General features: G+C 43.0%; 1 protein-coding gene and 2 long non-coding RNA genes across 32 annotated transcripts; 1 reads left to right on the top strand and 2 right to left on the bottom strand.

Annotated features, from left to right (window-relative positions):
* The first annotated feature begins 837 nt into the window (after nt 1-837).
* LOC120738154 lies at nt 838-43,054 on the top strand. Of its 2 annotated transcripts, XR_005696908.1 has the most exons (4): nt 838-1,024; nt 1,514-1,592; nt 2,481-2,592; nt 41,688-43,054. It is a non-coding gene; the product is annotated as an uncharacterized LOC120738154 (long non-coding RNA). The 2 variants fall into 2 exon arrangements; XR_005696907.1 differs by lacking the exon at nt 41,688-43,054 and having other exon boundaries at nt 2,481-15,324.
* Nucleotides 13,504-20,111, bottom strand: LOC120738155. Its single transcript, XR_005696909.1, has 3 exons — nt 19,983-20,111; nt 18,255-18,262; nt 13,504-13,514 (listed from the first exon to the last, which is right to left on the bottom strand). It is a non-coding gene; the product is annotated as an uncharacterized LOC120738155 (long non-coding RNA).
* tcf7l2 (transcription factor 7 like 2) lies at nt 33,924-121,498 on the bottom strand. 29 transcript variants are annotated; one of them, XM_040039256.1, is made up of 16 exons: nt 120,795-121,497; nt 120,528-120,594; nt 120,203-120,327; nt 91,463-91,564; nt 84,939-84,998; nt 51,627-51,759; nt 49,067-49,169; nt 48,037-48,123; nt 43,620-43,760; nt 43,371-43,533; nt 43,049-43,156; nt 41,347-41,410; nt 40,525-40,575; nt 39,239-39,311; nt 38,049-38,109; nt 36,117-36,230 (listed from the first exon to the last, which is right to left on the bottom strand). In XM_040039256.1, exons 1-15 carry the CDS (start codon nt 120,981-120,983, stop codon nt 38,067-38,069), a joined length of 1,509 nt encoding a protein of 502 aa, XP_039895190.1. In that variant the 5' UTR covers nt 120,984-121,497; the 3' UTR covers nt 36,117-36,230; nt 38,049-38,066. The 29 variants fall into 29 exon arrangements, with proteins under 29 accessions (XP_039895174.1, XP_039895178.1, XP_039895173.1 ...); XM_040039260.1 differs by having other exon boundaries at nt 38,049-38,073; nt 120,795-121,496; XM_040039240.1 differs by lacking the exon at nt 38,049-38,109 and having other exon boundaries at nt 33,924-36,230; nt 120,795-121,498.
* Nucleotides 121,499-121,896: the final 398 nt, after the last annotated feature.

Here is a 121,896-nt window from a genome sequence, read left to right on the forward strand (position 1 = left end):
TGATTGCTAGAACTGCATCTATTATTTTCCAGTGAATACATGTCCAGGGCTTTCTTGGATATGTGCTTCTCGGTGTGTAACATTGTAGGCACGGTGTTTTCCAGTTACAGTTACTTACTTTTAGAGTAAGTTAACTCAACCTGACAGTAAATACTGACATTATATCGAGTGAATCATGTGGTAAATGGAACTTCTACTCATTCACCGATTCAAAGAGTATAGGGTCATATAAAGTCTGCGTAAACTTTAACCCGTTTTCTTCTTATTCTTGAATTTAATGACAGTTTGGAAACAACATTATAGTGCCACCAACTGAAATGGAAGGTAGATCAGGCCTCTACCTATAAATATGCTATTTTAATAATAATGAAAAAAGAGCAACTCAGCTGTTTTGGAATTTTGTTTAGTTTTTTGTTTGTTTGTTTTCATTTTTAAATGGCTGAACCGAGGTAGTATGTACGTTATCATTACCTTGTCTTCAACAGCTCCAAATTATAGTTATGTTAAATTTTTCAGATGAATCAAGGAGAAATTCAGCAATGAACGGGAGAAATTGTTGTTCAGTGGTGGCAGTACCTGCATCTACCTGCAGAGATCATCTATTGATGGATGCAGTGTACAAAAATGCGGTACACCTGGTCTGTGTGCTAGATGAAGATGAGCTGAAGTGAAGCGAAGTGTTAAAAACAAAGTTTCAGCATCATCCATGTCAAGCACCGTGCGTTTGAAAACCTGGATATATATATATATATATATATATATATATATATATATATATATATATATATATATATATATATATATGAAATAATTTTAATTTTACTGTTACCTTGACAATTACTTTGACTGTGCTGCTGTAGAAGTGTGCACCCAGAATTCAAAGAGTAGAAATGGCTAATACAGGGTTTTACCTGGTTTGATTGTCCTTTGACCCATTGGTAATGCCTTAGGGCTCCAGTAGGAGGAATCTCCGCTCAGTGGTAATCTCTTCACTTATCTCCTCTCTGGTTTTCCCCTGTTGAAGGTAATTATCACACAAAAAGCACGATACGCTTAGCAGCATGTTGTGGTTAATTGTTACTTCTTTATGTTCATTCATTTATGCGAGAAGGTGGTGAATTTTGGACTTTTTTGCCGAGCACTTTCAGAGAAACTCGCTGTGGAAGCTAGCTTTTGGTATTGTCTCACTATATTGTATGACAGTTATTCTGCCATTGTTTGCATTTAATTTAGCTACTGAAAGCGGTACAGTACTTAAAAAAATTGCCATTTACTGTGAAAAGTCCGTTAATATGTTAGCTAAAATACACAAGTTAAAAAATGTGTTTACTTCACGTTACAGTTCATGTGCGCTAGCTAACAAGGTAGAAGAGAAAAGAAGGATAACTGTTTGAAAACTGTGATCCTGAGACTAAGTGTATAGATACAGAGAAAACTTGGATTTAGTTGAAGTATTTGTGACTGAAACCTGAGAGGTGTGCAGCTCTTCATTCATCTCTCTTCACTGTTTAAGGCAGGGGTGTCAAACATAAGGCCCAGGGGGCTAGAATCGGCCAGGCAAAGACTAATTCAACTTGACGGCTTTGGAAAAAGTGAGTGCATAAATTTTGGACTTTTTACTGTTCTTTTCTTCTTATAAAGACCTTTCCCATTGCCAATCATACTATGACAACGTAATTAAGTAACAGTTAAACAATTACAGTAAAACCTCTTTTTTTTAAAATTATAAACTATAGAAATTTATGACTGTAGTAAAAATAAAAACAAAGATTTTTCTGTGAATTAACAAAGTATTTGTGTTTTATAATTACAGGAGAACTTTTTCTGTAATTTTACACAGTTATTTCTTACAATTTAAGCCCAAACCGGTAAATTCACTAGTCCAGTGTTCTGACAAAACGTTCTACTTTGGCAAAACGTCCTACCGTAAGTAGTTTATGTACATTTCTGCTGTCACAGAGTAATTCCAGCACAAATGTAAGTAGGTATGATGGTTTGCCACTTAACCTTGCCCATCAGAGTATGCTTGTAGCTCACATTCATAAAGCCAGGATGGTTTGCCACTTCATTTTACCCGTTAAAGTATGCTTGTAGGTCACATTCACAAAGGTAGCATGGTTTGGCACGTAATTTTACCCGTCAGAGTATGTTTCTAGCTCTTATTAACAAAGGTAAGATGAATCATCTTACCTAGCTGTAAAATTATGCTTCTAGCGCATATTCACAAAGGTAGGATGGTTCGCCACTTAATTTTAGCTGTTAAAGTATGCTTGTACGTCACCTTTACAAAGGTAGGACGGTTTGGCACTTAATTTCACCCGTCAGAGTATGTTTGTAGCTTATATTCACAAAGGTAGGACAGTTTGCCACTGAATTTCTTGTTGTGCGCATGCGTAGAAACAACGGGTAGGATGGTTTGTCAGGTGGGATGGATTCCTGCATGTGGCCCACAAATTTTACACTGTGGCTTTGGTTGTTAGGTTCATGAACTTTCCCTGACCTGTAAGAGAAGCCTTCATGTCAATCATCCCCACGGATTATCCAGACATCAGAAAGGAGCACAACAAACAGCTGAGGTGTTGCTAGACTGACGTAAGTGTTCTGAAGTTAGCAAAGTGACCACTAGGGGGCAGTAAAAGCCAGTTAAGTTCGATAAAACGTCATTGCACCGCTTATGCTAACTCTTCCGCTAACGCTAAATTTAAATTACCACCGAATCTGCTGACTGTAGACAGCTGGTAAACTCTGCCATGCACTTTAAATCTCAGGTCTAGGAAAAGAATATGTTACTAATAAAACACGTGGTCAGTTAGTCTCACATGTAGTAAAGCACCTTGAACAGGGAAGCGTTGGCTACCCTAGAAGATGAAGGTATGTCAGTCCTTCTTGATGTTCAGGATATCAGAAGCAAGGTACAAATGGATAAAAAGTTCCTGGATCAAACTGGGCAGGAACAGCACCCAGAGGGAGGTAGAGGCATTAAGGTTGGTACTGCAAGAAAAAAAGAGAATGCAATGCATGACCTGATGAGGAATAACCTTCGTGCCTGTTACTCCAACACTACCAAACAGATATAAGGCCAAATAAGGACGTCCAGACAAAAAGATAGGCTCACATCTGGCCAGTCAAATTAAAAATTGGCCCATTAAAGGCTATCCAGGGTCAGAGATACTGTAATTCATGCCAGACTCGCTTGTAGTTTTGATAGAATACACAAAAAAGTTGTTTTGAAAGCTTGATGTTTACTGCCCTAAAAATTTACGATGTTATTCCACCGTCCTTGCTGTAATTGTCATTTTCTAACGTCTCCCTGCTCAGTGGAATTTATACCTCATTTCTGAGTAACGGCTTAGCGGACGTTCTGATGTCTTTCATAACTGACCTTAAAATTCTTTCCTTTGGCTGCAGGTATTGTGACAGAGCTAGAAAAGGTGTGATAAGTTGTTTTCACATCGCCGCTAAATAACAAATCCAATGCTTCTCATGAGATCCGTTTCTTTCGTTTATAGCGCACTTTTTTATCTGTATTTTCTGATGTGTGCGATCAACATTCCTCACTTCCCCTCTTAGCCCCTTTCGTCTGTTAGATACACTCAAGACCAAAGGTAGAAATTAACTAGTTATTTCATCTCTTATTTTCCTTGAAAAGCTATATTGAGTGTAACACAACCTTTTTTTTTTCTGCCTACTTCTCCGTGATTCATTTAAAAGCACTTTTCTATCATCTCATTCAGCTCTGACTGAAGCCAGCCTTGCAACACTATTCAAAAGGGCCACTTCCTGAAGTTGCAGTGATTGTACTTGAGTAAAATATTGCTGCACTCTCTCCACCTCTGTTCAGCAGTTTGATATGTGGTGGTAGCGAGAGGCCAAGATCCTCTATGACAAGCAGGAGGCACATTTCGAGAAGCAGAAAGGAGGGCTGCAGGGTGAAGAGGCTACAGCTGTCATAGCTCATCTTAATGGCATACTGGAGTGTGCGCACACATATGCACGTCGCCACGCGCAAAACCTACACACACAGACACACACCTACAAATACGGGGTAAATGAGGAAGCTTTGGATGTATGGGTCGGCCTCGCGCGCATAGAAACTGCAGTCTCTCGTTCTCACACGTATACAAAAATATGCAGGAAATGAGGAGGGGAGGCTTTGGAGGTACATGCACAAGTACCCATGCGTGTGAATGCATACTCCTGCAGACATTCAGATGGAATCACGTAAACACACGTTTGCTGGATACGTACACAGATGTACACGCTCTCGCGCGACATGAATATGTATTCCGTTCGCATTAAGGAGCAAATACACAGCCATACGCATGGAAGACACATACTGTATAGCGCACAGACACACCTTCACACAGCCAGCATTGCCTGTGACAGATGTTGGCAGGAATATTGCCAGCAAGAAAGCTCTTTCATTTCTTTTTATTCTCTCTGTATTTTGGCATGCCTATCTCTGTACACACAGTGTGGCCATGTCACTGAAGCTGTTTCTTTTTCTCTTCCAGTTCCTCTGTGCACATTTCTTTTCTCTTCTTTTTCCCCTCTCTCGCTCTCTCCTCCATGTTATCATCATGAATTTGAAGTCACTTGTGCCAAGAGAGATTAGAAGAGAAACGGACAAAGCGAGGGGGACATTAGCAAAGATATTTTTGTCAGTAATGAGCTAACTCTTTGTTATGTGCTGGGCTAAGGAGGTCTAATGATGACGTTTGTACCAAGAGGAAGAAACTGAGTCTCCAGAGTCCACACACACACCCACACACACACACACACACGCGCGCCTGAAATCATGGGCTTTGGTGAAACTCTTAACTCTATTCAATTATGCAGATGAGCCCATTGGGCGAGTGTTGGTCGTCACTTTAATGATGACGTGGGTAAACAGACAGCTTCCTTTTCTGTCTTTAAGAGTCCCAGCCCACCCCCACTGCAAGCCCCTTATTGCTTATTTTGCACCCGCAAGAAAGTTAATTGTCTTAGTCTTTAAAGGGGTATCAGCTGTCATGCCACTGACAAAGACATAAAGAGAAGGGAAGACAGAAGAATGTGAAGAAAAGAGAGTTAAGAGAGTTTTATTTTTTGCCTTCCAGGCTGATGGCTAAGAATCTCCTAAGATACAATCATGAGATTTTGATGCAGGATGAGACATGATCAACCTCTGCAGGCAAAACCTCTTTGGAGATTTTTCTCTGTTCTCCCCAGTGGCCACCGGGTGGCAGAAGAGCACAAGGAACGCAGAGCTCTTTGAAACTGCTCGTGTTCTCATACCACAGAGGAGTAGAAGAAGCTTTTCCCCCTATGAGCAAACCAACTGCAAAAATAAAAAAATAAACTACCCCAGCAGCCCAAAATTATTGTTAAAGTTACAGATATGGTTCATGATCACATGGCTGCAGCTGTACACATGCAAGTGCATTAAAAGGCAAACCCTTTATTCTTCTTAAAAGGACTCTTTGTGAAAAACGAGTTGGTGAATTGCTCTAATGAACTAAAGTAAAGGCAGAGTCAAGTAAAAGTGTTGGAGGACCGAGATGATGAAAGGCATAATTTAAAGAATTTGCAATATTCAATAACAATTCATTGCATTAAGGCGAAAACAAGAAATAGACTGGCTTGCTCATAGCAGGTGAGGATAAAAGTTATCTAAACTAGCTCACATTTCCATTAATTTTTTAACTACCAAGTGTTTTTTTTTTTTAAACAAACACATTGCACATGGTGTTTTATTTGACTCTGTGCAGTTATGTGCACGATTTGCATCTGAGATCTAGTTAAATGTCTTTAGATTCAGCCATATTTGTCTTCCACATTTATCTAAAAAGAAACTGACTGAATATTAACGCTTAGAAACATAACAGTTAAAGGCACAATTTGATGACACTGACAACATGTAGCTTGTTCCCTTTCAGATAGTGTAGACATAGTGTAACATTTTGGATGCATCCGCGTGAGTATTTGTGTGAATTACGTGTGTGTGTGTGTGTGTGTGTGTGTGTGTGTGTGTGTGTGTGTGTGTGTGTGTGTGTGTTTCCAGGAACAAACGCAAAGGAGAGACATTAAAGAATGGCTACATATTGCATAATAATTGTGTCTGACTGATGCATTGTCTTGATTTCTTAAATTTTCATCCTCGCCTTTAGGTAGGCACTGATCAGCCAGCATATCAAAGTGAGAACATTATTTGGAAAACATCTTTTTCTATAGTGATTCTTTGTCTTTCTACTGATTGCACACTAGATGCCCTGAGCGCTTGTGACTGAAGACAAATTAACTTGGGAATGATTGTCACATCAAAGTCTCTCTCCATGCTATTCATTTAAGACTCTGGGCATCGAGACCAAAGTTGTGTCCTCAAAGTGAGGAGGGAAAGAAAAAATAACTGGCGTTGGCAGTGGCTTCATATTTTAATTTTTATCTTTTTGCTTGTTCCAATTGTTTGCCCACTTGTATTTTTCCAGTCTGCCCACAGGAACTATGGCCACTGAATACCAACGGTCACCACAATTCACCCCTTTTAGACGTTAAGTAGTCAAAGATGAAGGCCGTGCATTTTTCCTCTACAAAGGCGCGCTGTATGACGGTGTTGTTACTCTTTGTGCTCGCCAGTACAGAGGATTCTGGGTAGAATAAACTCCTTGAAAACTGTCCTCACGTTGTACTTTGGTGTAGTGTCAGATCAGGTACAAGCAGGGATTATTTTGCAGCTGAAAAATACCTCCTTTCTCTCTGGTCTTTTGCATCTGTGACTTTGGACATTAAATTTTACACTACGCTTAGGTGGTAGATGTGAAGCCATACACAGCACCCAGATTTGCATCACACACATACTTACCCCCCCCCCCCCCCCCCCACACACACACACACACACACACATTGAAAACAAGCCTCTAGGGAACAAATACTAAGTGAAAACATGTAGGTAAGCTAGACAAACTGCGGGAGAGTTGTGGCCATTGTGAGCCTTTATTGGACGCCATCTTCTTGTGATGTGACAGGGGGTCCATGCCTCATCTCTACACCGTGCATCTCAGCACACTCAGCGGGGGGCTCGCGCTCCCCTTCTCCCCGGTGCCACTGCCAGCCGTCTCTGCCGAGGTGGTGTGCTAATCATTTAAACAGCCCAATCAAAGGCAATGCGATGTTTCACACAAGGGAGAAAAAAGGAAGGGAGGAAAGTGATTATTAGTGTTTGGGAGAGGCAGCCAGAGTGATTGAGCTGAAGGGGGACTTTGATTTTAGGGCCTCTTGTTGTTTTTTCCGAATGGCATTGGGTTTAGCCACCAGGCTTCAGGAATCTGGTGAGCTGTCAGCGAATGATGGTTAACTTTTGTTTTAATTTTTATTTAATTATTTTTTTAATATACCAAAAGCCATACACAAAAGAGATTCGGTCTTAACAATTTATTGTACTAAGCAAGTCACAGAGTCCGTTCTTTTGAAGGGAAGAAATTAGGTTTGGTCTTTTTGGGATTTTTGTGTTTAAATTTTTTTTTCATTGTTTTTGTTTTTATCCGGCACCGGTTTAGAAGAAAAGTCCAAATTTTGGAGGGTAGAATTTGAAAAGAAAAAAGAAAGTGACTTTGAAAATCACTTCTAACGAGTTGTTAAAATAGTTAATGTTGGGATTTCGGTTTGTTGTTAGGCTACATTCAAATCAGTATCTGGGATGAGAACATCCGCACGTGCACGTGTGCACACACAGAGACACACACACACAGAGGCAGCACAGTAGAGATGAATCACCTTGGCTTGTCAAGAGGTTGGTTAATAGACACATTTGATGTCACTCAAAGCCCACTGGTGTTGAAAGGGTTTTGTTAGTGTGTTGATATCACCTCCTGTGCATAAAGCTCCACTTAAAACAATAAATAGCAATGAGTGCATCCAAAGCCCCTGCAGTTTAGACTATATTCCTTTGATACTGGATACCTATTACTGTTGGCTTTATCTAATGGATTGGATTCCCACACCTCATCCCTCCAGTGTTTCAAAGCACTGAAACCTTCAAATGTAATGTGTTATCAGCACATTAGCTGCTCTAAAACCACTATCAGTGGCTAATGTTTCTGCAGGGGACAGTGTAACACAGTTTGAAAAACAGCAGCGACCTATCAACTCTGCTTACTGCCCTCACTGATTTCATACCATGCACTTTTTTCCCCCCCTAGCTTTATTTTATTTTTGGACACTCAGATTAATTAAAGAGTGCATCTCTTTTTCTGCCAGAAAATATTAATCCATCTTAAATTTGTTATGTGTGTTTGGTGTTGGACAATCTTTGCAAATATTTTTTTTCTACCTTTTTCTAAGAAAGCTGCAGGATCCTCATCTCACGAAAGGCATGTTCTGATCGGAGAAACCAAATGAAGTCCCTAAACAGCAGTTTGACACACATAACAGATTCCTCACATAGTTTGAATTTCACGTTTTTTTTTTTCTTTTTTTGCTGGCCTTGCTCTTTAGTTTATTACCTGCCTGTCTCTCGGAAAAGAAATACAATCCAGCAGTATTAAGATAGTCATACCAGCTTCTCAGTTTGACAGTTCATCAATTAGTAGCTGGGTAGTTGTAACAAAAAACAAATAAATAAAAGAGAAAACACATTTTGGAAGCCGGCAGCTTTAAGAATTCACATCTGCAGTGTCCATTCCCCAGGACAGTTTCCAAAAACTTTCACCGGAAAGCATCTGGATTAACTGGAGGAGCAGCAGTAACTGTTTTTATGGTCGGTCCTGTCTCCTCTCCTCCCATATCTTTGATTGATCAGATGGTCATACATTGGCTTAAGTGCTAGCTATAATTACTGCTTGGTTTGACAATCGGTTGCTCAACTCCAATTTCCAGGAATTTAAATTCGCTTTAGTGTTTCTTCTGTTTGTGGCCTTCAGTGAATCTGATTATTTGTTTAAAAAGTGGTTTAATTGGAATATTTTTTAATTGAAAGGTGACATATCAGATAAAAACAATAGCAGCTTTGGCAATAATCAAATTTGAGTGAAAAGCCTGTTAGCATTTTAGCATAAAAATGCTCCACACGGGTTCTTTTTCCACTAAAATATAAGTACTTTCTGTATGTCTAAATATGGCACAGGTCTTACCAAATTCAAAAATATGAAGTTATTCTCTGAGAAAATCCCAAAAAACAATCCAAAGATAGACGTCGGAGCAGATTTGTAGTTGTCTTTTAAAATAACGTTGAACAAACAAGGCTGTCAGTTTGTGCAAACTGCTATACACAAAGTGTTCTCTTTTCATCCGACGTGTCACACCAGATCATAGTTTAACATCACATTAGTCGGAAGCATGCTCAATTTTAGTTTCTGCTCCGGATTCCAGCTGTTTAAACGCTGGGCCCGTTTAAACTGTGTCAGCTGTTAATGACCGTCTAACGCCGTGTCATCCGCTGGTCTCAAACACATTTAAGTACACAGCACGCACATTAAATTGTTCACCACCTGTAATTTTCCCCGAAGGGAGGCAAATGTTTCACATGTTGTCTGATTTTGTCGCGGTTTACCACAAATATGTTTCACTGAGACGCCGGAGCAGGTCTCAGTTTGGCTCTCGACTGTATGCATCTATACGTCCCTCCTCTTTATGTCTAAAAGAGGAGAGGTGGAAAACAGCTCTGCGCCCTCCAAGTTTAGCACCACTCTGTACTTTTGGTTAGGCCTGAGTGGGCCCTCTGATTTACTTTGAAATGCTCCAATTAAAATAAAGGCTAATTGTTAGTTTGTGCCTTCTTTTTTCCTCAGACAGGAAAATCCTCTCTCTCCTCTCTATAGGGCGTCACATCCCAAATTATGCATTGTGTACGTCTGAATGTGTGCATTATATACATATATATATTTATCCCTGTGCTAGAATTGCCATTAGGCGGTATGGAGTACATGTCAGTTCTTGCATGATAGCAGGGTTAGTTGTGCTGTGTGTATGTGTCTAGTGAACTGCATATAGAAAATGCCTGTGATTGTGCTGCAGCAAAGCAGGCGTGCATCTCCGGCAGCAGCCACCAAACAGCTCCTGAAGGGGCAGTCAGGCTGCAGCTGTTTGTTTATTTAGCTCTAACTTGTAATTACGTCTCTGACAGACGGCACCACGTAGAAAAGACATATTTGGCCCCACTCAGCAGCCAGTCGTCAAAGGGCGGTCGCTGTCCCGTTTGATTACAGTTGTGCATTGTAGCCGTGCCATCCCGATGGCTTTGGGAGAGAAGAACCACAATATCACTTAAGAGGCAATTATAAGTGACTCCACTGTTCTGAATGTGTTAATATGAGGTATTATTTCACATGACAGAACAACACTTTCATTTTAAATGGGTATCTGTTAAGTTTCAACTAAAGCGCACAGCAGAAGCGCACCAGAGTCAATGTGGTTGCAGGCTAGGTTGACGTATTATTCTGTGTTTTCAAAATGCCAGCACAGGTCCAGCAATTTGAAAATGCTTTGTCCGGGTCAAGGATGATTTCTGCTTATCATACAAACTATATGGAAATGTCCCCCTGGTAGCACGGATGCTTGCTGCGCTTCTTCATTTGGCATTCATAAGCAGTTGTGACGACCTCATCAGTTAGATGGAGCTGACTCCAAGACGGAGACAACAAAACCGCAGACCTCAAAATGAGAGGAGCAGGAAGACAGAGACTCCACTTCACAGGAAGCGTGCAAACTGAACCGAATTCTCCCTCTCTCTCTTTCCCTCTCTGTCTCTCCTCCTTTCTTCCCTCCCTTTTTCTTCACTCGCTAGTTTAAAGTTGTCCTGGCTTTTATTTTGAGAAATATTAATTTGGTAGAAGAGTGGTGTCGTATCTGAAACACAACACAGAGAAAGAAAAAAGAGAGAGGGAGAGTGAGAAAAAAGGGGGGAAAGAGGGGAGGGGAGGGGGGAAAAAAGAGGCGCAATGCGTGCACATTTCTCTCGCTTGACGTTTTGCTGAAGTTTGTACGCCACTTGAGCCCGCCGTTTCCCTCGCTAATGATACCAGCGGAGCCTCTCTGGGGAATGGCGTCCGTCGTGCGCCTGGCTTTCACATTTCCAGCACCAGGTATTTTGGGATACGAAAGCGGGGACTATGAGGCACATCATTCCAAGAGCTCATCTGGTTCTTTCTCTCTGTCTCCCTCTCTCTCTCTCCTGCTTCCTCTCTCCTCTCCAATCGGCTTCACTCCTCTCCTCTTTCTTGTTGTTGTTGTACTTCTGCATACGCAGACATTCTCTGTCTCACTGTAGTTCTCTGTCTTTCTTTCTTCCTCCCTCCCTTTCTCTTTCCCTCTTACTTTTTGATTTGGTAAGGATGATTTCAAGTGTGGAGGGGAGGAAAAAATGCATGCACAGGAGAGGGAAGAAATCTTTTTATTAACTTATTCATTGTATGTGAAATCAAGAGGATTTTCCCTTTCTCCCCTCCGCTCCCTCTCCCCCTTCCTCTTGGTTAAGGCAAATGAATGTTTAAAGAGGTAATTTACTGGGCCCTGGCAGGATCTACATTGTGTATTACACAAACAGGCAGCAACAAAAGGAAATTCTAATCTAGACAGTAACACGACTGCACAGAGGATCCTCGGCGGGGGGTCTAGATGAATTATACAACAATCTGTGTTCTCCCTCGTTTAATTTAAAGGTCTGTTTTCAAGGCTATCACCAGCTCCCACTTCAGAGGAGAGACTTGGCCCACTGAGGTCAAGCCTATATTGACAAATATCAAGAGGCAAGAAAGGAGTGCCCAAAACGCAGATATGAATAAGTAAAGGCAAACAGATAAGCAAATGTAAATCTATAAGGCAGAGGGGAGGCAAACAGACAGGCATGCACACGACGTCTGCCTCCCAGACGAGGCATGTGAAAGCACTCGTTTATAAATGGGGGGGATTGTTTGTTTGATGGCGCTGCTTGGCTGTCAGGGTCTCTTAGTTTTCATGTGGATTTACTGTAAGGAAGGTGTCATCGCTGATGGTCTGCAGCGCATGGAGGCCGATCGCCTCCCCTGCCTGCCTCCGTGCATTAATTTGTTGGGATGCTGCTTCCAGAGATGGATTGAGGCAATATCGTGAATTTTGGTTACATAATAGCCATGTGATCATGCCAGGTACCTCATGGTTCTTTTATTTTTAACCTCCACTGATGTAGTTTCAAGTAACTCTGAATGATGTCCGCCTAAATCTTTGAACTAAAATATCCTTAGAAGAACAGCCCCCCTGCTGGACATATTTTCCTCTCTCTTTCTCCTCCTCAACCGTCTCTTTTTCCTTTCTCGCGTTTCAAAAAGAGCGCCAGGTGGTGACAAAATTGCCCAACCACCCAGTGTCACCTCGTGTCGCCACTGATTTTCCTCATAGGTCAGCGGGAGCCACGTACGGCAACCTCCCCCTGCCCTCTCCCAGTCCATCATACCTTGGACAATCAACAGGTCACAACCCCCAACCCTTCCCTGTGGCTCACCACCAGCCTCCTTCTGACAGGATGAGTTTGACCTTTGATCCCTCGAGCAGACAGCTCAATCTGCTTTTTATGGCACCAGTCATAGCAAAGAAAAGAGACCACAGCCACATCAGATGGTCCCAGGGAAATAAACACTGGCAGCTTCCTTCTTTTTCATTGTAACCCTTTCTCAGTCACATGCACTCAGTGTTAGGCTTTGAATTAACAGCATGACATTGCAAAGCACTTTGGGCATTTACACGTTGTCCTTACATATTATTCGCTTCCTTTATTTTCCCAGCTCATCATCAGTGTTCTTTAATAGTCGGAAGCTTGTGGAGCTTTTATTTTTGCGTGCTCGTACCTCGAAAGTCATAACCCAGTGCTGAAGAATGTGATCTGATTGAGGAGGCATTTAAAAAAAGAAGAACTCTGATGCAAATTTGGCCCCTAGTTCACAGTAGAGCTGCCAGTGATGTTTGCTCCCTTACGTCCTCTGTGCTCCACCGCTGATTTAACCTCCAGGGATGAGCAGCCAGTGATCACAACGCTCAGAGGAAGTTAGCGGCCTCCACTCTCCAGAGGCCAGCACTTCCTCTTGATTTCGCCTGTTCTGTCGAGAAAGAAAAGGAAGGTAAAGATAAAAAAAACACCCCTGCTAAGCCGTGTGTGTGGGCTTCACACAACTCTAAAACTGCGTCATCAGCACAAAAGATGAAACTCAGAGTATGTGTGTGTCTTTGCGCGAGTGCATGTGTGTGCATGTGTGTATTTTAGGCAAGGTGCCTGCCCTGGAGCTAGATAATGTGAACAGAAGCAGATGGGGAAACTTAAACGCACACCCACTAGGGTATAGCAGAGCTGGCACAAAGTGAGAAGAGGTCTTAGAACATCTCCCAGCCCGAGTGGATGCCAACACTCTCGCTATCACTGAGACTGGATGACAAAGAGAGTGAAAAAGAGAGTGAGAAAGAGAGTAAGTGAGAAATAGAGGATTTGTGGGGTGTGTGTGTCTGTGTGTGTTTTCTACAGTACCTCTACTTTTTGTTCTTTTTGCATATTTGTTCTTTTTGCATATTTATTCCTTTTACGAAACTATTGGCCCTCTGTCCTTCTGTTTTGCGTCTCATCTGCTGCACACCAACACTAGGTGTGTCGCACTTTGAGGATGCCTTTCTGCATTCCACATATTTTGCGTATCGTTTTATAACATTTAAAATGAAATGAATTTAGACGCCACAATCGTTTGCAGGAAGGAAACAAAAAAAGGCAAAAGGAAAGACGCATAAAGGGTGTCCCATGTTTGTTTACAGTGCCACGAAATTCTGGATCAAAGGAACTTACGTTTTATAATAGCTGATACTCGGGCGCTTGGTTGATTAACCCCACATGAGAGAAGTAATAAGATTTCAAACAGTCCATCGTTGCAAACATAAGTGCACCAAGCACTTGGGCCTTGCAGGAATTCACCATCTGCCTTGTAGATATTAGCAATTAATATGCAATAAAAACCCTCCCATGCAAACCCGATGAGGAATAAATGTGTCAGTGAAGAAATGCATTCAAAAAGAAACATGCAGGCTTAGTTATATTTAAGGTTATGGACTTGATAGATCAACATCCATTAAGTTTTCATCATTCCAGCATCCACAAGGGTTTACAGACACTCAGAAAACACTACCAAGTGTTTAATATTAGTAAATACAAGTTTGCTATTTCTCTGAAGATTCTGAGTGTCTTTACGTAGGATTTTTAAAAAATCACAGCTGGTACTGCGATAGATAAAGATAAAGATTGCAACATAACAGTGCTGACTTTTTTCCTCTTTTTTTCTGCACAATTTTTTAAAAATCATGACATCCAGACTCTAAAAAGGGAGACCTCCTAAATCACTCTGACTCCGCCTGTTTGACAATCACGCAAGAAGCACTTGTGCCAAACCTTAGTCATGCGTCACATTTCGCAAACCATCTAACTCACTTGGGACCAATCTGCTTAGGCTCATAAATCAGCTCTGGATCTCCGCATAAGCCAGTCGGGGAAGGCCAGGGTGAAAAACGGGGCCAATGATTCCTCTCCGCCGCAATGAGATGCACATGTTGCTGCCTGGTGGGTGGGAGCTGGAAAGGTCAGAGGGGGTGTGTAGGTTAATAATGAGGTGAACTTGATCTTCTCCAGTCCCAGAGAAGACCAGTCACTCTTTCCCCCCAGAGGGGAAGAAGACCATTATCTCAGCAATGTAAGAAGAGGAAAGTGATGAGGGAGAGAGTGGTAGTGGCTCTAAACTGCTGGGTCAGATCATGGTGGTGAGATTACAGATAAATGGTTTATTAGTATTGATAGCAAAGGTAGTAAAAATCCTAGTTGTACTGGCAATATTAAGAGGAAGACGTTAAGGTGGACTATACATATGCTGATCAGTGCTAAAAGTGGCCATTGTTTCAAATAATGAGGTCAGCACACGGAAATCTACAAGTGAAGACTATTTTGGACTACATTGACTCATGGAAAGTTGCTCATTCAACAGTATGTACACATTATGGTGCCAGAACTTGCCTTTTCTTTCCAACACGTCATTACAAACCCTTTTTAATACTTGACACGCTTAAGAAGCATTACACTGGACTCAAATGTTGCACAACCAGCAGCTGTATAAGGGCTGTCTGCACACACTTGCTGTAAATAAAAATGTTGTATGTATATCTTTAAAACTTATAACTATATCAAGCTCATACTGGATTTTTACTGAATTTATTGTCAGGGATAAAGATTGTACCTGACAATTTTATGTTTAAACCATCTTAATCAAGACATTACGTGCTCCTTAATTATTTCGTGCTTGCTGTTGATTTTTCTGCCATGCATGGTAAAATCAGAAGCCAGCTGAGCATAGTGCTAAGCAGTGGCGGCTGGCCCATAGGGGGCGCTCGGGCTCCGCCCCCCCAAATGTGGAGGAGTAAAAATATATATTTTTAAAAAATTCATCAATGATAGTTTTACTATGTGTGTGCCCATATACAGCCAGGCGTATTTTAACATTTTCACCAGCTGACTCATTAAAGTTCAACCAACAAACGGTGTTTTTCTTCTTCTGGGGCGCTCGTCAAAGCGCCCTTGATATGCAGCGAAATAGCCTATCATTAAATGGTTGCCAGGGGAAAATAATAAATATTTGACCTATCAGCGTCGCTGAATTAAATGGTTTGGGGGCGCTTAAAATTGCGCCCCTGCAGAAAACGCGCGAAGATTTGCTGTTCTAGAATTTTACCTCAGTCAGTAGCCTAAGTGAGCTATAAGGTCAGAGAGAGACGATGGCAGCGGTATTGTTAACGGTTGAGGCACAGCCTCCCCCAAATTCGGTTAGATCGCTTCTAACCTACCCTTTTGCCAGAAGGACAATGGCAGAAAAACTGCAAGTTAAAGAGTTGGGACCTGACAAGCCCGAAATTCAACTAACCCAGGCAACGAAGGAGAAGTCAAAAGCATACAACAGGACTTTTTGTCGGAGTTGGTTCCAGCGCAAGTCGTGGCTGACAGGCTGTGCATATTGATTTATATGATGCAGCCGGCTTTATATTGTTGCTTGATTACACCACACAACATTGGATTGATGTAGCCTAAGTAATGAGTAAGTGGACACATTCATTTTTGCTTAAAGGCTACTGGATGTTAATTTCTTTCGCTTTCTACCTGTAACTTATGTAGCTAGAGGAAAGCTTTCTGTTGTGTGTTGCCATCTAGTGGGCATGAGGTATCACTGTATGAGTTAATCACCTAGCAACAAATTAAAATTGTGTTGTTTGATGTACTCATTAAATGGGTCATTTTAGTCGATATCATAAAAATTGCCCCCCCTGAGATTTTTTTCAGGAGCCGCCACTGGTGCTAAGTAGGATTTAGGAAACTAGATCCTGATCCCCTTGGGCACACTGTTCCAAAGCTTAATGGTCCCGACAGAAAAGACTTTTAACACTCTTGACCTCAAGTCTAGACTTTGGAATGACCAAAAAGGTCTCAGAGTTCCTCTTGCACGTGTCAGTCATTAAAACATTAAACGGGAGCAACTCAGGTGCAGCTATTCTTATCCTCTTCATTAGATAAAACTAAAAAATATGTGAATATGCATAACTGAGCCACAGTATTAAAATGATCTTGATGTCTTGGATCATTTAATCGCAATGCATTGTAGCACCTTTGGTCATTAATGTGGACTTTGACACCTACCACTTGTCTAAAAAGCATGAAGCTGTTCCACCAGTAGGACAGTGTACCCTGTATTTTCTCAAGAACCGCTCAAAGAAGGCTGGAGGAATAAGACAAAGAGACCAAGTGGTTGTACCAGCCTCCAGCTCTCCAGATCCCAATCAGATCAATAAGCCACAGTATGCACCTAAACAAGTCGGACATACCCGATCCCCACCAACCAAGCAACCCACAAAACCCAAAGGGTCCCAGTGCTATACAATGACAGGTCCGGTGTCTACCTCCTACAGCTCAGAGCTGTTACACTTCAGTCACAATAGAGTAAAAATAGGACAAAACCTCCCTGTAACTAAGAAAAATGGGTGGTTGCTCGATATTTACACAGAATTTTTTTTTGCAGTCAGAGAGTGAATGCAAGTAGTTGCAGTAGCTAAGTGGTCGCCCAAAGGTTGAGCATGCAACACCCTCAACTTCTGGGCAACCACTTTTAGTTGTAAGGTGATTTCACAGGTCGCCTGGTAGGAGGCAACCTGTGCAAAAAGCTGAGGTCCAACTTACACTAGCAGATTTATAAATGCAGACAGATTGCTAACACGTTCCAATCAGCCTGTGTCAGCCCGCGTTGATGAGCGCAACTTAATACAATCATTTGGAAACTGGTTGCCAACTGGTTGCATTCTGGTTATATTTTTATATAAAACCAAGGTTACCAGGCTCCTGTGTCATTTTGTAGTTAACTTTTTAACTAATTATGTTAATGTGAAAGTTCTGTTTGATGTGGATTTCTTTGTATGTAGATGTCGACAGATTTAGAATTTACAATGACAGATTTTCTGAGAGATTTTCACCAATAGATCAGCTAATCACTGTATTATTACAAATCTCCAAATTACCAACTTGACCCCATTCAGTCTCCATCTTATTGTAACTTTATTGCTGTCTTGATGCACCAAAGTTGCTTTGAAGACTGCAGCTGATTGTGTGGTTGCAGACTTGGTCCTTATCTTCAAAGCAAACATTTCAGAGGCAACAAGATAGCAACTTGATTACACACGGTCACACCAATTTTGATCGTGCTAAACTCTCCAGCCTGTGACTTTAGCATTAGGGAGAATTACAGAATATTTAGTATGTGAGGATAAACCATGATCCAGGTGGTAGCTTTGATGGAGTGTATAAGAGTTTCATGACAACTTGTGTAACATTTTGTGGGAATATTTTAAGATTGAATTTTGGCTTGTTCAGACGTAAGCTGCATTAATGAGGTTGTTCCAGCTGAATGCTTAAAAAAAGTTTAGGGAATTGTGCCACTGGGTAAAAAGCTGTTTATAGTAGATAACGAAAAGTTAGCACTAAACACTTAAGGGGCTCTTTGGGAAATTTAGCAAGGATAACATCTGCTGGTAAGTTAGAGAATCTTATTTGAGAATATTTTTAAGAGCTAGAGCAGCACTGAGGTCAAAACTGCCCAACAGCTGTGAAGTTACAGATAGCAGGTCAACAAGCGAACGAAAGAGCATGCACACTATAGGCTATTTGGGGGAAAAAAATCAGTCTTCTGTATTCTGTTAACAAGGTTTGACTGCTGAGGAAATAAAGGCATGCTTTATAAGAATTTCACTTTAACACCTCGGAAATTTGCTGGAGTAAATTATGTTGTATTTCATGAATTGTGTCTAATTTAAATTAAACAGACAGGAAGTCTTTCTTAATGTAGATAAGACACCATAAGAGCTTTTCTGTATTCTGTTAATGCCATTTGATGCCCTTCACGATAGGTCTGTTTTTCCTCTTTCTTGAGAAGACACACATTGCATGCACGCGCACACACACACACACACACACACACACACACACACACACACACACACACACACACACACACACACGCACATTCCACCCCCTTGTACCAATGTCCACGTTTGATTGATGAGGAAATAGATGGCAAATTGCAGTGTCCATCCTGATGGATGACATCATTTGGCCCGATGTGCTGATCACGTATGCCAAACCAGGGGCTCGCGCACCCCTCCACCCCTCCTCCACTCCCCTTTGCTTACAATTGATCAGTGGGAGTTTTGTTCACCAGCTTCCTTTGAATTTAATGCATGAGGAGGGAGAGAAGTTGACGTGGCTCTTTACTGCCTGTCCCGGTCCCTCGGCTCCCCTCCCTCCTTTTCCACTCCTCCATCCATCTTTATCTAGAGGGGTCCAAGACATGACAGATCCAGTGGCACTCTGTTTGTTTACCCTCATATGCAGACAATCAGTCTGTGTTAAATGGGCCTTCTGCTTTTAGATGGATTATTGTTTACACAAGTTCAATTATAGGGGGGTGTCTAAATGGAGACTTATTGAAGGGGACATGAAGAAAGATGGGCAGCGATTTTCAGCCCTTGACTTCTTCTGTCAATGTTTGTTCTCGTCATCAAACCAGTGCTGACATTGTCGAGTGTTTCAGTTCTTGTCAGTGTGTTTGCCAAAGAATTTTGTAAATGCCTGTTCAAACAATGATGGTCAGCGTTAGAGGTAAATATTCAAATTGATCTGTAAAGCCTTGACTTTTACAGGATGATGTGATGCACGTTATAATGTGTAAAATAAGTCTGGAAAAGACCTGTGACTGGGGTGAGAGTGGTTGTCAAATCTCAGGAGAGCCATGCATATTCCTCAATCAAAATTCCTACACGTGTAAACAGCCTTGCCGAGCCTTGTTCTCCCAGAAGCTTATTTTCTGGAAGCCATCCAAGCGCCACCTCATATTCAAATGGGCTGACAGGTGAAAAAGAGTCAGTGGAGGGGGCGGGGGTGGAGATGTCTTGATTGATGGGCCAATGGCGCGCAGTGGCGTCTGAATTTATGAGCCAGAGCAAATCTGAATATTGAGAACACGGCCATCGTGTCATACTGGACATATTAAGAATTATTTGACAATGCATTATGTTGGAGATCTGTCACGCAAAAAAGATGAGCATGCCCTCCCTGTGCGGCTGAAATTACAACCTGCGGTGCAGTGAGGAGTGGCTCCTACTTTGTCAATTCTCTATGGACCACTGTAGGACCCACTGACCGCAGCCTTCCTCACTTATTCACAGTTAGTAACTGCCAAAATAAATAATAAAGAACATCAGTATGCATGGATTCTGCTGTCGTTTTGTGTCTCCGATTTATATTGTTGACCAGCACCTTAACTTTGCATGTTTTCCCCTATAAACACAACTTTTGAACCTTAGTTATGGCACTGTACAGTCTTGAGTCACCCCACATTTCTTTAAAGAAATCTATTGAAAGATTTGCATGGAAATACAGGGTATAAGTCAAAAAGTTTTTCAATCTAATTTGAAAGCACAGCCTAAACGCTCTTAGGCAAGCTTTCTTATAATTTCTTTAATTAGACTTCAGGAATAGCTCTCCGGGCCTCTTCAAGGACATTCAAAGCTCTTCTTTGGATGTCTCTTGTTCTGTTTTCTGTCAACGCGATCCCAAACTGGATTCATCACTCCACAACACCTGTTGCCGCTGATTTTCGGTCCAGTTCTTGTGTGGTATTTGGCATACGTCTGTATTTTCCCTTTGTTTCCCTTGTTTAAGAATGACTCATTGTCAGACAGCCTTCCATTGAGACCATTTCTGATGAGGATCCAATAAACACTAGATGGATCAACTAATGGGCCAGATGTGTCTCTCAGGTCCTGTGTCAGGTCTTTGCTGGATCTTTCCCTCAATTTCTTAAACACATGACCTTCAGATACCGTTCATCTCCTAGTTCATTTCCTATAGATAGTCTTTTTATGCTCGAATGGCTCATAGATCAAAACACATTCTTCTGACAATGGGTAGGTACAAGGACTGGACAGAAAACGAGTGAAAAAACAATCAATTGTTAAAGAAAAAATTTGAACGACTTTCAGAGAACTATTCACCAACACACTTTAAAGAATAACAAGAAAGTTTGTCTCCTTAGAAGCAAAATATGAAGAAATGAGGGGTAGCACAAGGCTTTTGCACAGTATTATAGCAGAGTTCCTATAGGCCTGCACATAGAGGCAAAAAATGTGTACGTCTTGAGTTACTCCCAATAGGCCACATGCAAACATTTGGTCAGAAACCCATTGTCATTGCATTTTACTCATTCGTACGTTGTTTTTTTTCTGGTGTGCAGGGTACAAACAAGAACAAAAAGCACTAAAAGTCTGAATTAGGAGTGAGTTGGGATGGCAGATGGCACATGTTGAGGGACTCCTATTGAATCCTATCAGACAAACCTACAAGGTACAATGACACCCACTTTAAAATACAAAGCCTGCGAGCTCTGGCCACTGTCAGTACACTAGAGCTAGATTGAGTTGATTACAGCAGAAACTGTTATGTGATCAAAATCTAAGAAAAACCTTTCATATTATGATGACTTGTTTACTCCAGTCGATGTTCTCATGAATTCACAGCCCTTGAATGTCTGTGGTTTACTGTTACATGGAAATTATTTAGCCTGTAAGTACTCCATTCAAAGGGTGTTTCCCTCTGGGATACAACATAGTGCTAACAAATGTCTTCCACCTTGGATCAGGATTGTCCTTCCTGGCTCTGTACTGCAGCTAATCTTAGCTCTCTAAACCACACATGACCATTTTCTTTTTACCATAAAGGAATCTTCATCTGGTTATACAAGACGCGGCTGCAGTGGTGCAATGCGATCGTGTTCGTGCGCGCGCACAGCGTGTAGACGTGTTTGGTTTTCTCATTACAAGGTGTCAAATTGTTTTTTATTTGGTCGTTTAATGAGAGAAATGAACCCCGAGGCTGTGTGTGTCCACTACAGGGGAAAAAATAAAACCTCCTGAGCCGCATCTCACATCGGTTTGTTTTCCCAGCGTTTGTCTCGCTGCTTTGCTCGGACTGAACATGACAAGAGTCCGCTGTAATAACTTCAAGGTTTTAATCGGATATTAATTTAGATGTGAGCCATGTTCCTCCAAATGGTGGAGGAAACAAATCATTGGCCCTTTAATAATAATCAATGCCTATCCCCCCCGCCCAGCACCACCCCTCCATTTTCCCTGTGCATCATCTGGTGAGCTGTTTGTGTGTGTGTATGTGTATATGGTATGGTGTGTGGTGTTTCTAGGTGTACTCTGTGAGCCGTGTTTTTTTCCTGTGGGGGTCTCTTTGGCTGACCCCGCAACCTCTCTTTCTCTGAGGACAGCCAGCTAAGAACCAAGCAACATATCAAAGAGTGGGGGGGCACAGCCAGGCCACTGGGTTTCTGGCAAAATCATCTCAATAAATAAATATCACAAGACACCGCTGGAGGGAAAAGCTTTGATGTGGGGGGGTTGAGCCCCACTCTCTCTTTTCTCTCTCACTCTTTTGCAACCTCAATACAGGCGCTTCTCCTCTGGTGTCTTCTCTCACCGCCAAACCTTCACCACTTGCTCTGACAAAATGGCTCATGTGTGCTCCTCTATACTCATCTCAGCAGCACCAAACGTTCAGGGGCTTGTAGTTTCTCTCTCTGAGGAGGTGAGAGTTGGAGAACAACAGTTTTCTTATCAATAGATGCAGGGCGCTGGACTGGTTATGAGTAGCTGGCACCAAAAAGTGTTCGAGAAAAGCCTTTATTTTCCTCCACGATGTTGAGCCACGCAGGTGAAGTTTGCGCTTTGAAAAGAGGTTTCGGTTCTGTTTTAATCGTTTCCACAAGGCACAATAAGAAAGGAACCGCGCTGTGAATCATCCTTTTGATTTTTTATGTTGCTACCTGAACAATAAAGCACGCCGTGCCCAATTCTCAGTAAATAAGAAGTGATATACAGCTGCATTGTGATTCCATGAGAGAATAACCCTTTTCTTCCTTAATATGCACCAAAGCTTTATGTGTTATTTCCCTAAAATAAGAGTTCTCAATGGGCCTCTGAAATGTTTTATTAGGCCCACTTTTTAAACCGCTTATCCAGTTGAGGCTTGCACTCCCTGGTAGTCCCTGTACAGGTTAGCCATCAGGGGGGATAACTCAGAGAGACAGCCATTCATACGCACATTCACACCTACAGCTAATTAACCTAAAATGCCTGTTTTTGTATCCCTTCACTGAACCTGGTTCTGTCAGAGGTTTCTTCCTGTTAAAAGGGAGTTTTTCCTTCCCACTGTTGCCAAGTGTTTGCTCGTTTTCTCTGTTGCCTTGAGCTGACTAATATTGTGATTTGGTGCTATATAAATGAAACTGAATTTAATTTTGGGGATGTGAGAGGACGCTGGAGTACCTGAAGTACCTTTGTTTCTGTGAGGGGACAGCGCTAACCACTGTTCCGCCCTGGATCTCGCGATGTGGAGTGATGCATCAGCTGAGAATGAGACGGAGGAAGCTCGGTTAGCGTTAATTTGTTCTTCCATCCATCATAGCAGACTAAACCTTCCAATTTTTGAAAATATAACTGGTGTCGCGAAATATAACAGCCAGCACGAACAGGACTGAATTGCCGTTCTCTAAATGGACAGATTACAAATGGCAAATAAAAGTTTCAATTTGACGCATCTTTCCGAACTCAGTCATCAGAATCGAGACTAGAGCAGGGCGATATGACCAAAAATATCTATCACGATATACATTTGAAAATTTGCGATAACGATATAACTGACGATATAATTGACACTAGACAAAATACTTTACAACTCCTCAACTTTATTAGTGCAAAAAAAAAAATAAATAAATGTATTTTGCACTTAAACAAGCAGCTTTTATGTGCATTAAAATTATATAAAAAATTTGCAGTGCAAATGCAAATTCCTTGCTGACAGTTTAACCAAAAGGCATTTCCAGTGGAAATTGGCCGACATATCCTCAGCATAACCATGTATAATATCCACAAAACTTAAAAAGAGGTTATACACACACAGTACGGTAATATTATGTTGAAGCACAGTACGTATCACTCCACGAGGCGCCTGCCTACGGTAGCCGTAATGCTCCGACAATCCATCAAGCGGTGCGGCTTCGTAGCTTAGCAAAGTCGTACTGAAACATTTGACAGATTTTCGAGCACCGTGTACCACATAAAATTGTTTCGAGGTCAGTAAACACAACCAGAATTCATACATAAGGCACACGGGATTATAAGGGGCACTGTGGATTTTCAGAAAAATCAAAGGATTGATTTCAAGTGTGCCATATTTTCCAAACAACACGGTAATAACGACGGCCCGCTAGCATACGCTACCAAAAATAGTGCTTTTTTGTGTATCTGACGGACGAAAGCCAAACCAGTTCCACATCACTGAAGTTGCAGCATTTTTACAAACCAATTCTGGTTCATCCGTTTCATTCAACGATCCACTTTCGCTCTTCTCATTCTGCATCGCAGCCATGTGCGTATGTAAACAAAGGCACTGCGCATGCGCGTTTTACCCATATTCTATCGCGATATTTCATTTTCTTATCATTGCCCAACATTACACTGGTATTACCGTGAACGGTATGATATAGCCCAGCCCTAATCGAGACTCCTGCTCTTACTTCTTAATCCATACAAATGAACTGTATTCTGTTCTTATGTTTAAGAAGTCACACAACACTTTTGTCACTGTGTTCACTTCTGAAAAACATAATAGCTGAATAAAACGTCCTGATGTAAGTGTCCTAAATTTCTTCAAGGCAGTTGCAACTCTTTTGCTGGCTGTTGCCTCAGTCTGTCACTAGACACAGAATGTGTTTTTTATGGGGTCACCCTTAGGGATGAATCACAATGTCTGTTTTATGGGGGAGTAAATACACACTGGGCAGTATAAACTATTATGTTTCTTCTTTGCAGGATTGCCTCATGCCTGCGTCTCTGCACACACACACACACACACACGCCGAACTTGAGTGCTGAGCATTGAAAATAGCTGACTGCTCTAACACAAATGCGGTGCACTCTTCAGCAAAAGATGTGAAAAAGTCTGTAATGTCAAACATGGTCTGCAGTGAGTGGTTGAACACAAAGCTGACAGCAGCAGTGTCAGGTATTTTGTGTGATCTAAAATGAAAATACAGCAGTAAAACAAGTGGTCTTGTCGGGTTCTGGTCAGTTTTTTTGTTTGTTTTTTTCCTTTCTCTTTTTCCTCACGTTGTATTTCTGCGAAGGAACATTCGTCTTCAACAACACCGACATTATTTAATTCTCAAACTCGGTAGTGCTCATCTTTAATCCACTTCAGATGATGTATATCACTCTGAATCAGTCTAAAAAATACCAAGCAAAGTTGGAGTTATAACATGATAGTATGACTTTTTTTTTGCGTGTTTGTATTTGTGTGTAATTAGTAGCTCATGTTTCATGCATTTATATAATCTATCACAGTGAAGTGCACTAAGAGAAAAGTAGAATTAAGAAAATGTCTATTTAGAGTTACAGATGAATTATTGTCATTTGACATATAACAGCTTATTTAAAAATGATCAGGTTGCTGTCTTGGCGCGGTCCTTATCGGTCTCGTGTTCCTGCTATTTTCTCATCCGGTGGTGCAATGAATAAAAGACCACATGATAAGAGGATAACATAACAACGAGGTAAAAGTGGGTGGAGGAGGTGCGAGCGGATCGCCCGGAGGGGGGAAATGTAGGTACATTAAGCTCAGCAATTGGTCAATAATCCCTTCCTCTCACTATTGAGAGGAATGCGGATTTGAGTGTTTGTGTGTGCGCGCTAATACATCGAGCACTATAGGGGTTAAACTGCATGTCTCTGGGGAGCGTGTTATTGACTGTTGACCAGCCCAAATTAATTTTCAACAAGCCTCTTCAGGGGAACAATGGAGATGGATTACTATTGCAGAGGGAGGGCCTTGTGTGCTTTGGCTTCACTAAGTGGATGTCTGGCCTCTTAATGCGCCTCCACCTCGGCCAAACTTACAATCAGCTGCTTCTGTTGCGAGTCGTCGTGATTGCATCCCGTGTGCGTCCTCTTTAGAGTTGAACATAAAGGTGTGTTGACAGAAGAGCTTCTTTTTCGCCCCAAATTATTTTTTCCGGTGACGCTGAGTGCAGTCATTATTTCCAAAGTCTGATTTAAACGTGCCTGTGTAGTCGATGTGCCTCGGCTGAGGAAGTCAAGCAGCCGAGTTAAACAAGAGGCCTCATTGTTAATTTGAGCATCCTGGCTTATTAATTTGGTTTTGATCTATCGGAGGCGGCTGGGTGTCATCCCATCGCTTGTTTTCCCTCTCCCACTTTGAATGGTACAAGTGACAAAAGGCCTCCCACACACAGTAGCTGGCGCAGTGTGATCACTGCATGCTGAGACACAGGGAGGTGTCAGCACTAATCTCCTTTAAAATGGCTCTCTTGTCTTACATCCGATGCTCACAGCATATCCTCGGCACTGTAATTGTGTCTACTCGATGAGACTTGCCGTCCCACTTTTACGCCACTTTTGTTTCATACAGGGAGCGCGCGCCACTGAAGTTGTGATACATTGCACTTGACTGAGGAGTCGAAATTCAGTGGAATGTTTTTACCTGCTATTCTCAGCCATGTCTTGTGCTTTCTAATCTTCCATCGCTAAAAGAGGTAATAAGAAGTAATATGCAGTACAAAAACACAATCTACTCCCATTGTCAGCCTTGGGATAAAACCAACTTCTTAAGTATATACTCTGGAAAGCTATTGAGACTGTTGAATTTCGCAAGGGTGTAGGAGTGCCTCTTCTCCCGGGCTCATATTCAGGACCTTGCAGGGAGATCCGGAGCGGGATTTGAGGTTTTATTTTAAGGAGCACTCACATTTTTTCCTTGCAACTAAAAAAAGCAGAGAGACTAGTGCCACTTTTAACTGATTAGGGTGATGTTTTACATCCAGTGCATGCAGTACATCACTCTCATTGTCATTGTTAAACCGGGGCTCTTATCTCTTCTTTTTTTTCTTCCTTTTTTTGTGCATGGTCATTCATAGACTACTTTGTTTTCTGCGCACAGTACAATCAGATTTGAATTGCAGTTAATTTATTGACAAGCCATTGTGAAATCGTGATGCACCTCCATTAGCTCAGTGTGTTTTGTTTCGATAGAACAAAAAGTTTCCCGTTTTAATAGCCGTGCACGGCATCCTCGCCTTAAAGGTCGGCCTCTTTGTTATTAAGCAGGTTACGTCGGGGTTAGCTGAACGGCACTGCCTCTCACGGAGACAGGATAAACTGTGGAGGACAGGTAGACGCAAACCACTCTATTAATTCAAAAGTAATCAAGGGAAATGTAACCTGGAATTTCCCCTGGAATTTTCTATTCCCTTATCCCAAAGCGACAGTGTTACTGCTATATTCTCCGAGTATGACAAAAGGCCGACGGCTGAGGCAGTTTTCCCAAGGTCGCTGCCTGTGATGATGAGGAGCGTAGCTGACTTGATACATCTGGACTTCATTACAAGAGACTGGAACATGCACCACTATCATTCCCGCTATATCTGCTAAGGGAGACGGAGCAGACGCAGATTCCAACTTAGCAGGGGTTGTCTTCCATCTTTCCTCATGTTTTAAGGCTTCGCCTTCCGTCTTCCTCTCATTTTCCCTTTTGTTATTCGAATAACTTCATCTTTATCTCTTCGAGCGCCTCTGAAGTGCTGTGTGTTTATGCAAAATCCATGTTTGGCATACTTGTCGAGACTGAAGTGAAGATTGAAGTGCACGTCAGTACTTTAACTTGAAGCCTGCCTTACTTGGATGATTCTCCCCCTTGTTTCCCCTTTCACTTTGCTGAGAAAGTTTCTTCTTCCTCTCCCATGCCTCGTTGTTGCCCCGGAAAAGTCAGAGCTAAGTCAGAGCTCTCCCTGTCTCGCCCCCAGGACAGAGAGCACCTAGCCACATGCCTTGTAGGCTCGCCAGGAGCTCAGCGCCTCTGAACTGACTGATTGCCACTCGGAAAAAAAAAACTCCCACATTGTTGCCGTGCTGCCATTTGCTGCCACACGCACAAACACGAAGCACATCAAAGGAGCATATTCACTTACCCCCACTCTACATCCTCATCAAGCCATATACCCCATTCCCCGAATGCACCCCTGCACTCCTCCTCCTCTTTCCTTCCCTCCCTCCCTCCTTACTCTGCCTCTCTCTTTACCCATGGTAAATTTTGCAAATTACTTCAAACAGACTAATTTTCATTGCGTATCAGAAGCAGCGCACTGGACCATGTGGCTAAGAGGAAAAATCAATGCGGCCCTAAGTGGGAGATCAAACTCAATATGTAGGTTTGGACTGAGCCATAGTGTCTTTATTACACCAAATAAATCTATCTCGTGTGTGTGTGTGTGTGTGTGTGTGTGTGTGAAAAGCCCACATGGGCACAAAGCTGAGGAGGCTTTGTTTGTTTCCTTCGCTTGAGATGTGCATAGAATGAAATGTCCTCTCTGCAAGTAAGCAAATTTTCATTTATCCCGAGCTGCCTTAGTTCTTCGCTCACCTCGTCCAAAAAAGGTGAAGGCTGAGGTACTTGTGCTGTTTTATGCCATGCCTAACGTGGAATCTAAGTTCGGCTTTTCATGTCTAAATATACAACGCACAATGCCACGTGTGACAGCAAACCTCCTCACCTTGGCCATTATCCGTCTCATAAGCTGACAGCTTGCCTTTATGATTTAGTAATTAAAGTTCATGCAAAGAAGTCTAAAGCTGCGTGTGTGTGTCTGCTGTTCCCGTCCTTATCACATCCTGTCCTCGTAGGTATTTATTGAAATAGAAAAAGCTGCTCCTTCCATGCGAATGACACAAGTAACCACATTTCTGTCTTCATTTGATATGTCATTGCTGGACCTTGTACCATATCAAGAAACAACAGGGATCCATTATTGATATCTAGCAGCTAAAGTTGCATCACCTTGAGAGTTCCAAAGGTGAAAAACAGCATAGCACAACTGGGGTGTTGTTGTTTTTTTTATTATTTTTATTATTATTATTATTTCTTTATTTATTTCTGTTTCCCTCTAGTGAGATGTCACTTCAAAAACAACCCGACCAAGGAATGTTATTATGCCGAGAGAATGTCAGCCAGTTACAATAGGCTGCTTAATGAGGTAGTGTGGCAAACTTTCAGGCAGGCCATAATATGAATTATTTGTCATTGGCTCTGTGTGTGTATGTGTGTGTCTTTGGAAAGGGCCCAGTGTAAAGTGGGATGAAGGCAAGCCTTGATGGAGAGATGTGGCACTAGCCTGGGGGCTCGCTCCACTGTGAGGGTAGTTAGCTTACTGCACACCGCCATCATTAGGGACTAGGGCACTTGTGCTTGGGAAGGTGAAACACAAGCCTGCACTCAGACAGCAGCGAGTACACGTAACACCTGTAAATATGCCGCGCTTCTTCTCGGCAACTCCGCTTGTCTCACACTCGGTCTCGAGGTGTTTCTACTTGAGTCCTCCCCCTTGTAGGAAGCTCTTTGTAACAAACACTCGGGAGAGATCGAGCTGTAAGTAAACTTTAAAAGTCGATTAGGAAATGTAAAGGCAACGTAATGAATAAGCACGGTATATCTGTGCTGAGAATCAATCAGGGTTCCTGGTCAATACAAAGTGACCTAATGCTGACTTTTAAGTACAGCTTGATTTTTGAGATGCTCTCAGCAGACAAATAATAAGCTGTTCTGAGCCACTATTTTGATCAGCTGAGTTGAGCAGAATCAAGCACAACTTGATCCTGTCAGAGTTGAAATGACTTTTAATCAAATAGTTTCCCCTCTGCTACAGACACATCCTGACGTTTAGTAAGCCATAATGTGCAAAAGTTTTGTGTTTTCAGTCAGTCAAATGCAGATCTGAGAAACTGGACTCGTTGTGTTGTCACTCGTAGATGTGAGGATGCTGTAAAACAACAGAAAGCATAAGATGCATCCAAATCGATTCCTCTGTTGCTGCTCGATTCTGTGACCTTTGGTTTTATCGTTCGATGTCGCAGAATTTATTTTTTTAAAGGAGGATCACAAGATTACGAGAAAGAATTTATTTTTCTCTCCTGGAACTCCCCCGTTTTGTTTTGTTTTTCCCCGTTACAATCTATTCGTTGTGCGATACACACGTTAACACCTTTATGCATCCAGAGTCTTTGTGATTCAGCTTGGCCTTGCTGCCGGCACACTGTGGGATAGTCCTTTAGGAAAAGCACCAAATCATACCAAATCTTCCCTCATTTGTTGGCCCCTGTTTATTTATTTGATGAAAGAGATTCTTTCATATTGTGAGAAAGAGGAAAAAAATCTCTTGAAATGCTCACCTTTCATGTGCATCATTTTATTCTTCAAGGTTATCGGACAGTTGTCAGCGAATAAAGAGTGGGCTGATTCTTGCTAAACAGTGTGAGGATGGAAGATGATGTTGAGTCTATGCATGACTCAGTGTGTGTTAGGATTTTATGAAAACGAGGTGGTCTCAGCATCAAAAGCTAAAGACATAGACAAAGGATTACTAACTTTTCTCTTTTTTATCAAGTTGCTTGTACAAAAAAAGAAGAAAAAAAGAATCAACAATGCAGAAAGAGACAGTCAGAATCCGCTTTATTGGCCAAGTATGTGTACACATACACTACGAGGAATTGGGTTCTTTCTCTCAAACAGCATGTCTAATATAAACAAAAAATATATATTAGTTTTTTTTTTCAGTAATTAAACACCTTTTACATCTACCTGTTTTTCTTCAGCCCAGTGTTTAAGAATACCAAAAACACTGATAACACACAGACTGCACTGCAGCACTTCACCTACACTATAGAGTGCAAACTTGTAATAAGTATTGACCTGACCTCAGGATCCTTTACTTGTTTTTCTTTCGACAGTCCTGCAAAATCAATAGATTTCAGTTCATCCTCGTGACTTAAATCTAAACTCCATGAGATACGGTCAAGAACGGTACGCGGGGCCAGTGGCTCGGTATTCCTATTCCCAAACAATTCCTCAAGTGCTTTTTGAACCTATGAAATTTGATGTCTTTCTTCAGGGAGCAGTATACTCAAGTGCATGAAGAATGAATGAAGGTTTGTTCCTATCCGATGAAGGTCACAACAAGGGCCACAATGCACTGGAATTGGTTTCAATATATTCTTTTGAACTAACTATGCAATTCAGGCTTTTTAATTTTGTATGCCTCTAGAGTGTTATGAGAACTCCTTTCAGAGATGGCAGTGGCTCCAAACTAAAGAGCATCTTTGAAATGTACGTCTGCACAGGGAAATTGAACACTGACCCCCCCAGCCCCCTTTTAACTTTGTATTGAACCCAACTGAGATTAAAAAGAGATTATGATCATGAAGTACGACATCCATCCGCTAATATGAAGCTAAATGAAAACATGTGCCATTTTAATCTTAATAAAAGAGACTAGTTGTTTATGCTATGCTGCAGCCATATCTGCAACCTTTCAGTTTTGTCTTGTTGCCACGATGAGGGTCAGGGGAATACATCCAAAACAATATGTCTTTGTATGTTGTTTGTTGTAACATAGGGGACATATTTAATGTTTTGCAGTGTTTTCTGATTTGTATGCTTGCCTGCGGCGATGGCCTTCAACATTGTTCCTCCATGCCACACTCACATCAAAACACTTAATTTCTCTACTCAGGTACACAAAGCCTCTCCTCCTTCTCAAAGTGCAATAGAACCATCACAGACACGTCCATGTTATACGTAGCTCGCCGGTTCAGGGTTCAAGGGTATATACTGCACAAATGCATTAAATGTGCAAACATTCAAAGGGAACGAAGAAAAATTCCTGCATTTCCTTGATCGCAAGTGAACCCTTTCTTTTCCAGCTCTTCTTCGCCTGGCTTTCAGTCTGCATTACAGCTTTAGTACTTTTGTGTTGTTTGCTCGGTTATTTTGTATATTCATGGAAACTTGGAATGAATAAGAAATCAGTGGTAAGCTCCTCAGTGTAAGGAGTGGGGAAAAAAACACAATCACGTACAGAGAAACTCTTCCTTGTGAAGTGGTTGTTGATAACTTGAGAATGCCTCGTAAATGAAGACCAACCCTGCCCAAAAAACACTGCATGTACTACAGAAACTTTGTACACAGCTTTCCTCACACAGGAACACAACTTCACTGGAACAGATGAAATCCTGCAGTGGTGATGTTTAATGGATGGTATGGCAAGAAAATGTCTAAAAGCCAATGCGATAAATGACTGCTATGATCAAACCTCTGTAAACCTCTGTATTGAAACTGTGTTGAAATGCTGAATGTGTTCAGGGACCACCCTATGTTAATCTGCGTTAATGTCCCAATACTTCATTGTGGAGCACACATCCAATCCCAGTATAACGTACTTTTGTCACCAAGAAAAAGTCTTTTTTTTAATGTTCTTCTACATGTCAGTGATTCTGCAGCTCCAGAGGTCCCACCGCCCTCAGCTCATCCTGAACTCTGGCCTCCATGTTAGACAGAGGCTAGGGAATGGAAAATTTCCCTATGGGAATAAGAGAAGTTTCACCTTATCATTAATTTAGCACAAGAGGTCCATTTGCATGAGACACGAATGACTGAATGTGTTCAGGCAATGTGGGAAAAGGAGATTCTTCTTATGAAGTGTTAAGATTGGAGCACAGTAGTTCTTGCCTTTCTTACCAAACTACTTCTGCAGTCCTCTCACACATTTGTGCTGTCCTGTACTTTTTAAACGTATGCACAAAGTACTCTACTTTCAACTCTGTTCGATACTTGAAATAAAAAAGCATAGTTGGTAACGCAGGCAGGAATACAGAGAAGCTTGGAGTTAAATGATAATAGAACGTGAACCTAGATCAGTGTCAGCTGCTCAAATCTGTAGTGTCCATATACTGAGCAATAATAACTGATTAACTTAGCCTGGGATTAATGAAAGGTCCTGAACACTAGAAGAATATCCTCTTATCTGTTTGAATGCATGACCTTGTACAGATGTGTCATTTCTTTCCCCTTAAGCAGCAGCTGTTGTGTCTGGGTTGCAGTCTGGTCAGTATTAAATCTTGGATACGAGGGAGAGCTACCCTGACCTCTCTGTGCAAAGAGTTCAAGGCAAAATCAGATTTTCTTTTAAAATTATTCTGAAAAATGGGAACAAATATTATTAGAAATATGCACTGGTAAACACATTGCAGGTAAGGGAGACACGACAGAGTGCATAATTATTATTATTACCTTTAGCAGCCTTACAAACATCTAGAAAATGCTAAACATACAACATAAAATACAAAATATATAGCATAATACAGAATTTACACACACATGTAATGCAAATCTTTAGCACTGTCTAACACAGGGTTGTCCAACATAAGGCCCGGGGTCCTAAAATTGGCCAGGCAAAGACTACAGTCCGGCCCACTAAATGGCTGTGAGGATGTAGATTTTGAACTTTAAACGTTTAAAACTTTGAACATTTGTGCTAAAAATTGTTTAAAAAAAAAAAAGAAAGGAAAAAAACCCCCCAAAACATTACATTTAAAACTACAGGAAACTTTCCTGTCATTTTACTCATTGTTCATGTAGAACAAAGACTTTTTTTTTTCTTACCTCTGGGATGAAATGTTTAGTTAAACATCTTCACACTGACAGAAACGTGAGTTTCACTGGTCCGGTCCACGTAAGATTAAAGTGGGCTGTATGTGGCCCTCATTGTAAAGAGTTTGATATCTGTGCTCTAAAACATCCACCGGTATCCTTCATTATATTCTTTCCTATGCTTTTAAATCCACCAGTAGATGCAGGTATCTGTCAGGACTGTAAGCACATCGAAAAGCGATCACATAGCGGAGCATTACTGTTAGTAGTGGGACAGAGAAGGGCTCAAAGGTTAGTTGGAAGTTGACCTTTGTAGAGAAAAATAAACCAGTGCTGTTTTTTGTGATTGGTCACTGATGAGCCCATCAAATCATAATATCCAGCTCTAAACATGTTTTATCTTGTTTTCTGATTGCGCACGATGTACTGCCCTGCAAACAACGAGTATAAAGATGGCTTATAATTTAAAAGAAAAAAAAAAAGACTTGTTATAGGAGGAGCAGTTCAAATTATCTAAGTGATGTTACTCCTTCTCACTATGAAAAGTTTTGCAGAAGTTAATCACAACTGTTTTAGTAGAATACGAAACACCTCTGTTATTTTGTATAGCAAATAATAATAATAATAAAAACAAGTAGCCCCCCAAAAACACGCTTGGATGTATATTTCCATTTTATAATTACGACATGATGATTCTCGAGATTTTATTTGAATAAAATGCTACATTTTTTGGCAGATTTCCTTATAAGACCCCCATCCTGAGACGCTGGGTTCGGGGATTTTCAGAATAAAAGCGAAACACAGATGCGCACATACTAAGTTGCTTTTATTAATACAGAACTGCATGCTACAGAGACTGTACAGCATAAACATTTATTCATTACAAAAAACATGGTTTTAGAACCATTTAAAATAACAGGAAAAAACAAACAAAAAAATATAAGAGCATAAAATAGAACAGGAACATCACAGCCGTTAAGGAAACATTCAAACTATTTATCATTAGCATCTTAATAAACCAGAGAAGAAATCGACAGATTACAGTCGCGTCATGTCAACTACAATGGCACCGAGTGGATGATTCTCTTGTAGCTTTTTTTACAGCCTCTTGCAACATCAACATGCCTATTTTTTCTATCTACCTATATGTAGTAGTGTACTTAAAAGTGGCAGTTTGTGTATTTTTTTGTATTTAATAGTTTTTTTATGAACTTCCTAATATACATAATTTGGCCCTGGTGGGTTTATACAGTATGATGTCCGTCTTTTTATTAAGTTTAAATTTTAATATTTGACAATTTGCTACCAAACACATTTGTTATAGCAACATTTATACTACATACATAGCAATCTATGTAACGTCACAGCAAAAAATGGTATCGAAATGAAAAAAACAAAACAAACAAACAACAACAAAACAAAACAAAACAAAAAGAGATCCCTACAGCATGGTTGGGGTGGGGGGTGGGGGCAGAGGAAAAATTATCACAAAATTTTGGCACGGAAAATCTGTACACGAATCTACAGTCCGAGAGATGTGACTGTGCAATAAAAAAGAAGGGCATCTGACACTTTTCCAACTACTGAACACACGGTACCCACTGTCTCGTGTTTCAAGTTTTCTTTTCTTCTTTTTTTTCCTGTAAAATGGCTTATAGACGCATTTCTTGAAATGAAGTTGTGCATACATCTGTTCATGAGATCTACACAGTACACTGAGCGGAATCCAGGTTTTTCGGAGAGGAAAGATAACAAAAAGATTTGCCTTTTTAAAACCTCCTTGTAAAAATGGATCGTTCGTATAGTTGCTTACCTTAAGAAAAAATATTTGTACAATGTATTCAGAAAGAAAAAAAAAAAGAGACACATACAAGATACAACAAGCAATCTCTAAAGCAATAAATACTACTGGTCCTAGCGTTGTGACATTTTGAATTTAATAACCCACAACCCTCCCACCCGACCTCCCCTCAAGCCCACCCAAACTTGCCTGACTCCACCCCAAAGGTAAACAACAAAGAAAAAAAAGACAACGCAGTGGAAGAATGCATATTTAACACAGTAATCCCCTCCCGCCCCGTTATTCTGTACATTTAAACAAGAACAAGTAACATCACAATTAAAGTTGTTCCTCAGAGAGGTGTCACCGCTAGCCTCATGCCCTCCAAGAGTTTTGAACAGATGTCGAATGATTGGTTCGCAAGCTCGTATTTAATACAAATAAAGAAGGAGAACCAACTCTTTCAAGAAAAGGGCTCGTTGAATAATCTAGCCTACCTTTTTTATATCCGTCTTTTTAAACATTTGGATGCTGAACTAGATAATTTCTGTTTTGCGCTGTTTTAAAACTACAAAAAAGACAAAAACAAAATTCATAAAAATTTTGGCAGATTCACAAAGCTATACTACAGCTCATTGTATCATTTCTTTATAATAATTAGATTTGTCTGATAATGACGGGTCAAATATTGACCAATGAACTTTAATAAAAACATAACCTAAAATTCCAAAGCCTTATGGCACAGAAACAGAAAGAGAAAAGAACCGAGGGCGAGTGAAACGGAGCAGAGAGAGGGCCTAGAAAGATGTTTGTGTGAGTGTGTGTGTGTGTGCAGAGCTAAAAAAACAAACGGAGGAGGAGAATAGGATAGACTATTCTATAGACTTGGTCACTAGCGACAGAGGCTGTGGGGCTGTGGAGGGGAGGAGCGAGTGGGAATGACACAGCGATGCCGAGGGCCGGGCCATCGAGGACGCCACAGAGGAGCCCGGCTGCCGCGAGGACGAGACGTCACGGTGCTCCAGAGCTCCGTTGTGGGAGGAGGCGGCGGGCGTTTTGCTAGCTGCTGCGGCAGAGTTTTCCAGCTGAACCAAAGATGGCGGTGGAGGCCCAGCCAGGAGGTGCGGGTGGTGGAGTGGCTGGTGGGCCGGTTTCATAGTCAGTGAGAGAGGTTGCATTTGTTCAGTCTGAGATTTGGACTCTTTTGAGGAGGGGGAAGGAACCACTGAGGAGGGGGAGGATGGGGGGGAGTCTAGTAAGCTTCCGTCCGTAGAGGGAGGACTGGCACAGCTGCCTTCACCTTGGATGTAGCGAATGCACTTTTTTTTTCTCCTAAAGGACAAGGTGAGAGAAAGAGAGCGTCTCTCAGTGTCACAGCTTCACACTGAATATCATCTTAGCACTGTTGCTGACTTAAATGCACCTTTCCCTTCAGAAATTTGTGGGGAGAGGGTTTATTAAAAACAAACAATACTCGATGGATAACGTTTGGAGGTGCATTTAAGCAACTTTGTAAAGGAGGAAGGTGGTAGAAATGATAGTCAGTTTCTAAGTCATTAGGCAGGACAGACACTGAAGAAACATCGCCTGGACAGGAAGCAGAAAGGGAATGAGAAGCACGCACACAGAGATGAGGACGATGAAGAATGAAAGAGATGAGCTGTGGTCGCGTTTGCTCTCTGGATGTAACGCTCTCCTGTTCTTACAGGAAGAACTGCAGCCTGTTGTCTCTAACACAACTGTTACTGGACCCAGCTCACTGCTCTACTTCTATCAGACTCTCTCTCTCTTCTCCTGAGGGAACAGAGTTTGGATATGAGGCGAAAAAGTCAACAGGATCCAAACTGCCCTGCATCTGCCCCACAGACACAAGTGTGTGTGTGTGTGTGTGTGTGTGTGTGTGTGCGTAAGGGGGGTCAAAGCACCATGTTTGCATTCCTGCCTGGGGTTGGGACCCTCCCCCTGCCTGCCGCGTCCCGAGGCCAGGCCCGTTGCGCTCGCAGAACCCGGTGAACGAAACACAGGAGGGGGGGGGGGTGATCAGGAGAGCAGGGGATTGTTGCATTTTTCTGTGGTGACTCTGCTCTGAAGGCTGTGCTTCAGATTTGGTTAAGGGGGAATCTCTGCCCACCTCATCTTTACCCTGACCCTGACAGTGACCCCTCTCTCTCTCAGCTCTCTATTTTATCACAAGAATGCCCGAAGGCCGCGGAGTACCAGTATTTAAGACTTACAGGGATGTCGAGTAAGAAAAAATAAATAAAAATAGACCAAAAACTGAGCCTTTTGGAACATGTAACGCTGACTTACTGTTTAATTAAACCTTTATTTCTGTTAACTCTGATCTACATAAACGCAAACGGAGAGCAGATCACTGAGGATGAAAGGAAGGAGGGACATCGACAGATTACATATAAAAGCCCACAATCGCATGCTGGGTGGGGGGGAAAAAAGGCATGCATTTCTGATGAAGTCAACACAGTGCAAGCACACAACACCAGGACAGCAGAAAAGAGTGAGGATGAGGCTGTTAAGTACATCCTGTGCCGATACTGTAGCTTTTTTGGACGGCGCGGCGCATCGATCGGGCGTAAAAAGGTATCGTTTTGCTACTACATGCGCGCCCCGCTCTCGATAACTGTCTGTCAAACTGCAACAAATGAGCTAATATCCATTTTTTAACAGACATATTGATTTATGGTATGTGCCCGTGTATGATATTGATTTCTCTGTCTCGGGGGAAATTATAGCAGATGCATCTTTTAGGAAATGGAGCCCAGAGAGAACTTTTAACCTCTCTGCTCTTAAAATGAAGGCTGATTTACTGCACTTTTCAGTCTCCTGATCTCATGATGTGCTATTATTAGAAATAAAGCCATGTTTCTGATAATGTGTGTGTCAGCTGTAAAGGAAGGGGCCAGCTGGAAGCTAACGGTTACAGAAAAAACAGAAAAATGACCTTTTGGTGTTCATCTTGCTACAAAATTTTGGCTTTTTTTTTTTTTAAGCTCATCTGTGTTTTAGAAACAGTGAAAATGAAACATTAAACAGACAATGTGCTGCGATGAAATGTGTAGAGAAAGAGTGGGGCAAGATGTGGTGCAAGCCAGACACAAAGAAGGGTATTACTTAGCAGAAACAAATACCTACCATGAAAATATTCCCAATTCAAAGACTGCTTGTGTCAGAACAGAAAGACAACAGGTAGGGACTAAGTAAGGGTTATCGAAGAGGAGTTTGGAGGAAGAAGAGGTGGAGAAGGAGGAGGAAGAGGGCACAGAAAAGAGTGTCACTGAGCAGGCCCTCAGAGAAAGCAGGGCTAAATTTGTAAGCATCACAGTGTTATTCAAAAAGAGTGCCAATTAGGACATACATGACATTTAGGATGGGAGGGAATTATCCACTGCCTGGAGAGAAAATGGATTTCAATCGTAGCAGCTTAGACGGTCAGAAATGTTCTGCTAAATCACATTAGGAGCCATGATCTTTCAACATGTGTTTGGATAAAATATTTGGAAGTCTTATTTAGAAATCCATTTTCTGACACTTGGCTTGAACTGACTTTAGAGGAGTAGGAAACTTCTCAGTTAGGAAAAGGGGAGCTGAGAAGTTTTCCATCTGTTACCACAGTGATGGAAACGTGTTTTTAGCAAGACATCTGAGCCAGTAATCAAGGAGAAGATGCTCATTGTGGATGTCTTTCCTCCCATTGCTACTACAGGAGTTATACCTGCATGGTTTGCACCATAAACTCAGCTGGTCAAGCCCGAACAAGGCACGACACTTCTTTGGGGTATTTGCATCTGTTAGCCAAAGAGGTAGACACAAACACACACACAGAGACAAAAAGAAAAAAAAAAGAAAGAAAAAAGAAAATGGACACGTCATTGCACAGACAAAAACATGTAGCCAGGGCTTAGATTTAGGCTGGCAACACTGGGATGTCCTCCATATTGACCAAGCCATCAGGCTCCAGAACCTCCAAGCCCCGACCTGCCAGTTTAGGACTTCTGATTAATCTCAGTAAGGCTCATTGTAACTGTGCATCCTGCAACTTTGCAACTTGAACACATACACACAGACACCACTCATACAAGCACTCGTACGCAAAACCTTTTTCCCCAAACAGGAGGTAAAAAATCAAATAGGGTGAACCCAAAGATAGACCGGCAGGGTGTGGCTGGAGGAAGCTGAGAGGTCATAATAGCCTGGCGGGACAGACGGGGGAGGGAAGCGAAGAGAAAGGAAAAGCAGCAGCATAAAAGAGAGGAGGAAGTCCCAGCGTAGAGTGACCCAGCCTTCACCTGGCCCTGGCCAGTGCAAGCACACACCATACACACCTGCACGGGCCACACCAGTTATTCTGTTGGTCGAGCCCAAAGCGCGCTCGACACTTCTTAGGAGCGCTCAGGTCTGATGCCGCAACAAGGAAGGGAAGCCAGCAGAGAGGAGCAATAGAACCAAAACCAATAAAAAAAATAAGGAACAGAAATTAAAAAGAGGAGAGAAATAAGGAGAAAAAACAGTGAATCTATGAAGCTTGGCAGTGGCTCATTTTGCAAGAAATCAAAACCCCGCACCCAAAAGAAAAAAAATAATTCCCCTTAAAGCCATTATCAAGTGTGCCTTTAAAGATAGGGCTGAACTCGATTAGTAAGTTTCAAACACAAGTAAAAATCAAAATGCATGCAAATTATCCAATCAGGATGTTAACAGTGGAAACTTTTCAGTAGCATAATCTAAATTCTGGCTGGAGTTAAAGCTGAAGATAAAGACCGATTTGGCTGAGAGGGGTATAAATGGAGCAAATGCAGGTTGGATTAATTTACGGTTAGATGCTATCAGCGCACTACGGTTTCAAAGAGACGAGGTCAAGGTGGCAGAACTAGGAAGAAGTAGCAGATTGCTGGAGCAGCACAGTCGTGAGTTAGCCCTAGCCAGGGGAAGGATTAAAAAGGCTGGAATCTGGAGAGGGAATCTACTCTTTAGACCTGGCATCAAACAGTTGATTATTTTCCATCAGCATTGGCGGTCTGTTGCGGAACAGCTGCCAGTCACTTGCTAGCTCTACCCAGTAATCAAGTCATTATCAGAAATAGAGCTGAGTGACAGCAAAACGCTGTGGTGGAAGCGTTTGAGTCCAGGCTTTGTCTGAGCAGAGACTTATTCGACAGAGGCTGGGCCAAACTCATGCTGGCCTATAGGAAAGGCAAAAGTGCAGCTACTGAAGCATATAGATTAAGGAGGTTTACCCTGACATTACAGCCTTCAGGTCATACTTCATAATGATAATCTAGCTTTATATATAAATATATATATATATATATATCACCAGGTCCTCAAGCATACTGCATAGTAATTTGAGCTAAATAGCAACAGTAAATGAGTGTAAAATGAATTAAATATAAGCTACCCTGAAGTCAAATAAACAATGGCAACATTTTTGAAGAAAAGAAAGCAGCAAACAAAGCAAAAAGAGCATATTTCAAAATATAGGATTTAAGCTTAAACCTGCCTCACTGCACATTTATGAATGGATAGATATAGATATATAAATGTATACATAAATTTAAAAGGAAGGAAAATAAAACAGTTAGTGATTTAATACTCAAAATGACATTAGCACCTGTAATCGGAGGGAGTGAAAGGCAAGGGTTTGGAAAATATTCTCTGCGTTCTGGAAAAAAAAAAGAACAGATAGAGAGGCCTTCAAGAAGAAATCCGTCACCAAAACGAGCGCAAAATACATAAGAACAAGTCGTCATTGCTCCTTACATCATCAGAATTAAAACGAATAATGAATGAATGAATGAAAATCACAGGTTTAGCAAACCTCCTTAATTTTTAAGATATAGGTGATTTGTTTTGTTTTGTTTTTTCCTCAAGTTGGTATAAAAGCATGCAAGGAAGCAGGCGATGGGAAGGGGAGGTAGGCCCAACAAGCACACGCATGCACAGTCACGCAAACACGCACGCGGTACAGTCGTGCAGTCCGTCTGCAGGGCACAGGCAAGTAAATATAAAACACGCACACAACACTGTCAAAGTTAATGGCTCTCACGATGCTTAAACCTCACATTCTCGTAACCTATCACAATACCAGAAGGCTAAGGGCTAGGGGAGGGGAGGGGGGTGAGAAGGACTGTGGGGGGTCATGCATATTCAGTTGCTATTAGCTAGGGAGAGCAAGGGAAACTGGAAAAAGGAGGGAGGGGTGGGGTTTACAAGCAATTCTACTATTTAAATATTGCATTGGGTAGCAACTATACCAAAAAAAATAAAGAGAGAAAAAGCCAGGCAATATAACTCACATACACACACAATAAATTTTTTTTAAAAAAAAACATAACACAAAAAAACTAGCTACACTTTTATCTTGCAAGATGTCACATCTGCCTGACACATGATGGGGCTCTTCTAATATGAGAGATAATTGCAGCTCACTTACCATTGCTCTCTGCTTGCTGCTTTTCCCTTTTTCTCTTCTTCCTTTTCCCCTGTTGGTTAGCCGCCAAAAAATAGAAAGAAAAAAATAGACACAGACAGGAACCTTAGTTATTATATTGCAGAATGCCCAAAACATGAAACAGAGAATAGCACTCATCTTCGTGTTTACTTATTTATTCATTCATTCTTTCTCTGCCTTTTTTCTGTCTTTGCCCTCCGGTTTGCAGCAGCCACTGCAGGCCAAGACCAGAATTCTCCCTCCTCTCTCTCCCTATTTTTTGGCTCTTTTCTTCTTGTTCTCTAATCTTTTGTTTCATTTTCCTCTGTTTTGTGAATGCCTAGGCATCTCGACGCACTTCTTATTTGGAAGACGGATTTCTCAAGGCTGCTCTTGGGCGACTGCAGCGGTCAGACTGATCCCAAGATGAGAATCAGGTATGCGTGGGTCAGAGCGAACTATCCAGGCTACAAAACATTTCACACTTTAAAATCTCAGCTTTAATTTGAGTAGTTTTACAATGACATAGCAAGAGCTATGTGGGATATACTGCACTTCTTGGGCAGCTATGTGTTGCTCACGTGGCTCAAAGCTCACTGAGCATTACCGAGCATTGTAGTTCAAGGTGGTTTGAGGTATCCATGTAAAGTGGCATTTAAGGTACTTGTCTTTCCAAAATCACATGTGTATATTTTGAAAACCCATGTGCACAGAGGTAAAACTCGCCAACAACCAACTACAACTCTTTCAGATTGGAGGACTAATTTATAGCCCCTATTAGACAAGCAGGTGTGAATGAGCACCCTGGTCACGTTTTTATGAGGTAAGATTTACTTGCTCACGAACTTTAAATGTCAGCAAGTAATGTTTGAATGCCGAGGATGCTTTCCAGGATGTACCCGCCAGCAATCATGATGTTGAACCCCTCGGTAATCCACAAAAACACATGCAACAAGAAACAGGTTGAGTTGTGCAACCAAGTTCTGTGGAATAATGACAAAATATCAACCTGGCCAGTGGCATTTACTGATGATTTCACTGCAGATAGAAGCAACTCGAAGTATACAAAAGCATTTAGTGTGGTAGGATTCTCCGAAATGCCTCTAAACCCGTTCAGAATGGCAAACCTAAACATTTACCCAAAGCAACCCCAGAGCAATTCAGGGGGAAGAAGTTAAACACCCTGGAACGGCCAGGTCAGTAATCTGATCTTAATCAGATTGGGCTTAATTCCACTTTCTGAAGACCGGAAAGGCAAAGAGGTATGGCAGCAGTCATGAGGTGAAGGCTGCAGCAGTAAAGGGCAGGGAGAGCACCACCGGGGAAGCTACAAAGCATCTGCTGATGACTATGGACCAGGGACCTCGGGCATTTACAGACTGCACAATATTTTAAATATAATGTAGTTTGACTTCACATATGTCTGTAAATGACCTTTGTTCCCTTGGGGGGATAAACCCACTCAAATTAATACTAAGACTTGGTACTTTGCATCCTTTATTTATTCCTTACTGGACTGTCATTATCTATAGCATGATAAGGTGGATTTAAGACCAGAGCATTTTTGTCCTAGATCTACATGAACAGATTTTGATCTGTGGGGCAAAGAAAGGAAAAAAAGCAAAAATAAATGGCCTTGAATATGTGACCTAGCGAAAGGGGGGGAAAGAAGAGGCTAATACGACTTGTAAACTTAAAAACTTACATAGTTGTCTCGTGCTGACCAGCCTGGGTACAGCTGCATGTGGAGCTGTCGTTCTTTCCTGGCCAGCTCGTAGTACTTGGCCTGCTCCTCCCGCGATAGGGCGTGCCACTGCAAAATGAGAAACCAGGCACAGAAAGAAGAGATTTTCACCCAGAACAGAGATAAAAATAGAAGAATGTGTGCATGTTGTGTACTTTCTGTAAATCCCAAAGTATGTCATCATTAACTACGACTCTTTTCTTCCATCCCATTAGGCCCTTTACAGCCATGATTGAAATCAGCATGGCTGAATGTCTTGTGCGAATAAGCTGGTAGGACTTACCCTTCGCCCCAGGATCTGGTTGATGGCAGCACTTTCCTTGAGTGTGCACTCAGCCACCACTTTGGCCCGCATCTCCTTCATATAGAGCATGAAGGCATTCAGAGGTTTCTTTATGTGGACCTCTTTCTTTTTCTCTTCTACCTTTTTACCGTCTGTCTGTTTCCTGTGATGGGGCAGAGAGCAGTGAGATGAGCAGAGTCTATCTCCAAGTGGTCACCAAAAGTCAGTAATAGGAGAAAGTTTACTCACGAGCTGTCGAGAGAGCTGATGTCACTGTGCGAGGATTCCTGCTTGACGTTGGGTGTTACGATGGCTGGGTGAGGGATGCCCGTGGTGTGCAAACTGTGGTGAGGGGGCACCATGTGTGGGGGGAACCTAGAGGACAGAAGACTGTGTAAATCGTCAGAATGAACACAGGTGAAATGAGAAGATGGAGCACATGTACACACAAGACTACACGTCAAAGCACATCATGTATTTTCAGTTTCTTTCACAGAAATGGAACTGACCCTTAGCCACACTAAATACAAACATTCACATGAAAATTTCCTAAGTATTAATAAACATTTATAGACTTATCTACTCAAAATGACAGTTTACTCAGTCACTAAAGCTTAAAAAATAGTAAAAAGGTCATTTTCTGTTGCTTAATTACTACAAATCCACACTACACCCAGTCCATTTTTTTGATGGGATTATATGGTAGCTTTATCATGCGTCTCTAACTCTACTGGGACAAACATGAAAAAAATATAAACATCGTGCTGAATTCAGTAAGACATAAAACCAGTAACTGATGTTTTATTGAGGCCACAGCTCAATGTGAGACAATCAAAAAAAATTGTAACGCCTCCTGCTGGTCAACAGAAAGAACACAGGTTTAGAGGAAAGGCTTAGCTAATTTAGCTTAGCTAACAGCTTAGCTTGCAGTTAGCTAACATTTTACATGTTAGCTAAAAATGATCTTTGTTTATTAATACTGTTAACTAGTGTTGTGCAATTAATTTTCCCAATGGCTCACTAAGAAACTGGGACTGTTGTTGAGGGCCACGTCATTCTTAACACATTTTATCTCTTAAAAGCTTATTAGCCGCAGCTTTAGCTAGTCTTGTCCACTTTTTTTCTTAATTTCCGATGGTATGTTAAGCTACCAATTTAATTTGTTCGTCTAGGACTTGAGGGCTCCTCGAACTCCTGTTTTCATAGTTTAATGCCTTCGATAGCTGAGAACTTCTCAGCATGCACATGTCATTGCCATCTATAACAAATGACATATACAATAGGTGTGCACATGGTTTCCAAATACGATTCTACTGGCAATTACTATTTCCATCATTCAGCTGTAGATAACAAGGGGCGATCAAAGATTTCAGTTTATTGCATTTTGCCAGTTAAACGAATATGAAAATGCCAGATTTGGGAGAGGTAAAGCTTGAAGTGTTATCTCTTATCAAGGAATTCTGCAAACTAGATGAAAATGTTCTATCATACACTCCGGTATTGGGTCTGTATTTATTTCCTCCCATTCGTTTCTGCCTATTCAGCACTGTCAGCAGCACTGACATTTTTATCTTCATCCCTCTGCACTCCTATCATCATTTCATCATCTCCAACTGTGCCACATATCGAGGCCAAAAACTCTTATTTATAAAAATCGCTCACACCGGCTAGAACAGCCATAAGACTCTGCTGTTCTGTATGCGCCAGTGTATGTATGACAATAATTATTTGTGTGCGATTATTTGAACATGCACGTTCATGTGTATGTTTACAGCATGGTGCCTTAGTTCCACGTGACCACACACAAATTCAAGAGAAGAGAGGATGATGAAGGAGAAGAAAAAGGAGAAATAATTCTTTTTTTAAAGCAGCTCATTATCCAGCAGTGTCTGGCTGCATGGCTCCGAGCCAGAATATAATGATGAGGATAAACTCGCCAGGAACAACTAGTTTCTGTTGGAGGCCATCTCAGGGGAGTGCCAGTGCTCCCCCTCAAACTCTTTCCCTCTTTTTCTCCTTTCCCCTCTTCTCCCTTCATCACTGACACATTGGTGTTTGTGCCATGTCATCCGATGATGGGGAGCTCGGCAGCAGTGGCTGCATATCGCCCATCATTAAGGCTGCTGCATTTTCTTCACTCACCCCGTTTCCTCTCTCCCTGTTCACCCCTCCCTCCTTCTCTCTCTGTGCACTTGTTAAAATTTCCTCTGTTCCAAGATCTATTTTTCTCTACTCTCTTCTTCTTCTCTACTCCTCCCTGTCCCCTCACCACCTCCACGCTCCTTCGTTTCCTCTCTCCACCCCTCCTCCTGCTGCCACCGCACGGCCCAGGTTATGGTTTAAACATGACGGCCATCCCTTTGAAGCATGGGGGCATCATCATCACCATCATCGGGCTCATCAGCAGCAAGCAGTGCCTTGGACCAATTTAGCCAACACAGAGAGGGAGATGCATTGGAGACCCCACCCATCCACCCACCCCAACCCCGGGGCTCCTACGTCTCAATCTCAAAGGTAAGAATGGCTGGTGGGAAAGGGGGGGGGGGTCACCGGCGCAGCAAGCCCAGTGTCAGCCAGTGCCATTTAATTGCCAGTGTGAAGCGATAGCCCCCGTGCCTGTTTAATGTATAATGATCCGGCCGGTGCGCTTCTCCCGTTAACCAGGAAAAGAGAGGGAGTGGGATGACGGGGGAACATATCAAAGGGCAGGCTTAAGCACAAGGGGCAAGGGGGCCTCCACATCCACCCACCTGTCACACATACATTCACACGCACACAGACAATATGGGGGACCTGCACTGGCTCCAACCCTATTATCAAAATAATGTCTTTCATTTGCTCCGCTGACTGTCTCTACTCTCCTTGGCTCTTTTTCCTCCCTTCCTACAAGAATGTATTTTTTAACAGGACCTAGGTGTAAGGTGCTCATTGGGGGGGGGGACTACGAGGTACCGGATTCATTCCTTGAATCCTAATTCAGTTCGGGCTAAGGCACCCGGGACTGATATGAAGCAGCGCTCTCCTGCAAAGACCTAACTCCCGACAAGAGTACAAGCCAGGATGTCTTTTCTCTCAGATTTTCCGCAGCCAGCCCGCACGCTACAAATCGTTTGAGCTATCACAGCAGTGCGGCCTGATCTTTAAACAAAACCAACAAGCTGAAGCAGGCTGTGATGAAGGGATTCTGCTATGCTGCTGACACAATTAGACAAATTGTTACTAGATTTTGTCAGCTAGTACATTTTTTTCCCCTCATTTTGAGGGGGGTGATGTACTAAACCCTCCCATTCACCAGAGAACTCCCAGAGCCCTCCATCTATTCAGTTATACTAATTCAATTAGGGGCCTCATCACAGGGCATTAGCTCTTCCCCATGGCCAGTCCCCCCCCACACCCCAGCCAGAATATTCAATTAGCCGCACTGGAAATAAGATGATCACAATGTAGAGGCTGTCATTAAGGGACCAAATTAGCAGTCACTTAAAGCCCAAGTTGGCTGGGTACTGTTGCCAGATGCCAATGTCTGGATAGACCCACCATCTGACCCTTTGCACTTGAGACTTGCTGGGGATGGGCTGTGAGGGGCCCAATCTGACTCTAATGCAGACATCGTTCCAACGAGAAAGCAAAATTGGTGCAAGACAGAATTTTAAAAAAACAGATGCAAAAAAACTAAAGTAAACCGTCTAGGTTAGCCTATAAATGAAGCTACCCTTTATTCTCAGGGTTATGCTTCACAAAACATAATTCCCTCTTGAAACTGCTCCCTTCCTGCATCTACATGATCCATCAATGTCACAGAGGTCTAAACAAGCCGCCCTCAGGAGCTGCTTTTCCAATCAGGCTGTAATTAAACTAAAGCTTGGCTTCATCCCTAGACTCCAAACCAGCGCCGTCCAAAGTCCCCTGCTGCAGGGGCATGTAGAGGGAGGAGGGAGGAGCAGTGGGAGTGGAGAGAGTGGGAGGCTGTTTGTTTTTCTGTCTTGGTGCTTTTTTGACTCATCCAGACCCACAAATCATGGGGTTTTCAGGCATCCTAAATTAATTACGGTCACTTCCCACACAATAGAGAAGACGTGCGTTCCTCAGGGGAACAATAAGTAGCTAACTGCTGACTGACAAATAGACACACATATGTATAAAAGATGGCAACGAGTACACACACACACACACACACAATGCCCTCCCATGGGTGCACTAATGTCCAGAGCAGCAGATGAACTGGACCAAAGCACTGGCCAAGTGTCAGACCCCAGCTTATATTACGTAGTCCTCTTCAAAGTGTTGCTGTTTGTTTATCTGTCTGCCTGCTTAAACTCACAGCAAGGACATGCCCCATCTCATTTCACATCAGCCTGACATGCAGCGGGGGTAAATGTTCTTCAGGGGCCTCATTAGAAAATGATAAATATAATTAATATTTGAGCATGCTAGCTGAAGCCCCACACTGGAGAATTGGCCTTTTGAACAGAGATGGGGGAGTGGGAGCGCTCCTTAAGGGAGAAGTTTCTGCTCACTGTTTGTGCACATGAGTGTGCGTGCGTGTGTGTGTGTATGTGTGTGCTGCTTGCGCATTGCCCTCACAGCCAACACAAACACACACCAGTGAAGGTACAAGCAAATGAGAACAAGCATGCGTGTGTTTAGCTCTTAGGGCTTAACTCACCTTGACATGGATGCGTTGACAGTGAGCGCAGTTGGGTAGGGGTGTCTAAAACCCCCTGTTGTGATTGGATAAACAGGTTGACCTTGCCTAAGAAGAGGGAAGAAAAGAAGAAAGACAGAAAGGTAAAGGAACAGAGTTGATGGAAGAGGAGAAGCTAAAGCCCTCTGTCTCTCACTTCTCCCCACCGTGGGCCTCTTTATTCTCATTTGATCAGGACAAAAATCTAGGGGATTGCAGAGCGCAGATCAAAGGGAGGAAAACTCTGAACAATTTGAATGCCACAAATCTTGATAGCAATGGCTAATTAAATTTCATAACCCTTCGCTCTGTGTCGACAGAGTGGGGCCCCGTTCCTCCCCAAGCTGGAACTAGGTGTTTTGTTGTGATAATTAAAGACGAAGCGCGGGTCTCTTTAATGGAGCCATCACACTAATTGAGGTCTACACATCCAAAGACAAACAATAATGAATGTAAATTTATACCAAAATAAAGTGCAGCAAATCAAAGGGCGCCATGGCTGCGCTCAAGGCCTCTCTCGGTATTTAGATCGCGGTGAGAAAACATTAAATTAACAGAGCTTAATTTGTAGCCTTTTGTCATATTAACAAGTGTTGACAAGAGTTACCAGGGGAGAGCCCCTATGTGGAATTGTGGGTAAAATACGGGCAATCACAGTTCATTAATCTAATTGAACCATACACAGACATGCAAAATAGTATTTGACACAAAATAGCAAGTTGAGGTTGGTGAGGGCTTAAAGGAGCTGCTGCTGTGGTTAAGCAGCGAGTGTGGAAGTTGGTGGGCCAGCGAGAGACAGAGAAAGCTTTTAAAACTGTGTCCATAAATCCATAAATGAAATGTATGAAAGGTAATATCCACTTTTCTTGTTTACAGTGCCACTCTTTAATGGTTTAGCTTGATGCGCACCTTTATGCTTAGCAATCATCACAGCATGAAGATGTTTCTAGCCTTTCTGCACAACTCACAGGAGAATAAAGATGAAAGAGAAGTAAAAAAAGGATTTGCTTACTGTGGTACTAACCATCCCAGCGGATGGGGGATCTGGCCGACAGTGCCAGGTGACAGTGGGTAATAAGGAGATATATCTGGAGGATGTGGAGGCCTTGGAATTCCTGTGGAAGAAGAAAAAGTAGAAAAAGAAGATGACAGGAGGAGAGAGGAGGTGGACAGGACGAGACGATGACAGAGAGAGGAGAACCAAAATCTTTGTCAGTGCTGGGATCTTTTCTTTGTTCAGTTTCACATATGAACGGGGCAGACATCACAGGAGTGCAGATGGGAGGAAGAGGAGGAGGAAGAGGGCTTGTTGCATCGAATGTACACAGTGCTAAATCACACTTCCTGATCAAAGGCCTTTGAGGCGGCACAGCGGCACAGTGTGTTGGAAGAGGCAGAGGGGAAGAGAGGTGAGGAAAAAACACCAACACGATTCTTGTCACATTTGTCTGGTGACTCAGAAGATTAATGATATAAAATGACTGAGGTTTAGAAGTTAACAAAACATAGTATCATAATTAAAGCTTTCTATCTGATCAAAGAGCTGCCAATATGAGGCTAGCAGTTGAATCTGCCCGCTGATTTACACTGACAGTCCTCGCTGTATGGGCGTAGTTATTACATACATGAATAAACAAAGCAGTTAAGAGCTTCCTTTTTTTCAAATTCACCTCAATATTTCTGGATTTAAATCAGATTAATAGTCAATTAGCTTTACATTCGATGCTACCAGAAGTACAACGCAGTGACGATCAAACCCCAATATCCGATCATCAGTCTCCATTCGTTGAAGTGATCCTCAGATTTAGCATAAAACAAGCAGCAAATTTTGTTTTTCACCCACCGACGGTGACAAAGATATCCAATTTAAGGACAGCTCTTTTTGAGGGCATCGGCGAGCAATCACAGCATCCACGGTGTTGCCTTTACTCTCTGTGGCAGCTGACAGGCGAAGGAGCTGCATCGACAAGCTGCCCCGAACGAATGCCTTGAAAAGGTCTCGTACACAGCCGGCTGTAAAAATAACTTTCTCTCTCATGACAAACTTCAAACAGGGAACACTAGACAAGTGTAAAAGTGTGGCAGGGAGGGGTTTATGTGCAGCAGACCAGGAACTGGGGGACATTTTTTATTTCTTTCTTTTTTTGGCTGGCTGATGTGCGTTTCTTCCACACAGCTTGCTTTTGCCCATCCAGCTGATGCTTCAGGTATTTTGGCCTGTGGTAACAAAGCCAACGTAAACCCAGATGAATCTTCATAGATTAAAGACGTTGGCTTCTGCTGGTGTTTGTTCCCAGCTGATTTAGCTCATCCAGGATCTGACTCTTGAGGAATTATGGTACGTATGGACTCTTTTTTCCAAAGCAGAAAACTTTTCTTGGGAGTACAGTTATACCAAAAGCGAGTTCTATTAAAAAAAAAAAAAAAGAAAGAAAGCCTGTGGAAAATTATCCCATCGCCACCCAGCGCTCAAGACCTAATATAGCTCATTAATTAATTAAACACTGTGCCCAATTAAGCAGCCCCATTAAGCACTACATTAAACAGCAGCTGGCACATTATTTCCCCTTTGTAAGGGCCATCATAATAAGGGAACATTATTACCTAAAACACTAAGTGAATCCACCAGAGACCTCTGAAAAGCATGAAATTATTCAGCACACTGAAAATGCATTAACCTGAAAGGACGGGCTGAATGACAGTTAGCAAAATTAAGTGCTGGGTCAAGATGCTCGTGGAAATGAATGAAATTGCCTTAAAAAAAAAGTGCGCTGAATGAATGTAGGAGACTGAATTGTGGGTACAAACATGGACACTGACTGCAGGATCAACAGGCTATAAAGCAGGCGTGGAGAAAACCTGTGAAAGTCTGTGTAAATCTTTCATACTGAGGAGTTTTGTGCACTTAGTTGAAAACTGTGTGCTTGCTGGTCTTTAAAAGTAAAGAGCTCCCACTACAGTGGCAGTATTATTTTGAGCATTGGCAATTAGAGCGGTGGCTGTTTACTGAATTCCACGTTTAACGAGAAGTTTACGAGGCACTCTGCAAGGTTGTTGTTCTGAAATGTAAGGCCCCCCCTTTTTTTTTTTTACCCCCCTCAATCAAAACCAAACAATTTTAGTGAGCATGATAGCTGAATCAATCAGAAACAAATTAGAGCAGCAGTTTTCAATAAGAAGCACTTGAGCTGACCTTGTCCTACATTAAGTATCTTGTAAACAGTGCTAGTCATGTTTATGAAGTCATCAAATGAGCAATTAATGGATAAAATAAGCTTCTTTTTTTTTGTTTCATTCCTTTTCACGTTACCTGCATTGAAAGTGTGACATGAACATGACTACATACTGTTCAAAGAGCTGTGGTTCCTTATCAAAGAAGAGAAGCTTATGTGTTTTTTCACCCCTTGAGACTTATTCTTAATTTGTTCGGAACATAATTGGGTTTTCGGGAGGTTCATCCTGTCGCTTTTGGAAAACAAGTGCACTTAATTCTGAAGGTGTTTCGAGCAGAAATCAAACACGCCCGTCTCCGCACGCCAGTTAAACTTGTGTGAAAACACTCCGGACCGTACCTGTTTTGGGATCCACGTCTGTCTGTAGGTGAGGTGGGGGGTTCCCCGGTGTGAAGTGTTCATTGCTGTAGGTGATCAGAGGCGTGAGAGGGTGCACATGGTGGGGGTGCTGTACCACTGGAACCTTATTAGACTGAGAGACAAGAGAGAGGAGGAGGATACAGAGAAAGATAGATGGACAGCGATAAAGAAAGAGGAAAGGAGGGGAGAGAGAAAAAAAAAAGAGGCGAGGTTGTTAATATTTGGGATGTGAGTTAAAGACTGCAGGCGCCTGCCATAGAGTTACAACTTGAAAGTTCTCCAAAGAAGAGCTATCAAATTCTGGGTATACTCAAGGCGCCAAACCACCAAACCACAGTGAAAATAGCATGGTTTGTAATTAAAAACACTTCTGTGGTGTCACTGTGGAATTCGGTAACACAATCTAAGAGGCTTGTGGGGTTGCCTGTTCACATTTGAGTTTGATGTGTGATGAGGCACTTTTAACCACGGTTGTAAGTGAAGTAATCGATCATCTGTAAACCACAAAAATCAAGGGAGCACGCGCGTATATCCACAGTCATTAGCAGCTCTCCGCTCAGCTCTCGAGCCTCCTTCTGCTATCCCCTTCCCTCTATCTATTCCCCCAGGGCCCCAGTTCGCGGAGGGTATGGGTGTATTGTAATAAAAGGGTTAGGAGAGAAGAGGTGGGGCCGTAAATCCATTTCTGCATTTTTGCCAAATTAGTTTTAGCTATGTAATCTTCTCTTTGTGCTTCTAAGTGGCGCAGGCCTCCTTTTTTTTTTTTCAATTACCCAAAGATTACAGTTGAGCTTTAGGGGTGTGCTGCCGTGGGCCCCTGTGTTAACCGGAGCTCAGCCCCCCTCTCATCAGGCCAGGGCTGGGGACAGACTAATACACACAGTCCCCAACCACAAGATAACCAGATTAGAGCTCTGCTGTAGATTAGGCTGGTGGCAGAGGCTGCTCTCGCCTCTTTACCCACACATCCTTATCCTGCCCTCAGCAGTCAAAGAAGCAGCACTAATCAGGCTTATCATAACATGGATGATATGTTCAGGGGGAGAGGAGTGAGACACCAAGCTGCTTGCGTGCGTATGTGTGTGTTCAGTCTGCTCTCTCGTAGGCCACACACCCTCATTAGTGACTTTAACCCATGCAAGAAAGAAAAAAAAAAAAAAAAAAGCTCCACTGTGGCACATTTCCAAAAGACTTTGAAAAACATTAATGGGACTAGATGTTGGCAGGGGAGGAGGAGGAGTGTGTGTGGGGGGATACATGCATAAGATACACAGCTGCCCAGTGCTCATTGACAATACAAATGCAAAGCTACGGGCCCAGGGCAAGACAAATGTGAGCAGAGATTAATGCTGCAAACTAATCATCCGCCCAGTCTGTTTGAGGCTGAAGTTAATATCGTGTCTGTGTGAGAGCCCGATGCAGCAACAGCCCATTCAGAGTCCCGTGCTAAATTTTCACTGGGTAGTTAAAGCTGTCTATCTGCATGGTCGGTACAAGCATGGCCATCTAGACCTCTATTCTATAATGGCAATGCTGGGGGAGTGGGAAGAGTGTGTGTGGAAGAGGGGTGGGGGGCATTCCCTATTGCCGTGGTCCCAATGAAAGATTAATGAACCCCAGCAGAACTCCAGGGAGGCAGAGAGAGACTCCTGGGACTCATTCACAGCCCTGAGCTGAAAAGGCTAGGGATGGGAAAAGGGAGAGAGGGTTTGGGGCGGGTGTGTGTGTTTGTGTGTCAGGGTTGGAGGGGTGGATAGATGGAATGGGATTCGTTAAAAAGAAACACAAACGAAGGCACTCATTGTTGCTTAGGGAATCCTTATCTGATCTGCACACCCAGAATACAGGGATGAAAAAAAGGTGGAAAAAACAATCGTGATAGAGGTTACGGCAGCTGCTGAATGTGGCCGATGAGTCGGCAGCTGAATGCTAGAAGACGGCCTCTGTCTCTCCCTCTCTCCCTCTTTTTGTCCCCCCATCCCCACCACCTCATCGCTCACCTCCTAACCTCCTCCTTCACGTCTCTCCGCTCCTCCCTCGGGTAATGATGTGAAAGAATGTTGTCAATTCTTCAACTCTCTGCGCTGAAAAAGCTTTAGTGGACTTTTAAATGAGTTCTTTTGTCCAGGGACCCCGGCCATTGAGAAGACAGTTCAAAATGCCCATCCACTGAGTCCACATTTAGACAGAGGGTGTTAGAGAGGGTGTGTATGGGACTAAGAGGGAGGGAGAGAAGTAGAGGGCAGACGATTTACATCACAGTCACTTGTGGTATAAGAGTGTCCTCATTTTTTTTTTTTCCTGAAAAGCTCAGAGTGATGCAAATAGCAGTAGGCTGAACTGCCTGCTGGAGGTGGAAAAACGTGAAGCCAGAAAAAGGACACTGTAACATAAACTCAAGTTTTGGTGTTTGTTGCAAGACTTTAAAGGTAGGTCCTTTAAAAGAAGCCTTTATAGTTTGAGGACTCAAGAATTGGTCAAACTAGCCCCCACTGTGTTATCTACATCCTGCTTACATCAATCAGTCAGCTGATATCGACCTTCTTCCATCAGCTAATACGCACACTCTGCATTTTTTGCAATCATCATAACTTCCTGCTGACGTCAAGACAGTACCCGGTGGTCCCTTGCGGAAAAGAGGCCCAGCACCTGCCCTGTGGCCCACTGTGGGACAATGCAAGGCCCAGGACTCGTCTAGCAGGCTGCTGGGTGCTTGAGCCGCACAGGGCCCACACAGGGAAACAAAAAGCAGGCGACGTGGGAGGCTTTACTCTCCCTGCTCCACAAAAGCCAGGGGTAAAAAGAAAAGAACATTTCCTGCCCCTACACCCCCGCTGACTCGCATCCTTCCCACCACCTATGTCGTGAAAATAAACAAATATAGCAGGAGACGGACGCGCCGCTCTGCAGATGTGACGAGCTGATTCGCGAGCTCGAGAAAGAGATTTCGCATTCAAAACAGCCTGAAGTAAAATTTAAGGGCACCCTCTTGCGCGAACATCAGTGAGCACGTTTACTCTTTCCACATCCAGGACACAGATATGGCACCTGCTGCTGAAATCCACCCAGCAGACACAAACAGAAGCAGCAGTTGTTGGCGTTTGATTGTGTTATTAATATCGCCTTGGCTCTTTTTTTTATTTATTCTGATCCGCTCCTCTTTCTTCCAGATGTGAGGTTAAAATGCTCACAGGAAGCCTGCATGTTTTAATAGGGTCATAATCAGCCTCTTCCTGCAAATTCAATCCATTTCAGCAAGTGCATAAATAAAAACTATATATAATATATATAGTAGCTGGTAGCTTCCATCAGTGAAAAGCCTTTCAGATGTCAGACCTTTTGGAAGGGAGAAGGGGTACAGGAGAAGTCAGGGGGGGAATAAAGTGACAGCAGGACAGAGTAAGACAAAGGGAGGGGGACAGAGAGGTGGAGGCCAGACAGGAAAAAGCTGTTGGCCTTGCATTTCCGCCTGGTGGGACCTTGCAGGGCCAATTTGAGCCCTAAATGTGAAGGTGGCGACCTTGTGGGCCCAGTGGGTGGCTGGGCAGGGGGCTAGAGCCTCTGTCTCCCTGCTTCATGTCATGATATGATGAGTTGTCACAACAGCTTGCAGGGCGCTAATGAGCTGTAGTGAGGCCGGGGCAGGGAAGGGAGACCGGGAAGAGAGGGGTGAGGGATGTGGGGATGACAGTGGCGTGATGGATTGGGGTCCTCCAAATTCCAAAGCAAGCAGAAAAAGCTGCCAGAGCACACTGCCTCTCCCAGAACACGCAAGTGGCCGGAATCCAAATCACATGGAGTGACACCATACAGAAAACAACACAACAGCAATAGTGGGAAGGGGGGAGATGTGTGTGCGCATGATTTGATATAAAGCAAAACAAAACAAAAAAAAGAAACAAAGTACAAACGGTGCTGCCACTAATCTAATCATCTGGTATCAATCGATGCTGTCCTGCTGAAATCTGTTTACACAGAATTAGTTTTCCTTTGGGAGGCATAGAGTGCCCCCTCCAGGCTACAGATATTAATCTCTAAGCAAACGCCATATCATACCAATGAATGTTCAAACACACACACACACACACACACGCTAGTCCTCGTAGCACTCAGCCAAATCAATCCTCAGATTCAAGCAGACAATCTAAAGGAATACTTAGAGATTAGCAGCGATGGAATATGAAATGCTCTGACAAATTACAGGCTTATCAAAGCCATGACCTTCCAGGATAACATGCTGATTAAAACTCTGCTACATTTCAAAAATAATAATTTTTTGGTTAATCAGAAGAAGAAGCAGGAGAAGAAGAAGAAGAAAACTCCTCAAAATATTAAGAACCTGGGGATTGTAAGGGGGAGGGGGGGTGATTTAAAAAGCAGATATGGAGGTGTTGATCAGTTTTCTCTTGCAGAGAAGATGCATCTCCGAGGGCAAGAGGCTCCCGAGACCACAGTATATTTAAAAGTTAATCTATTCACTTTGCTGCAGTGACATGCTGACTGCTTGATCAGAGCGCTGAACAAAAATATTATGTGGGCCAGAGCCTTTGCTCCCCTTCCTCCTGCTCTCTTCACTAACACTCAAGTCATTCGTCATCATTTATTTTTTTCCTTCTGCTTCCCATCTTTGATAGTCGGCACATCAAATAGAATCGCAGAAAGGACATGTTCTGATATGTCACAGATAAATAAAACTGCGCACAAATAGCTTAAATATGAAGTGGTATTTTGGTAGAGCTGTTGTATTCTGTGAAGACAAATCATCCTCTTAGACACACGTGTGTTCAAGCTTTTTCCCCCCTCTTCCTTTTCAGTGTAAACAGCCTCTTGAACTCACATACCTGAGTTAAAGGAGGCTTCTCTGAGAGGTGATATTGTATGACGGCGTTAAGAGCCAGACTGAACTGTGCCTTTTGAAATGCAATCAGTCCCTAAGAATTTCATCAGAAAGCCGAGCAATTAGAATCTGAATTGAATGGCAACATTAACAAAAGAATATGTTAATCTGTGAGGTTGCCCCAAATCTTATTTTACATTTCACAGCTAAGACATGAGTTTGATCAAATATTATCAAGTAAATAATTCTCCTCTTGAGAGAATCACGTCTATTGCCTTTTTAATTAATTTAAGCACATTGTTTATAACGTTTATTATGTGGGCTTTAAAGTTATGCTCACAAGTGTGTGGCAAAAAACAAATAAATAAATAAAAATATTTGGGATACTGGTCTTGGATCAAGCTCAGGCATGCACATACACAAGCACACAAACACGCACGAGTTTTCAACGTCAAAGTATTTCTAACAGGCTTTTTAAAAAAGAATCAAGTGACCACCACTCTCTCAGCCACCCCCCCCCCCCCCCAAAAAAAAACCACTCCCCTCCTCCCTTTCCCCTCACCTATCTACAACCGGCCTGCACCACAACAGCTACCTGTCAAAACAATGTTAAAACCCTTCAGTGGTAAGAAAAAGCAGAGACAGTGAAGAAGCAGGGGAGCAGCGTTACTCACCCAGCTGCTCAGATTGAGGTGCCAGCAGCCCACCTGCTGGAGGAGAGAGAGCCCGGGGCCTAGGACTCCTGCCTTGGCTCCCGTCTCCTCCGGCCCGGCTGGAGCTCCATCCCGCGGGTACATGACCCCCTCGGTTCCACCCCCACCCCCACCCCTGCCTTCTCCTCCTCCTCCTCCTTCTTCTTCCACCTGGCCCCCCCCCCAGCTCCTCCTTCCCCGTCTACGCCGGGGAAAAGCCCTCTCACTTTCCTTGGCCGCTCCTCTCCTTCACTTCTTCTCTTCCTCCTTTGTCTGTTCCTGTCTTGACTCCTTCCTCCACTGTGTGCGAGTGTATTGCCGGGCATGTGTGGCGCGAGCGTGCATATGTGTTTGTCGTCCCCCCTCGCTTTGCGTCTGGTGCCGCAGCCAGCTGACCATTGTTCCCTCAGGTTTTTGACATTAGAGTGCGTGTCTCCTGACGTGTCTAGAGCAGGCTCAGGGTCTGAGGCCTAGTTTCCCCCCCCATAAACACACAGTCACCAAATCCTCTCCACCCACCCACCCACATCTGCCTGCTCAAAAAAAAAGGAGGAAAAAAAAGAGGAAAGAAAATCCCCCAAAATCCTTCACTCTAACCACAGAAGCACTTGCTCTTTGCGGCCACCAGTCTCCTCTTCTTTGTCAGAGAAAGTTTTGATGCCGGTGACAAGAAGTATAAGAAGTGAAAGCCAGAATGTGGACAGAGAGAAGGAAAAATTACTCTGAGCAGTTGTTCAGCACCGCAGTAGTCTTCCCACTAGCTATACTCCAGAAAAAAATACTCACAAACACACACACACATACATATACACACAAAATCAGTTATTACCCAAATCCCTGCTGTACGTTGGGTCTGTGTATGTGTTTCTTAAGAGTATGTGTGTGTATGTGTGTGGGCTCTGCTGTGCCTCCAGGATGCCCAGAGACGAACTGGCAGCTTGAAAAGCTTTGGCTACAAGGTAAAGCGAGCAAAGCGAGAGATGGAGACAAAGAGAGAGAGAGAGCAGGAGAGAGAGAGAGATAGAAAGTGGAGGAAAAAAAAGGAACAAGACACAACAACATCCACAAAGGGAGGGCAGGCTCAGCAAAGTGTGGCCAACAGTCACTTTATCTGTGTGATGCTGACAGTCCCCTCTTCATGCCCACTTTCCAGGGGAGAAACCAAGGAGAGGGAGAGAAAGTCTTCACTCTGACACAGACGTGGCACCTTTCGTTGCAATCTCTCTCTTTTTTTTTGGTTCCTGTCCTCTACCCCGCTCTACTTTTTTTCCTCTAAACAATACCTTAGAGTGGAGAACAATTCTTCTTTTAACCCCCCTCCTCCCTCCTTCCAACTCAATTCAAGGTTCATGTGAACAAGGCCTCGAGCCCCTCCTCACTGCCCTCTCTTCCCTGTTCTCCTTTTTCTCTGCAACTATTTCACCTTCAAGACCATTATTCTTCTGAATACTGAAACCAAACAATAAGCTTTGTGTGGTCAAGATTTTTTTCTCCCCCCCCGAGCAATTCAAAAGATGTGCCATCCACTGCAGAAATAGACGAGATGTATTTAAAAGGGAAATCCTTCAAACGAGACTTTTCATTTATTATTTAAAAAAATAAAATAAAAATGTTCCAGAATTTTGCAATGCTGTTTGTTCGCTTTATTTATTTAGTTTTGGGTGTAGCAATAAAATAATAAATAAATAAATGAAATATCCAAAAATATTTTGTTCATCCTAACATGACTAAAAATAAGAGAAGAGGAAATATAAAAAGTTTAGTACAGTTTAGTTTAGTAAACTGAGAAGAAACAAAAAAATGCTACATGTTGAGGAAAACTTCTTTTTCAGTGCAACAAATTAATTATTTAAAGTAATAAGTCAAGCTGTCACACTTTTTAAAGAGATTTTAAATTTTGCGTTCTATAATAATAATTAGGCTTGCCTTATTTTAATTTAATCTGAACACCTGGACCTGAATAAGAACCATGACAAATTAAATATTTATAGAATAAATGTCACATTTATTCAATTTTTTTTAACATGACCTAAATAAGAATATCAATTAAAAAAAATAAAAAATAAAGTTTAACTACAGTGAGAAAATTTGTATGTAGAAACAAGCAATAATTTCTTTTTTGGAAGTGAGGTCAGAGAAATGAAAACACAAATGCTTCTCATTACAGCATTTTAAAAGCTGGCAACAGAAACAACTGCAAAGTTTTTTTTCTTAATACAACAGAGACTTTGTTTTCCTCAAAATACGCTCTCGCTTTCTTTTCCTCCTGCACTCGCTCAGCCTCTCTGCTGCTGTTAGGACCCTGCTCTTCCCCTGGCCTGCAGCAGGCAGTCCTGAGGCCCTTAAAGCCAAAACAAAGCCCTGGGAATGTCCTTTACACAACTTGAACAATAGCGCCGGGGCTCCAGCTTGACAAGTAAAAGAGCTCCGACAAGGCGGTGGCTAATTGCCTGCCCTCCCTCCATTCAGCCGCCCCGCCACACTCCTGCCATCTCCTTTTGTCCCACGTGCACTTTCTTAAGTAAACTGCCAGTTTGCCAGCAAGTGATGGACAGCTCCCAATCATCCGGCCACAATGGCATCAACGCCACAACACAAGAGAGCACAGGGAGGATAAAAAAAACTTTTAAAAACCCTCTTTTTTTTTTTTTATTCGACGGTCTAAGATGTTCGCACGAGACCGAAAAGTGTGCGAGGGGAAAAAAGAAAAGAAAAAGAATGACGGACAAAAAGTTTTACAAAACAAGGAAATGAAACAACCTATGACCTTAGCAGTTCATTGTTTTCTCTGATAAATCACAACAATCGGAGGCAAAATGCACGAGCACCAACTTCAAAGTCCTCAGCAATTACTATAATAATTACAGTATAATCATGATATTTCCAAAAAATTCTATTTGAGTAAAAACAATTGAAATTCTTTTAAACACACAAAATCCAAATTAAATATTGACTCAGATTTTTTTTAATATTACCAGAAGAACGAGAACAGCAGATGTGAGCGATGATCAGATTTACTTAAATTAAAACGTCAATAAAATATATATTTTAAAACTGATTCGATACGAATAACAGCATGCATGAATTAAAACGTGAAATAGCAGCATTTTATTTTTTAAAGCACACAATAAATAAGAATCGTATTTGGTTTGATGTGTTAGAATAATGCACCCCTGTCAGGCTGTCAGGACAAAGCAATCAAACAGTGCCTTTCATTATCCAAATTGTCAATCTGTCACTTAGCAACATAAGTGTTATAAATTGCCAAACGGAGCACAGAAAAATATCCACGGATAGATTCAACCAAAACATGATATTTAAAGTCAAACAAGCACCAGAAAATTAAGCACAGCTGTAATTAAAATGTTGAAAAGTCTTACCATTTAAAAGAGCTGTATTTGAGATGCTGCTCGGTTCCTGGTTAAAACAAGCATGCTGGCACTCATGGTAGTGCACAGACTCCAAGCAGACTCCCACCACCATGTCAGCCACTAATCCACTGGGGGGCAGCACCTCATCTACGGCAGCCCCTCGCTAAAGCCCGATGGGTTAAGCCGATAAGACAGCGGCCGGAGGACCGGGCGACAGCCAAGGTAATGCTGGAGCGAATTTAGGACGGCAGCCCTTCGGGTCCCAGAGCGGGGGGGAAGGACCGCGAGCGAGCGGCCAGAGCTGGCTGTTCACTTTCAGCCACCTCACGCATTCAAACGCACACTCAGAGGCTGCGCTGCTCTTCTCCGCGTCTGTCCGGGACTCCCTCTTTACCCCTTGCCCATCTTCATATCCCCCCTAATAAGCTCTTTTGTGTCCATCTCTCTTTCTTTGATAAGTTGAAAGAACAACAAAAAGAGGGCGAGAAAGAAAAGCTTTCATTCAGCTTGCTTGGAAGACATAAAGGTAGTGGAGTGCTGTCTATAGGAGTTGCCCTAACTTGGCTAAACTCAAGCAGCGGGGTGTCTCTCGTCATGTCATTAATCCCCAAAACTAGCCACGCTCCATTCACTGCTAGTCACACTAAATTAAATGCAAAATCAAAAACACAAACGCCGGGCAGAAGAAGTGTCAGAAAAAGGGGAAAAAAAGGCTAGAGAAAGCTTTCCGATCCAGGGCAAAGGGTGTGTGGTGTTGCAGCCACGTTGCCCCTAAGTCCTGCCCGTCGGTAGCCCCAATTTTTGATGTAGGAAGCCCCGGGAAGAAAAAAAAAAAAACAGTCTCACAAAAGACAAAAAAAACAGACATTTATCACCAAAAGAGCCTGTCACTGTAGTACAGCTTTTGCACCTCCAACTCTCCTGCCTGAACTCTCTTAAGACAACTGAGGGGGGAAAAGGAGCCCCAACTCCAAAGTCAAACCTGCCAGACAACAAGGCAACAACAGCAGTTAAAACAATACCCAAAAATACAAATAAATGGATACAAGCTGTGGACGGTTTTCAGGAGAGCTGGCAATAGTAAATTCAACCCGGCCAACTGGTGGCTTGAAGAGAGGAAGCCCACTCTTAAAGCCGTGATCCGACCATCCGCTATACCACCGCTGTGAGCCTTTTAACCACAGCAGAAAAAAAATTACTATTGATCTTCAAATGGCGATAATTGAAAAGATCAAAAAGATTAAACAAAAAGAAAAAGAGAGAAAAATCAAGAATGTGCTGACTTACCATGTTGTGCTCCTTTTTTGTTGCAAGATTTTGTTTAAATAAAAAAAATATTTGCTCAAAGATGCAGCATTGGAGGTGTCAAATTTTTGTAGCCGTCTCTTGATCGTATTACTTCCACAGTCCTGGTTTCCAATGCGTCTGAACTTTTTCCCTTTCTCTTTTATTTTGTTTGTGGTACCTAGCCTTTTTTTCCCCCTGCTTAAGACTTTAAAAGCCTTCAGCTCAGTAAAGCAGCACAAATTATCTTGCCACCTTGCTCAGCTCTGATGCTTTGGCCGCTAACTTTGGAAGGCCCTTTACTACTGCATCAAAATTAGCATTGTCAAAGCAGTTAATGAATATTAATATTGTATTTGTCATTGGAGCTGGCCCATTGCTGAACTCCAAGTCATCCATCAGGGACAAGATTAAGCACACAATTATTTCTGACTGACAGGGACCAAATCTGGAAGATTTTTTTTTCCCCTCCAACAATTTAAAGAAAAAGACACAACATCATCTTAAGGTACCTCCCATGAGACGAGACAAGATTAATACACTTTTAATGAAGCAAGATTTCATGGTGCACGAACAGCAGGAACCTCGAGAAAAAAAGGAGAGAGGAATATAGAAATATTTCGGCTCAATTTCTACAACCATTTAAGCACTGGATTTATAAATTACAACTAATTTCGATGACAGGAGACAAAATTTTACCTCAAAGATTTATATTTTTTTTGGAGTGAAAAACATTTGTTCTCTCAGGTATCTTTATTAATACATAAAAGCTGGATTTCACCTTTTTTTTTCTTTTGATCATAGAAAAAAATAAGACGTGCGTGTGCTTCAGAGTGAGCGTCGCTGGAGATAAATTTAACATGAAACAATAATTAAAACACGGGACCTCCGGCTCTCTCGGCAGAGCCCGGCGGATCGCCGACCGCTGAGGACCACACAGGCAGCCTGCATCAGCACCACCCGCTGCACCAGCTCCATCCCGGAGCTTTCTCCCCTGCTTCGCCGCCCGCTTTCCACTGAAACGGCATCACAACCAGCAACTACGGCTCCCGGCACAATTTTCCAAACCTTCATCGAACGTGTGACAATTCTTATTATTATCTGAATAATAATAATAATAATAATGCTGGTTTCATTTCTCCAATGAAAATCCTCATCGGAATTGTTTAGTAAATTTAAAGCTCTCGTTGAAATATTTACCTCAACAAATATCACTGCTACTAACACGTGTCTAGAAAAATTAAGCAGATGACGCATCATCTTCTTTACTCCTCTGTATCCAAAGCACCTTTTGCATGATTTAAAAAAAATACAAAACACTTTTCTTAGTATTGTAAATTTTGCCCAGCTTTCCCAGCAGCATCCTTCCTTTCCCCACAATTATCTGATTTCTCTTCTCTTTTCAATCATTTCAATCGGGGGAACGGACAAATTCTTACCGGGTCCAATTAAAACTTATTTTCTGTTACTTTCTGTCGTCTGAAGAACACAACCATAAAATAAAGCGAAAAGGCACAGACGCAGTCGCACAAAAAAAATGGCAGATGTGGGGCACTAATGCCAGCAGCCCAGTGAATTGGTGTGAGTGTAGGGGTCAAGCTGCGGGCTCACCTTGGAGCGCCGAGCCCCTGCCGACCACCCTGCCGGCTACCTAATACCATTAGTAACCCTTAGATGAACATACTAAATTGGCCTTTTGTTCTCCAGGAGCTGATCCGGCCTCACCAACTCACTGGTATCACGGCACCGAATGCAGATGGTGCTGGTTTTCTCTGAGATGAATAGCGCGCTTGAGAAAGCGCTGCTTCATCCCGAATCGCCCGATCTCTAAAAGCCGTCGGCGCGGCATTATCTTATTTTATTGTATTTTTTAAATGATGTCGCGTTTAAAAAAAACTGGAAATAATTCTTTAGATTTTTCTTTTTTACCAGTTTATTTACTTTTAAATCTGAAATTTAACTAAGTGTGTGTCATACATATAATTTAGTATAAAAATGTGAAACTCTTAATTTGCAAGATTGTTCAATGTTTGATTTCACCAGCTAAAAATTGTAAATGTAATAAAATTAGGAAGCTAACCTAGTTTAAAAAAAAATCTAATTAATTGTGGGTTTAAATAATTATCTCAATTATCACAATGTATCGCTAAAAATATCAAAGAATCAAAATTTCAAATGTGCATCACTAATAAATCATTTAGATTTTAAACATACATCTCTTTAAATTCAAATAAGTGCAGGGAAGGGAATGACTCAAATTTAAATTACAATTAATAAAACAATCTTTTCATTGTTGTGACAAGGGCACAGACACTGATTAAGTGTTCACACAAGGCCGTCTATGAAAACAGGCACCAAACGCTGCGAATTAATTCAAGTTGAGAGCCTAAAACAGGTCCAATCTAGGTGAGGAGGAGAGAAGGGAAGGGAGAGACGAAAGTGAGCGGAGCAGCCAGCTCTGTGGCCCAGCGTGATCACATCAGCGCTAGTATCAAATTAACTCTCTGACTTTGAAATTTATTGATCTGCTATTAAGACACTAGTGAACTTGATGAAGTGAGTGCTGTAGGTGACTCTGGGACTTCAAAGTGTTGCACCAGCCACATAAAACAAGCCACTTTGATCCCCGCTCCGCTCCTCGGATCTGGAGAGGGGGCTTCAGAGGAACCCCCAATTCTGCTCTCCTCTCTTCTCCCACTCATCCCGGGCCCGGGCTGCGGCTCTCTCTTTCCCTTTCCACATCTGTTGATGCCCCAAGAACCGGCAAAGCACCGCTGGCACACAGTGTTCAATCGCACCAATGGAGAACGCAGTAGTGCACAGTGGTGCAGACAGATGTTTTTTCTGATTCACTGAGAAATCATAATAAAGCAACACACACACACACGAACACCAAAAAATGCAATACGATGTCAAAACAACAACTAGACTAAGGCGGCCATCTAAGCGCAATGGCATTAAAATTCAGTGTCGATAAGAAGGGGATTCTTCATGCCAAATACGGCATGTAATAAGGTCGACGATGAGAGAGACAATGCAGAGTGGAAGATAGCAGTACTATTGTGTGGTGAATACATCCCCCTCTTCGCTTAAGGCAAGTCTTCCCACTACATTAAATATTGTGTGCTGCCAATCACACCTGCCTTTTTTTTCATTTTGTGCCACTGGGTGGAGGTAGTAGTTAATGTTTTCAACATGCACTCTTATCACTACAATATACCGAAGCAGACACAAACCACAGCCGGCCCACAGAACACCACCTCCTCTCCACAAACTAAAAACATTACAGGACAAAATACAGGAAATAAATATGGAAAAAAAGCAACAACTAAATAAAATCCTATTTGTTTCCTCACATCATTTTGCAACAAAACAGCCTACAAAACTTAGGTTTGCCCTCCACTGAGCTGCTAACTTAGCGGTACCGATTAAAATAAATATTAACGGCTAAATTAATCATCGGGAGGACAGTGTTTGCACTCAAGCTCCAGTGCTCAAAGGCAGGGGTGTGTATGTGTATGTGTGCGCTTGCGCGCGAGTGTGTGTGCACTTGGAGTGCCGGGGCTAAGCTGCGTCTGTTTAATTAAGAGGGGTAAAACAGATGACAAATGCGAGACAGTTAAACATTTAATGTGTGCTTATCTCCCCCCTCATTTATTTAGTTGGGAGAGATTCAGAGTGGGTGGCGTTTAAGAGTGATGTGCCGGCGAAACGCTGGCGGAATTAGAACGCAGCCCCGTGCGCCGCGAGAAGTCAGCAAGCAGCACGCAGCCATTTCCTGACAATTGTTTTGACGTTTTGCAACTTAATTCTGTTTGATGGGAAAGAAAGGGATTAGGTAATAAATCAAATAAACACAAATATGGATTCTGCTACACAGCTGTTTCTGAAAAGCAAAAAACCAAAAAAAAAAAAGGAGGACAACATAAATGACAGCGTAACTCGATTATGGATAAAGTATTTTTAGCATCATTGCCTAAATTGTCAAAACAAACCATGCAATTAAAAATGCAACTATATCAAAGGCCTAGTTTCTCCTTCATTTCACCTGACAAAGACTTAATTTTTTTTTTTCTGGTTGATCCCCATTGTGTATCTCGTACTGATGCACATTGCCTAGAGTCAATGTCAAATCCCAGCTCCAAAAGTCCCGCAAAAAATACAGAACGAACAGTGCCCGCGGCACACACATTCCTTTTACTCAACCCACTTGCAATATCTCACCCAAAGTTACCGTTTCCACTGTGACAACGTTAAACTGAAAAACAAAAAAATATTACATACCTAGAATATATACTCTACCTATACTGTGTGCGTGTGTTTATGTAATATATAGCGTCTGTTTATCACAGTATGTTAAAGAAGGGAAGACAGAAAAAGAGAAAGAGATAAAATGGGGTGGAAGGGGTGGTGGGAGAGAGAATGGAAAGCTAAAAAAGCACAAAAAAAAGAGAGAGTGAGAGAGAAAAAGAAGAAAAGGAGGAGGAGGTGGAGGAGAAAAAAAGCACTGTGCCAAAAGCATATATAAGAGAAACCTTCACCAATTAGTGGGGAGAAACGGGAGAGGGAGCTGCCGCGGCGTCGGCACTCAAAGAGCCAGGCCTCGCGGCGAAGCTGTCATGTCGGCAGGATTGATCAACAGGCCTGCTATTTCTAATGGCATGTTGTCATGAAGCTGCAGCCATGGGGAGCCACCTGCCTCAGTCCTCGCACAGCACTCCGTGTGTATGTGTGTGTGCGCGCGGTGTGTATGCATGTGTGTTTATGTGCATGAAAGATGGTTTTGGGGGGTATTTCAGCAGCCATGCCTATTCTGTGCCCATATATCTTTTACTAACAATTTGAAAACAGCCTGGAATCCTCCTCCCACTCTCTGGCAGTCTACCTTGCCTACCCCTGAAGGTGGAAGAAATGTGCCATCTTGGATCTTTCTTTATTCTCACACACAGCAAAGCCAAGCTGAGGTAAAATCCAAAACAATGGAAGACCACAACAATAAAAACAATAACAATAATAAAAATAATAATCATAATAATAATAGATTAAATTTGTCTTTTTAATCTTCACAGGGAATAATTACTGTCCGACAAATATATTCCTCAGTTGTACGGTATGAAACACGACACTACAAGTAAAGTTATCCTGTCTTTGATTAAAGCTCGTTTCCGTTTCATTAAAAAAAACAAGAAAACCCAACAACAATCTGTCTAAGAATAACCAGACAATGGAAGCTTGCTTGTAAAATGCCGACCCAGAAAAAGCGCAATCAAAAAACGAGAAAATTACTTTGTTGAAAAACGTCACGTTATCCCCGTTTTCAAACTGCTTCACCGGGCCACACAGCCCGCACTCGCTAACAATAAAAAAGTCAAATAAAAGTTACAGAACTTGAGAGTTCAAGGTAGCGCGGGCTACTTGGAGTGCGTGTCACGTACAGTTAACCTTTTTATCGGGCATGCCTGTGGTCTCATCAGTCGATGAAATTCTTTGCCCGCGGCGGTGGCTTAGCCGAGGGACATGGACCAATAGAAAAATATTTCATTGTGTTAGCATTTCAAATGGCGAGTGGAGGGTGGAGAGGAGGGCATTTGGAGGGGCGGTGGGGGAAGTCGCTCGAACCGATCGTTGCCAGCGGAATTAATTGCCTATTCTGAGAATAATGTCCCTTAACCACGATTCTCGGAGGGCCGAACGCTAGCAGAGGCCACTTTTTTTTCTTTTTTTTTTGTTTGGTGTCTTCAAAAAGACGAGCGCTTAGGGGTACTGGCCGTATTAGGGGTTTAGCTCAGTCCCCTTCAGGCTGGGAAAAATAATCAGAAGCACTGAACCAAACTCAAGTAATCCGTACTCCAATTAAAAACGGCGAACCCATTACACTGAACATTAGCGCATCGACAAATAAAAACCTTAAAATTACGGCTAAATTGATTAAACTTTGCCAAATTCTGACAAATATTTGGAGTATTAGCGCAAATTCACTTTAGGAGAGACAACACGAGAAATTATCCTTCTCCGTTCGGCTATCAGCCAGTGCTCGATAAATGGCTCAAGATGGCGCGACCCCAGTGGTGCTTCTATCCTTTTATTTAAGGGGATTTAAGTTCAGGCTCGGCTACACATTGGCCAAGCATATGCAATGACCCTAACTGATATTGGTGCATCTTTTAGCCACATCTTAATCTAACCTTTATAAAGCTGTGCAGCTTTTCAGACTCAAAACAGCATTAAGAAGTAGCATTGTTTGGTGCAAGGAAAGAACAGCCCTGGGAGACGACGCCACAGAAAAGCTGGGGCAAGGAGCCCTCTGGAAAAGCAGCTGCTTATGCACTCCAATCAGTAGACAAACAAACCAAAACCCAACGGCTACGAAGGGAGGGGAAAAATTTATTTATTTTCATTTTTTTTTTTTTTGAAGACAGACAGGGCATCCCAAATGCTACCTCCCTCCACATCGACCTCTACGGGCCCATTCGCGCTCGGTGTCAATTTCATCCCTCGGCAGATGGACGGACGAATTCGCAGCAGTCCCCATTACACGCCTCTCCTTCGCTCATTGTGAATTCAGTCAACGAAGTCAATCTTATTAACTTCCGCGCCGGTTCACTCATGACATTTTCTTCAATTTTCTCGCCAACATCAAAAACATCAATTAGCAGCTCGAAAATGGGAAGGAGCGAATGACAGAGTCCGATAACGCAGCCTTATTTGAAGCCGAGGGTAAATCTATTCTCCAGTTTTGAATGTGTTCATTACAATTGCGTTTTCAAAGAAGACCTCCAAATAGCAAAGAAATTAAATTTATCTCCTAGAAATGTCCAGAAATTGTTTTTTTTTTCTTCCCTTTCTTTTTTTTTTAATCCTGTGTCTATCTCTCAGCCTCAGTGGGTGACACAAAGCATTGTGGTGCTACATTTTCTTTTTCTCATTAGAACAGATCACAACTCCCACAGAAGTTGAAACCCTATACTGTAACCTCTAGACTAACCCGTAGAAATTACTTTAAAAGGAGTCCAACATTTCTTTGGGAAGAAAAAAGAAGGCAATAAAGTAGCCTGCCCGTGACCTACGGATCCAACAAAAATACTAGACGATAAATGCAGTATCTATTTTTTACCCTACAAGGGGAGCTATTATCAGATTAAAGGAATAAAACGCTTTACGGGGAAAAAACGCTAGGGCTTTTCTTTTGTATTTATCAGTTCTCAAAATCAATCTTCACACGAGCATTTATCATTTAATTTACACGGCACCATTTAAAATGTGCTGTTACATTTTGTTTGTCCTGCAGCAACATTGTCACACGAATTCTGCAGTTATATTCATCTATGCCAAAAAAATTATAAAATTTGATTTTAAAATATTTTTGATATATCCAGGACTATTTTTAAATAAATCTTAAAATCGCTGTTTATTAATAAAACAATTTTTATCATGAAATTTAAGAATGCATCATCTAAATATTAACAACAATAATAATAATAATAATACAATTAAATATTTTTTTTTACAATAAAGTAGCATAATTACGTAAGTAACATTTGCATTTTTTTATAAACTATATTTTAAAATAGACTTACATTGAATAAATGTAATAAATTTCGATTAAAAAAACAAACGAAAAAACAAACAAATCACAACCATTTTATCCACAGCCTCATTGATCATTTCCTGCTACTCCACAGCACAGTTACATCAAAATGTGAAATACAAACCTACACATTAATGAAGAAGCTCTCTCATGGCTCAACTCCTCTGCCTCCCATCATTGATGAACATGTAACTCAATAAACCTCGGCCGGTAACCTTTAAGTAAAAGGCTATTTTTTTGCCGATATCCAAACATTGTCAGACGGCTTCCTCATGCTTGAGTTACATCTCCGAGGGGGTGAACAAAAGCAACTTTAGTGGCTGTGGAAAGACACTCGCAATGCGAGGGGGGGAGCGGGCCGGTCGCTTACGGAGATGTGCGTATCACGTTCCTCCGGCCCATTGATTTCTGATCTTTTGACATTATTTAGTAGCTTTTTATTTTCTTGCCCGTCTTTTATTCCATGTCATAAAAGACATAAATGTCCAAACAAGTGATGTTGGGAATATCTACTATCTGTCAGAAGAGTAGGCTTTTCCCGGCATTAAAGCGACCGAATGCTCTGACGCAGTGCCGAGAATCGGCGGGATGAAAATATCACTCTTTGTAATGGAGGCTAATCAGATTTCGGATGCCGTTTGCCTTCTAGCTAAAAGGAGATGGAAACGCTTGGAGCAATAGGGCTGTAACCAGTATACTTAAGAGTTCATCGCAATCCTGACCTCGACACAAAAGGCCTTGCGTTTGTTTTCTCACACTAAACTGGTATGTACGGCCAAGAAAAACGGGACGCGGAGTCAAAATTTTAATTTATTCCTAATGTCATTTTAATCTTTATTTCTGTTCTAAATAGACATGGCTGAAGCGGCGAAGCCGGCATGCTAAACGCAGAGGAAAACGAGGCGATGCATCTGTAACACGGCTGTCGGCTGAATGTTGAACACACAGTAGTGATCAGTTCCATTAAGCGGGGATTTGATCATCTCCCCCGTGCGCTTTCACAGCCCGGCTTCAGATTAGATCACTGTGAAAATGGTCAAATGGTGTGTTTATCTCTCTGTAATTATTTTGATGCAGATGACAGAGATTGGTTGTTTGCATGTGGTTAGATGAGTGTGCACAGTGTGAGCCAAGGCATGCACACACACTCTCAGGCAGGCACGCGAGCGTGGAAAGAGCTGAATGGGTACTCTCAATGCCATTAACCCATTAGATAATTTCAACAAAGGCCTGAGAATAATGTTTTATGTGCAAGGGGGGAAAAAAATTAATGTTCTTGCTGGGCAACACAAATGGACTTTCAATGAGATCGAAAGCGAAATCCTCGGACAACAATGGCGTGTGTTGAGCTAAGCTTAAACATGTAACCGCTGTGGTAAAAACACTATCTTACCTTGACAGAAGTAAAAAATATTTTGTTGCGCCCCTAAAAACAAATCAAAGCCGACTACGTGCTTTCATAGGAACACATCTTGCAGAAAAACAGCAGGAAAATGTGTAATATCGTCAGTCAGTAATGATGTTATGTCTAAAGTTTAAGTTCTCTCTTGGCACCAGCATAATTGAGGCACAGCTGATCTCCACTGTGTGAAGAGGACGTTTTTGTCCTTCCAGCCTCCGCTGCTCTCAGGATGCCCCCTCTACCTCGCTGTGACCTTGAGCGAAACAGCCTTAATCCTGAAGGGTAATTTTAAGATCTATTGCACACTTCCGAGGCTGATAATTACATTCAGATTTTTTATGAGATCATGAGCGTGATCTTTCGGCTCGCCCTATAATCACCTCTATTTTCACTTCACTCAACTTAGGCTGTGTCACTAGATTACCGGCCCTTCGTATCTACCTTCCCAATTACTTTTAAGAGTTTTGGATGGACAAATTTGTGCTTTCATGTCCCGTGTTAGTAGATGAGTTGCTGCTTCTGGCCATGAAAGGAGAGTTTTTAATGAGCTGAGGTAAGGTTAATTGGTTCACTAAGATCCTCTGAGTCATGTGCCTCTATATGAAATGAAGTCCATTTCCTGGAGTTTCCCCCGGACGTGTTTAATAACAAACACTTCAGCCCAATTTTCATGTTCCAGGGTGCAGGGAGAAATACAGTGAAGCTTGGCGAAGGTCTGTGTGGAGGGGGTGGAGGTTGGTTGTTTTTAGTTGTGTTACTTGCCTATACTATTAACGCCATCGGTGTTTATGTTTCTTCTGAGACCAGTGTGTAATTTAACGAATGCAATTATTGCTGTGTATTTCACAGATAACTAAAAGCTAAGTACCAGCAAAATATTATTCTGCGGCTTCTTTTTTAAAAAAAAATCTGAAATCATATGAGGCTGCACACTGTACTTATTCACTGTGGTTGCTTGTCACATAGACCACAGTTGGGTTTCGCTTGGTTTTCTGTTCTCCAACAGTGTGTAAGAAGAGCTTTCATCTGTCGTCTAAGCTAATTCTGCATTTGTCTATGGCATAATATCCCTAATATTCTTAACACAGTGTTTACTGAGGCAATGCACGCTTGCACATCTCAATATTTGCGACCATAAACTGCAAACAGTCTCAAACTCTGGCATTCAGCCTTGACTGTGGTTAAGAAAAAACACTCAACTTTTTGCATCTGTCAGGCTTGCACCAATGCCAGTGTTTAAAATAAACAACCTTGGGAAAACTATGGTTGCATTTATTGGGTGTTTGTTGTTATTTATTTGATCTTTTGCGCCAGAAGAAACACAATCTTTAAGCATTTAGCCAGCGTATAATTGATAAGACACAAGAATATGCTACTGATAAATATAATGCTATTTGGCAGTGAATGGGTTCAATATCAGCATCCCTGGCATGTACACATATCAAGTTTACCCTCAAAGTATGCAGCAGTTTCAATTTGGACTCCCCTTTCCCACTCAGGCTCAGTTCCAGCTGCGTGCTTTTCTATCAGGTTTTTCACTCCAGTATGCAGGCTAGCTCAGAACATGATCGTTCCCATATGTGTTTGCTCATCACGGGACAATGAAACTGCATGAAGCTTCTGCTATTGTTATAACTTCCCAAACCATAAGGGTAAATTTGCAGCAACTCGCCTTCACTTCAGCGCAAGGGAACCGCTGCACACACGCACACACACATCACACCGTTTCACTAATCTCCTGCAAATGACTGGGCCTTTCACTTGCTATTAGAAACTACATGATCTGAATCTGCCCAGACTAAAAGACCTTGTAATCAACCCTGGTGTAAATGTGTTAAGTTCAGTGTCTCGTTGAGGGGGGTTCAATGGTCCTGACAGTGTAATTACGGGTTGCCGCCACAACGCAGCGGCCAGCACACTCAGCGCTAATTCAATCCATCTTCATTTCCAAGAGCAACGCCCCTACCATTGATGGATAGTTATCATTAGAGAGTGACAAAGCACTGAAACAACTGAGGCGTGAGCAGCAAAGTGCGTGTGTGCGTTTGTGTGCACACCGGCAGTGGAAGAGGTGTCCTCTCTGATACACACTGCTGCCCCAGACAGCAGGATTATATATTACAACAGTATGAATACAGAGAGATGGGATGGTGAAGAACTTTGGGTCAGGGAGCAGGGTTGCATCCTTCACACCCACACACACACACACACACAAATAAATACACAGAATACCCGCACAGAGTATGTGTACGTGTTCACAAACACGCACAAACAGTTTGGCTCGCTGTGACCCCGACACACAGAGAGGCTATGGCTCAACTCACCAGCCTTTTATAGCATGCTGCTCACACTGCTCAGACTCACACACACACACACACTCATACAGGTCTGGGCACCATCTGCAGCCAAACACTAAACCACAGGCTGTGATTGAGGCAGACTGGCCTGCTCCTCTATATTTTCAGTCTATATATTCAGTCCACCCTGGGCTGTATATCTTAATTATGTGCTCTACCTCTTTTCCTAAAAGAAGCGGTGATGGAGTCTGCCAGTCAGGCACTGGAGCAGCAGCAGGCCACTGAAATGAGGCCCTTCCAGTCTTTATGGGGCCTCCAGCTCAGCCACTGCATCATTACACGACTTTTAAGCTCTGGACAAAAACACAGTGGATGCCTTGTTCCCCGTGTCTTTCCTGGCGTAACGCTGCATAATAGAAGCGATCCTGTTTATGGCATTTTTTCGTCTCAAGCTGCACGCCTTCAAAACAAACTGGAACTCCGAAACTTTTCGGGAAGACTAACAGGCTGTGAAAGGCTGTAATGAGTAAATAGCTCAAAGGGTAGAAGGGGAACAAATAGCCAGAAGGATTTTAGCGCTGTGCTGTGCTCACTGATTTGTCTTTTCTCTCCTCGCGGGTTGCAGCTTTAGGGTCGCTGCCGTCTAATACACACGCGCGCGCGCACACACACACAGACACAGGTTAGGCTTTGCCGTTTCAATGACTCAATCGCATCTGGAGCTCTCCATCGATTGTGGTCAGTGACCCAGCAAAGGCCCATGTGGCGAGCGCCTTGCTCCACCTCTCCGAATCAGACCACATTCAGAAAGGAAATCAGTATCATGGCCGCCCCTGTCCATTAACCAGGAGGTGGTGCTACCGGGATGTAGAGCACTACTTCATCTTTTTGCTTACATAGCTGAAAGGCAGACAGGGATTTGTTTGGTAGGGGTTTTCATAATAGCGGGGATTTAAAAGGCTTTTCTGACACCTGGAGTTGTAGACACTTCCTCAAAGACACAGACGTACTCTGTTTTACTGTCGGTGTCGATTTAGCGGCAGAGAGCGCTGAGAGGTTCACAGTCAGGTGACGCTGCCTACTTGAATGCATAAGATTCTCAGACTTGTGATCTCTTGTTCAGTTGGCTCACCGAGAGGAATGAATGGCTTGCTGCATAGCTCCAAACTCGCATGCACGCACACCCACGCAATTAAATCTGATGCTTACTCATGCACATTGCTAATGTGCCATTAAACGCTCACATGCGCTGTGCATTTTATGCAGCGAGCTCTGGCGATCGGTACGCATAACATGGAGGCATGAGCTCAGCGGCCAATGTGCAGCCGCAGACTGGCTGGCCTGCTTGCAGACCCTGCAGTTTGTTTAGCAACACTCCTTTTGACGACGCCCGAAGGGTGCAATTAAGCCCAATTAGAGCCTGTCGGTTTTATTAAGAGGCGCAGACTGGCCAGGCTCGGGGGCAGTGAGGGGTAGGAGGGAGGAGGAGGAGGAGAGGGAGGAGGAGTCTGCAGCACCAAGCTATCGCTGCTCTTGAGAAACTAGGCAAGCACCACTGAGGGGAAACTGGTGTAAATACACTGTATGCCAACTAAACAGGACAGCTGTGGCAATTATGACTAGGTTGGACTTTTTAAAAAAAAAGCCAAGCACCGGATCAAGTCCGCTTCTGCAGGTAACCTCTGTTCAAATGCAGAGAGATTACCATTGTGATGGCGCACAAACGCCGCTTAGAAGCGCAATTTTGTGATCAGAGAACCTGCAAGGATCAATGGATGACAAAACCAACTCATCTATAAATACTCACTGGCTACAGTGAATGCAGACATGTGTGGATGCAGATGTCACAAAGCATTTTCGGAAAGGGGTTGGGGGGGGTGGCTGTGTAGTTATGCGATTCTGCCCTGATACATTAGTGTGGCAGTGAAAAGAGCAATACAGCTGGCTTGGAACAAAAACTGCAGCATCGCTTTCATCAGCAAATCAAAAAAAAAAAATAGAAGAAGAAGAAGAAGAAGAACGCAAATGAATGTATCATTTTCTCCCCCCTCACAATTCCTTTTCCGTCGACCCCTCGACAGAGATGTTTACAGATAGCTATCATTCCCCCTCTTTTTCACATTTGTGCTTGGACATGTTTCAAAAGACCGGGCCTTTTCATCTCCCCTCTCGCTGTGAGGAAATTTGCTCCTTAATGGCTTTCAAAACAGGAAGCGCAGACAATAAAAAAAAAGGAGAAGTGAGAAGAACGCTTCGCTCCCCGGTCACCCCCCCACCCCTCCTCCTTCAGTCGACGCATCCTTTGCGGAGCTGAGTGCTGCGGCACACTGCTGCTCTGCCAAGGTGCCAACTGTGCCAGTCACACTGACCTCCATCTGCAGGCAACTTGATACCATCTCTTCAACCGCCGCGTACTCCCACTGAATGGGTTTGCTCAGTCACAGTGAAGTCTGAATGGCATTCAAGGCTCAGGCTTGGAATTGTGTTTCAAGTTTGTGTGCTATTGTATTCTTTGTTCACAGCTGCTGTGTTACAAAAAAAAAATCCTTTATCACTAAACTGAATACTAAAACGGTTGTACTGGAGGAATGCACACAGGAATACATTACTGCCAATGTGCAAATCATCCCACTATCAGGCAAATTAGAGACGATTTAAAAAAAAAAAAATTATTTATTTATTTTAAAACAAGTCTTTATCAATGACCCTCGGAAGAGTAAGGCTGAAATGCTACGGACCGGCTCAAATTACTACTTAAAGATGGTCTCTTGCCAAGTGCTAGCCTTACTATTTTTAATAGTATATGTAGGTGTCTGTTTACTCATGTTGTATTCATAATTCCGCCTCCTGCAGGGCATCCGTGTCCACTGAGTGCCCTTGAACATGCCATGAGTAGTCTTTCTGCGCCTCAACTAAAAAGAAACCTGAAAGACAGCTACACACGCTTCCGCACAGTTGGATAAAACAAACCTTAACCACACAACTCAACCTCACCAAAGAACTGGCTTTTTTTCAAAAGATGTTCAGAAGAGTGTTTTTTTTTTCCGTTTTTTTTATCTCCTCGTCTTTGCTTTTTCTCTCCCTGGGAAAAACAAATGCATCATTTTTCAGTTTAAAAAAAAAAAAAGAAAAGAAAGAAAGAATCTTTACTCCCTCCTCTCCCTCCCATTGTGCCATTTCCGTGTATGGAAGTGTTCCCTCCCATTGATTTTCTCCCAGCCAAGGCCCTACCCAACACAAGCTGTTTCCTTGCTGGTGTCATCTCCTTGTGCCTTTCTCCTTTTAACTGTGCTTTACTCTTGGCATAATATACAACTGCCAAACTGGTGATAGGGAGGGAAGAGCAATGGGAGGAAAAGCCGATAAATGCACTCAAAAGTTTTGGCTATTGATTTCTTTTTGAAGCAGATAGGGAATAAAGAAAACTGTTCAAAGCTACAGAGAGGCCCTTGTTTTGATCACCACTACAGTCGAGCCAGTTGGTAATGTTGTTGGTAGTAAGGCATTGTGTGTGCAATGTTTGCTTTGTTGTGCATTGTGTTACAGTTCAGCCAGAAGGCTTATTAAATGCAGAGGCCAGCATGCAGTGCTATCACTGATGGATGCAATCATAGAGAAAAAGGTTTTAATTCCAATGGAGGATGTCAAAGTGAGCACACAAAACACTGCAGCTGTGTGAGGAAACACAAAAAGTTTGTAAGTTTATAGCAAGGGAAGGAAAGGCAGGACTGAAATGGAGGAACAGTGGAGAAAAAGAGGGACTGGAATATCCATGGCATCCATCTACTTAAGACAGGACACCGCAATCAAAGGTGACACATTGGCATGTGCAAAAATCCAGATATGGAGGGAAAAGCTAAGCAGGAACACTTTCCAGCAGCAGCCTCTGCTCCCCTACTCAGCCAGCCCTCTGTGATGTGTGCCTGTGTCCACTGGGGGCTACAATTAGTCCATCAAACTCATTCAAGCCGGGGATCCACACCGCCTCTCCAATACCCCTTTCTGATTCTCCAAAGCCTGCGCTCCTCCAAAGAGACAGGCAACTTGTAAGACTAGGGGAGGTAGCCTTTGATGTGCCAGGTTTTACCTAGGCCTCCCTTTTTGCTCATATCAAGGCTGAGGAGATGTAACAATTAAAATGGCGGGACAGGCTGACGTCGCGGCACGTGCTTGCACAGGCATGTGCCCACCTGTGCGCCTAGGACACTGGCCTTTGCAAGTAGAGGGAGCACCACAGCCTGCTGGAGCAATGAGAAGTCACATGCAAGTTCAGATATGCTCTTTATGCCAGTACTATAAATCTGTCTTGTGGCTTCTCCTGGCTTCATATTGGCTGCTCCCCCCACCTCGTTTCCGTCTGTGTCTGTCAGTTAGGCGCTTTTTTCCCCTGTAGCAACATTTCACAACCTTTTTTTGGCCTGTAGCAGCTTAAACTAATCGAGAATTTTCATTATTTATGAACTATTTAATTAATTTATAAAGCAAAAACATCCTCCATGTTGTTGTTGGATTTTTCTTTTCATCTTCAGTTTAAGAATCTGCAGTCTTTCTGTTTTGCATTAATTAAAACTGAATAGCTTGGGTAAACAGGTAATCTGGAGGTGCCATCCTGGGCTATGGGAAGTTCTGGTGGAGATTTTTCTGACAGAACATATTTTATGGAAATTTAAGTGTTTTGTTTTTTTAAATGTTTCATTTCATAGGCTTTTATTTTAAGTGTAGTCTTTCAAAATCACCCCTGACTTGTCATCTGCGTGTCAAAAGACAGAATGTGTCCAGAACCCAAAATGAACAAACTCAGAGCCTGTGGTTCAGGGCGAGCTGCTGCGTTTCGTTGTGTAAGACCCAGCTTCACTTCTGTCTTTGCTCCAGTGGGGCTCGGTGGCAGACAGCCAGGTAATTACACAGCACTGACTACCAGCTCGAAGAGAAAGGGCCAATACCACACACACATACACAAAAACACTTATTTGCATGCCCAAAGTATACAGCTCACACAGTCCCACCTGCACACACACACATAATCTGTCTTGCATTCTCTCTCTCTCTGTCTTCCCTCACACACACACACACACATGCACACCGTCCCTGCCAAATACAAAGACTACATTATGTCAAGGAGGATTACAATGACTCCAACCTGACCCGGCTCTGCAGCCGCTCTACCTCTGGCGTGAGTCTCCCTGAATTTACTGTTTGGGGCTAAAAGACTGTCCAAAGTTTAAACAGGTGTATACTTATGCAGATGCAACAAGGCTCAAACATGTGGTCTGCATTAGCTGCTGCAGTGAAGCCAAAGCTGGAGCAGGAACCGAGCCCAGCTTGTCACTTGGGGTTGGTGATCTATTCACTTTCCATGAATTCGGGAAGTGGACACTTCCTCAAATTCCAATATAAATGAATAAACGAGACGCTAGAAACATATGCTTATTTAATCTCCGGCATAATTCAGAATTGTGAGTGGACTGCTTTAATTATTTCCGAATTGTTGTAATTGAATTCATGCATGGGAGTAATGGGTTTAGCACTGCTCAAGTAAAGAAATAACAAGACAATCAACCACACTGAGCGCTTTTATCGGTTTTATTCAACTGCTTTAATCCTCGGCGTTGAACCCGGAGGTGCGCAGAGATCGCAGCGTGACGTCACAGTTTTACAAAGCAGCGTAACGGAGTCATAACAAACTCTGCAACAGTCTGAAGCCTTAAAACCACTTGAAAAAGCAGATATTCTTAATCATCATCAGGGCTGCAACTACACTAATCCCAACAGGCTTGCCACTTCCTTTGAGTTAGACTTCAAATATGAAAACATTAAGACTAAAGTGATATCTCGCTGCAGTGAAATGTTTGTTTTTATTATCACATATTTTTAAAAAAAATCTTCACATGAAGCTGTGAAGTCAATGAATCTATGGCCAGGGAGCAGCAACAACACGAGTTAGCCATTTCAATCTGACAAAAAGCACAAAAGATTCAAGGAGTGAGTCGGCATAAAGGCAAGTAAATTGCACCAGCAAAACAAAAGGGAAGTCATGCTTCAGGGAAGCAGGAGGTATTCTCTCTCCCTTGTTGGTTATTCCACACTATTTTTTTTTCCAAAGAAAGGATCTTGTTTTAAAAAAAAAAAAAAAAAAAGGAAAGAAGGCATGGATTCCAGTGAATGCCAGTGAGAATCAAGCAAGCTATTCATGCTGCCAGTTGATTTAGGCACGCCTCGCTACACACCAATCAGCCCAGCCCCGGCCTCGCCAGCCACTCACTTGTCTGCCATTCCAACACAAGATGGAGACAGTGCCAAAAGTTCCAATTAAAATATCCATTTGTGATGTCTGTGCAAGAAAAAAAAAAAGAAAAAGAAAACAAGGACCGGGCTTTTTCGATAGCGTAGGAGAAAATACAACAAAAGCTGCCAAAATTCTGTGGACAAGCCACATACTTAAGAGTTTTCTGTCTACACAAACTAAATAAGTACGAAGAGTGTGTATGTAGGCAGAATGTGTGTGTGAGGGAGACAGGGAGAGAGACGGACTGAGCGTGTGCGTGCACGGGAGTACGAGCGTCTTGTTATGGAGGAACAGAGCATGTTGCAGATAAGAGGGCGATGCTGTTCAAAGAAAAAGGCAGGCCGGTAAAGTGCGCGCCGATTCGACATCATCGCCTTACTGTCCCTTAATGAGCCTGGAGAGGAAGTCTGGTGTCCACAGAATGGGCTCCTGTCTCACTCCAATCACGCTGCCGGGCTTTTTATTCAAATCTCACACACAACTGTCACGCAGCCAGTCTGGCCGCGCTGTTTATCTTACTCCAGGAGGATGTTAACAAGACAAATGAATGAATAAATACACAAATAATGCGTTTAGGTAATGTTAATAATGTATGAATTGGAAGCTGCTTTTTGACAGTAGCGCTGCACTAAGGATTCTTCCCAACTTTGGTGACAAGCTTGTTTATTCTTTTCCCAGCATGCACTTCTCTGCATCTTTCGAAAGGCACCGTCTAGCCAGTGCTGGGCGTCTATAGCACATCTCGCTGATGAGAAAAAGCGGTCTGACACATTAGTTTAGACTTCTCTCCCATGAAAAGCAGCCAATACCCTGAGTATTGAGCCATCTCTCGCTTCATCCAAAAACCTCCAGGATGATGATCCTCCTTAATCTCCCACAATGCAGCTCTCCTTTTCACCCCATCACCATTCCCTCCTGCTATTACTTGACTGATTCCAGTGACGTCTTTAACGGGCCGTTCAATTAGAGCAGACGTTTCAGAACGGCTGGATAAATAAATACAAAAGCGTGCTCACACCTGCATAGGTATGCAAAAAGCAGTCGTATCACAGCGTCACCTGCCTCAAAGAAGTGTCCCAAACTTCGAGGACTATTAGAACAAACAAAAACAAAAACAACAAAAAAAGGGAAAACAGGAGCAGAGGGGGAAAAATAAAAAAAAAACACTCAAAGAAACTGACTGAGTAGGAAAATAAGCATCACATCAAATTCCCTCCCCGGGCCGAGACAAAAGCGAGGCCTGGTACTCAGACACTGTCGACTGCGCGCACTTGGAAGACGGAGGGAAAAAAATAACAACCCGCACATCAAAACCAGAGCCAAACAAATCCAAGAAAAGTTCAGATAGGTCTTCATTGGAACCGCAGAGAGGAACAAATCAAATAAATTGGGGGGTTAGTCTCGTTCAGGCTGCCCCGACAAACCAGGAAACACGGTTTAGAATATATGAGGAAGGTGACGGAGGACGATGCTAAATGACTCAGAAAGCAGATACCCCGTGTTTACCCCTGCAAACTCCAAAAGAAAAGCCCCCTCTCCTGTTATAACGCGGGTGGGAGAGAGAAAACTGAATTCGAGGCAGCTTAAGTGCTCTCTGGAATCACTCAGCATTCCACCGTCTCCGACACATACACATTCACCGAGTCGAAATTTGACTGCGACAGTGTATTCATCCATAACTGTAAATTGTTCTTTGGGGAATTTGGCGGGGCTTCGTACACCCCACGACCCCTTCCCATCTTTCCCCGCTACAGTCCCTGTATCCTTGGCCTTTCCAGAAAGCTGTCTCCATCACTCTCAATCACAAGCTGCTTGCTCATATGTAAAGAACAGACAGTTGCCAAAGCAATTGTGGGATCACTCTGTGCTAAATCATTATAAAACCAGAAATATCTGTGAGGCCACAACAGTGATCCGGGGCTTATAAAGACGAAGGCAACAATAACTCATTGCCTATGTCCTTGAAGCACCTTCTGTAGTTGGATTATTGATTGCTTTCTGATTACTGTTTGCATTTATTAAATCTTTTAAGTACATGTTGCTTGTCTCAGATGCCTTCTGTCTTTCTGCCCTATAGGCCACAACTTATGTGCATCAGCACTGCTAATAAAGGGTTTAAATATCTGGGCGGGAAAAACTGGCAAAACTTCCAAAGTTTTGAAATTTTACTTCAAGACTTTAGTAAGAAAATTAAATGGTATATGTTTAGGAGACAAGAAAATACACCTACCACTGCTTTTATTATTATAATTTCTAAATTTAATTTCCAATGCCATATTGTTTTATTTGCAGGCTCTACTACAGTAACTTTGCGTGATTAAGGCTTTATACTGCCTTGGTCCGGCCCCTCGGCTATTCCACAGCCCTAAAGCGCCAGGGCTGGCTGGGATATATGATCTCATTGACATCACTTACAGATAAGAGTGGAAAAAACTGTCTAAAACCCACCCTCTGGAGCAGTCTGAAGTCCATACGCTACCCTCACAATTTGAAAATTTGGCCATTTTAAATACAAGCGTCCATCATTCTGACAGCATGAGAGAATATAAGGAAAAGGACAGTAGATCCAGGTTCTAGTTACCAGATTTCTCTTAAGTGTACGTCCAAGTCTTTGATATTAAACAGTAATATATACTAAACACCATGCCTGTGCTGACTAAAGGATCAGACAAACAGCTGCTCCCCAACTTTGCTACTTGCCCCTGTTGTAGTCTGGTTGTTGTTGTAAACTGACAGTTTCCTACATAAAGAAAAAGCCTGACTTCTCTTTGTTGTGGCTCAAAAAAAAGGCATGCTCCTCTGAAAAGTGATTTTTTCTCAACTACAGAAGGCTGTCATTTTGAAAGAAGCACAATACTGCAAACAAACCTTCACTAGTTGTGTGTGTATATATATATATAGAGAGAGAGAGGGAGAGAAATATATAAATATATATATTCAACCGCCCGCTTTTTTTAAAACTAAAAAAAGGGCAGTGATACCTGCACAACATGCATGCTACAAAGAATTTGCGTATGTGTGTGCATGTGCTAACAATCAAGAGCAAAAAAACACTAAATTCTGCAGCCCACCCCTGGGATATATTCTCTAAATCTCTTCACCCCGTTCTCTAAAGTTCACTTCCAAACTTCCTGGAAAAAAAGGAGCAGAATTTTCTGAGGAAACACAAAGAGGGTTAGTGAGAGTAATAACAGCACGGAGTAATAACATTTTGTTTAATCCCGCACAATTCTGCCTCGTACCACAGTGAGAACAGCAAACCGGCGGGGAAGGCGAGGCGGTGCGGCGAAAAGAAATTGCCACTCCTGCAGATGGACCCGTGTTAGCAGCAGAAGTAAGAGGTAGGAGTTTGTCTGCAAGAGAAACGCCACAAACTCCTGAAAAGTTGCCATGAGCCACTGCTACCCTCCCACTGCCTCTTCCGTCCTCTTTGTGGCTCGGCTGAAACCTCAGGCCTTTCCTTACTACTGCCGGGAGGGGGGGGGGGGGGAAATGAGGTCAAGGATCGCCTTACTCAGGCCTGCCTCCCCTATGGTCACCCCCTCTTCACCACCCCCCGCCCCACTCACTTAAAACCTCATTCCATCACTGTGGCCAAATCCGCCTCGTCCGACTCTCACTCCGCCCTCCACCGCTCCGAGTTTCATTTCTTCCCTCCCCTCTTCTTTGCTACCACCCACCCTGCGCACTCAACCCGGTGCTAATTGGTAAATCTGTTGAACCATGTCATCCCTAACAATGAGACACCTGGAGCTCTGTCAAAACAAGTTTCCCTGTGAAACGGCCTCCAGTGTTAATACAGTAGCGTACCGAGACGCTGAGTCTGTTGTCACTCGCGATGCTGACCACAGAAATGCAACCAGGGATCGTCCTATCTGAGGACATGTCTCAAACGCCAGCACACCCCGACTGCCGGCATGTGAGGATTGGTTTGTTGTAAATTAAGATTATTCATTAATATTACTCCTGAACCTTGACCCTGTTTCTTTGTGCAAATAAACTCTGACTTGATTGTCATGTTTTTCCAAAGCCTAATTAGTTAGGGGCTTTCGATCCACTCCTTGAAAGCCTGAAAGTCAGAGCTCAGGGTTAAATAGAGTCAAACTCCTGAATGCACTCACATAAAAGTTATATCATAACCTGACTATCTATCATCTAAATAAGTCACACCTTAAACACAAGGACACTACGCACACACACTCGTGTAGACAAAGATTTGTTTGTAAGACACGAGCACACACACACAGAAAAAGACAGACAGGCACACCCAACAGTGATCCTTACAGACCTTGTCAAACAAGTTCTAGCAAAGGCACTTGTACAAGAGAGGGGGGGGGGGGGGGAATCGTGTCGACGTCAACGGAGGAATGTTAACCACATTAACAGCTGATTTCCCTTCGGCCTGTTTTAAAGGGGCTATGTTTGGGGTTTTTTCCCTCCTAACAACAAAGGCTGCACATGGTGTGCAAAATCAACAAGCAATTGATTAGTCAAACAATTCAAGTAAGCAATCCAGAGAGCCACGGACGTCTCAGAGGAGATTAAGACGTCTCTGATGGGCTTCGTAATGCCAGCCTCTTTCTGACTTCCCAATGCCCGACTGAAGCAAATCAAAACAAGGCTTAGCGATGTCCTCAGAATGTCAGCATTGCAGTAGAAACAGGACTAACTTTACCTGTGAGCTTTAAAAAAGATTCCACAGAAGTTGTAACCAACGAGTTGCTGCTCTTTGAAAAAAATCTGGACCCAAATGCCAGGAATAAGGAAAACTCTCAATATTCAAAACAAGTGCACAGACAGTGGCAGAGTTAAGGGTGGCCAGGGGTACCCACTGCCCTCAGTGTCTAAAACAGTTAGCCAACCCACACAAGCAAAAATGAAGCCGGCAAAGGAGTTTTGCATATACAAACAGAACTGCAATTTCATCCAATTGATCATATTTTCAACACCAATAACCTTATAAAAATTATTTGAAACAGCAATAAAAACAATAAAAAGTATGCAGGGTAGTCTGCATACTAGTCTCAACCTGGCTACCCCCATACAAAAGGTCTTACCCTGCCACACATCTAAAAAGGACGTTACCCATTAAAACATGCATTATTTTTTTCTTACTCCTCTTTTAAAAAAATGTTATCACTAGAAAGATCTGGAAAGTAAAAACAGTCACATGCAAAAACATTTTCAAAGCTGAATAAAGCTGAACATAAAAAGAAAAAGAAAAGAAAATCCAAGAAGTTAAATGGATGTAAAAGAATGAAGCCTGAGCACCGTCCCTCCGGTACCATCTCCTGGATGAAGGCATTTTAGACATTCAAAAAGCACATTAGCATTAGAGCAGCAGCACTGAATTAGCGCAATAAACAGCAAAGCATAATCATCATCATCATCATCATCATCACCAGGATTTCATTTTTCATTCTTATTTTTGTTGCTGTTGTTTTAAATCATCAATTATCAGCTGTTAATTTGTGTGTGGAATCAACCAAAAATAAAATCCAAGAAGATATTTTTGGAATTCAAAGGTCTCTCACCAAATGAAATTGGTGAAGGCTCAGATCTGACTGTCCGGGGAATTCCCAGCGGAAGGGCCCCTGTAAGGCAAAGATGGACGTTCCCAAGTCACACAATTATATCAGCTCTCCATCTCTCATCTATTCTTTCTCTCACTCGTACACTCTCACACACACACGAACACACAGATATCTGCACTCAATCCCAGCCGGCCAGGTTTTATGCAGAAAGCAACGTGTTCTCCCTGGAAATAACGCATCCCCCTGGCCTTTTAGTTATTTAAGCAACTGCCTCATCTCTGCTGGCTCAGCTTTCTCCTGGGTGCGCGCTCGGCCCAGTTATGACTAATTTTACTCGGAGAGAATGGGAGAACACTGGCTCGGCACGGGGTTACGCGGTTGTCAGTACTGGCTGGCTGGTTGTTCAAACAGTATTTCACTTTGGTAGAACATTTCATCTCCTCAGCATGCGCACCTTCACATATGTTCAGCAGCAGTCAGCTGATCTAGGGACTTAGCGTCGCCACCATTTTGGCAAAAGCTCAAAATATTTTAACTGCAAACAGGCGACAGGATGAAAGGTGTCACCAGTCGTGCTTTTACTGATGGCAGAACAAATTACGCCTGAAATAAAATGATGGCGACTTTGAGTCCCCAGAGCAGAATTTTCAGGTGTTTTTACCTCTCTGATATAGGCATTAAAATTGTGAACTACATTACTAGGTTTTCAAATACCGATTTTTTTCTTTAAGAGGCATTCAGAGGTTAAACTGGCACATTTAAAAAGATCGATAATTTGCCTTAAAGTTTGGGATTATAGAGGACAGGAGGAGAAGAAAATAAGGGCTGGAGATAAAGAGCCAAGAGGGCGAGACACTTAACTATGTCTTTAAATTTAATACGCACACTTGACAAAATAAATTAAATATTTAACAATTTGTATTCTCACTAGGTGGCCTGTTAACAAGTTATCAGGTGTTTTAACACATTAAGGTGTTATGTTCCAAATCCTAGGAGCACGAAGACTCTGAGCTTTGTTGTGGTGTTGTTGCTGACTAAGCCAACACTGAGTGGATTGTCTGTGGGAACAAGCCACCATCCAGACTGCTGGACAGATACAATGACTGAGGTGCTCTCATTTTCATTGTCACAGTTCCCGGGCCTGACGCCATGTCTCAACTGCCTCAGATTTTGGCCCGAGCCGATGATGTAAGCGTGACCCCTTGAACAAACTCCTTGTCTGGAGAAGACGGCGAGTGACAGCGGACAGTCACAGCTGTCTCTAATCTGAGAGCTGGACGGCACCGCCAAGAAGAACTAGCCTATGTGGATGGAATCTTCAGTGGTGTCACGTGCTAAGTTGGATTTACATATTGGTGTATAGAATGACAAAATGCAGTATTAGTATTAGTAAACTCAACTAAGAAAATACTTGCACATAAAAGAATCAGATGAAAATTACTTGTTATGTTTGAGATGTGCAGTGAAGGACAAGGATTGATGCACGTGAACAAAAAGAAGACAAAAGGTGGGGTGGAGTAGAAGAGGTTATTTAGAAGAAGGCTTAAATGCAGAAGGAAAAAGCAGCTTAAGGCTGACATAAGCCAGGATAGAGAAAGTGCGCTGGGTAAAGCCTATGGACAGTTTGTGGGTGGTGGCTGCTGACCACGGGGTCGCTAATTAACAAGAGAGAAGGCTAGGCCTCCCGGAGGCCTGGACGATTGTCTGGACAGCCCAGGTGCATGGCCCATTCAGACCACAGGAAGCTCCCTTTATCCCTCTTCCCTCAAAATGGACAGAGAAGTGGTCAAGGAGGGTGAATGTGATCCTGTCTCTTTCTAATGCTGACCTCGAGCAGCAGTCGCACGACTATAATAGGAATCCACTGTGGTCTGTCTTTTCTGAAAGCATGGCTAAAGCTGCTTTTTCCCCCCCCAACCTAATATCAAAAATATGTCACTTTGTATTATTTTCTTCCCAGCCTCCTTCTAGTATAGAACCGGTGAGAGCGAATGGGAGTAAAATACGCATGTTCAACAGTTGCAAAAGCTCAGGTGGGAGGTCTTACAAGCCGTAAAAATGCCCAGATTCCATCACTTCCTCCACACTAATTACCATACACTTGGAGCGAGTGCCCTTCTTCTCTTCATCCCTGAGCCCATGCTTCACTTCCTCTGACACACACACACGCACACAATGGCACACAGCGAGGTGCAGTCGGGAAATGGTTAACACTCCAGCCGTCCCCTGCTGCCAGTGAAAGCCCACAAAACAATGGAGACATTGTTCGTCCAGGACTAGACTCTAGACTCTAGGGTTGTGTACGCGTGTGCATGATTGTGCACGTGGATGTCAGAAAGTAGACTGTGTGCGTATGCTCTTAACATGGACATGCCCACCCACCATTCCCAGAATAGCAAATTAGGAAATGTGATTCAATTAGAATGGCATATCTTGGTTTCTTGGTACTGGATTAATTAAAATTGAGAAAAAAGAAGAAAAAAACTTTCTGAAAGTTGACAAATGATGCCATGACATTACCAACATGAGCCTGGATTTCAGCTACGGCAATACTGTTATGCCATCAACACATGCTGTGTAAGAGGTGCATTTCCAAAACAATCTCATGTTGTGACATGTTGTGTTACCAGTTAACGCAATAATCCCTATCTAAATAAAAGTATAAGACTGATTAAGTCACGCATATCTACTCCAAAACCTATCAACCAGCTTCAGGCTACTTCCTCTAGCCAAGTGTGCACAAACAGTCTTCAAGACCACAGTGTCAAATTAAACCCTCATAATAAAAAAGGCAAGTTGACAAAGTAAGGACTGTTTATGATCTTTCCCTCAGGAGCTGTGTGAGGCATAAAAATGTTTCTTGGAGTCTCTCCCTCTAGAAATACACATCAATAGGCAGATAAATATTGAATAACTTTCAACCAATGGCATGAAAGTTCAGCAGCGGCAGGTTTTGAGGCTGCCTGCGGGGTGGTCAGGCACTTCAAAAAGTCCTGCGTGCCCCCCTTTGAGGGCATGGTAAACAGGGGCATACACCGTGCCCTCAGAAAGACCAGCCGGCGTGAGGTCACTTCCTCTTTTTCTTGGCTGATCCTCCAGTGCTCCACCTCGAATGAGCCTTCCAGACAGAAATGACACCATCTGTCTGCATCTTTGTCCCTGCCCATCTCTCTGTGCCTTAACTTTCTCAGAGGCTTTATCTGCAGGCATCGATGTCTTTCCTTCTTTCTCCGTCTTTATATTGTTGTTTTAACTGTCTCTGGGTCACTCAGGCTTCAGATTGCTGTTATCGACAGGCCAATCAAGAGGTTCTTATCACTGTCGAAGCAGCCTGTTAGCGCTCCAGGCAGGAAGAGTCAAGGTGATTGAATGTTTCTTTGCATTTGTAAACAAAAAGAAGCTACCGTTTACAGCCCAATTGATTGATAAGGGGATCACGTACTAGATCGTGCAGACCTATATCTTGTAGATGTAAAAAAAGAAGACGAAGAAGAAGAAGGAGGGGGGAAAAAAGGGCTTGACCGATGAGTGACACCTGTGGGAGTCCGCGTGGGGTTATCATTGGAATTCACTACGCTGTACACAGTTATCTGTCTTTTCTATATGTATGACAGCTGATATGATGCAAACCAGGGAAACATTCAATCACACTTCCTTCTCAGTCAGAGGTGGATGCTGGAGCAGGATGGAAGGAGTGGCAACAATACAAGCTGCAGTTCACATTCAATTTCATCACTTGTACTAACAGCCAGTTGTGTGCCTATGCAGCCATGCTGCAATGCCTCTGATCTTACCAGCCTGTGTACTCTATCAAACAGATCACACTGGGGTTGGGCAATATGACCACAGATATTACAATATATTCTCCCATATTGATCACTGTCAGTACTAATCACACTAAGAGTTTAAGAGCGCTCTCACTATTGCAATGTGATATTTCTTTGGCTCTCTGCTTACAAGTAAAGCCCAAAGAAAGCAAAAAGCACACCAAAAGGTTTATTTAGAATTCAGATGAGGTTTTAATTATCAAATCCAACTCACAGCCCTGTAAAAACCCATTTAGGAGATTGAATTGGGAAAAGGTTGCTTAGGCTCACTATTATTTTTGGCCAGAAATCACCTATTCAGTCCCAAACTAAATTGTATCCATGCTCAAAGCCCATCTGTGCCCACACTAGGCTTAACGGTTCCTTTTTACTAGGGGTTATGTTGGATGAACATATGTACATGTTGCTGCTATCTGCAAACTAGATGACCTACAGTGTCCAATGTTTATCTGTGGTACTGGCTAAATGTAAAAGAGCTAAATGTTTATAATAAGGATTTATTTTCCACCCACCAGCTTAAAAGAAAACGAGATAAACGAGAAAATAAAATACGGTCTGTTTCAGAATGTCACAACTGCAGCATCCCTATTTTTAACATAACTTTATTCGTCTTTATTTGTTTTAAAGAAGCAATTTTCTGTTACATTTAATCCCACTTTACTGCCTTAAAGTGTCCTTTGGCATAAAATGATCCAGGATTTTATTAAACTTGGAAGAAAACTGATCTGGCCACGGCTTCGCTTCTCTTCATGCATTTTGCTTTTACATCTCCCTGATCTATTACTTATGACCAATTTATGTCTTTATGTCTCTTATCTTTTGGTGTAACTCAATAGGTACGGTCTCTACTTTTCACTGTTGCGAGCTTATTTCTTCCATCAGTCTGGTTGTCCATCTTTCTTGTTTCATGTTTGTTTTTGCCCCATAGCCAATTTCTGTTTTCTGAGCTGGTGTTGCCTTTTTTGTTCCAAGCCTATTACTGTTTCATGCTTGACTGACTGTGTGGCGTTGTAATGGAGCTTACTCTCTGTCTTCTAAAAATCAGATGTTTACATTTATAGAATGTGCTTTAATTGCAATTATAGATCATTTTAGCAGCCAAATGAGGTCTCTAATTAAAGCAGTTTATTACAGAAGAAAAGCAGCATGACGTCACCCCCAGAGTCTCCAAAGTTAGAGCTGCAGCGCTTTTTCTTGTCCTTAAACTTCTTCATGCGGGGAAGAAACGTGAATTGTGCTGCACGGGTTGATGCGTATGTGAGGTGGTATTTACAGCCATATGACTCATAGCAGGATAAAACCTCAAGTATTTACCTGCAGCGTTTGCTGCCTACGACCAGTTTAATGACTTCAGAGAAGTTGGGACTCTTTTTCTCAGCGTCTCCGAAAATAACAGAGTAAGAAGAGGCCCCCCTGAACTCTTTGGTATAAAAATAACACTAGCATCGCAGGCGAAGATAAGGAGGGCCTTAGCTGGGCTTGTTTTGTTCAGAATAACACTGTCATCACTGGCTCTTTGTCTTGAAGACCACTTTTGACAGGGTTTCTGTTTTAAATAAAAAGCCTTGTCAAGTCCTGCTATTTTTAAGCTATGTTGTGCTTAACTTAAATAGCCAAAAACACTAAAGAGGCTTTGGTTTGCCAACTTTTCAGCTAGCGTTCGAGCACGTATTTACTACACACCATAAATGTAAGTGAACTGATCAAATGTCATATGTGACTCAGAGGGACACCGTGTCTTGACAGTGTAATCTGCGTGACAAAAATCCTTACTACGTTTGGCGTGAGCTCCAGAGTCATGATGACAACTGTGCAGCAAACACAAAAAAAAGGGGTGGGGGGTTACTTTGTAGCCATTACCACAGGAGATACTCACGAGGATACAAACTTGGAAGGTTTCTCCTTCTTAAATTTTCATTTTCATAACAGTTAATGCACTCCAAACAAAAGTAACAACTGTGCCAATAACGGCCCAAGGCGTTGATGGCCACCTCACTAATTCTGCTCAATCCCTACTCTCATTGATTTTCTTGGCTCGCTAACCCTGTGACCACATACGTACACCTCCCCATGTTCAACCTCTCTGCTGACCTCCTGAAAACTTTAAGCCTTTGGCTAACTATGAAGTTCATATTCAACTGTTCAATCTAGAACTGCTAGTCTCTCAGATATTGACATGCCTGGGATAGATGCTCTGTTATGTGCATGTACTGAATATGCCCCTATGGCTGTCCAGCCAACTCTCCTGCCAGAGTACTCCTCCAACTACATGGGTAGGGTAATCAATGCTGAAGGAACGCCCACACTTCTCTCAAAGGCGGTGTATTAGCAGCCCAGCGTTAGCCTATTCTCATGAAAGTTGTCAACACGAGACCAGTTTTTCCACCATCAGCCAGCTCAGCCTGCCCCGGGAGTTATCATTTTTCCCTGAGATTACAGCACCTGCCACAGCGGCCGCCCCTGATCGCACTTGCAAAACCTCTGCTTTCTGGGACCCACGAAACTGCCCTTGTCAAAGCGTGCACCCGCACAAAAAAGAAAAAGTTGATATAAAACTGACTGGGTGGTTAGTGACTGTGTTTAAGGGTAAATGCAAACAGCTATGCGTATTCAAGTCCAAGGGTTTGTTTCTGTTCAGCTCCGTCAGTCGTGAATGAGGGAAGAAAGAGATAAAGGACCGAGCGGCGTATTACTTACAACGATGTGTGCCGGTGAAGGGGACCTGGCATCTTTAAGTGCTTGTCTACTTTGAAGACTTCCTGGTTGAACATCTAGCAGGGGCCATTTCATCTGTAGGTACTGAATGGCAGAAAGGAAACAGAATGGAAAGAAAGAAACAAAACATGTTAACAATGCAGAAAGCAAAAACCAAAAGACCAAATTAAAAAAAAGACAAAAAAAAGGGGGGAGACGACATTTCTTGACAAGTGTATGGATGTGGTAACTTAAAAACATGGAAACGCAAATAAAGATCTAAAGGCAGATGGTAGAAGGTGGTGAGGATGGGTCAAGCATGCACACGAGAGTCCACAGCAGCAGCAGTGGCAGCAGCAAAACCAAATCATATCAGAAACACATAGCACACATGTGGTAACCAGGCTCCATCGCAGGTTTAGAGCTCTACTTATCTTTAATTTTTTTTTTTATGTTAACTAAGCAGCAGACACATGATTCAGTGACACATTTCTGGAGTTAAGGTCGAGTTAGGGCTGGCACTGTACGCAGCTTATGGCTTTAAGATGACCTAATGTCATAAATGTGACTGTTGTCAGACATTTTATTAGAACCCATAAAGTGGATAGAGCATGGCGTCTCACCACCACGCTCGTCTAAGGCTAAACCTCTTGACTGCACTTATAAATGATTGACTTGGCCTCTATCAGAAGTCAGTCTGTCTCTTTCTCCCACCCTCTCTCTCTCTCTGACACACACGCACACAGATAAGCAGAAACACAGGTCAAGAGAAACATCTGTCCGGGTAATAAACTTGGTGGCATCCTTTGTAATTTGATGACATACGTTGACCTTAAAAAGTATTAGCTCATACCTGTTGGCAAAATGACCGTGGAAACTTTCTGGACATGTGCATATTTAGTCATATTAAAACATTGCAAATGCTCAAACATGCAAGAGCAGTACGAAATTTATAAATTCTTGCTGATCACACAGTAAACTGTGGCTTGCTCAGCCACCAACTGCTTGGTGTTGACTCTGCTTATCAATGTCACAGCCACCTAGCTCGAGGGAAAGAGGTCACAGCAACTGTTTCAGCTGTGAAGGAAGGAACAACAGGGGCTCTACGCAGCATAATAACAACGGGTATTTCAGTTACATTCGAATATTTGCTTTATATCTGCTTCAATTCCATTGAGAAATCACTGGGGTTGGGACTAACTAACACCAAAGAGGAGTAACAGTCCCATGCTGTAACTTCAGTGCCACGGACACTCTTAAATCACACTTCTTCCCAGTCTCTTCTCCATATTTATATATAATTATTACACCCATGATCACATGTTGGCACATGATGACAAAAAGTTTGCATTATCTGTTCCTCGAGGACAATCTATGCAGAGCGGAAGAGATCGAGCTTAATTGTGTGGTAGCGCTCGCACAGCGACGAAGGTACGCATCCGCTTTCTTTGTGTTGCCATCTCGCAGAAGTGACGGCTCAGGCACGTCTGAGGATATGTGCGTGCGCATGTGTGCGAGAGTGTGCCGGTGCTGGTGAGAGTGAGCATGTCGCGACCCTTCCTGAGACTGTGTCTAAATCAGTGGTAATTAGCGAAGGGTTCACTGTGGGGTGTCTGCCAGTGATAGACGCTGGAGGGAGTTATTGACTCCATGTCCTCGGTTATAGCCTGTACTGGGGAAAAAAAATAGTTTGCTGCCTGGTCTTTCTCCACAGCTAACACTCATTTATGACCCAAAGATGGCTTTTACTGCTAAAAAGCTGGGTTTGTTTATGCTTGTTTGTATGTCCTCAGAGTGGAAAAGGGAATGGTTATAAAAACTCCAGAGCCGAAGTCTTGTGAGCTTTTTATGCACCCTCTACACTGGGTATTAATTGCCATGAAGGGGGGTGAGTAGGAGAGAAGGGTGGTGTTGTAACAGTAAAAAAAAAAGGAAAACTAAAAAAAAAAGGCAAGGAGTAGAAGGAGGAGAGTGACGGGGCTGCTGTCATGTATGAGGTAATTCAAGACAGCGTCCAGTGGTGCCAGAGGGGCGAGAGGACAGGGCAGTGGTGGAGAAATTGGAGGAATTGTGAATCCAGTCATGGGAAAGTCCTGCCATCCCGTGCGCATGTGTACACGTGCTCACACATTCGAATTTTCAAACACAGCTGCAGCCAGGGGAGGTTAAAACAAGGGGACATTCTGAGGAGGTGGGTAAAGACCGTGAAGGTGACACTCCAGAGTGGGGTGATGGGGTAGTGAGACACCAAAAGTCTAGCAGGGAGAGAGGGAGGGTGCTGGGAGTGCATGCCCTGACAAGTGGCTCCACTTCAGCTCTGCTGTTGCAAATGTTCTCACACACTAATCTCTCCTGCAGATTTTATAAGCATGCAGAGGAAAACGGAGCCTTGGCAAGAACCAGACTTTCCGACCACCCCCTTCTTGGCCTCCTGCCTCCCTCTCCTTCTTTCTCTTTCTCTCTCTCTCCGCAGGCCCGTCTGCCCTGCTAACGGACACGCTGCCTGGGCTTGAGTAGGCCGTGACCTCTGACCCCCTCTCTGCTACTCCAAGCCCCTCCCTGTTCCCAACTCTGCGACCTGAAAACTCTCCTGCTATGAGGGGGCCCCCCGTGTAACTCAAGAGCCATTCCAATGTGACAAATTGCTCCATTCCAGGATAACTCTCTCCTCTCGTCTGTCTCTCCTCCCCTCCCTCCCACACATACAAACACTAGCAAGCCCCCCTTTGACAGACCCCCACCCTGTAAGAGCCATCCTAGCCGTTGTGCTCCTGCTCTGGGTTATGCAGCATACGGCTTCTCCTTCTCCTCTCTCCCTTTCAGTCTTCCCACCCAATATCCCTCTTGTTCTCTCCTCACTACCCTGCACCCCTCCTCAGCTGGCCAGCCCCACAATGGGATCTGAATGACTCAATTGTCTCTGATGAAGTGAAAGACAAGGGAGTCCTCTAAATCCTAACAGAGGGATGAACTCACTCTCGCTTGTCCCGATATTCTGGTCGTCTGCTGCTTTCCTAAGAACAAGGAGGCAATTGGTGATTGGCAATGGGGAGTGTGTGTGTGTGTGTGTGTGGTAGGGGGGTGGGGGGGCTGGGGGGTGTTGACAAGGGCTACAACTTACAATTAATTTCATTACTGTTTATTACGTAAGCTTTTTTTTTTTTAAATGCAATCAATTTATAGGTTTAGTCTATAAAAGATTCCAGAGCACAGGAACATTTAATTGCCAGAACTTGTCAGAGTCCAAGAACCTTGAAATTGGCTGATGTCTGACTCTCCGAAACTCCAACACCAAACACAGCATTAGATTTAGACCTGCCACACAGTCAAAGTGGGGTTCAAGCCCACATCAGCTGACAGCTCAGATGATACCCTTCAAATCCAATATGTAAATCACACATAGAACATTTTTAAGCTCTATTACGCTGCATATCTGCAAGTCTCTTTGCAACCCACCTAATCCGCAACTCTTTTTTTTTTATACCCTTTCTGTCTCAAACAAAGTCAACTCTGTTGTCTCGAGGACTCCTGTATTCTGTGTTGTTGCAGCTGTCTCTCTCTTTCGTACCGCATATGTGCAACTGTAGGTAAAAACAGTCATGCTGCCAAATATAAGTTGCACTAAACAGAAATAACAATTTCCTTTTGAATACACATGACCTGACCTGACCTGACCTGAAATATCCTTACCGCTGAGGGAACCCCCCCCCTTTGTTTACAATGATTAATTCTATAACCTTTTACTTGTTTTAGCTATATTTTGTTACTATACTATATCTGAGTAGGTGTTTCCTACTTGCATGTTGAACCACTCACCCAAGTCTGTGACTGACTGCAACTACACCCAGGTTTGACATGTTATGAGCTACAGAGTGTTAACCCAGATCTGACTGTCATCGAAGGGAAAACAAGCTAGGGCCCTGGTACCGTGTCACAGCTCATGGTAGTGGGGAAGGAAGCAGCCTAGAGACAAATGAACGGGCATCCTGAGCTCACACCAGCTTCCACCACTGTCATTACCAATTCAACAAGCTGGCACAGAAGCAATTTGGCCTCAAACACCACTTCCCAGTACCCACAGCAGACACCCAAATCCTCCTGAAAATAAAACATTTTTTTTTTTTACTACAGCCCATCAAAATTTGACCAACGCCAATATAAGATATCGACAAAGAAGAAGAGGAAGTCTTACTCATAATTTTTTTAGTGTGAACGAGCAGGATTGTTCTGTCTGTTTCTCGTCAACAACCAGCTTCTTCTCTATAAAGCCCCCCCCCATCTGATGTTTTTATCACATGCCACTGCACGGCTTGTTCGTTTTGTTTTGGATTAAGAGCAGAGGGCTCCAGACCAATCAAACAAACAGAGGTCCTTATGTGCCAATGTGGCTCCCAAACGCTGGTCTACTTTCCAGATGGGGAACAGGAGACAAATGGGGGATCCATCGAGCATTTCAGCCATGTGAGTAATGTAAAAGATAGAAAGGCAGCAGCCTGGGTTTTAGTGTCAGCATATGGATGCTGGGTGTTGCTCTAGACTCCAGCAGATATTCAGACCATCTGTGGCCACCTCATTTCACAAATATGACAGCTTTACACAGACATAAGGGGGGAACATATACAGATAACAGATATACATGACCCCCCACCTCCAATCCCAACATACTGTACATGCTTATTCACTGATTCACACCTGAAAAACAAAGCTCACCCATATTTGAACATGCCACGCTCGACTGGGCCAGCAGCTCCTCGGGGAGGGCGCTCAGAGATGGGATTGACAGCTTGCAGATTACACCAATCAGACCCCTTACTATAAAGAGCTTTATTTAAGTCTGAAATGATCAAGGCTAGTAAGAGGAGCCCATTCAAAGCTGCACGGAGTAAACTGCACCGAGCTTAAAAGATTAGTCCATCCAGTTTGACTACAATTTTATCCCTTTAAAAACGAGAGCTGAGCATATTGTCTTGATCTGTTGCGGATAATGCTGGCAGTCTTTGTCCTCACTCACAAGTGCAGGAGAAGAAGCAAACGCACGCTTATTCACACGTAATTTATTAAAGGGGAGAAAGTGATTCTCTGCAACAGAGAGGAAAAGCTTAAAGGAGAGTCTTTGAAATATTTTTGGTTACAAAACAAACAAAAAAAAACAACCAAGAAAACCCACCAGCCCACTTTGTTACATGATCCATTGTTGTGTCTGCTTCTGCATACAGCACATGTCTTTTCAGCAGGAACGTGTTTATTGTAAAGAGACCTGCGCAAGAGTTCCTTGACAAAACTGAGAGAAAGTTAGCCAACACAAGAGGGTCCATCATGGCTGCTTTGGTTCTACTAATGCACATTTTATGAGTAAATATTAAAGAAGAAAAAAAAGCACCCCACCTGATCTGATAGCCAGAGGCATTTTGCAACCAGGAAAATAAAAGTGAAATGTGGGAAGGCCTGGGGTTTGTGTGCCCTGGGGCGGGAAGGGGTCCGCTGGGCCCATATTTACTCCAAAGCCAGAACCGCTTGGGGGTTCCACTGGCCCTGACAGCACAGGGGCTGCCGACCTGATCCAAAACCTCCCTTCTCCTCTCCTTACCTCCTACCCCCTTTGCCAACAATCTCCACCTAAACCTCAAACTCCCCTCCTCTTTCTCTCTCTCACTCGCTTTCTTTCTTGCAGAAAAACTCGCCCTGACACTTTCATATAAGCCTTTTTTCCCACAAGGGTAGAATGTGCACATGACCTCTCCTGCCTCTCTACCCAGCTCAGACTTTGCTCACCGTTTACAATGAAGCTGTAGAAACGAGAAACTACTATTGTTCTAAATTAGTTCAGAAAGCACTGTAGTCTATGATGGAAAAAGGGGGAGCATTTCTCAGCTTTTAACACTCTTTTTTTTTTGTCCATGAACACTTCTTCTTCTTTGTCTTTTTTTTCTTTTTATCAGGTCCGTCCTGGAAGTTTGTTTCACTCTTTTTAAACACTGGGTCACGCGATAAGTATGGCTATGCTCCATCACTGTTTGCTTAGCAGGTGTGGACAAATGTGCTGTTCAAACACCAGCTGACTGACCAGAGTTTCAAAGGATTGCACAAGCCACAGAAGACATATTTTTCCAAGTGGAAAAAACAAGGAGAAGACATAAGAAAAAGACTAGAAAATATAGTTACATTCACTTCATTCAATTAATTAGATGGGGAAAGTGTGCCACGAACACTACCTGGATGAAACTATAAAGTTCTCAAAGGAAGTGTGAGGATGATATGACAGCATTCTAAAATACGCCAACTTCTCAGCTCTTCTCAGAAAGTAAACACCGTTCCATTTCTGACTTTTGCACCCCCTCCCCCCCCAGTTAACACTGTCCTGTGTCATTAAGAGTATCTCTTGGCTGCTCTATAAATAGTGGCATGAAGGGTGAAGGCCAGCAGGAGATGGCTAGTCTTCCATCGGGCCAGTTAATGAACAGGTACTCTGGCACCTTTAGCATCCAGCTCTGCGACAGAATGCCTTTTCTTTCAGGTGTTCCTCCTGCTGCTCATCTTTCTCAGTGACTCTTCCACTTCTTTTCGTTTCCTTTGCTTGGACACAAATAGGCTCTAGGGTGCTTTCATTGACTTCCAGACTCACTGGGGTAACAAACTGTTATGAGCCTGGAAGCTCTGATTATTTCAGTGGTAGTGAATGAATCTTAATTGATTTATTTTACTTTCTCCTATTAGGGTTGTTAAATTAATCAATTAACAGAGTGGGATATTCAGGCAGACTAGAAAGAACTGATATCTTCTAGAGTTCACACCGTAGAAGCTGAAAGAATACCTTAATGCTCAGTTTTGGCAGTATACGTCAAGCATGTTTTTTTTGTACCTCAACAGCAAACGACGGGCGCCCTATCAGATCAACACGATGAACAAGTCCCTCCACATTAGCCAACAGTGTAATGACATATCAGATGTACAAAGTCAAAGGTAACTGGAATTACAGGTTTGTGTTCTCCTGAAAGCTGAACATCAAATAATCTTGGATGTCTGATGAATCAACTAGCAAAGCAGCGAAAAAAAATGAAACTAACATACACGTAAGTGGGGAAAACTGGATTTCCTTGAATGGCTTCTTGAGGCTGGATCCAAGCTCCGAAGACTCCAAAGTTAAGATGCTCAACTTTACAGCAAAAACATACAGGTTCCAAAGTGTAGTGGTTAACACATTTGGTTGGCAAGCAAACTGGGTTGTTTCCCTTTCTGGGGCCCCAACTTTGTCATTTATCAAGCATACCAACACTGTCACTCAACCCTGCCAGAAATGTTGCCATAAGATGGAGTCAGTCTGCTATCAGTCTACAACTGAATTGTTGAAATCTGTGAAAATCACACATTTGTAGCTGTTTAAAAGGACAGAAATTCATATTTTAGTATTATACTTTTATTCTAAAAGAATATAACAAGAATACAACCAGCTGGCAGCCAGCTGAGTCGAGTCCCCTGACAAAAACTCAATCAGACAGATGGCAACAGTCTTTCTGTCCTTAGTATTCCCATAGTGTTTTAATATATTTTAAGAAATATCGATATTTGGTGTCTCTGTATCGATACAATATCGCCACATAAATTTATTCCCCACACTTACAAGATATATTCACTTCAGGGCTCCAGCAGACCAAGAGGCCGAGATTCATACAAACTGGACTTCACAAGCCAACAAGTGACAAGACAAAGGCTAAATGTGTCTTTTATGACAGGTGAAATGTCTTTGACTTCAAAACAGTCCAGTTACCAAAACACAGCTCTGTGAATAAACCTAAGACAACATAACCTCGCTGAAACCCATGTAAACACCCAGTGTAAATATTAACTTAGTCTAGATAGTTCCAGTAACCAGGATTTCTTTGTAACTTATTTAGCATCATTTTCTAATAGTAATCCGTCGAAGACCCTTGAAGATCAGTGGCAGAAGGGGCCAATGGTCCGACAAAACAATGAGGGCCTTGCCAGTTGAAGTGTCATACACGCTGACCTACTCAGAAGCTGCTTGGAGGTGAACGGGCATGTCTGCAGGCCTGGGTGTGTCTGAGCCCCTTACGCAAGGCCAGGGCAGGAGCTAGGAGAAGAAGAGGTTGGGCAACTCATATGTTACCTTTGCAGGAAGCAGGCTTAAGGTTGCAGAGGGGAGAGTTAAAAAGGTGAACAGCAGCTGAGCTCTGCTACGGGAGAAAAGTAAGCTGATTGCAGCGCCCACGTTCTGCTGGAGAATGCTGTATTTGGTATTGTGCTGGAGGAGAGCTGAACGCTGCCCTTGATGTTGGGTGTCTGGTTTTGTTCTTCGAGAGTTCACTATGAATTAGTTAAACGGCAGACTGGATATAGGGAAGCTATGAAACATGCCTCAGAGGGAGAGAGTGTGTACACTCTCAGGCTTCACAAAGACTTCCGATATTCTGAAAACACTACACGCTATCACACAATTCCACCTACGCGCGTTCATCAATCACAAAGCATTATGTTGAAGGCATCACACGCACATACCAACAGGCAATTAATCCTCACAAAAGAATCATCTGAAACTAACAAACATTTAGTCTGTTTCATGTCTCTTTCACACTTGCGCACCTTGAAGCGTTTCAGCCTCCATATTCATGAGACATACTCCCTCAGCAGAGCTAAAGCCCAGGATTTTAAGGTTTCAACTCAAATCTCAAATATGGTTTCAGGTTATAGATTCGTAACCCAAACAAGCGGGGAAAATCATTAGCTTTCATCTAATCTATTTTAGGTTCAATTAGCTTTAATCAAACTTATTATTACCATTGAAACATGGTATTTACTATGATATTGTGCACGGAAGACAGGGAAGAAAAAAAATGCACACGAGCAATTACATGCACGCACACACAGTGGGGTACTGCCGCTTTGCCACGGTGGCTTAATGAATAAATAAGTAATAAGGACTTGGTTATTGGAGCTCATTAAAATGGGGGATGCTTCCGAGACAATAAGACTTGAAGAGGGTCAGGGGAGGCGGTTGTGCGACTAGGGCTAGTGTCACACACACCCCTCGCCACCTCCGTACACCCCATCCCTCAATGACCTGACCACATGGCCCCAAACGCTCACCTCCAAATCAACTCTGTCAGCCAACCTTACCCTCAGCATTCCCACCTTCGCTGACACGCAACAGCGCATACATCTTCTAGGATGTGCACACACACACCAAAACATACACACCTCTCTCATGGTTAATTACCACTTAGCTCAATCACGTGCTGATCTGTCCATAAGAGCCCCCTCCACCTTCCTCCCCCGCAACACAAACAGCAGCACACATGCCAATTATTGATGAATCTTTAATATGGCGCTTTGCAAAGTCTCCATCTCATTTCCTACCACTGAGCCGATGATTACGCTTTGAGTAGAGGCTTTAGCATCCAAAAAATGCATAAAACAGAGTAAGAATAAATTAGCTTAATGCAATATCATTGCAGGCCTGAGATAAAGTGGTCTGAGCCATTTGGAGAAGAAAGCTAACTTTAAATTTTTTGGGGGTGGGCTCATCCTGTCTTGCATCTCTGACTGTATATAAACCCCTGGACACACACTCTCACACACACACACAAACACAAAAATCCCACACCACGATAACGTGTCAATAATGAGCTGAGGCCATCTATTGATCAGCTTAATTTTGCATCTATTAGCTAGGGAACGGCTTGCTCCGGGGGCGAGGGAAGCCAGGCGCTAACACGCACCGACAGGCTGGATGGAGATCATTACAACTGATGTTCACACACACGCTGTGATTGACATGGAGATAAGGCAGGAGAGAGCCCAGGCTCGCACGCCTCCCCGCACACTAAGCTAATGATACACCAAATGTGTGCTTGGTGTGTGTGTGCAGGAGCATGATAGAGAAAGCATCTATCTAGAAAGAGAGTTGGAGCACAGGGGGGAAAAAAGAGAAAAAGAGGAGAGGGAAAGCAGGCCACACGCCTTTGCTAATTGGCACAGTCAGACAACGAAGCTCATAAAGGACGAAAAAGCATTTAGTGAAGCATCTCAGCTTTCTAGATCGCCTTTATCAAGTCTGTGTCATTTAAATACAGTTGCAAATAGCACAGCAAAAGCCCGCTTTTGACCTGGAAGGCCACGGCCTCGTCTGATTCTTCCTTAATTTACAGAGTTTGCATAAGAAACTCGGTTAAGACGTTCATTATGAAAATCGTTTGTTTTTTCCGTGAACGGCTGATTGCAAGCTTCACATGTCAACGCTGCAAAGGAGAAGATGAAAAAAACAAAACAACCAAAACAAAGAAGCAGAAAACAGGTCTTTCTCCTCCTCTGAGCTTATTCTGGCACTCTCTTTTTCTGCAAATCAGAAAGAAAAAGTGAGGTAGAGCATAAGGGTCAGGTTATAACCTCTCAGGACAAGTTTTCAAGGCGTGCTGTTGGAAATCAAATGTGTTTAAAGTCATCCCTGGCAGACGCATGCAAAGGCAGGGCAAAAAGAAACAGCTGTAAGACGAAAAAATAAGCAAAATGCCCGGCTGTTCTCCCATGTCCTGAGAGCAAGCCAGTGGTGGATGCAGAAACTGCACAAAATGGGCAACTTTGACAACCACTGTCCAATGTTTATAAGTTGCAGGGGAGTGGTTTTCAAAGCTATCCAAAGGCAGTTCGCACTGACCCTAAATCAAGCTTAAGGATGCATCCATTCAAAAGAGGGTGTGCAGAAAACAATACGGTATGTTGCCCTCATCCTGCTGCTTAACCTAGCAGCAAAGAGCCCAGCTCGGCATTGACGCAACAAGGTGCAATACAGGGATGCTGCTGCTGCATGTTACCCACACAGACAGTGGGAGAAACTGAGAGGAAAAAGAAGGGCCTGGCGCTGGAAAAGCGCCTTTTACCTCGGCGTCAAAAAGGAAACATCTGAATGTTTGTGTACACCCTCTCTACAGCTGAGTTTTTTTGTTTTCTTTATAGGGTTGAGATCTTGTTTTATGTCAGATTCTCATTCTATGGAGGTGAGGTCAGAGGCACTAAAATAAAAAATAAATAAATAAATAAATAAATAAATAAATAAATAAAAAAAAACCCTTGGCTACAAACTGTGTGTTTTTGTCAGCTGAGGGATACAGCGAAGGGATCGAGGGAGCGGTGGGAGGAGGGAGGTGAAGCGGGAGGGGAGGAGGAGGAGGAGAGAGGGAAAAAAAAGCCCTCAGCCAAGCCATCAAGTTGAACATTGAACTTCACAGTAGTAGCTGCCTTTCTATGCCTCTCCTTTTGATGTTACCTCCAAAGCAAAGGATCAAAGGCTTGGAGTGTGGCGTGGGGAAGTCCCAAGCTCTTAGCCTGCCAGCCTGTTATATATGCAAAAGTCTACGCCAAAAGAGAGAGAGAGAGTGGGGCAGAGAGAGCAGGAGAGGGTGCTCGGGAAAGAGGAAGCTTGCATGGAATTCGGTTAAATAGCGCGTTTTGTGTCTAATGAATGACAAGGGGGTGACGCAATCAGACAGCGAGCTACAAAATGACGTAGAGCGGGATGGAGCTCGCGCGTGCACAAGTTTTAGAGATGCTTCACGCTCGCAGGGCTGGGCATAAAGGCTTGGAGTGAGTGGCGCTGGCAGTGTCCTGCCCCCCCACCCCCATCCACGGGTTCCTCCTCAACCAGCAACACGGTACAAAAATTACCCTCAACACACACATGCGTGTACGCGCACAAACACAGACAGACACTTCCACCCTGCACCAACCACCAGCTCCTCTCCAACATCAAGGGGGTGAGAGACTGTGTCGTCTTGACATAAATATACAGTGTGCTGTTAAAGCGAAGACTACAGTAAACACAGCGTGCATGAAATCCTGGTTGTGTCTCACTGGAGCAGAGACACTCACACAACACACTACCAAACTCACACACGCGCACGCACGCGCGATTGTGGGCTCAGCTGGGCCAAAGAGTCGAGCAGAGGTGTGCTAAAATTGACAAATCTCTACGAGACAAACACAATACACACACACACTCACTCACACACACACATTCACACACACCCTTTCCCCAAGGCTGTAGGATTAAGAGGTCCAGCTGGCTGACAGCAAGCCCTTCCTTCCCACGTATCCCGTCGATCTCACCCAACTCCCCCCACCCACCCACCTCCACCCCCACCTCCTTCCCTTATTTAGAGCCCCTCCCACACCTCCATACCCAGGTCTGACAGCCAACCAGGCCACAGAGCATGCCAAGCAGATACACCTGAATTTGACACTGATCACATCAGTCATACGTCAGAGCAAAAAAGTATTTAAAGACATGGAAAATCCTCAAGATAAATGTGAATGTTGGCCAGGAGAAGGCCTACATATCACTGGCACCATCAAAGGGGGTCTGCCAATCCATCTAGTCTTCCTGTCAGTGATACTGGTTGCATCCTTCAAGATACAGATTCCTAGAGAGCCAAGGCATCGATGGAGGCGGAGCAGGGGAAAATTAGCCTAGCGGAAGAGGAGGAGGATGATATATAATACATAACGAGCCCTGTTAATGAGGAAATAAGGGAAAGTGAAGGAGAGAGATTGGGCGGAAAAATAGCAGAAGCTGCCATGTCCATTTACGTAAGTGTGGAAGAAAATACGCCGCATGCTGCAGGGTGTTGTTCGACTCGCATATCATTTTGTGAGCACAGACGTATGTGAATATGCAGGAAAAATGCATTCAGTGCTCCATAATTAGAGCTAGGATTGAGTTAATTCATTCAGTTTAGCAAATGTCTCAACACTAGCATGAGACAGGAGAGATCCAAAGGAGAAGTGAAGGATGATACGTCATTATTTGAGTTAAAAACATCTCAAGCGTTTCTGATCTTCAGTTCCTGGATACTAATGAGCCAAAAGCATTGATGATTAGCTGGAACCAGGCAGCAATGTCAGATATAATAAAAGTGCCAAATGCAAACAGCAGCCATAACATGCAAATGGGATTAATAGTCCGACTGAGCTTTAATTTCCAAATCACCTGTCATTCACTTTTATATCTATGGCCAATTTAACCCCAGATGGGCCCACAATGGGAAGTAAGAGAATATGAGAACCAAACACTAATTTCTTCAGCATCCTTGTTACTTATGGCCAAAGGTGACTGATGGGTCTTATACAGAAAAAAACTTGGGGCAAGTTTGGGTTAAGAACAAGCTATACTGGCTATATTTCATTCGCAATCGCAACCTGAGGCTTTAAAAGCGAGCATTTGCCCCGATGGAAAACTAATGAGAACAGAGAGAAAATCTATCCAGCAATTCACCATGATACCATCGACAAGTGCAAAACGCTACCGCAGATTGGGTTGGGTGGGGTATAGGAGGAGATAAAAAAATAAAAACAGACAGGCAGTGGTGTAAGGAAAGAATAAGAATTAGGGAGTGAGAAAGAAGGGAGCAAGAAACAGAGGGGAGGGAAAAAATTCACAATGATGACACGTAAGTGCAAAGAGCGATTAAGGATTTACTTTCAAAAGGACTCCCATTGATCTTTTTTGATAGACCTGCAATAAATCAAACTGGATTGACTCGCATGAGAACCAAGCCTAATCCTTTAGTCAGATCCAGGAGAACTCCAACCAAACCAGCTGTTAATTTAGGCTTTACAAGATAAAGCGGGAGAAATCCAACCTGATGTACCCTAGGGCAGAGGCTTACATCATCTCTGTAAAGCAATCAACTTATTGCCAGTTTGGAGAGGTAATCAGAGCACATACTGAGAGAGGGGAGGGGAGGGGTAATGGAAAAAGAGAAAAGGGAGATGGCTGAAGAGGTTAGGGAGAAAACAGAAGAAGAAGAATGTAAGAAACAGAAAATAAGAATCGAGTTCAGTTTAAAAATGCTGCTCTTTTTTTTAGAAAAAAAATTAAAAACTGATTTTTTTTCCTCCCCCCTGCATGCCGGGCAGATATACAGGTCTTCAGACTGAAACTTATCTTTGAAACCAAAAACATGTTTACACACAGTACAACTCCAATTATCTCCAGAGGGTGAAGATGAAACGGAGAGAGCCTCGCTTAGCTGCAAACAGGAGCTCTCTGGGTTGACAGCAGGGACTGGAGGACGGATACAGTTCCCCCCCATCCTCCACACCACCCTGTAATTTCCCTGGAGGCCGGCCCAGACCTTGTCCCCATCCCCAGTGGCAAGTGCCACCTCAGCTGGGTCCCACCAGCCATGCTGTGGCTGCACCATAGCACAACCATAGTAATTAAAACGGTTATTTTTGTTTGGGGGAACAAGAGAGACTTTTTTTTTTCCAGATCTGAGCGGAAGTATTGCAAGACACCATCCAGCCCACACTGACTAAACCATGCCGATGTCTCTTTCAGTTGCGCATTTGGTGTTTATGTATATGTCTATGAGTATACTGAATGTCATCAGGGATCTACAGGAGTTTTAGTTCCTCTTCTTAACTGGGCGTGTGACACCGCGATGCAGGATGCAGAGGATAAAACCACACAAGCACCCTTTTGCAGTATGCACACTGACACAAAGACTCATTAGTTCACCATCTCCCCTGTCTTTAATGTCCTGTTTACAACGCAAATCAACCAGATCAGCGCTGAAATCCAATCACGGGGCTTTGCAGGGCCCTTCACGTCGGCCTCACAAGAAAGCTGAGGAGAAGCAGGCCTTGTAGTCTCTGGACACTGTCCAAAGGAAACCAAACCTCAGGAGTCCAAACAAAACCACACATAAAATCAGAGTTAAAACAGCAGTCTCTATTCAGCCCATCCTGACCCCACAAGTACACACAGAAACACACATACACACACACTTTTCTGACCCCTGCTTTTCTATCCTCTCCTGGTTACACTGTATGCACACAGGGATCATGCTGACTTCAACAAGGCTCCTGTAGAATTGCAAAATTGACTGAGGCTTGGGCTTCGACACACGCAGGACGCAGCCATGTAAAGGCTGCCGCTTAAGCTCAACTCACATCAACCTGTGCTATCTTTAGCAGCTGGGCTAAACTTTTAAAACCGCACAACTCTCTCTCCCTCCCACCCTCACCAACAGCTTCCCTCTGACTTCAAATAAGACAGCCTGGCTCTTTGGCAGTGGCTCGCCCGCTGGCACCTCCCTCCATGGCCGCAAGGTCACACGTTTAATTACACAGAAAGTAGTAATCTCACCAGACAGATGGCAAGCAGGCCGCCTCTCAATTACTTTATGCCCAATTGAATGATTACTGATGTTATTTGCGAAAATGTGGCACGCAGAAAAACACTACAAAAAGTAGATTTGTAGTACAAGCGGGAAGAGGGGTCGGGGGTGAGGTTACAGGGTCGTGGCCGTTTTAGGACAGAGGCTGATGTGCCTCTTGTTAAGCAACTGCAACTGAGATAATAATAATAATACTAAAAAAAATATATAAGGCGTGAAGAATACAAGCACGGCTGTGTTAGCTTTTGGGGAGGGGAAAAAGCAACGAAAAACCCAAGTTTAATACGACAGCGATCAGTGCCACAAAAAACAGACGCTTATTTTTCTCGAAACCAAAACTGGTACAGAACATTGGCCTATGTGGAAACAGTCAGCTCCCAGCAGCCCAGTGGAGGAAACCGCATGACAAGGCCAATTTAAAACGTGAACAAAGTGTCTGTCTCTTAAAACAGAGCCAAGAAAGAAAGAGCTGGGTTTTCTTCATTTCTTTCCCCCTTTAGGACTACCATTTTGTCATTGGGGAGAATCCCATTGGGCTCAAGTTCTTTCCTAATGAAAAAAAAAAACAAAACCCCTGACCGGCAAGTGTGAGCCGTCTCATCTCAGCATCCAACCCGTGTTCCCCGTCGATGCCTCACTCATCATCACTTAGCTCCTCCTGCCAATAGCTTCTGCGAACAATTAGAGGTTAACTTTCCCAGCGTCTGAGACCGCAGAATCTCAATTTCTGGCCAGGAAGCTCCAATAACTGAGCTACCTAGCCAAGAATCAAGATTCCCCTCAAGTTCAGGTCTGAGTTTTACCCCTTATTCAACACTTACTGTTAGCAGTGAGGCCTCTCTCAGCCTGTTTATGATTTAACACGACCGCAGAGCTAAATAACAGCAAATTAACTGTGCTGACTGGCCTCATTAATGTCATGCATAAAATGCTTTCACTGAGATCATTTCTGAATGTGCAATGGCAACCACTGATGTAAACTCGGTTGCCAAACTTTGGTTCTGGGCCAAAAAAGGTATGGCTTCTGGCCGGCATGATCATAAATTCTCCAGCCTAGTTGGGGTAACTCCCGCTTACGCCTGTGGGTGTCAGATTAAACCAAAACTATTTGTCTCATGCCAGGAGACTACATAATTTACAGCTGAGCATTTAATTCTAAATTTAACATAGCATACAAGGACAGACTGGCTCATTGGCTTAAATAACGTCACCCCAAGCCATGTAGCATTAAACGTACAAGCACTGGTAGTGAAGAAATTTGCCCTGTTGGTGACTGTAATAAGTCTGGAAGTTTCCACTAACTAGGAACAGTTGTGTTGAGAGGCACTGCTGTAAAATGATCTGCAGGAGCATATAGAAAACTTCCACGTTTTTTTTTTAGATTATTATTCTTGAGTCAGGGTGAGGAATTCCACTGGCCTATAGATGGCAACCAGCAGTTGTTCTCCCATGAGGACGGGGGAGGCAGGCATCTGGGAAGAAGCGAGCAGGCGGATCAGGGGAAAACGATGACTACATCTGCATATTTACAGCACAGGATTTTGAGTTTTCAGGACTCAAAGTCATCCCAAAAGCAAGTGCAGAAAATGAGAAGAAAGGGTCCGTGAAACTTCCCCCAGAAGGCTCAAAGGACTTACAGTGATGACTCCCAGGCACATCCACAACCCCACGATACCCCGAGACGACGGGGGGAGGCTTCCAGTTGCCGTGCTCGGGAAAGAAGCTGCACCACTGTGCCACAACACTACACCAATCCTCACATTGCTATAGGAAGTCGAGAGACATTTACAGAAGGGGCTGAGGAGCAGGGGACAAGATGGTAGCCAGTATGTGCAACTCAAAATTTATACCCCAAATACCCACTGCATGTCTTTCGGTGTTAGATTATCATCAAGAGCAATGCAACAGACATGTTTGAAGGAAGTGGAAATTTGACCTACAAATTATTTCATTACTTTAAACAGTGTTGGCTGCAGAAAGTGAACAGAGAAGCCTATGCACCATGCATACATCACCCTTGAAGCCACAGTACTGCAGGGAGGCATGCCCATTTCACCCCCCACTGATCTGGAATTCTAGCCTGATGCGATCTCCCAATGGCCCACACTTGACCGTGGGCCTTGCAGTCTTTTCCCAGCTGCTGTGTGGCAGGCATGGGCCGCAGTGGTGGCACCTGTCTTTGACAAGCCCCGGCATTCACACTAACTCTGGTTTCCCGAGGCCGGCTGCCTGGCAGTCAGGTGACATATGCTAACGCACACTTTCCCTGACACCGAGTGCACACACATACACTCTGGCAATCCAAATCTACTAACCCAAGAGGCACTTAAGTGTGATCCCAACCACTTAAAAAGCATCTGCATCATAGTGAGAGAGGTCTTAGCCTCACATGTCTCTCTGTCTGATAGCTAACCCTGCCCTGATTCAGGCTGCGGCTTGAAGCCGTAAACCAAAGCTTCCCTCAACGCCTCTCACCCGCCCGGCGAGGCTCTAACCACTGTTTTTGCATACCACTCAGCTTGTGTAACCGTTGAGTGGTTTTGCTCCACCAAGACAATGGCTGCGTAACAGACTAAGCAGAGTAAAGACGTCTAATGTCAATGCACTGGAAGAGTTGATAAACAGAAGTCGGTCTACGCGGCGCAAGAAGCACAGACGAAATAAAAATGTAAGCACTGGGAGACTAAAGTGCCTCCAGGATAAAATAATAACAGTAACACGGATGAGACTGCCAGCGGCTGAGGCAAACACTGCACAGGCCAAAAGCAAAGATTTCTCAGGTGAACCGGTTGCAGTCTAGATAAACAATGTAATTATAACTCATTTTGAAAGTAAAGAGTTGAGAGAGAGTTTCAAAGTCAGCAGGGATCAAAATGAACAGAGCCCTCTAACGCTTTAGTCTGCTCTTCCTTCATTATCTTTAACTAAAATTAAAGTGTTTGCGAAAGTGTTTGCAAAGGCACTATTAATAAACTAAAAAAAACAAACAGAAACTAGGCAACAACACTGGTCACAAGCGTTTACACTTCTATATAAAAATCAGTCGTTTAACTTGTAGGACGCGAGGGTTGCTGACAGCACCTGATTGAGCTCTTGGTATGGCAAAGCATGCCGGTACTCACTCTGCTGCCCAGCAGACCAAAGCAACATTTCCCCACCTCATTTGCAAAGCAATCCCGCTTCCCTCCCACTCAGTGCATCTTTTTGTCATTTCCATGTCCAGGCTCCACTGGCTTTGTCTGGAGGAAAGCATGGAACCCGGTCTCAAGGAGACTCTGCTACCAAAAAGCCCCCCCTCCCCAAAAAAGAAAGAAAATACACCCAACCCATTGAGCCAGCATACACTCACCTCTCCCCCCGCCTGACTAATGTGCCCTGACACTCGTACATCACCCGTAAATTGGCCAAATGAATTAAGCACGGCCCCTGCTTAGCTTTACGGGCTTTAAATGGATTTTCTCCTCTCCAGGTCTGTCCAGTAATTGCATTTATCCATCTTGTTGAAGCCAGGTTTACACACTCACAAAGATCATGCCAATCCCCGGATGCATTTTCCGCTCTGATGGCAAGAGTGTGAGAGATTTGTCATTGGATCATAACAGGTAATTCAAACAACAATTAGATGACAATTCCACCGTATGTCAATGGCTGGCTCCCTGCTTGGATAGGACCTTGGTTGAAGCAATGAGGTTCCCCTCTATCGCTTCATCTGTCTGAATATCTCTTCTTGTTGCCATTCTCAGTGTGATAAATGCTCCCTTATAACACTTTTTATCTATTATCCAAGCCTCCAGGTTAAAACAGCAAACACCCACAGCAGGGAGGAAAGTACTGGCTATGAGTGTTCAGTGTTCACACACACACACATTCAGAGAGAAAGAAGTAAGTGTTAAGGCAGAGCTGTGAACACCGGCATCAACGGGGGTCATCTCCACACTTGTGGATGTTTGAACAGAAGTGTATCAGCCATTGGGGGGGGGGCAACGGACAATTCAGCTATGTAAACATGCTGCAACTTCCTTCCCTCCAGTCCTCTAGGCCTGCACTGAGACAAGCCAGTGTTTAAACAGCACACACAGCATTCCTGTGCCTGGGCCCAGGCCAGCTGCTGCATCCTCACTGCAGGCCTGCCTGCCTGCCTGCCTGAGCAGAGACAGATACAGGCCTTACAACAGCAAGGGTCATCCACAACAGACAAAGGGCTTTTATACAACATGCAAAACAGGTTGCATCTTCCAGAAATGCTCCCCATGCTGCTGAATGCTGTAGTCCTAGCTGACCACCCTGAGAGCTAAAATCATAACATCGCCGAGCCAGACCTTAACCATTTGACGCCATCTGTAATGATAAAGCAGGAAATTTATCTTTATTGGTACACGAAATATGCAAAGTGTGGCTGCCAATAAAGATAGAGGAGGCAGTAAAGTGAAGATAAAACACCTCCTAGTTCTAAAGTACACTGTGACGTGCATCACATGACACAAAGGCCAAACCTGCTTAGTAATGCCTGCCTCTAATCTCAACTTTCATTATGGCTGAACTGGTGGTTTCAGGTTCAAAGTTAATCTATAAAATGAACCTTTGGTTTGCATGCCAATGGACAGTAAACTAAAACTACGTTCCATCTAAGAATAAAATGAATAGTTCTCGAAATAAACGCACAGTAAAGATCTGCTTTAGCGGAACAATTTAACCCACACAGTAGAGCATGCAAAAGTCATACATATGACTATCCAAATAGTTAGAAACATATCTTGCCTTACGTGTTGATCCATCAATGAATTGTGGACTTTAGTTGAGTTTTACTGGGATCAAAATTAAAAAATAAACTTTTGGAATAACCTGATTTTCAGTATCCGTGCAGAACTATGTACATTTAAGTTATGGGAATAGATTTAATATTTAACACAGAGACCAGGCGTCATTCAGTGTTGGTTTTATTATAGGAAGACTGTGATAATTACTTCCCTATTGTGTCAGTGCCTCCACTGGATACCATCAAGAGTTGCCAACCAAATCCGCTCAATCAAAACTGTGATTTCAGGGGGACGAGACTGCATTGTTTTCTACCTCCACAGCGTCATCTTGCCTATCTGCTGTTCATTCGTTTCCCCGCTCTCTTGTCCGTTCATCAGTCCATCCCCTCTGGCTGGACAGAGAAGGCCACACATCTCACCTCAGGACAGTTGTCCAAACAAGCCTCTCCATTCACTCTGACCCCTCGAGGGAGAAAGACAATTGACAATTCACTTCCACCAGTCAATTTGTGCACTTTTGGAATTGACCCTGAACACTGGTGACACACTGGCCTCTCACTGGAGCCCGGATGAATACATAATACTGAGAATGCCAGGGAAGGGATGGGAGGGGGGATTTATTTTTTTAAAACTGAAGCCATTAAGAAAATAATGGGGAAAAAATATGCTATGCCATATAAAAATTAAAAATCCATCTTATTATTTAAAAATTGGTCAAAGATATAATTAATTTTTGCAAAAGCAGAAGTTTATATGTATATATATATATATGCACTTCCAAATATCATCACCTGCACAATGACTGGCAATTCAGTGCCCATGTGCAGGCCATGTGTGGATGTGACAAGCTGTTCTCATGAAATGTTATCTAGTGCTGTACGCAAGCCGACAGCTGTCTCTTTAAAAGAGGCGTATTATTATTGTGTGTAAATAGGTTTCTAACAGCTGGTTAAAGAGCTAACATGGGAATTTACTCTTAATCTGTTTTCCACTGGAATTGCTTCATCAACTAGCTAAAAAAAAAAAAGAAAAAAGAAAAAGACTCTAAAGTTGCACCACATCGCAGAGTATGGAGGTTACATTTTATTAGCCTTGTGCATTTTAAAATAATCTTGCCAACATTTTTTTTTTTTTTTTTTTTTTTTTTTTACACAAATCCCGCCATAATCCGCAGATTAGTAGATGCATTTATTTCGCTCGCACTTTTAAACCCTCCCTCACCTTTTGCGGGGAGTTATGAATCCACCACCTCCTGACGACAAAACAAGCAGACGATCACCTCATTAGCGGACCGGCTTCGCTTCCAAAACACACACACACACACATAATCACACACACACACACGCTCCTTGGAGCTTATCCCGCTACAATTAAAAGTTTAATTAGTAGATTAAAAATACATTGACTGGACTTTTATCACCTTAAACTCCTCTATTATGTGTTTAGCACACACAAGTGCCTCCTTCCCATCTGAGCCATTTTGAACAGATTATCTGCATACTGAAATTCCCTTGACTACATTAAGGCTGCAGATACAAACTGGGTAGAAAAACAACCATCTGCATAATATATTGCGCGTGGCTGGATGAACACCGGACAAAGACTTTTGTATAATTAATGTTTAATATCTAGATGTGAATATTTAAATAACACTGCCACCACTTTTGTGAGGAAAAAGTGAGGAAAGTATTTTTAAAACAGATACTGGAATGAATGAATGAAATTCTTCTTCTGTGGTACATTCCAGGACATTGTACCACATCCATAAAAGGCTGGTGTACCACAGGTGTTCACTGCACACTGGCACGGCTAGTCATTATCTAGCCCAACGTGATCATTAGGAGCTGTGATGGCAGTTTGGCACCTCCTCCCTGCATTCACACACACACAAGCTGGAATTACTAAAAAAAAAACAACCTCCAATGGATACTCAAGCACTCCCTATCAGAAAGAAAAAGGGGGTGAGAGGGGAAGCTCCTTCGTCAACGAAAAGCATGTCAGCGCCAGTGCACTTTGACCCCTCCCAAACACATGCCGCAATCCAAACAGAAGGTCGACAGCAACCAGAATTCCTCCCAGCGTCACGGCGGCCTTCTCACCCAGAGCTTTTAAGGCAAATATTTTCTGATGACGACGAGAATGGGAAGCACGAAGGGAAAACGTGGAGTGGAGGTTGGGCCGAGAGATAGGGCGGCGGGGCGGGAGGGGGGTTTATTCAGAGACGCGAACCACGCACATGAACACATGCCTGTTCGTCAGGCGTGAATGAAAACTGAAACTCTCCTGTTCCAATCTGTGTTCCTCTCTTTCCCCCCCTTTTTTTTTTCATTCCTCCAAACGGGAAGATAAATGTGAAGCCGAGGGGCACTATTGTTTGGACATCTAGCCAGGAACTGTCGCTGCTCTCATTGCCCTGGCATTAACAGCAATTATGCGCTCTATTCAGACAGCTTTTGTGCGGTCGACCCCCAGGCCCCCCCACCGTCCCAATTCACTCACACACACACACACACACACACACACACACACAGACAGAGGCCTAACACACATTTCCCGCTTTTCTCTGAGCCCCCCCTTCCCCTCCCACTCAGCTACTGGTGAACTCATTTGACTACTGGAGCACTCTGGTCCCATTATGAATGAACTTAGAGGAAAAGGAATATGACAAACAATCTGTGGCTTCCTTCTTAGATGCACATACACAGCATCCACCGCCTTGTTAAAAAGTGACATTTCCAATGTTTTTTTGTAATTACGACGCTTTTAAAAAATAGAAAAAAATAAAAATACCAATTCCAGGTAATCATCTCTTGAAAGCAGCTAATCCTAGCCCTACCCATAACCTTCATATCTAAAAAGATGCGATCAATAGTCATTTAACCTTATCTTCTTTTGCTGGATGCAGCAAAGTAACACTGCTAAGAAAATTTCCAGCAACCACTTTTAATTATCTTATCGCCACTTCCATATAAGTTCAGAAGTTCATTCCATCCTAGGAACACCTGCATTTGTACCCTGCTGCTCTTCAGTAATTTAAAATCCATAAAGAGACAGTAAAGTTTTTTTGTTTTTCTTTGCTTCTTTTTTTTTTTTAAAGGAACTTGGCGTATATTGTTGGTAACATATTCCAACAGTGCAAATATTTTTGTAAGAGGAAGAAGTAAAATGGGAAAATATTGGCTTCCCAAGCATATATCTCCACACTGCTTTTGATATTAAGCATGAACTTGCCCACAATGCTGTGGATGTGCAAGATGAGCTGTTCACCGGGATACATTGAGCTAAAATAAGGTAACATACACAGATAAGAGATTTTAAGTGTGGCTACATGGACACACACACACAATAATTTAATTTCCATGTTTGAGGGAGCCCCAATCCCTGTGGGCCAAGAGTGGAGCTAGCATATATTTAAACAGATGACACAAGTTTCATTCCAGATGTACAGTAGTATCTTTGTGTTCAGCTCTATAGAAATGCACTGGAGAAAGAGGTGGGGCTGGATGGGTGGGGGTAAACTGGGAGAGGAAGGGGGTTACACCAGGGGGCTGGGGTAAGAGGGACCCCAGTGCACAGCTGCTTAACTAATGCCTTTTTTTTTCTTTGCTCAGACACAGAAAAGCAGAGTGTTGGTGGCTCACTGACGGAAACTAGGATAAATGGATTAATTCACTTTTAAGAATAAAAAGCAAAAATAAACATATACATATATATATCCAGACTGATAATGATTAACAGGCATAATGTCACATCGAAGGCAAAATTAGGCCTCAGATTAGCTGTTATTACATTAAAAGCAATAAAGTCGATGATTTAATTTAAAAAAAAAAAAAGGTTCAGCTCCAAACCAGACTTTACTGCAGCTGCTACACCCAAACCCAGCTCACACTGCCACCAGGGAACCACTACTCCCTTCGCACTAGTTTAAAATCTGATTAGAAACACACCCCACAAACTGACTGATTTTTTTTTTCCTCCTGCCTCTGTGGTGTTTCAAGCGGAGTGACAGATCGACGAGCGCGTAAGCTCTCACACGGCTCAGCCTGCCAACATCATCAGCATTAGACAATTAAGCCCCGCTAGCAGGGAGAATTTTTTTTTTATATTTTATATATAAAAAGGTAAATATTTACTGCACAAATCTTTTCCATTCATCCACCAGGCACTAACAAAACCTTACTGTACTCCCTCTCTCTCGCTCTCTTTCTGAGTCCTCAGCACCATCACCAATCCCCCCACCCCACCCCTACATCTGCGATTCATTGACTTTACAATTTACCACATGTCGAGATGGGAGAGGTCGAGCCTCCATTTGAATCACGGCACAAATATGCGAGTGATTTATTGTTTTAAAAACCCCGGGCCGATTTAGTGCAACTCCACTTTTTCTGAGCATTACTCCTATTGGCAGACCATGAACAATTACAGTTCGGACTAATTAAGCTCTGAGAATGTGCTGTGCACCGCTAATGTCTAGCAGACCCCAATTTTAGTTTAATGGTGCCAAACTTTGCTTCCCAGCCACCCCCGCCTCCCCCTTTTCTCTAACTTAACTCCTCAAATCCAAAGCAGATTGTACTTTTTTTTTTTATGAGTGTTTATTGAGTCGAAGAAAAATAAGGACCTTTTTTTCTTTTCCCCCTCTCCTTGCCTAGGATGAGAGAAGCAGCGGAGAGCGAGTGAGAGGAAAAGAGGGAGTAGATGCAGAAGAGGAAGAGAGAGATGGGGGAGAGTGAGTGAGAGAGTGAGCGGGAGCCGCTTCCGCCATACTTTGTAAACAAAAGTGATTTGCAAGACAAAAGGAGCGCAACCTTCCAACTAAATTCGGAGTGCATTCTGCAGCTTGAGGCACAAAATGCGGCCACGTCGTGCCACCAAACCCCCCACGGACACCAATTAGGCCCTATTAACATGTAAAGCCAATTTGATAAGGTGTGGGCCCTATCCCTTAAATCCGCATTAAACTATCTTCCCCCCTTGTCACGGCCAAAAAAAAAATAAAATCCATTTTACAACAGCCGAACACACATAATCCATATGATATACCATTGTTATGCTTATGCTGCTGCCATGTTTAGGAAAGATACTGTCTGTGTCATTTATAACAGATAACAGGCCACAGCAATGTGTGCACGTGAGCACAAAGGAGGTGGTGTGCACTTATGCGTGTTGATTATAATAATCTCACCAGAAAATCCTCCATTATTTCTTCCTTAAAAATAAAATAAAAAAAGACAAAAGACCGAGTCGGACCCCGTATCAAAGTAGATTTATGTTTTTTTTATTAAAAAATAGGTGAATGTGCAGCAACATGAGCAGTCCTGGCGTGACTAGACGAATGAAACAAAAGAGGAAAAAAAGGGGAGAAAACTATTGTTTCAACCACACAAAGCCTTTTCACCGCCCTGTAGTAGAATCATCACGGGTTCTCGGAGCGTCTTTCTTATTTTCCTCCCTTCCCACTCTAAACACAGTATTGGATGCACAGTGTTGTGTCTTCATCCCCCGTTTTGCTCCCCACCCCGTGCACTTTCTCGTTCTTTTTTAAACTGCTCGTAATTATACGTCGAAACTCAAAACCTCCGCCAAAAGTCTCCAGGCCTGGAGAATTATGGGGCCAGGGGTGGCGTCAAATATCTTAACATTCATAAGTCCGCGAGGCAGTAAATAAAGCCAGTGGATTTACAGCCCAGCAGCCCCGATGCAGGGGAGCTGGCCGCCCAGATCCCATTCTCCCTCCCTCAGCCTCTGCATCCACAGACCTGTTGAGGTGTAGATGTTAGCCCACAGCACCGGGAGTTAACCCGCCGCCTTTTTTTAAAAAGCCTAGTGTTAGCATTGGCAGGAAACAAAAGGTAGTGAGGAAGAAAGGAAGAGAGCAAAGGGAACAGGGGGAAAGGAGATAGAAAACCCAGGGTGAACTAGCCAGGCCACTTCTGCAATTCAACCTGCACCGAGTGATCCAGTAGGCCTTTGTGTGAGGTTTAGGGAGGAGGGAGACGGCAGGGAAAGGAGAGGAGGAGACGAGGGCAGGAAGGCTTTTAAAGCCCGGGCACAGCGTCATGTCAAATTGCTAAATGATACTAAATTGTGAGCCTCCTTGGGCTTAGGTGGTAGGAAAAACAAATTTTCACTGGTTATGACTCCCAGAGGTCAGACAAACTATCGTAATAGCCACATGCAAGAAATCTTTTTTTCCCCTCCTTAAGTCATGCAAACACTAAATAAGTGAAGCAAGTTAAGACGTCCAGGGAGATCAGAATCACCGCCAGCTGATGGGAAACATTTAAACCCATCAGAATTTAACCTGTAAGACTTCCAATCAATTGTATTCATTTAAATAATTTTTAAAGAGGCAAAAGGAAAAACCAGCATCGCAGCATCACCAAAACCGAGTGGAGAAAAAGAAAAGGCGAAGGTAAAAGCAGCGAGAATCAAAGCCTTTCATGCCATGAAGGAGAAAGTCTCATTCTAATGATACTAGCAGTCATATTCAGTGCCTTACATGACATGTTAGGGAGCAAGACAGCTAATCAATGTCCAGGTGAATTATTTATGCCAGCTTTAAGTCTAATAGATTTATATTACAGCGACCGCTGACTTCAAAGCGCTAATGGCTGGACACACAGCGCGCTGCAGACAAGAGGGGGCCGAGGCAGTACAGTAGGAAGACCACCATAAGTCAAAAACCACGTCCAGGTGCATCAGTAGGTTAAGCTGTAATAAAGGTTTCCTAATCATCTGCAAACGAGCACCTCCTTCTTTTAGATTTTGTAATGACTTTTCCTTAAATAAGGGAAAGCGGCACAGAGAGGAAAACAACAGATAAAAAAATAAATAAATAAATCTGGGCGCATATATTTAAAAAAAAAAATTAAAAATCTTTCCTTTCCTCAATTATGTCCGAGAATAGTATTTCAAGGGCATCATTAAGAGGGCAAAGGTCAATACGGTCTCGCCGCAGCATCCTCCAGCCATACCACACAGTTTACTGCTTTTCTAACTGCTGCATAAGCACAAGGAAACGAGCGCTCCACACACAGTAGTGTGTGACAGCAAACTACAAAACTCTGCCATCGAAACAAGGAAGTGCTTCACTTCAAATCATGCGTGTTGTTGTGAATGTGTGTTTGTGTCAGTGCTGATGAGAATAATGAGTGACTAATTCCACATACCAGCCAGCAGCGTTAAAAAGGCTGGCTGACTAAGAGAGAATGAATGGCAAAATGTTCTCCTATGTGCAAAAGAAGCACGCACGCAAAGAGAGAACCTGTGTAAGCAGCAAAAGAAATATTTCATGTGAAACCATGGGTGATCATGTTGAACTCAAAAGCATAATTCGTGTCAAACACAAAAGAAGGCATTGTGTGTCAGATGTGCGTTGATTTCCAAGGTGTGCGGAGAACACAAAAAAAAAAGAGGTAACAAATATCAGTTTCGTTAGGCAGAGCTGAGGTGGTGGTGGTGGCGGCGGGGGGGTGTTGGAGGGTCACATTTCCTAATGCCTGGTCTTTGCCTTAACCTTGTAAAATGAGATGACAGGTCCTAAAGCGCAGACTTGTAATTGCAACCGTTTAAAATAGGGGGGCAAAGAAAAAGGAAAAAAAAAAAAAAAAAAACACCCATGGTTGAGAAAATTATGCTGCTTAAGGATTGCCATCGCCCAGTGGGACCGGCGAGGTGCTGAGCAAATGAGTAAGTGGGCATAATTACAGCATGGCTGATTGTGTTTAAATAAATAACATGAATTTATTTATAAATATGGGTTTACTGCATGGCACATGTTTGCCATGGATTCCTCGCTGGGAGCAAAGGCAGTGCAGATGCAAAACAGCACAGTCTCGCACAATTCCTATCAGTAAATCACACCATACATTCAAACATATAGAAATATATATATATGTCTGTATATGTATATATATATACACACACACGCATTTGAAAGAATAATTAGAAAAAGTAAAAAATTAAATTAAAAAGAAAAAAATGCACTGCTTGATGTTTCAGGGGGGGAAAGCTATCACGCATGCATCTTTTACATAGTGTCTTTACAGGTTTTGACACATGCAAATCACTCTGTAAAAAAAACCAACCCAATTTGCATATTGATTTTATTTGTGTGGTTTTACACTGCTTTCCCCTGCTTACAGTGTGTCAGAAAAGCTGCTATATAAAGGCCTGAATGCTCATGCATGGTGTTGCATTTAGAAAAAAGGGCATTTTTGATGAGGCCGTGCAAACACAAGCCAACTGCATTATTCAGGAGAGTAAAAACATGCACTTGTAAGCCTGGAGAATACGCAGACCCTTAGTAGTAATAATGATAATAACAACAATAATAATGTCATAATCATTATTAAATTATAACAAGGAGAATAAAATTTTCACAGGGGCTTGTGCATTTGATTTAAAAGTTGCTAAAAATATTGGTAAAAATGCCGTGCACGTAAAGCTGACATATAACAATAACCTACTTATTTCTGTTTTTCCTTTTCTCCTTTTATTTTAACCCACTTGCAGCTCTTTAGCACTGTTAGCATGCTAGCTACTGACCAGGGCAAACGGGCTGGGAGCCGCGTGCGGGCACGCATGCACGCATGCATGCCATTGTACTGTACACTTCACGGGGAGTTTGCAAAACTTGGCTCTGCATTTTTATCGGCTGCACTTCAGGGTGACAACACTCCGCGTCTGCCTTTGCCTCGGCGCCTAACCCGGGGAGTCAGTGTGTGTGTGTGTGTGTGTGTGTGTGACGAGTGTGTGTGCACATACAAGCTGTAAATAAATGAACTTACTGTGCGTGCTGTTGGAGAAAGTGATCCATTGGGAAGGTAGGGGCTTGTGAGATCGGGGATCATTATAAATGGATAGCCCGGGTACGGTGGGCTCTTGAACAGCCCTCCATCTTGCCTTTTCGCAGCTAACATGGCGAGGGGGGGAAGAGGGGGTTGTGGGAAAGAAGAAAACTTTTTTTTATAAAGTGGCCTTGAGAACTTTTTTTTTTTTTTGCAAAAAAATTGCAATTGCATAATAAAAGGCGGAGGCACAGGCACATATAATGTCATGTTGTAGGTAGAAATAAAATAAAAAACAAGAGTGAACAATAAAGCAGAAACTCACCCTCCTCTAAACTTTCCCTTGTTTTGTCTCTGAAAGTTTCAGATCTAGGCGCAGGCCGTCTTTCCGCCTTGAAATGCAATGAAACACAAGGATTGCGTTAAAGTTAGCACAGCGGACGGTGAAGGGCGATAGTTAACTTTCTTTCCAAGTCCACCCGCTGTTACAGTGTTAGTAAATGTAGGCCCCTAAACTTAAAAACAGCGCCGGGGGGACGATCGATCCCCGATTTTTTTTTCTCTAACATGCGAAGAAACAGACTGAACTCACCTCTGAATCCGACGAGCTGTTCTGATTTGTTTCCGACTCGTTTACAAGAGAAGATTTGACATCTGCTAAATCCCTTTCTGCCGAGGAGTTCTCCGAAATTTTCTCTTCCTGCTCCCCTTCGTCTTTGAAGGAAATCATTTCATCGTTTGCGCCCAGATCGTCCCCTCCACCGCCGTTGAGCTGCGGCATTTTTCCCGAGCAAAAATCTTTTCTCTTTTCTTTTTTTTTAAGAGACAAGGGGGCACAAAAAAACCAAAAAAAAAGTTTTTTAAAAAAACCTTGATCTCGGTGATCTAGAAAAGTCCGAGTTTAAGTTTGGGGTCTGTATTGGCGTTTTCCAAAGCTCTGGCGGTTGGTACAAAACTAAAAAAGAAGGGAATCTTGGCAGAAAAAGGAAGCCGGAGAAGGAGCCGAGCCGCTCGGATTGAGTGAGTTGAAGTTGGTCGGAGTGGTTTTCAGTTCAAAGGCGGCGCTGATTGACAGATAGAGAGGGATGGAAATAGAGAGAGTCTGGATTCAGGATTATTGACAGGGAGAAACACACAAGAAACTAATGAGATTCAAACAGGGAGGGACTTGAAGTGACGTTTTCATAAATAGGAGGAAAAAAAAGGAGAGAGAGAGAGGGAGGGAGGGGAGAGAGAGAGAGTGAGAGATGGAGGCTGGAGGAAGCCGGCGGACGACTGCGGTGAAAAAAGCATGTGAGGAGGAAAAAGGCAGTTTGGGAGCAGGACAGTGATGGTAAAATAGGAGGAAGATAGGAGTTGCTTGCAAATGTGGATTAAACGCACATATGGGCGGTCTCCCAGAGGGGGGAGGAAGAAAAAATGAAAATAAAAAAATGAAAAGAGGGTACTTCCTCAGGCTGTTTGCAACCAGTTTGACTCCTCTGTTCCCGACCAGTCTGCCACACTAGGGCCAAATAAAGTTAAGATCATAGCTGAAATTAAAGTTTTATTTTTTTTATCCCCTCCAATCCTATCCTTTCACATTCAGATTCTCTAACCTACTTTTGGATCTGTCCTTAGTTTGCATACTAACTACTAGAGGCCCATCAAGGCAGAATAAAAGCTATTACTCCGACCTTGTTTTCCTATTTTAT

The sequence above is a fragment of the Simochromis diagramma genome, unplaced genomic scaffold (genome assembly GCF_900408965.1).
Source record: "Simochromis diagramma unplaced genomic scaffold, fSimDia1.1 OVJJ01000402.1, whole genome shotgun sequence".
Lineage (NCBI taxonomy): Eukaryota > Metazoa > Chordata > Actinopteri > Cichliformes > Cichlidae > Simochromis > Simochromis diagramma.

Bases quoted from the DNA above. Each gene is read 5' to 3' on its own strand.
- tcf7l2 (XM_040039240.1), bottom strand. From the start codon at position 120,983: ATGCCGCAGCTCAACGGCGGTGGAGGGGACGATCTGGGCGCAAACGAT. The intron at 43,157-43,370 runs GTAAGTCCTACC...CTCATTTTGCAG, and splicing joins ACCAGATCCTGGGGCGAAGG to TGGCACGCCCTATCGCGGGA. The intron at 41,411-43,048 runs GTAAGTTTTTAA...TTCTATTTTTTG, and splicing joins GGTCAGCACGAGACAACTAT to GCGGCTAACCAACAGGGGAA.